Source organism: Lissotriton helveticus, chromosome 4_1 (assembly GCF_964261635.1).
Source record: "Lissotriton helveticus chromosome 4_1, aLisHel1.1, whole genome shotgun sequence".
Classification (NCBI taxonomy): Eukaryota; Metazoa; Chordata; class Amphibia; order Caudata; family Salamandridae; genus Lissotriton; species Lissotriton helveticus.
This window is the reverse complement of record NC_136063.1, coordinates 1,354,801,267-1,354,945,445: the sequence shown is the minus strand read 5'-3', so window position 1 is coordinate 1,354,945,445 and position 144,179 is coordinate 1,354,801,267.

Here is a 144,179-nt window from a genome sequence, read left to right as displayed (position 1 = left end):
ATTTCCCATATGGATTTCAAATTAACATTGTCTTTCCAAAAGTCAAACCCTTGTACAGACAGCTAGGATATGAAAGATGCAGAATAAATTAGCTTAGAGTCAGTTAGCATTGTTTTCTTAGCCTGTGAGGGGAACAGTTTATAATAATAAGACTTTGGGTCAGCTGTAATATGACCTAAAAAATATGCATAATTCTGTGCAAATGCTTTTGAACTATCCCATGGTGGGGTAGGGCAGTGTTCTCATTGTATTAAATACTACACTTGGTTTATAGATATTATGGTGACCATAATGAGGAAAACAGAGCATTTCATCATAATTAGCCCTACCTTCATCCATTTCATTTTCATTAAAAACAGTTGAATGCTGCATCAATGTCCCAATCATTAGAGATAGTACTAGGAGTGATAGAGTCATGCAAAGAAATTATAACACTTATGGAAGGTGAATTAATTCAGTTGGTCCAAATATATTATAGCATACCTTATCCCAAACAATTCCATCAGGAACTGGACCAGCAGAAATGTTCACCAGGAAAAAGTGGCTTCACACTTCGTCTGATGAAGAATGGGGTGTTAAAACCAAGTTCAGCAGCAGAGCGACAATTCTGGGGATAGTGCCTGTTCAGTATCCAGAAAAAGACTGTCACAAAACCAATCAAAATGAAGAGGAAACATAATGAAACTGTATTCCTAATGTATATCCAAGGAGGGATGAAGGGGCAAATTTACAAGCCCCTTGCACCACCCTCAGTGACTTTTCCTCTTCTTATGAATACGGCCCCTTCACATGAAGCACTTTGCGTTGAAGGGTCGTTTCATGGATGTTGCTGTGGGTGTTCCCACGCAACACCCATGGAAAAAGACGCATCTCCAGATTTACGAGAAATCGTAAATCTGGAGAGGCATCTGAATGCTACGCCACCCTAGCCACGCACAACGAGGAGAAATGTTTTAATTTCTTCTTGTTTTTACCTCTTTCAATGTGTGCTGTACTCTACAGCACGCATTGAAACAGGAAAATGCCCGTAGTGATAGTTTTTGTGCAGGAAGGTGCCCCTTCCTGCACAAAAAAAATCTCCCCACGACGCAAGGGTACTTGCACCAGCGCATGGCTGCTGTTTGTGTGCCTGCGCAGGGGGTGGCACAGAGATGCAACATATTCTTGTAAATATGTCGCATCCCTGTGCTTCGGAAGTGCCAGCGTGGCTCAGCCAAAGGGCTTGTGGTGCCACGCTGCAGCACTTTCTCGTAGATCTGCCCCATCGTATGTCTCTTTCAGACAAATGTAGAATTCATGCAGTTTACCTCAGGGCAGTAGTGGCGGGGGTCAGATGAATCCGAAGATAAGTCATCAAAGTTGATGAAGTATCAATAGGCTTTTTGATCTATTTTTGGCAGCTCTGGAGGCTGTGTAGAACTGGGGGTACACTGCTGTGGTGGTATGTTGCTTTAGATGTCTTCTTATCCTGTTTGCCAAATTAAAATCTGCATTTCTGCTCATGAAGTTTGTAAGAAATTGTTGATGTAACAGAAAGAAGTAATACTTCAGTGTTAGCTTGCCCCTGGAGGGGAAAAGAAGCTTCATCATTAATCAAAGCTTCCATGGGACTTCCTGAACGGAAGTGAGAGGAGGCAGGTAAGTGCCTAGGGGCCCTCTCAGCCAACTGTGCAGAACAGGCCACATAATGTGGTTTGACAAGATCTATTATCACAAATCTCTTGTTTTTGCAACAAGCAAGGAACGGTTGAAGAACCGTTCTTGTACCTTCCACAGCCAGGACAGGTACCGGCTGTAGGAGAGTAGGACCTGCTTACTATGGTTACCCCCACTTTTTGGTGGCGTTTCACTGTTTTTTTACTTTAGTCTGGCTGGGACCCTGCTATCCAGGACCCCAGTCTAGCTGCTTCCTCTCTAAATTGATTGCCTGTACTTTAGGTACACTCCAGTTTGGTTACTGAGGTCCCCTTGTGAGTCCCTAGTATATGGTACACTAAGTACTAAGGGCATAGGTATCCCAGAGGCCTACCAGGGACTGAAGCATGTATTATACCACACCTGGGAAGCCTTCCAAAATGGCACCACAGGACTGCTACTGAAGCCTGGGTAAGGTGGTGCATGCACCCCTTACTAAAATATAGGTTACCTATTTCTACTTTATTCACTGACACATATAAGCCTATCAGTCACTCCTATGGCAGGCCTTATCAATCCTGGAGGCAGAGTGCTTGGTTTTGTGTGAGAGGGTGCCCATGCATGAGCAGAGCCCCTCTGCAGCTTTTGGAGCCTATTCTCTGATGCTGTTCTATGAATCAGCCAGACCATATACTCTTAAGTGCATTAAAACCTTGCGGTAAATGCTAACTTTGGAATGGCTGCATGGAGACATGTTGTGTTTGGTGTAAAACACTTTAGAATCCTACCCCATCACCAGTCCTGGCGGCGGAGGTAGAATTGCACCCTTCTAGAGGGAGAGACATGTACACACTGGTCTAACCGGTAACAGTTTAAAAGAGCCCTGGTATCACAAAATGGATGCTGCTGCCACAGACACAAGTCTGGCTTCCTGCTGCTGACCAAAACTCCGGCAGGGGTGGCCTGGACAATAGGTTTCCTGTCACAGGGAGGTGTAATCACCTCCCAGACAGGCTTTAGTGTATTGGGGCTGGGTGGGTGCACTCTGAAAGTGCTTTGAAGTCTGCAGGGGGGCACATTTGGTGTTCCTGTGCATAGCCCAGTTCAAACCGGTTGCAGGGGCTACCAGCCCCTGCTCTGACATGAAACTGGACAAAGGAAATGGGTGTAGCCACCCCTCTTTCCAGACCCTCTCCAAGGTGGGTCCCCAGAGTATGTCCAACCCCTTTTCTTAGTAAAAGTAAGGGAACCCTGGCAACAGGACTTTAGATTACACCTGGACATAACTCTGAAACTGAATCCGGGTACTTCATGCTCTACTTAAGACTAGAGGAGGGAAGAATCACCCTTGTGATCAAGGAGTGACTCCCCTGCTCAAGCAGGCACCAACAAAGCATTTGTCAGTCAGCATCTCCGAAGTTCATGCCTGACTCTGAAGTATTTGCAGCCCAGATAGAGGATTTCCAGACTTCTTGAAGGCCGACCCGCATTCCCAGCAAAGCTGAGACCCGCAGCCCTCACAAGTGATGTGGAACTGAAAACCCTGGACACCATGCACATTTGCTAGTGCATTGACTGCCGAGCTTTTCTGAAGTTGTGCTTTGGATTACTTATAGCCCAAGTCTCAAGCACTATCTGCACTGAAGATTGTGGGCCCACACTCCACGAGTGTTCCGTGAGCCTTCTTCTTGCATTTAAACTTGAGGCTCCTTTGGGATCCCTGGTCTGTCGACTGGTGGGTACCCTCGAAGGTAACTCTACTTTTCCATGGGCTTTACTGGTTGCTCTACATGTGCCCTGACTCCACACCAAGGGGTGAGTCCCTCAGACCATGCTGGTCTGTTCCAAAGCCTATCTCTGCTTTCTGAGTGGGTTGCTGTTGCCAAGGCTTGTTGGGTCCAATCCGGAAACCGATGCCGCAGCACTAGACATCCTTTGTGGGACAGCTTGATTCCAGATCCTGGTCATTGCTGACACCTCCTGGTCCTCATAGCTGAAAAGTCAAGCTTCACCTTCACCTGAAATCACCCGACATTGGTGGGCATTCAACTCTTGTGCCCCTGATCACTGGCAAGTGACCCTGACTCTGTCCCCTCTGCTTTCAGGTTCTTCTCATCTCTGATTCAGGCTTGAATCACACCGGACACTTTCCACTTGGACGCCTGCAGCACTTTGCGGGTGATCGCCAAAACGACGACGAAACCCGACACCAAAAGACACCTATGCACCCAGTTTCCCTGGTTGAGGCAACTGGAGTACTCTGATGCTCCCGTGGGTGTTGACTCTAGAACTCTCTAGTTCTAAAGGGGTTTGCTCCAAGTCCTCTTCTTAGTGTCCTTTATCTTTAAAATTCCAACTGTGACTTTCCGCATTGAAATTAACGGTGATTTGCGGCTGTGTTCAGACACTGCACGCATCCCCCGTGGTTCCCCTGTGTCACTACCTTGGGTGGTTCCTGGTGGTCCCAGCAGTTCTAAAGGCTCTAGGCCTTGTATCTATGCAAGTCGTGGTTCTTATACCACTTACTTAATATATACTCTGTGTTATTGAGTTTACTAAATGTACTTTTGCGTCTAGCCTCATAAAGAGTCTAGTGAAATGTGTTTAGAATAAATACATATATTTTATATATATACCTGGTGTGGTTCTCCTTTCATTTGTTCATTCACGAGATTATAGACTTATAAAACAAGCTGCTTTACATTCCTCCAAGACTTAGCCTGAAGGCTGCTCTCCACAGCTACCACTCGGAAAGCTTTCTATGAAGGCTGTTTTTAACCTACAATCAATAAGGGTCATTTGGACTGGTGCAAGGTACCCACTAGGATAGTGGACATCATATTCCAGGCCAACTTCTCATACCGGCGATCTCTAAAATGGCCCAAAATCCTTCTTGTTTACAATCTTCTCCCTGACATTTTCATCGATCTCAGGGATCCAACAAGGAGTTGCTGGTGCTTCCTTCACTTCTCCAGTGGCATAATGATTCTGCTGGACATTGCTATGAGCTTCTCGAAAGTTATTCAGATCCTGAAAAAACATCCTAGCTTTCATTGATATCAAATGGTGTTTCAGCCGCCACTGTACTGGGACTGTTGAGGTTGCGAATCCACATCTTAACCACCAACAGGATCTCGTAGGGAGTCCGACTACCCAGATATTTACTAGGCAGATTGTTAGGGCTCTCTGAACCCCGTACATGTGACAGATCCAATTGCAAACTGGACCTAATACTCCCACTGTTAAAGGTGGCTTAAAGTCCCTGTTCTTCCTCTCCACTACGGCATTTTCCTATGGATGATAGAGGGAGGAGTACTGTACAGTCACACCCAATTTTCCCATGGTGTCCCTATAAGCCCTGGAGGTGAATGCCGGACGATGATGTGAATAGAATGTAGCTACTGTGTATCTCCAGATAAAGACTTGCAGATGTTTTGCAACAGTTTGAGCATCAGCAATAGCTTTGGCCAAACCTATGGGAATCAAGGGATGGAATCCACTGCCACCAAGATGTATTTGTAAACCCCATCAGATCAGAAATAAACACAAGCAAGAAGCTTGTCTGAGATCAATAGAGTTGTCTGTGGTGGGCGTGCTGCAGTGGAAACATTCATCTGCTGGAAGATGTCACATTTAAGGAGAAAATCCTTAGTTTGTTTGTATAGACCTCTGCTATTGTTCCAGCACACTAGTTTTAGACAGTGCACTAAGAACCAGAAGCTCAAGGGAAGGGGGGTAGTGGATAAAATAAAAAAAGAGAGACAACACCGTTCTTGCGTTTCCACTGTTGAAGTGCTGCTAAAATCTGCGGCCCTCTCTGACTTCTGTAGAAACTGGTGCCTAATGAAACATAAACAAAGAACAGGTAAGTGCAAACTATTCCTAAATGTGTTCCTGACTATCCCTTTATCTATTAGAAATTCTCTTCTAAAAGTACCTCTTGGATCCTGGTCTCTAGCTTCCAGGTTTGGAATGTGTTACTGTTCTGGGATGTGCTTTCTATTACTGTAAAGCTTCTATAAAATTAAACGAATACCATTATCAGAATTACCAATATCAAACATTCCCCTTAATATAACTAAAGCCTACATTTTTAATAGCAAACTCACTTTTCACATATTTCCAGAATTTTTATAAAACGAAAACTGTACTTTTACATCAAAATACAGCAGGTAATTTGTGCAAGTCCTTGATTTACTGTTTGCCTTGCTGTCAATGGTTTCCACTGTTCGATTCTTAAAAGTTCCATGTAAAACAATGTTTATTTCACAAAGTTCCACAAAGTATTCTTGTAACAAAGGGTTTGAATCACAATGTTCGTGGGAGGTATCGTGTTCCAAATTGTCTATACACGAATCCAGAAATCGTTGTCAAAGTTCTTTCAGGTAATAAAATGTTTTGCACTTACTTGTTGCTGGAAAGGCATACTGATCAGTCTAACCTTTTCCACTTTCTCTTTTGCAGGTCGACTGTATTGGACAGCAGAGGGGCTGAGGCAAGGAGGAGCCGGAAACCGGAAGAAGGAAGAGCAAGCAGCCGCGCCCGTTGAAGCCGATGAAGGTCTGTAGAGAACAGGAGTGCCAGCGCCGAAGGATGTGTTCTCAGGTAAGCAGGAGGTAGACGAGCACAAGCACTGGGTGAGGCTTGGGGGCTGCCTTTTATAGACAGGGCTGGGTGTAGTTCAAAGAGCTGGGTGTGGTTCGAAGAGCTGGGTGTGGTTCGAAGAGCTGGGTGTGGTTCTCACATGCTGCACATGTTCTTGAAAGGTCTGCAGAGCTTCAGTTATTATGCAAATGAGTTGAATTAACACATAGCCTAGGTAGGGGTGCTCTAAAGAAGCCTTAGTAAAAGCAAGGTCCAATGTGTAAACAAGACGGCAATGTCCAAACTTGTAAGTACATTGAGCAACATACACAGAAGCCTAAGAGAGGGGGGGGGGGCTGGGATAACAAGAAAGGCTTTTAATAGTATGTTTACAAGAGCGCTATTACAGAGACCACTAGTGCAAAGAGAGGGGACATGCTCTTTGCTGTGCACAAACCCTAACAGTCGCCCCCCTCAAAGGCCCTCCTACTGGACGGGGTTTCCTTGGATTTTTTAGATAAAACCGTCTAATCAACCGTGGGGCATGTACATAGGATGCTGGTTCCCATGAATTCTCAGTTTCGTCACATCCTTTCCATTCTACTAAATAAAACAGACGTCCATGAATTCTTTTTGCGTCTTTTATGCTTTTCACTTCATATTCTAGATTTCCCTTAATTGGTATGGGTGGAGGTGGAGGTCCGGGTCGGGTTTTTGGGTTGTACGGCTTAAGCAAGGACACATGGAATGTAGTATGTACTGGGTATTCTTTTGGTAAGTCCAATTTTACTGTTACCAGGTTTACTATGGCAGTTATACTAAAGGGTCCAATGAAACGTGGTTGCAGCTTTCGGGATCCCTCTATATTTAGGTTCTTTGTGGAGAGCCATACCTTGTCACCAATTGTATACATTGGGGCCTCAGATCTGTGTTTGTCTGCTTGTCTTTTCATGCTTTCTTTGTACTTTAATAAATGTTTCCTGGCCTTTTCTTGTATGTCACCTAATCTTGTTAGTCTATCCGTTACTGTAGGCAACAGGGAATCTTCTAACAAAATGGGTATAGCTCTTGGATGATACCCCTGCATGAAATAGAATCGTGAGCAAAGTAGAGCTGCATGCTCAGTATTATTATAAACCAACTCCGCTACAGGGAGAGCTTCCAACCATTCACTAGAATATTCAGCCAATAAACAACGTAGCGTTTGAAGTAAGGTTTGGGTCAGTCGTTCAGTTTGTCCATCTGTTTCTGGATGGAAAGCAGTGGATAATGCCACATCTATTTTCAGTTTTTCACATAAATTTTTCCAAAATCTAGAGTTGAACTGGCTACCTCGGTTTGACACCACTTTGCTTGGCAAACCATGTAAACGCACAATTTCTCTTATAAAAATATCTGCAAATTTTGCCGCAGTTGGCAATTTCCGTAATAGTACAACATGTGCCATTTTAGATAAAAAATCCACTATCACTAACACTGTTGTGAAGGATTTTACTGGTGGTAAACCTACAATAAAGTCTACACTCAAAGTGTGCCAAGGTTGTTTGGGTGATGGCATGGGGATTAACAAGTCGCCAGGGGCCTTATGAGAAGATTTAGGTCTTTCACAAATTGGACAGGTAGTGACAAATTGGCTTAATGTCCTTACTCATATTGTGTTTAATGTGTCACCATGTTACCTTGGTGACATCCCTGCATTTTGTGCACACCATTGGTGTTTGAGTGAGAAACCTCCACAATGTAAATAGTTGTCACAATTTATTGGTGCGTCATCTTTAGTTCGTAATACAATGATGTGCTCGAATGTGATTTAAGTTTCTAAATACGCTGGTAAACGAAAGAGATTACCTTTCCAACATGGCCGTTTCACTAGTCCTATTTCTATATTAATCGCACTGTTCCAGGGTGCAACCTACTCACTTCCTGGTTTCGCGGGAAAGACAAACATTGGAGGAACACATCGCAAGCACGGAGCACATTAACCCCAAGTAGGTAACGCGCTGAGATGTCATTAACTTGTTCCACATAGGCGCTTCAGATGCGCAATGGGGAATGAATTTATTCATTAAGATTGACATCCGTTATTACTATTTTATTGTAGACTCTCCACGCACCGAGAGCACGTGAGTGATAAGGATGCACTAATCTCTTTTGTTTACCAGCGTATTTAGGCACTTAAATCACATTCGACCACATCATTGTTCCTACAACCAGTCACCGCGACCTCCGTCACTTACTGAGCACACCACCATTTAACATCGACTCCGAGCACATTGTGATTAAGCCGGTCACTCCATGCACCTACCTGACCCGCATGCTACGTTAATCCACTGCTGAACACACAAACCCACCCTTAGTGCTATATGTTCTGTCTTTGTTTACAGAAGCTCCCCGATGAAGGGTACATTATCCGAAATGCATTGGAGCAGTTTTCGAAAAAACGTCTAAAATGTAAAACATGAATACAATGTATTACGAACTAAAGATGACGCACCAATAAATTGTGACAACTATTTACATTGTGGAGGTTTATCACTCAAACACCAATGGTGTGCACAAAATGCAGGGATGTCACCAAGGTAACATGGTGACACATTAAACACATTCGTAAAACACGTGTGTCGGACGGACACACCACCTGCTTGCAGCACCCAACTTTAAAAAAAAAGCTATTCAAAAGAGAAATCAAGTATCAAACTAAACTCGCTGTGCGTCCCCCAACTATAATATTTAGTCATTTCTACTTACTCATATTGTCCCACCAAAAGTGTTTTCGCACATTTTCCAGGGTTTTTACCCAGCCAGGATGACCTGCCAACAGTGAGGCGTGATGCCAAATTATCACCTGTGTTTGTAATTCTGTGATGGGCACTAACAGCATGTTTTCGTGATACAATAAACCTTGTTGTATTGTGTTATGGGAATCCTTTAACCAATATTGAGGTGCTATTTGCATGTGTGCATTATATAGATCTGTGTTGAAATCCTTCTGTTGTACTGGTGCCAAAAGTTTTTGGGGAGGAAAAATGGGTTCTCCTATTTTGTCTTGTTTCATGTCTGAGGTTTATCCATATCTAGATAACACATCAGATTGAATTTGTTGTGCACCTGGTCTATAGGTTATAACGAAGTCAAATGTACTAAAAAAATTTAACCAGCGCATCTGACGTGGTGTTAGTGCTTTAAGTGATCCAAAAAACTGTAGGTTCTTATGGTCAGAAAAGATGGTAACAGGGTACTTGGCTCCCATTAAATGGTGCCTCCATTCAGAAAAGGCTACTTTGATAGCTAATAGTTCTCTTTCAGCCACAGTGTAATTTTGTTCAGCTGGTAATAACTTTTTGGAATAGAAGGCGATAGGATGTAATTGGCCATCTATTGCATCTCGTTGAGAGAGAACTCCTCCTAAAGCTACTTATGAAGCATCCGCTTCAACAAAAAATGGCAAGTCAGGATCAGGATGTTTCAGAATTGGGGCTGAAGTGAGCTTTTGTTTCAGGAGTTGAAAGGCGTGTGCCGCCTCATCCGTCCAAAGAAATCGTTGCCCTTTCCGCAACAAGGTGGTTATTGGGGCCGCACTATCTGCAAAATGAGAAATAAACCTCCTATAAAAATTGGCGAAACCCAGACATTTCTAAACATCTTTTACAGATGATGGTTCTGGCCAATCAGTAATAGCACTGATTTTCTTTACATCCATAGTTAATCCTTGAGGTGATAGGCAGTATCCTAAAAAGTCCACCTTGCTGACATTAAAAGTACACTTTTCTAATTTAGCAAAAAGATGATTTTCTTGTAACTTTGATAATACAGCACGAACATGTTGGGTATGTTCTTCTGCGTTCTTAGAGTAAATGAGGATGTCGTCTATGTATACTATGACACAAACGTCCATGAATTCGTGTAGGACCTCATTTATAAAGAATTGAAAGGCCGCAGGGGCATTACACAACCCAAAGGGCATTACTGTGTACTCAAATAGACCAAACTTTGTCTTGAAAGCTGTCTTCCACTCAACCCCCTCTTTTATTCCGACCAGGTGGTAAGCTCCACACAGATCTAGTTTAGTGTATACAGTAGAATGTCTTAATTGATCCAACAACACAGGTATTAGAGGAAGAGGATATTTATTTTTTATTGTAGCCTTATTTAGTCCTCTATAGTCGATACACGCGCGCAGTGATTTATCCGGCTTTGGGATAAAAAAGAGTGGAGATGACACCGGAGATGTGGAATGTTGGATGAACCCAGACTGTACTAGGTCGTCTAGGTAGGTTCTTAAATATTTGGTCTCTTGGTCAGTCAAAGCATATACTCTGTTATTAGGTAAAGGGGCCCCTGGGATAAGATTTATACGGCAGTCATAAGACCGATGTGGGGGCAGCACACTAGCCTTCACTGGATCAAAGACGTCTTTAAAGTCAGAATATTCAGGAGGGAGACTTGGTTCGTCTTGTGTAACACTAGCACAGTGTATTACTGTGCTCTGTTCTGTACCTGCTTCTTGATAGCAATTGGTTCTACAGAAAGAGGAATCCAAAGTGACTGTTCTATTCACCCAATCAATTTTTGGGTTATGAGTTTTTAACCAGGGTACCCCGAGAATCAAGCCAAAATTAGGGGTATCTATCAGATCAAAGCTAATCACCTCTGTGTGCCCATTTTGACAGACCATAACAAGTGGACTTGTTTGTTTTGTGATTAATCCAAAGGTCAATTCTGACCCTTCCACTGCACATACTGCTTCTGGACAAGGCTTTAGGCACATAGGAAGACCTAATGTTTCAGCTAACTTATTATCCACAAAATTTCCTGTCGCTCCTGAGTCCAGTAGGACAGGGAGAGAATGTCTAACTTGGGTAGTAACAATTAAAAAGATCTGAATTAGAAATGTCTAGGTATGTGCGGTACCATGAAGGCTGCAGAATTAGAGGTTTGATTAAGATGTTTTCTCGAACAAGTAAACTCCCCCCTTGTCGAGCTTAATCGTTTCCCGACTCAGTTGAGGAGGTTGAGGAAACAGCACCCTTTCGTGAAGTTTTAGGTTTTACTGGACATTCTCTGGCAAAGTGACCTGCCTTGCCACAATATAAACATAATTGAAGTTTTCTCCTTCTTTCCTTTTCTTCTGATGTGAGTGGACCTCTGAGTGTCCCTATTTGCATAGGCTCAGGTTCAGGGAGTTTATTATCTCTGTCTTTCTTCTCGTGTCTAATAAAAGTGAACCGTGATTCCAGTTTGGATTCATCTCCCTTTCTTTCTCCTAGTCTGTGTTCCAATTTCACGACTAAATCTACAAAGTCAGAATAGTCTTCTGGCAAATCAACGATATGAGCCAGCGCGTCTTTTAACTCGTCTCTCAAACCTTTATAAAAAAGGGAGACACGCTTTTCTTATGGCCACTGTGTCTCGGTGAGTAAAGAATTAAAACTAGTGAGATAGGTCAATAAATCCTTGTTACCTTGTTTAAGATTTAAAAGCTCATTATCACTTGCCTGCATGAAAGTGTGTTTTGAAAAAAGGCTGGTCATAGTACGTTTAAATTGATTCCAATTATGGAGGATGGGATCATCTCCATCCACGAAAGGAAATGACCAATTGGCTGCTGTGCCACCCAAATAAGACAAGACGAATGCCACTTTCGTAGCATCAGTAGGGAACTGTTGTGGCTTACAAACGAAGTGTAATTGACATTGATTGATAAAAACATGGAATTTATTAATATCTTCATGAAAACGTTCAGATGCTGCTAAAGGCACAGGATTAGGAACATTAACAGTAACCTCAAATGGGGGAGGCAAAGTTGTATGTTTTGATCACGCCCCTGTCTCTGAGGAGGTTTTAAACAAAGGCGTAAAAGCTGTGTTCCACTGAGATCCCCTAGGTTTATACTTGCTTGAATTCTGTTTTAAAGAGGTGTTCTCCAACTTTAATTTCTCTATTTCCTCTTGCATATGTTGCAAGATGCCAGACACTGATTCATTATGGGCCAAATCCTCATTTAGGGCCTGCGCCATATCCGTGGCTTCAATGCCCTCTATTTCTTCCCCGGCATTCATCGTCCAACAGAACTGAATATATGAAGGCTTGTGCTTCTGTCAAAGCCCAGCTCACCTGAGTTTCTCTTCAGTTCTGGTGGAGGTTGAAGGCAGTCCGTCCCCACCCTGAAACTGCTTGTTCCAGCACACTAGTTTTAGACAGTGCACTAAGAACCAGAAGCTCAAGGGAAGGGGGGAAGTGGATAAAATAAAAAAAGAGAGACAACACCGTTCTTGCGTTTCCACTGTTGAAGTGCTGCTAAAATCTGCGGCCCTCTCTGACTTCTGTAGAAACTGGTGCCTAATGATACATAAACAAAGAACAGGTAAGGGCAACCTATTCCTAAATGTGTTCCTGACTATCCCTTTATCTATTAGAAATTCTCTTCTAAAAGTACCTCTTGGATCCTGGTCTCTAGCTTCCAGGTTTGGAATGCGTTACTGTTCTGGGATGTGCTTTCTATTACTGTAAAGCTTCTATAAAATTAAACGAATACCATTATCAGAATTACCAATATCAAACATTCACCTTAATATAACTAAAGCCTACATTTTTAATAGCAAACTTACTTTTCACACATTTCCAGAATTTTTATAAAACGAATACTGTACTTTTACATCAAAATACAGCAGGTAATTTGTGCAAGTCCTTGATTTACTGTTTGCCTTGCTGTCAATGGTTTCCACTGTTCGATTCTTAAAAGTTCCATGTTAAACAATGTTTATTTCACAAAGTTCCACAAAGTATTCTTGTAACAAAGGGTTTGAATCACAATGTTCGTGGGAGGTATCTTGTTCCAAATTGTCTATACACAAATCCAGAAATCGTTGTCAAAGTTCTTTCAGGTAATAAAAAGTTTTGCACTTACTTGTTGCTGGAAAGGGATACTGATCAGTCTAACCTTGTCCTCTTTCTCTTTTGCAGGTCGATTGTATTGGACAGGAGAGGGGCTGAGGCAAGGAGGAGCCGGAAACCGGAAGAAGGAAGAGCCAACCGCCGCGCCCGTTGAAGCCGATGAAGGTCTGTAGAGAGCAGGAGTGCCAACGCCGAAGGATCTGTTCTCAGGTAAGTGGGAAGTAGACGAGCACAAGCACTGGGTGAGGCTTGGGGGCTGCCTTTTATAGACAGGGCTGGGTGTGGTTCGAAGAGCTGGGTGTGGTTCGAAGAGCTGGGTGTGGGTCGAAGAGCTGGGTGTGATTCTCACATGCTGCACATGTTCTTGAAAGGTGTGCAGAGCTTCAGTTATTATGCAAATGAGTTGAATTAACACATGGCCTTGGGAGGGGTGCTCTAAAGAAGCCTTGGTAAAAGCAAGGTTCAATGTGTAAACAAGACAGCAATGTGCAAACTTGTGAGTACATTGAGCAACATACGCAGAAGCCTAAGGGGGGCTGAGATAACAAGAAAGGCTTTCAATAGTATGTTTACAAGAGAGCTATTACAGAGACCACTAGTGCAATGTGAGGGGACATGCTCTTTGCTGTGCACAAACCCTAACAGCTATCAATAGAATTGCTGTAATAATTAAATTGTAGCTACCACCCCTGCATGAGCAGATGCCAGGCCCTCATGCGCTGCTAGGATTAACCCTAACCCTCAATCTGAATTAGCTATCACTAGACCCACATTAAATTTATGGCGCACATGCCGGGAATATGCCTTGGGACAGGCTCTGATGACTAAATATTCCCCACACTATGGGCTGATTAACTATCAACGACCTTATTGAACCTATTACTGACCTATATACCGAGAGGTCCGGGAGAACCTTTATCCTTCGGGACGGAATTATCACTGAATGAGAAGTTTGGAATACTTATAATTAAGCCTTGAAGAAGTTGCAGGACAGTGTGCCCAATAGGTGACGAAACAAGTGCTGGCTAAGAAATTATATCAACTGAATAAAAGATAAAGACATATAAAGAAAAAAAACAGAAACAACAATAAAGAAAATAATTTGTCTGTCAATGATTGACTTTTGATTTTATGTTTATTGTTATTGTGCATGTGCTGGGGAATGTATTTGTTTAGTATTGTTGGCCAGTGCCTCATGTCAGCAAGAAGGATGGTTCTCGCTACCCTACAGCACTGCTCTCTTAGGCAAGGTGTAGAACGTAATAATTTGTGAATTTCCCTCAGAAGTGCCATAACCCTATGAAATCGAATATATGACGTAATCTCACATACCATCAGTCCGCCTACCATCAGTCCGCAAAAAAAATCCCGCATATACTAATAGGCCGCAAATTAAAATAACGAAAACCTTTAGAACGAATATGCCTTGAGCACGCATGCCATTACAACGTAAAGGCATGCATGTTAAAGGTATACTCGTTGTAAAAGTTGTAAAGGTAAGTAAAAGTACACTACCCTACCCTACACTACCCTACACTCCAATGTAATACCCAGCACGATACCCCAACACTACCATAAATCACTTTACTACCCTACACAAACACTACAACAGTACCTTAATACACTACCCCCAGCATGACCCTACACAAACACTACAATACTACAGTAAACCACTACATCCCCTAAACCCTAAAACACTACCCCCAGCATGACCCTACACTACAACACTACCCAAACCCTAAACCACTACACCCAAGCATGACCCTACACTACACAAACACTACAACACTACCCTAAACCCTAAACCACTACACCCCTGCATGACCCTACACTACACAAACACCACAACACTACCCTAAACCCTAAATCACTACCCCTGCATGACCCTACACTACAACACTACCCAAAACCCTGAAACACTACACCCCAGCATGACCCTACACTACGCAAACACTACAACACTACCCTAAACCCTAAAACACTACCCCCAGCATGACCTTACACAACGCAAACACTACAACCCTCCCCTAAACCCTAAAACACTACCCCCAGCATGACCCTACACTATGCAAACACTACAACACTACCCTAAACCCTAAAACACTACCCTCAACCCCTATTACACTTTCCCCAGCACAACCCTACACTAAACAACCACCACAACTCAACACTACACTAACACAACACTACACTACTCAATCACTACCCCAGCACGACCCCCACCCGTAAAAATTAACCCATACCCCCTTACCTCTCTCGACATCGTCATCGTTTACAACGCAAATGCATTTACCATACATGCCTTTACAACGTATTTCGTTGTAAAGGCATGCGTGATAAAAGCACACGCGTTGTAAAAAAATGCGGGATGATGGTATGCAGGATGAATGACATTGCGGATTAATAGTATGCGGGAAAAAAATGCGGGATAAAGGTTGATTACCATGTGAAATCAGCACCCGTGTCCAGAGAGTTCAACATGTAATCCTACAAGCTGATGACTCAGTGTGTGTATTACATTAGTCTGTGGCAAGCATTCTGAGTTTTGCCACCTGTCCTCAAAGCTGTTTGTGCTTTATGGTGTACCCTTTGGAATCACTGAATCCCTTTGGCTCCAATAGTTTAAGCACTTGTTGCAAGACTGAACACAATGATATGAATCACACAAAATAAGTGTGGGGAATCCAGGTTCCGTATTCTCAAGTGCCAGGATTGGAGCTCTAATTTCAGCCAGCATTCTACCACTAACAGTGGCACACGCTGTAGAGTAATGGTGCTTTGTCCCAAAAGTAGGATGTGCTGAACCATCAGTATAGATGATGTAATCATACTGATCTAGAGGCAGGACTTCATTAGGCAGAGTATATTCAATGTTGGATTACAGGTATGCTTGTGTCTGTAGTGTAGAGTCAAATCTGTAGTCTACATCTGTTGCGGTGAAAGAGTTGGCCCACGGTATCCATTGTGGATGTAAAGCTTTTGCATTTGGGAGGCTGGCCTTTGTTACAGTCTCTAAGGCTGGAACAGGAGTTATACCAATAATGTGTTTTCCCAGAGCCACGGATCTTTCTTTCACTACAGCAGTCTATACCATTATCACGATCTTTTCTGTCAGTGCAAAACGCATCTCCGCATTGGTGTATAAATGCAATTTATATGCAATTGGTAGAGTGTCTCCTTCATTGAATGTGACATATGTATACCCTGATGTACCCACAGGTATATGAATCACCAGGTTCGTGGTATTTACACGTGTGTGTAAGTGTTTTTAAGCTAGCATGTCAGTTTGTACTGAACATAGTGTCTGTGTATGTTAAGTTGTTCAATGTGTGTGTGAAAAGTCTGGATGTATCAAGACATAGAACGGTTTTAGTCTGGAATTTATGGTCTGCAAAAGTTCAGGAACGCCAATATTGATTCGAGTTTCATTAGTGTGTGTGGTGGTTGTGGAAGTGCACACGTCTTGAGAAATTGTGTCACTAGGCTTCTGCCTTCACTTGACAACTCTTATTCTGGAAATAGGACATTAAGGTGGGCTAATTTTATTTTTTTGTATTGAATCTGTATCCCATGTGAGCAAATCCCAAAACTACATGATCTACTCTAGTCAAGTGAGTGGAAAGGCCATCATCCTTTAGGCATTTCATCGACATAGGACAATGCCTGGTCATTGTATTCCTGCAAATGTTGTGTAACCTGGGCTGAAAACATCCCATGGCTGTTCTCATATCGCGGGGCAATTGACAAAACTGCTTTTTAGAACCCAGCAAGCTGAATGCAGTCAAGTACCTGATTTCAACAGAAAATCCATTTGAAATATCTAAAGTGGTTTTGTACTTTTTCTGTACCATGTTAATCATTGGTGTCACGCTGTGCTCGTTCTGGACAGCGAATGTGTGTGTAGCTTTGTTCAACTGTCTGCAATTTAATACTAAACAATACGAATAGTCTGGTTTTATTACTGGGTTATTCATAGGGAGGTGCAATTTTCTATTACACCTTGGTATTCGAGTTGTGTAAGGATCTCTCTAACTTTTTTTGCCTCATTTTTGATGGGGTTTTGTATTTTAGGCTGTGGAGTTGACCTTACTGGTATTATGTGATAAAGGGAATCATCATCCCTCCCCACATGGTTGCAGTATAATGCAGGAGCTAGCACTAAAGCCCACTCCCCAGCATATTAATGTTTTACTGCATCTGGAACAAGGTCGGAAAAAGCAGGTGAAATTACCATTTCTCCCTTGGGCAGTCTATGGCAAATTCTGGTGGCCAATCCCTTTCAGCTAAAAGAATGGTATATCCCCTTCATTTGGAGATGCATCTCATATAAATGATGTGAGACACATACAGTCGTATCCAGTGTTTCTGCCTGGATATAGTTACTAAATGTTACTGCTGCTAGACACTCCATCAGGTTCCGGCGAACTATCATGAATTCTGCGGCGCTGCCCAGCATGGTCAGAGCCCACTCCCTATTTATTTAATTTATTGATTTTAGTGTTTTATAGCGTGCAAACTTGACCCGTGAGGGTATCAGAGTGGTTCACAAGATATACAGAGGTGTACAAACAAAGTCTAAGGTGCTGAAATATACAGAACTATACAAAAGGATGGTGAGGGGCAGGGGTGTAGGGAACATAGGAGATAATGGGGATACAAATGTAAGATTGCAATCATAGTTATAGTCGGTAAAAAATAGAGGCCACATAAATTCTCTGCGGGGAGAGTTGGTGATCTGGGGAAGAAGCGATAGTCTTAGAATCATTAGACTTGTGGTCAGGCATGGCAGGCATTAGACAAGGAATTTACACACGAGGAAGGTTTTGGCCACCTTCTTGAAACATGCTAGAGAAGGGATTCTTCTGATGGGGGGTGGGAAAGAGTTCCAGATTCTTGGTCCTGCCCCTGTGAATGCCCTATTGTAGGTTCTTTTTTTCTGAAAAAAGGCGGGCTGGAGTAAGAGATTTCTGGCGGACCAGAAGTTCCTGCTTCTTCCAGATACCACTATTTTTTGTGCTGGATAAGCAGGGGAGTTTGAGTAAAGAGCTGTGTGTGTGATGCATGCCAGTTTCAAGTGAATTCTGGCCTCTAGAAGGAGCCAGTTTAGTGCTTTTATATGTGGAGAGATGTGGTTAAATTTCCTGGTGCCGGTGAGAAATCTGGTGGCTGTGTGGCGGCAAGCTTTAAGGGTGCTAGGGAGATCTTGGGTAGACCTGTGAGGAAGGAACAACCATATTCCAGTCTGGTAATGACTAGTGCTTGATTTGCCATTTTTAAGTCAGGAGCATCGATGAAAGGTTTCAGCTTCCATAGGTAGTTCATGGAATAATCTAGCTGCCTTAGCCATTGAGTTGATGTGGTCAACCATGTTCAGGGTACCGTCTAGGATTATGCCCAGGGATTTGGCAGAGTCCACAATGGTTGGCGGGCAGTTTAGGGCTGTGATGGCCTTGATCGAAATCTGAATCTCGGGTTTGGCTTTAGAAGGGTAGATTAGGAGAAATTCGGTTTTCTTTGCGTTGAGTTTTAGTTGGTTAGCGGCTAGACAATGGACAGTCAGTTTCAGGGTCTCGTTCAGGGAGAGGAACTTCTCAAGCGAAGAGATATTGATGTATATTTGGGTATCGTCCGCGTACATATGGTAGGAAATGTTGGCGGTACGAAGAACTATGGTGAGTGGCTCTAAGTAAAGATTAAAGAGGGTGGGGGACAGGGTTGAGCCTTGGGGGACTCCAACCATGACCGGGGTGGGAGCTGATAGGTTACCGTTTGTGAGGAATGTCTGGGATCGATTATGGAGGTTAGGACCTGAACCATTCTAGGACCACACCATCCAGACCCATCCTGAGATTGAGGCATTTGAGAAGTTTATCATGGTTGACCGTTTTGAAGGCGAAGGATAGATCTTTTAGGATTAGAAGGCAGGTTTTGCCTTGGTCTAGGGCTTGGAGGGCATCGTCCATGATGTGGAGCATAGTAGTTTCAGTGCTGTGTCCGGGTCTGAATCCAGATTGGAAGTCATCAAGTAGGTGGAAGTTGTTGATGTGCTGACTTAGTTGTTGTTGTGCACATTTCTCGAGTACTCTGGCTAGTAGCAAGATATTGGAGATAGGTCCGAAATTGTCAGGGAGGTTGGATCCATTGATTTTTTTTTTAAATAGGGAGGTCTTGGCCGGCTTTCAAGGGGTCTAGAATCGAGCCCTGTTGGAGAGAGGAGTTTAATATTGCAGTCCAGCAAGGAACAATGGATTGGGAGGCAGCAGTGAGGCAGTTGGAAGGAAGCAGGTCATTAAAGTGATTGTTATGGTTTAGGGTAGAGAGGATTTTGGAGATGGAGTCTTCGTCATAATATTCGATGTCAGTCCAGCGGGCTTGGTTTATAGGAGAGGCCAGAGGGGGTGGAGCGGAGAAAGGGGGTAGGTCCGGAAGGGGCTGAGAGTAGGAGGTGGTACTGAGTTCGATTCCTAAAGCTGGGGTTTTATCAGCGAAGAAAGAGGAGAATTCCTCTGACGATATTAGAGATTTGGGGGATTCTTTTGGTGTTTTAGCCAGATTGTTGGATTGGTGTTTGACCAGTTCAAAGAGTTTACAGGGTCTATTCGTGGCGTTCCCCAGTTCAGATTTAAAATATTCTTTTTTTGAATTGAGGATGTGCTTGTTGTAGGAGTTTCTCGCCTGGCGGAGAAGTTTAAGATGCGTCGCAGGTGGGGTGTTGTCTCCAGTTTCTTTCATATTGCCGTAGGGCCTCCTCTCCATGGTGATGGAACCAGTGAACCAGGGGTTCCTGTCTTTGACTTGTGTTCTTTTTAGCTTTAGAGGGGCAAAGTCATCCAGAATGATTGATATAGTTGACTACTAATGCTCATTTAGGTCGCTGACCGTGGTTATGTGCAGAGGGGAGGAGGTCAGATTTGCAGCGAGCTTCCAGTTCCATAAGGTCGAGGTTCTTAGTGTCTCTGGTCCAGTGTTAGGGAATCACTGGTTGAGGTGTCTTAGTCTTGCGGGTCCCAGGTAAAATGAAGGAGAAGGAGTGATGGTCAGACCAGTCACATGGGTCTATGGAGATGAGCTGAACTGAGGATTCCTTGGAAATGATCCAATCAAGGATGCACCCTTTTGAATGAGTTGGCAGAGAGCAGGCTTGAGTCAGGGCTTGGTCAGTTGCGAGGTCTTTGATAGCATTGACGTGGGGATTTTTAGTGTCATTCCAGTGCAGGTTAAAATCACCCAGGAAAATCTCTTTGGCATTGGAGGAAATCTTAGTTGTGATGACTTCCAAGAAGTGATCGGTAAAAGAGTCATTGCAGCCAGGAGAGTGGTAGAAAATGAGTGATTTGCTGCAAATGGAGAGAGCGAGGTATTCGCAGGAGTTAGTGGTGTCCGCCAAGAGTTCAGTGACACGGAGGGAAGATCTGTAGATGCAGGCAATGACTCTTCCTTACCTGTTGGAACGTCTGTCCAGTCTGGCGATATTGTAGTTGGGAGGGACTAATAAGTCCATGCAAGGTGAGGAGTATTCATTGAGCCAAAATTCTGTTAGTATAGCTAGGTCTGAATTTTTTCTCAGGATAAGGTCAGCAAAATCAGCGGCATGCTTGACTGCTGAACGGCAATTGACTAAGAGACCAGATTAGGGGGGGTCAGCGGTGGTGTCAGTAGTCTGGACAGACAGGACTAATGGCGCAAGGTTGCTTTTCATCACACTTCTGTTATGGAGGGTAGGTGGCCTGTTGGGGTTAATGGTGACCGTGCTGATGGGGTGACCAAGACTCGCATCTTGGGGACAAGGGATGGTTTGGGCAGAGTTGTGGTCTCGGAGGATGGCTAGGATTTCTTTTCCCATAAGGTCTAGAGGGTTAGAAGTGGCGGTGGTAGAGGTGTAGGAGAGTGCGAGAGCTTGGGATTCCTCCTCTGAGAGGTGGCAAGGTTGTTTGCGCGGGCGAAGATGTCTCAGAGGTAGCGGGAGTGGAAGCTTGGGAGCCTCGGTGATCGTGGGGGGGAGGTATGAGGTGACTTGAGGTTAGCATGGGTGAGCTCGGCCAGGTGAAGGAGGTTCATAAGGTCCTGAATGGAGCTATGGATGCTCTGGGTTAGTTTAGTCGCTCTGGAGTGCAGAGTTTCGAGATCAATATGAGCTGGGGGTGCTAGCGGGCAAGGGGCAAAGGTTCAGGAGCAGTCCATGAGGCATGTAAGGGTGGGAGGGGATATAGGTTGGTTTGAACAAACTCCAGGGTCTTTGGAGTACCTAGCTCACGAATTGTGGTAGATGGCTGGCGGGGAGGATGTTGGAGGTCTGGGGGCGGCACTCCTGGAGTTGCCAGTGGGCAAGCTATAACGGTGAGGGTGATCAGTATTGGGAGCCATAGGGGGGTTAGTTTGGACTGCGTCCGGGGTCAGTGGGAGCGTATCAGTCTCCCTGTAGGTGGGGGGTGCTGGGAGGGTGGGAATCAGGGGTGCCGGGGAGCGTCTGTGGTCGAGGTCAGTAGGCATGCTGGGGGGATGGGAAGAACTGCAGTGGAAACCCTTGGGGGGGTGCGAGTGGTCGGGCTCGGCAGACTTGCAGGACAGTGGGTTATTGGTGCAGGTGTTAGTCACCCTATTTGTGCCGTGCACATGGTTTCTGAGGAGGATGAAAAGGTCTGCAAATTTATTAAGGTTATTGGTAGAGGCTTGGATTAGAATGATGCCATTATTGTAGAGGGTGATGGTGAGGTCCGCTCGTAGGGTAGAAGAGGGAGCAATTGTGAGTTTGGTGCCGGAAGGGATGTTTCTGGTAGAGCAAACGTTAACAAGGTGTGCCAAGCTTTTGCGCCAGGCGGCTGTTCGTCTGGAAAAGAAGATAAGGTCATTTATGCAAATGCCATTCTCCGCGTTGAAACACAGGTCAGATATCAGTGTCTCTGGGTCGCTTTTTAGGGTGGCATGCTTGAAGGATTTAGCGGCGGTTTTGGAGAGGTTGGGGGTAAACCAGCGTGTAGGAGTTTTGAAGCATGGGCGGATCTAGCGGATCTCGCGTACGCGAATTTGCGTATTTACGGATTCGCAATACGCAAGATCCGCGAACTCTCGCGGATTTGCGGATTTTTACGTTTTTTGTGTTGGCGAGCGTTCGCGAGGATTTGTGGACCATTTCGCGATTGCAAACTTACTTTTCGGCTCGCAACGGCCGCGACTATGTTGTTTCTACGTCTGGTTTATGATCACAGGTTCACAGCACCCTCTGTTTCACCACTGCCACCCTCTGGTACACCCATGCCACCCTCTGGTACATCCTCACTGTCTGCCACCCATTAGGTTTGTTTATCACTGTAGATTATGGGGGTGAAAAAAAGCAAGCACACCTGCCCTGCTTCAACTGCCATGAACTAATTTGGGGTTGATTAATGTGTCAGTGATTTTGAAAATTCCAGTCTGGCTGGCACCTGCTTCCTTCCTTATCTGTAATTTGCTTTCTGTTGCAGTGAAAGCAAGCACACCTGCCCTTCTTCAACTGCCATGAATTATTTTGGGGGTGATTAATGTGTCAGTAATTTTGAAACTTCCAGTCTGGCTGGCACCTGCTTCCTTCCTTATCTGTAATTTGCTTTCTGTTGCAGTGCACTTTTTTTCACAGGACCTTTATGGTCTACTTGTAGCTATTCTATGAGCCTGCTGTTTGGGTCATAGCAGGGTCATGGAATAGTTGCAAATAGGCAACTGAACTCTGGAGGGGCCCCTCAGGAAGCACTAGAGGGAATGGTTACTAATGTTAAGTTTGAACTTTTGCACCTGCTGATTGCTTTCAGTTTAGCAAAAATCGTTTTTCTGCAATTTCGCGCGATTTGCGGGGCGCGAATCCGTGCGAGATCGATTTCGGAAGCCGCGAATGCGTGCGAATACAATTTTTTTTTTTTGCGGCGTGTATGTTCGCGTGATTTTTTGCGTGTTCGCAAGGCGCTTGTAGCTATACCTTTGCGAAGTTACCCTAGCGGTCGTACACGGGCGCGGCCATCTTGTTTGCGTGACGTAATTCCGTTTCCGGCCACTATGTGTAATCTCGCAAAGTGTGCTGCTCGCTAGTACAATTTCGCGCGTGATCGCGAGGAAAATCTCGCGCGAACTTACCCACGCGGTCGTGAATGGGCGCGGCCATCTTGTTTCTCATTCATTGCTATGGTTCTGGGCATGCTTTCTGTATCCTCTCTGAATCTCTGCCATCCTTTGCTTGTTTGAAGTTTATTTGATCTATTTTACTTATTATCTATCCCTCTATTTTTCTAGCTCTATATTTTTGTGTTTTCTGCTACTTTTTGTTAATTTTAAACTACTTTTTTAAACTCTTTTATTTTCTTCTTCCCTATTCTATTTCTTCTTTATTATTTAACTCATTTCTGCCCAGACCATGGTAAAGGGAGCCGGGAAGCACCCTGAGAAGGGGAAGGGTCCCGCACCCCGTGCCCGGCTCCCGTGCGGGCGTTTGAGGGGGGAGCAAGTGATGCCACGGGAGATCTTTAGCGCGGAGGAGGTGGCCGCACTCATCTTCCACGTCCAGCGCCGCCTCCCCAAGACGATCCTGGGAGGCGGCAAGATCGCAACCGGCTATGGCATCCGGGAGCGCCGGAAGCGGTGGGAGAAGGTGTGCCGGGCCATGTTTAAGCTCTCTGGGGTCCGGCGCACCTATAACAAGGCCACCCACCGCTGGACGGATGTCATGGACCGGGAACGGGACTTGCTGGACGCGCTCGGCGTAGAGGTCCCCGGGCTTGGTGAGTAGTAGTAGCTATTTCTAGCTATTTCATCACTAATCTGTTTTATCCGGCTCTGTTATTTGCAAATCTTTGTTCTTTACCAAGAGCAATAATGCTGCCGATTACATTGTAGGTAAATTATATTTCAAAATCTTCTATGCATTTCAGGTGCACTGCTCTCCTTCTCAGTAGCCTTGCTTGCTACTATGCTTATTTGTTTTGTATTTTGTGTTCATTTCATTGGCCTGAGAAATTATGTATGAGTGTAGTGTAAAGAACTGCGTAATGCTAGACACTAAGGTTCATATTTTCAATTACCGGCGCATCCCTGCAAAGTAGCAGGGATGCGGCAGTAATTGTGCGCCATGCCACCACCACCACCCATGGGCCCAAAACGTCACAGAAGCCTTACGCATCTGTGCCGTAAAGGCGGCGCATTGCTGGAGTTGCGTGCCAACGATGGCGCAGCTCCAGCAATGCTCTGGGGTGCCCTATCTCCCCAATGCTGCATCAAGCCGTACGTCGGCTTTAAGCAGGCGCAGGGTTTGAGTCACGCATCATTGTCCTAAAAGTGACTGATTGACATCTTGTAGATTTCCCTCAGCCACTTTTAGGATTCGTTCCTGCGCAGGAACGCCCTCCCTTGCGCCGGAACGCCCCCTGATGATGCAGGGCTTTACAACATGATGCATCTCCCATATGCGTTTTTTTTTAATATATTCGCCGCACCATGGCGACTCTTTTGTTCTGCCGCTGCGTCACAAAAGTCACGCAACAATGGAGGAAAATGAGCCGCAAGGGACTTCTAAATCAGCCCCAACAGACTGAAGTCCAGTCCTTCCTTTAGACACATGGCTATAAGAAGAAATAGTGGTGGTGGTCGGTGGATTGATAGTTTGAGTATTCACTGTCTGCAAGCAGGATGGACTTTGTCTGTCACTTCGCGTGCTGCGGACTGCTGCCTGCCAGGCCTAGGCAAACCTTTTTAGTAGTCTGTTTATTGAGTTACATAGGAACTTTGAAAGTCAACGGTCCGCAAATAAGGCAATACGAATAACGTAGTATACCACATGAGATAGGTCAATATATCCCGTGGAATAGTTGTCTATCTATTTGCTATTTCTCCAAAATATTTTGTTATTGTTCTTTTGAAATGTTTGATTTGGTTGACAAATCTCATCCATGTTTTCTGGTCTTTCTTTCTTTCATGTTGTACATCAGCTCCCCCCAAGGGCAAGAGGACACAGGAGGAGGAGGAGGAGGGTGCTGTTCAGGAGGATGCAGGCCAGGATCGGGCAGGCGATGGCTCCTTTGCTGGCCCCAGTAAGTTTTAATTTTAATAAAGAGTACCTATTTTTTCCTAGCGTTCCTCATTCGATTTTTTCTAAATCGTCTTTGATCTTCTTGTAGACTGGATCTAAATTCTTATCCTGCCTCAACTATGACTCCCTGTGGTATTACTAGATTATTCTTATTAGTCTGTGTGTGTAGCTAACTAAGATTGCACATTTGGCAATTCCATTGGACTCCCATTCTAGTCAGCAATAGCTCTATGCACAGAGTGCAGTCCTCTGGGATTGTCCATAATGTCTTTTCAAGTCTTCTAAATGTTTATGCTTTGACAATTGCCAACAATAAAAAGGTGAATGACCACCAAGAAAGAATAAGATACTACTTTACTTTTGGTTTGGATAGGAGGACAATCCATTCTACTACTGTTGCAGGGACAAATCTGCACAAACCGAACTATGAACACTAAATAGTGCATTGTTTATCAATTATAATAGGCGCAGGTAGACTTTCTTTCCAAATACCTCAGTGATATCAGACTTTGAAGAACCCCCAATCTCCTTACTGACTAGATAGTGTGGCAGAGTCATTTAGCTCCCTAAGTCACCGATGATTGATCCCCAATGATCATTAGATTATCCTACGCAGGACAGGAGTACGGAGTCACAGTCAAGAAGTGTCAGAGACACTCATGCTTGCAAAAATTCCAAAACCTTTAGCTCATCCACTCTAGTCTGGAGGCCCAAAAACCACAGAGTCTATTTAAGTTTAAAAGCTTTATTAAAACTAAACACATTTATTAAAATCAACTTTGTCATAAAAGTAAACGTTTAACTGAAAATGGAAAAGTGCTTAGTGCTAACGATTAATTGGACACATTTCTTGTGGTCGAGATGAGCTCTCACCAGGTTTGAACTTGAGCTTGACCCTGATCGTGTTCTTAGAAGTCAAGCTTCTGTTAGGAGAAAAAGTGTTGTGTGTTAAAAATAAAAAGCAAGCATTCATCAGTTGTGCCAAAAAGTGCAGCAAGACAACAGCCTTCCCTGGAAAAAGGGACATTTTTACTGTAGAGTATACAGTTACAAATTATTACATTGTATTTCGTTTTTTTTAAATTTCTTTATTCCTCCTAGACCAAATATTATATAGTAGTGAGTGGTGTATTCTAACATTCTTAAATGTACTTTGTAGGTGGAACATCTGGTGGCGGGGCCAGCGCGGAGGTGGTGGTGGTGGATGAGGAGGACAACACTTCTGAGGAGGAGGCGGTGCGAGTGCCGGACGACACCAATGTGCCTGTGAGGGTTCACACGGTGGTGGCGGGCAGAGGTAAGCTATATATTCCTTACTTATTGAGATTGAAGACTGCATAGTGTGCTTTCTGCACGGGTGTATTATAAATCAACCAGGTAGTAGCCTCCTCTAAATGTACTTCGACTTAGCTGTGAAGTTTTTGGTGAGAAGAATCCCAATAAGATCTTAGATGAACTTGATGGATGGGATGAACGAAAAGCGAAAGAAGGGTGTAAGTAAGTGTGGAAGGACGAGAAATTTTATGATGGCTGGCAAAGAAGAATGATATGTGTTTGCTTGGCCCTTGATGTGGCTGGGAAGGAAAGAATATGGTATGGTGCATGGCTGGGTCAATGATGAAGCAAGGATGGGTGGAAGGACAACAGCCTGGGTGGGTGAAACAGAAACTGTATGTGTGCATATACTTTGAATGGATGGATGCCTGGAGCATGGTATTATCTGACTCTTAGATAGCACATGTGTATCTAGAGAGAGTAGATGGTCACTGGATGAACTAAGTGTTACCTTGAAGAGCATGTAACACCACACCCGCACGTCCGTTCCAGTGTAGGGAAGGCAAGGAAAAGAAATTGTAAAATTGTCCAATACTACCATGAATAGTAGCAATAGTTTGTATTGCAACTGCAAGCACAGCATATATCCGGTTATTACTGTGGACACTCCGTACCTCTCTTAATAACTTTAGTTTAGTAGTAGTACGTCATTCATGTGTGGGTGTATCACTGTTCACTCAATAATAAGCAAAGCACCTAAAGTCATCCCATATGTCATCAAATACATCCCATGTGAAGTGATAGATAATCAAATTATTTAGCTTCTTCATTTTCCTTTTCTAGTACTCATTTGCACTGTAGGGTGAAAGGTAAATTAATTAAGCAGTAGCCCTTGTAACAGAGTATTCTCAGTGCCACCCGTAATAGAAAAGTAATAGCTTCATCACCTGCATGTACTGGACCGGTACAGTAACGCAAGTCTGTCTCACTCATCATGGTGTGCGTCTGTTTTTCTCGGGTGCAAGTTCACTGCGCTGGCATTCTGCCGGCTTGCATAAGATAACGTACCAATTTTCCTAAACAAGAGAGAAGAAGAAGAATACGACTGCTGTACTGTCATAGTCGACTGTAATGGAAGTCCATAGTGGTCGTAGAATTTGTTCATTAAACTACCACTAATGTTAGAGCAAGGATGCGGAAGTGGGAGGTTAGATAGATACTGTCCTCAATAGTTATGTACTGTGCTTTCAATTTGCTACTTGTACTGTGACACAACTTTCGGCTCAATCACTTTGTGTTATTAATGTTAAGGAGCATTGGTTACAGACTATGTCTTTCTTTCTTCATATAGTTGCTCCTTCCAAATCGACATCACGGAGGGAGCAGGCTCGAATGGCCCGGCAACGGAGGCTGGATGCCACTGTCGCCGAATATCGGCGGCTGGTGGCCCTGGAGGAGGAGGAGGACACGCAGTTGACCGGTGCAACCACAACATCCTCGACTGGGACAGCTGCATCCTCCTTCGTGACCCCACGGGCTGCCAGCCAGCGCAGTGCTCCAGCGGTACGGAGCCGGGCTAACAAAGCCAACCGCCACCGCCAAGCAGCAAAAAGACCAGCTGCCCCCCACAGGAGCTGCAAGGCACGCCAGCGCCGCCTAGGAGTCAGAATGTCCTACCTGGAGCAGGAGGTCCTTAGGTACAAGAACTTGGTGGAGGGCCTCCGCTCCGACCATGCCACCCTCCGCAAGGAGTATGATGCCCTGGCTGCAAAATTCACCAGCACCCTCCAGTAGTGGAGTGTCCCTTGCCCTTTTTTTAGAGACTTTTGGGGGTGGGATTTGGGAGTTGGGTTCTTTTTGAGACTTTTCAAAGACAATCGTTGGGGTTAGGGAGGGTCTTGAGGGAGATTATTTTGTTAGGGCTACCTAAATATACTTTTTTAAACTTTATCTGACCATACCTGTTTTTTACTGCTTTTCAGTCTGGTGGGTGGGGGTGTAACAGTAAGTTTGTTTTCCTGAAGAGTCCTAGGACTTTAGTAGTACTACCGTCAATCTCTCGTCTAGTCCTAATACTCCATTATACTACCTCCCACCAAACGCTTATCTTACCTGTAATTTGTGTTAGAAATTAGGGCTAGGCCCAGGGCTGGCTCCACGTGAAATGGGGATTAAGGTTGGCAATCCTGGGCGGATAAAATTTCCTCATTGCGGTGGTACTAGTGGTGTGACACAGTGGCAGTTGCATGCCTATGGAAAAAAAGAAAACGAAACCTGGTTTGTCCTTACTGTAGCATTACAACGGTTACGGTACGATCGAGAATATAGCAGGTGACAGTACACTAGAACAGTGCCACAATGTAGCCTAACAAATGGTAAAGTATTGCAAGTATAACTAGTACTTGCGTTGAATTTATTTGACATTGGCTCCTACTACTACAAGAAATAGTACTGAAGCTGAGTAAGTCTAGAATATATCCTCGTATTCCTTCACCAGCCTGTTGCTATGACATTATCCTCCCCAGCAAGTGTGTGGAATTATTGATGTCATTTAGTCAGACATCAAGCAAAACCACACAGCCCGGGGGAAGAGGGTTAGGGTTTGGAAAATGGATGGGAATGGGGGTTTCTTTTTGGGTAGGTTTTGTTGAGAGAAGAAAAAAAAAGCACAGCATGGACAAACAATAATTGAAGATAAAGAAATCTTTGGGTAACCACATGCAGTCACACTCATAGAAGAAAACAATGGATACTGTATCTGTATTCTGTATGTTGTTGGAGTTGTCCTGTTGAATTTGGTAAGTAAGTTGCATGCAGCAAACAATTCCTCTTATTAGCGGCACTCCTCCATTCCAGCTGACGCTTCGTCCATCAATGTTGGTGACCACTGACAGAAGACACCCTGTCCACTGCCTGCCTGGCGGATGTTGACTGAAACCCGGCCTGTAATTATTGAACGGAAAACAGGAAGTGCTATTACAATACCACTGATAAATAAATATAAGGTATGTACGCTGTGTGGTGCAAAAAGTCACACTTTGATTTCCCTAATAGACAGTACAATATTTTTGAAATTGCGTACTCTGTCTGAGTCACCTTTTTAAGGATAAATAAGTATGGCCAAAATAATTTAGCGGATCTTTCCCCTCAAGTTAGGTGTACTGTAAACTGTGTTAGACCTTCCCAGCAATGCTCCCACCAAGACCCTTACTAAAGCCAGTCGCAAAAATGTAGAAGACCCCCAATCAGATCTCAAAAAACGAGGCCTAGCAGAAAAATGGTGACAAAACGTACTTTGAAAGTAAAAGTAAGCACAAATACACCCTTACCCACCATGGATTGTATTCAAACCACTTGCAAGCAAGCAAAAGTATCCATAGCCAGCATCGCTCCAAGAGTGCTCTAAAACCCCAGAACTGAGTTGCAATAGAACACCCCGAAACACATGCAATCCTGCTGCTAGGGCTAACCCTGACGAACCCTAAGTTACAAAAAGTGCCAAAAAGGTTTTTCCTTATGGATTTTGTCCAAAACACTTCTATCCGGTATTAGACCATCCCAGGAATGCCCCAAGACCCGCCAACCCACCCGCAAAAAAGCACGCGACAACACCCCCAAACAGCCAAAAAGCTAAATCTCATACTTACAATATCTCTCTGCCTTCGGTCCAAACGCGCTGTGCAGCTAGGTCATCATCATAACTCCTGTTTTCCACCACGGATTTCCTGAAAAGCAAATGCAATCAAGATTAGACTGTCGCAGCAGTGCTTCGATAGAGACCCCGCAACCCACCCACAAACACCAGGAAGCCCCCCAAAACGCTACATTGAGCAAGATGTCAGAAGAAATAGCAAAAAAAGGCTTTTCCTTATGGATTTTGTCCAAAACACTTCTATCCGGTATTAGACCTTCCCAGGAATGCCCCAAGACCCGCCAACCCACCCGCAAAAAAGCAAGCGACAACACCCCCAAACAGCCAAAAAGCAAAATCTCATACTTTCAATATCTCTCGGCCTTCGGTCCAAACGCGCTGTGCAGCTAGGTCATCATCATAACTCCTGTTTCCCACCATGGATTTCCTGAAAAGCAAATGCAATCAACATTAGACTGTCGCAGCAGTGCTCCCAGACCCCAAAACTCACCCACAAACACCCGGAACCCCGCCAAAGAGCACCTCAAAGGCAAGCAAGTCAGCAAAAACGGCAAGAAATTTCCGCATCATATTTGGTCCAAAACACTTTTATCCGTTATTAGAGCTTCACAGCAATGGGCCCAGAGCCGTCAACTCACCCGCAAAGAAGTAGAACACCCCCACAAGTGCTGAGTCTTTCTTCATTGGGCGTAATCCAGCCCTCTGCTTTGAGGGAAATAGGAGGAGGAGGATAGAGGAGCATGTTCTTCTGAACTTGTGAACCTGAGGAATGTAGACTGCGGCACCTTCAAATCAGTAAGCAAACAAGTGAAGACAGTTCTGCTGATGGGCTTGTTTTTGGGATTAGGTGATTAAAGTTTGAATTAAATTAACTGTGCAAAACAAAGAAAGACAGACACACAGGAATAAAAGTGAATAAGGACGAAAAAGAAAGTTATTGATTCATTGTCTCATTTTCAGGGCTCGGTGTCAGGGAATAAGAAGAAGATTTCGTCATCATACTCTGCGAATTCAGGCAGGATGAGGTCAGCGTCACCGTACAGAGAACAAATCCCCTCATCTACGTTGCCGTCCTCCTCGTCTTCATGCGGCGTGCTTTCTCGTATTTTGTAATCTGGTGGTATGAGGTGCTGATTCATCTTGATCATTGTTAGCCTCTCCACATTTTTGGGCGAGAGGCGGCTCCGTTTGGGAGTTACAATGCCACCAGCAGCACTGAAAACACGTTCAGAAGACACACTTGCGAGTGGGCAAGACAAATAGTTTATAGCCAGGTTGGAGAGCTGTGGCCACAATTGTTTTTTCCCATGCCAATACTGCAATGGCTCATCATTAAGAAAGACCTTTGTTGAGTCATTCAGATAGTCCTGCACCATCGACTCAAGGTCATCAACGGTTCCTCCACTTTGCTTACTTTTTGCTGTGCCTGTGACCTTTTTTTGAGAACCATACCCAAGCAAAGTCAGCCAATCCGCTTCAGCAGCCACTGTTACTCTTGTGTGTGGTGCAGATGATCCGGTTGCCGGTGTCTTTAACAGCTGAGAGGTCACTTGTGCCACAGCCACAGGTGCAGAAGTGGATTCTTTTGACTGGGGATGGACTGCTGATGCTGATGCTGATGTACTGCCTTCTCCTTCAATATCCTGCCGTTCTTTTTCAAACCTCTTGGCTGACCAGGCTAGCCAATGTTTGTACTTTTTAACATCTTCATCAGCAGAAGGAAAGAATGCTTGGGCTGCCAGCGCCTTTTTGTAGCGTGGATCCAGAATAGTAGCACAAATGTAATGCTGTTCTGAGTTGATCTTTTTAAGACGTTCATCACCACGTAGGCGCTCTAATAATTTCTCCGACAAAAGAAAAGGGTCTTTGTTTTTTTCATCTTTTTCTAACTCAGAAGGCACCGCCTTCAGTTGGTGCTCCAGCATGCACAACAATGGGATAGCTTTTCCCAAATTACAGTCCTCCTGGCTGACTGCACGCGTGAAGAACTCAAAAGGACGAAGCATGTCTGTCAGGCTTTTAACTATGTCCCATTGCGCCGCACCCATCCGCAGGTCCTTCTGAGCTGTACCCTCTTTTAAGAAATAGTGATTGAGTACCGTATACTGCTCATACAGACGCTCAAGCATGTAGAAGGTTGAGTTCCAACGTGTTACCACCTCCTGGATGAGTGCTTTCACTGGCATTCGACGTTCAAGTGCAGGCTCCTCAGATGCTTCCGGGCCTTAAAAGAATGGCTGAAATGGTTGCACATTTTGCGGCAGGTGGCCATTACCTCGCACGCTGGACTGTCTTTATCACTCAAGAATTTTTGAACTACCAGGTTGATACAGTGCGCCAAACACGGCACTCTGAAATAGTCACCCAGCGCCATGGCCTTAACTACATTGGCGCCATTATCCGTGGAAACATAACCAATCTTGCGTTTTTTTGGGGACAGCCAGTGAAAGACCTTTTTGTTAAACTCGTCCAAAATGTTTTGTGATGTGTGACTTTTCTCCAAGCCAAACATGGCTAGTGTTGCATGTTTACGAGCAGCTTTAAAAACTTGGTCCGGGTCAACACCTGCGTTTAGCTTTGCTTTAACACCTGAAAAAGAGACCCAGTGGGTCCACATGTCTGTTGTCAGATGTATTGTGTGAACAGCACTCTTCTGCAAAGCTGCCCCAATCGCCTCCAGCACATCTTCATGTAGTGCTGGAACCGCAACTCTGGCAAAATAGAACCGGCTAGGAACCTTCCATTTAGGCAGAGCGTTGCCACTAATTCTAGAAAACCTACCGCTTCTACAAAAGAAAAAGGGAGAAGATCCACAGCTAGCATTTTAGCCAGCTTAGTGTTATACAGACGCGTCAGTGGGTGGTTGCGTTCATATGGCGCGTCTGAAGAAAACATGGTTCTAATGTTGCCCTGGACCAAGCATTTACGGGATGATAATGACTTCGTTGACCCAATTATGCTCGCTGGTGAACTTTTGCGCGTTGGTGTCTCACTCGCTCCAACACTCTTAGTGTGCCTCACATGGGGTGTGCTGCTGACAGGGGTACTGGGTGTAAGTGAAGTGTTTGACACGTCTTCTTCCTCCTCGTCATCATCAGATGCAACATCAACGTTTTCTTGACTTCCAATTCGGGCTTCCTTGATCGCCTTTAGGTGCGCAAACCATTGGACAGTGTGCTGTCTCCTAAGATGACCTCTCTGGCCTCCGGTACCATAGTTGGTACCAAACTTACCACGACTAACTGCAACCTTACAAATGGTACAAATGGCGAACTTTTCCCTTTTTGGGCAAACAGTAAAGAAGTCCCAAACTGGGGACTTGAAGTGTCTGTGGGGGCCGGAGGAGGCGGCGATACTGGTGGTGGTGGTCATGCTGCTAATGCCAGATGAAGTGGAGGATCTGGATTGCCCAACTTTTGTACGTTGTGCACTTTCACCGCCACTAATTAAGGTCGAGGTGGATGGAGGTCCCTTCTTGTGAGAAAGAAATATGGAAGCGGTACGAGTTGGTGTACTACTTAACTCCAATGATTGTGGTGTTTCCACTGCCTCCTCGTCGACAACATCATCATCATCACGCTCAGCAGCTTTTCGGGCTAGGGTCAAAATGTCTGTTTGCTGCATGCCCGCTGGGGCTGCAGTGACCTTTATGATGACTGGGTCGTCGTTGTCAGAGTCTTCATCAGCAGCAGTATCCGCCACTTCTTGTTGAGCCTCATCATCACACTCCATAACTCTGAGACTTTGGACAAACTACCTTTGTCAGATCATGTGCCTCACTCTCAGACGGCAGTGGTGCTGGTTCCCAATTTTTATCCGTATCATCAGAAGGAGGTGTGCTTGAAGAGGATGTAGACACCACCCTTGATCTCTTCCTTGCTAGGGGTGTGGAAGACAATGAATGATCATCAGGAGGAGTGTCTTCCTCAAATGATACCTCGCCTTGATTGTTGATTTCCTGATGTGCCCCTACTTCGGGAGGAACAACTATTGTGGGCACTTGTGACCCTCCATGCACCTCTGCTTGCGCATCTCCTTGCGCTGCCTCTCCTTCCACATGTATTTGGGTTTGTACTTGCACATGTGGTTTTTGTTGCGGCTGTGGTTGTTCAACACTCGTCAGATGAATTACAACAACCTGTGTTGATTGAGGGACATTGCTGCTACTTTCTTGCGATGAGCCAGCATCACTGGTCGATGGTGATTGAACAACTAGACTAAGTGCCTCTGCAGCACTGAAGGGCTTGGACTTAAGTTGGCGTGGTGGTGGTGGTGGCACTGAGCCCAATGGAGCGGGGTGCTGCTCCCAGCTTGGTCCCCAGCAGATCCCGCCGCTGCTGCAGGCATACTTTTTTTTTTTACTCCCAAAAAAAGGGGCGGTCGGCACACCAGTCTCCTTGGTAACTTGCTTCTTCTGCTCCTTACTGGCAACTTTCTTGCTAGAGGAGCTACGGGTAACTTTTTTGGGGGCCATCTTCTTCAGAACAGCAGGCAGCAGTTGCACGAGTTGCAGAGTTGTCTGTGTCCAGACGTGACGTCGCGTGACGTTATGCTGCACACACACACCGCTGCAGGACTTCTTCCTGGCACTGGTGGTTCTCTAGAGTCTTGTGCACCTAAAAGCAATGGAAGACAGAGGAACATCAGTTCAGTTATACACCCCAAAAAATGGAAAAACACAGAAAAATAAGCACAATCCCATGCCATCCATGATGTTTACATTCAAGACACCACACAGAAAGACTAGGCCCATGCAACACTCACTACCCCTGGGGATAATGGATGAAAAGTAGGCTAAATAAGTGCAGGCCTCAGACACTGCCTCTCTTCAAAATGGCCCCTTGCACCCCAAGCACATGTTGCCTGTACCAGCCAGCACTCAAGATGGCCACCAGCACCACCCACATGGCCAGTCCACATCAACAGTACACCCCAAAAAAACAGAAAAACACCCACAAATCACCACAATCCAATGCCATCCAGGATGTTTACATTAAAGAGAGTGAGAACCCACAGGCACACTCAGTCCACGCATCACTACCCCTTGGCAAAAGGACACACCAGCAGCCCAAAGAAAACGACAAAAAACACAAACAACAGCACAATCCCAGCACATCCATGGCCTCAATGGTGTTTACATTCAAGAAGACACCCCACAGAAAGACTAGGCCCATGCAACACTCACCACCCCTGGGCAAAGGGCCCCACCAGCAGCCCCAAAAAAACGACAAAAACAACAAAAATCAGCACAATCCCAGCCCATCCATGGCCTCAATGGTGTTTAAATTCAACAAAACATGATTGATTCTACGCACACTATCCGGATATGTTGGTCGACGTCATGCTAGCTCTCAGTAAACTATCTGTACCCCTAACCTTACAGGGTTACAAATGGATGTGCAACATCAGAACCTGACAACCCTGACTATTCAAGAAAATTGTGGTAAAAGGTCTAGGACCCTTTTGCTTAGTCACTTATGCATACCCAAAGAGATACACAAGTAAAATACAGTAAAGCGTTTCAATATTTATCGAAGCATTGTGATTCTTGAGTAAACAACTTCTGTTGCGATAATCAATAGAAGGAAACTGAATAATGTGATTAGCATTACAAGCATGGTGAAAACAATAAAAAGTTCAGCATTTTGCTGATTACAGAGAATCAATAAATCAATCAATCAAACTGCATGTGTAGAAGGTAATACTGTCACCCTTAGGGTTATTTGGGTGTGCTGTGTCTTTGTCGAAGAGCCAGGTATTGGGTCTCTTTCTCAAGCCTGCTAGTGAGGGGAAGGTCATTCCAGGTATACGCAGTGATGTAGGAGAAGGAGTGGCCAATATTGCGGCTGAGACAGATGCAGGAGGAGTGTGCAAAGGCAAGTGAAGAGTAGCGTAGGTGTCTAGAGGGTTGGTGGAAGTTAAATTGATGAGGTAGGCAGGTCCTAAGTCATGAGGGCTTTTTAGGCATGCAGAACGATGTAGAACTTGCATCCCTTCTGAATAGGAAGCCAGTGGAGGTATTTCAGGTGGGGGGGCAACTAGGGTATGTTTGGGGAGGTTCAGAACTAGTCTGGCTACAGCATGCTGCATGCTCTGGACTCTTCTGAGGAGGAGCTGGTTGAATGTCATGCTTCAGAGGATGTTGCCATAGTCAAGGCGGTTGGTGATAAGGGCCTGAATGACAGTCTTTTTCTGGTTTGGGTTGTGATCCATCTGAAGATTATGCGAAGTGTGTGGAAGCAGGAGGAGGTTACCGCGTTGACTTTTTGTTTCATGGTCAGTTGGTGTCAAAGATGATGCCAAGGTTTCATGCATAGTTGGTCATTTTGGGTCTGATTTCCACTAGGTGTACTCCCATGTGGAGCTGTTCTTCCTGAAGATCAGTACGTCAGTTTTGTTGGAGTTGAGCTGGAGGCAGTTACAGAAGTTGCTTTTGGCATTGGAGGGGTCCTCTTTGAGTGAGAGGAACAGTTGAGAGTTGTCTGCGTAGGAGCTTATTTTGAGTATAATGGATATGGTGACATCTGCAAGGAGGGGTCATGTAGATGTTGAAATGGGTGGGGCTGAGGGAAGAGACTTCTGGTCTTTGGTTCCGAAGGTGAAGGGAGGCAGTCAGATGCTCTGTGTACATCCTGCAAGAAAGGAGGTGATCCACTTGAGGGCATCTTGCTGTATGCCTACGTTGTGGAGTCTGTCTGTTGATGAGGTTGTTGTGGGAGACTGTGTTGATCACAGCGGAGAGGTCAAGAAGTATCAGGGGCACAGTTTCTCCATCGTCGAGGAGTGGTCTGATATCATCTGTGGCAGCAATCAGCACGGTCTCAATGCTGTAGTTGGCACGGAATCCTGATACACAGAATAAATGCTCCACCGAATAAATGCTTGTATACAAGTATTGTAATATATTGTACTCCTACCTAGTCAATCTGTTGTATCTATGCCTTTAAGTTTATGCATTCTTTCTCGAGAATGCAACCATGTCATCTCAGAATGTTATATGATTAATCAGTTACTCTCAAGGTCTTAGATGTAGATGACTTGTCTCCCTGCTGGGTTATTAAACCTCTTCAAATCTACTCTGTGAGTGATTCATCTTTACAATACTGGCGACGATGAGCCCAGCAGGCATTTATGAACCCTGCGCGACTAGAATCTTTTACTAGGTGAAACTTTCAACAAAAAAAAAAAAGAAAACTCGTTCATCTTCACACCTTAACGCAGAATCGACGTGACGAATTCCACAAACGGCACCCAGCAAACGGCACCCAGCGGCACCCAGCGGCAAGTACTATCAAAAAAAAATTTCATTGTCAAAAGTGGGTTTATTTGCGAAATAACCCTACCTTCGTTACTCGGCATCTTTTGAATCCTATGCGCGAGATGTCCGGGTTCTGAAGAACGAGCCTGCCATTGTGGTGACGTCTCTTCTAAACGACGTACATCGTCATACCTCAGCCTCACGCCACACGCTACGCGTTGCCTTGGTGTTCAGCAAGCGCGTCCCTGCTATTTGACGCACGATCACCTAGCAACTGCGTGTTTGCTGTTCCGCGGCATTTTATCTTCAAACAACTACGGAGGCGCATTACGGAAACGCATCAGACAGAATAAAGAGTGCGTTGTGACTCCGATTTCATCCACAGATGTTCCTTCAAGTAAGCGGTTAATGCCACATTTACAATTAAACTGAGACAAGTCATAAAATATTTGTTTGAAGCAATTTGACCTTTGAATAATTACAGTCAGTTTGGAAGCATCTAGAAATTAAATTATACATTGGAACATGCCAAATAATAATATTTCCATGCGATTCCAGGAGTAACAACAACACGCAGAACACAGTATAGAATAACAAGAAAAGAATTACAAGTAATATTCAAGTGAAACAAAACATTTATTACACTAAAGAAAGATTGTAGAACCTCTTTGTTATTATTTTAACTCTTTATTTTAAATTCTTATTTTAGATTGTTATATTAGCTTATTTAGTTAGCTTATTGTTTTAGTTTGTTTAGTTGACTTTCCCTTTCAGCATGTCATCGTCTGCAAGCGGAATGAACCAACCTCCCCAGTTTTTAAGCGAGCAAGGTGAACCCATATTACCATGGAAAAAATGGAAACCCATTTTTGACTCCTATTTACTTGCAATTGGTGGAGAGAAATTTTCTGCCATCAGGAAACAAGCTGTTTTACTAAACAATCTAGGTATAGAAGGAAGAAATATTTATGACAGTCTAGACCCGATACCCATTGGCAGGGGAGCAGGTGAACCTTCAGATGTATATGAGATGAGCGTACTCCTCCTTAAAAATCATTTTGGTGCACGCATTAACGTGGTCATGGAAAGACACAAATTCTTCATGCGCGTTCAGGCTAAAAGTGAGAGAGTTGGGAATTACGTAGCAGCACTTAAATCCCTCGCACAAACTTGCGAATTTGAACTCTTGACTGACTCCCTCATTCGTGATCAGCTCGTCCGTTGCACTAATGACCTCAAAATACAGGAGAAATTGTTATCTAAAAATCCCAATTTAAAAGAAGCCATATTAATTGTTGAAAGTGTTGAACATACCTCTACATGGGTCAAAGAAATTAGGAAAGGCCCTTCACAGAATGATCCTGTTTCCAGTGTCACTCAAGAACATCGACAAGTTATCCAACCAGAATGTAATGTTGCTGCTGTTAGTAAAAATGTATCCAAACAAGAAAAAACCACATTTAAAACAGAAAAGTCCAAACAAAATTATAATGCTAATAATTTTAATAGAGAGAATAAATTTAGATGTCCCAGATGTGGTAGTGAGAAGCATGGACCAAATTATCCAAATTGTTTCGCTAGAAGTACAGTTTGTAGAAATTGCGGGAAGAAGGGTCACTATGCTAGGATGTGCAAGAATAACAAAGTCAATTGCATAGATGATGATGAAGTCTATTGCCAAGACTCCATTCACTGTATTACAGACGATGTTGTTAATGGTGTGAGTCAAGTTGATGATGATGAAATACGTATGCCCTCTTGTGACATTCAAATTGCTAACAAGATTGTTCCTGTACTTGCTGATTCTGGTTCTCTGTTTACTCTTATCAGTGATAAATTTTGGTTTGCAAATTTCGATGGAGACAAAATTAAGCTTATGACTCCTGATATCAATCCTGTGGGATATGCTAAACAAAAGATTGAAGTTTTAGGATACTCCATCCAAACCATTATGTTTAAAGGCAGAGAAACTGTTGGCAAAGTTTATATCGCGAAGAGAGGAGATAATCTCCTAGGATGGCGTCATCAAAGGAATCTAGGGATAACTTTGAACCCTAATGCACCCGAACAAGTCATGCTAGTTTCCAACATGGGAGACATTACAGACATTCTTAAAAAATTTCCCGAAGTGTTTACAGAGAATCTGGGTTTACTGAAAGGGTTTAAACATAAGATAATTTTAAAAGGCAGTGCCAACCCTGTAGTACACAAAGTTCAGAAAGTACCCAACCTCATGTTGAAACCTCTACAAGTTGAGATTGACAGACTGTTGAAACTTAGTGTTATTGAGGAAATAGAATCCTCAGAATGGCTTGCGCCAATTGTTTTGGCACCAAAAGACAAGGGCACCAAAATTAGGATGTGTGTGGACCTCAGGAGTTTGAACAGTTCAATTTGGGTTGACAGGCAACCCCTACCTAATATCAATGAGATTTTGACCAAATTGGGTGGAGCAACTATGTTTAGCGTTATGGATTTGTCAGCAGCTTACCACCAGGTCCTTTTGCATGAAGAGTCAAGACACTTGACTTCTTTTGTCACCCCTATTGGTGCATACAGATTCATCAGGATGCCTTTCGGCTTAGCCAGCGCAGCTGCTTGTTTTCAGAGAATTATAAAAAACGTCCTTTCAGGCATTGATTGCGTCCTTTTCTTCCAAGATGATATTTTGGTACACGGTGTTGACGTTAGCAAGCATGATATTACCTTATTTGCTGTTTTGTCTAGGCTTAAAGAATCTGGGTTAACCCTAAAACAAGAGAAATGCAAATTCAGAGTCAGATCAGTATCCTACTTAGGGCACAATATATCTGGAGAAGGCATCAGTCCCAAAATTGACCTTGCAGAAGCCATTCTTCAAGCACAACCTCCGTCTAACAAAGACAATGTAAAGTCATTTAACGGGTTGTCGGAATAATATTCTAAATTCATTCCAAATTTTGCTAGTGTCATGCAACCTATCAGGTGTCTCCTCAAAAAGGGAACAGTTTTTAATTGGGACAAAGAGTGTTCTGATGCTTTTAACAAAGTCAAATCAGAGATTGCAAAGATGCCAACCTTGGGGCATTTTGATGTACACAAAAAGACCATTTTATCCACTGATGCAAGTTTACGTGGTTTAGGAGCTGTTCTAGCACAAATAGTGGATGGTTCAGAAAAAGTTATTGGTTTTGCATTCCGTTCTTTGAAGGGTGCAGAGGAACGATATTCAGTCATCGAGCGGGAAGCTTTAGCTTGTTATTGGGCCATCAAACACTTTAAGTTTTATTTATGGGGTTTACCATTTGTGGTAAGATCTGACCATAAACCCTTAGTGCAGTTATTCTCTTGTAGGAATGTTGAATGTACAACTCCCAGAATCAAGAGATGGGTTGAAGGGCTCATGGAGTACAATTTTTATGTTGAGTACCTACCGGGTCCGAAGAATGTTCCCGCTGATTTTCTTTCGAGATTGCCAGTTGATAAATTAGTCACGCATGATCCAGATATTTCCACTGTTTCATGGGTAAGAGAGTCTGCTTTGAATGAGTTAGAATGGAAAGAATGTTTTTCTGATGATCCAGCCAGGAATTTTATATTAGAAGCAACAGTCAATGGTTGGCCTATCCTGAAGGAAGTTCCTGATCATGCTAAAGGCTATTGGAATATAAAAGATGAATTGAACATAATTCAAGGAGAATTGTTTAGAGGCAACAGACTGATTCCCCCTCTTGGTATGAGAGAAAAGATAATTAACTTAGCTCATGAGGGACATTTAGGTCGTAGCCTCACCAAAGCAAGAGTCAGAGAATCCTATTGGTGGCCTGAGCTAGACCGTGAAGTTGAAAGGGTTGTTAAAGATTGTCACATATGTGCTGGAAATGACAAATCAAGGAAGATGAGCACAGCACCTCTTTCCCCTGTTGCCATACCTGAACGTCCTTGGCTAAGGTTGCAATTGATATTATTGGACCTTTTGAATACCTTGGTCTTTCTGAAAGATTTGTTATTGTTCTAGTAGATTACACTTCAAAGTGGTTGTCCGCTTCATGTATGGGAACTGTGTTAAGTAAGAATGTAATAGAGTTTTTAAAAGATGCTTTCACCTGTGAAGGGGTTCCTGACATCTTGGTTTCTGATAATGGTGTTCAGTTCACGTCCCAAGAAATGTCTGATTTTCTCGAAGATCTATCTATCACCCATCATAGAACTGCCCTTTATTCTCCACAAGCGAATGGATTAGTAGAAAGCATGAATAGATTAATAAGGGCGTGTGCTCAGACTGCTTACGAGAGAAAACTTCCCTTGAAACCCATCCTCAGAGAAAAACTGTGGGCACACAGGAACACTCCCAATAGTGTGACTGGTATTTCACCTTTTGAGAAACTTAGAGGTAGAATTGCTGATTCCAAGCTTAATCCTTTATGGTTGTCCATTAAAGATAAGGGTTCCATGCTCAATGATTCCAGATTGAAGAATGACCAAGATAAATACAAGCACAGGTTTGATGTTTTGAAAGGAGCAAAAAATCCTATTTGGAAAGTGGGAGATTTTGTCTTTGTCAAAAAAGGTGTATGGTCCCCCAAAGGTATAACAAAATTCTTTGGACCAAGACGTATAATCAAAGTTATGAAAAATGTAGTAATGCTTGCAGGGGGAGATGTCTGGAGCATGTCACGTTTGGCAAAATGTATAAAAGGAGATAATGGCATTATAGAACCTGTTACTACAGAAGCTCCAGCTCCTAGTAAACGTATTGAGAAACTTGTATCTACAGAAGCTCCAACTCCTAGTAAATGTATTGAGAAACATATGTCAGGAAGATGTACACTTTCACCTACCCCTAGTAAATGTATTAGGAAACCTGTTTCAAGAAAATGCACACCTTCACCTTCTCAAGATGTATCAGTTTCTCCACGTGAGACAAACTCTAGGTTTAGGAGACCTCCCATGTATCTCCAAGATTATTATACTGAATAATTCACTTTGAATATTTCCTTTCTGTTACAAGAATGTTTAACTTCTATTTTTATTAATTCAATTTGTTATTATAATAAGAGAAATGTTATGCTGATGAATAATTCATTTTGATTCCTTTTCCTTTCTGTTCCTTTTCCTTTCTGTTACAGGAATGTTTACTCCTATTTTTATTAATTCAATTTGTCATTATAATAAGGGAGATGTGTTGTATCTATGCCTTTAAGTTTATGCATTCTTTCTCGAGAATGCAACCATGTCATCTCAGAATGTTATATGATTAATCAGTTACTCTCAAGGTCTTAGATGTAGATGACTTGTCTCCCTGCTGGGTTATTAAACCTCTTCAAATCTACTCTGTGAGTGATTCATCTTTACAATACAATCCTATCCTATCATGTCTAGGGTGAGTGAATCTTCCAAATCCCTGTGAGGTGATTTAACTATCCATTCCCTGTGGGTTAGTGCCATCAAGTTGTCTTGGTGTAGAACTGGACAGCATCTTTCACATGAGGTACACAGGAATCAGCTGAGTCACAATTCCAGCATGCATTGACCTCTCAGTGCCAGTAAAATGTTTGTAGACAATTATCCTGTGTATGAATGCAATTGAATATGTGTCAAATATCATCATGTTCAGGAATAGAAGGAAACTAAAGAATGTGAGCATTTAAATGGTGTTTCTGTACTGGGTCTAGTGTATCCACGTGACACAGCAAGGAGTCAGAAGTTTTCCAAATCTCAAAACCTTGAAGTGGGACACCCTTTTCTCTCAGCTCTTTACGCAAGGCCCCCAGGCTGCAGGGGGTCTCTCAGGGTTTCATTGCTTGGTTCAGCAAATTCCTGGTGAAGGGTCTACTTCAGGTTTAGGGGTGGCTGAGTAATTGGCTATCCAGAAAGGTGGTTCTTCAACTTGTTGTGTTCCTGTAGCCACACATGAGGTCAACCCACTGGCCCTTGGAGTCAACCTATTTGTTATGGGTACAGAAGGGAGTAGGTGTGGACCTTCAGAACTCCTTTCATGTTACAGCAAACAGGGATCAGTCCTCTTCTTATCTTTGACAAGACCAGATTTTGTTTTGAGGAAGATACCTATGAGTACAACTATTATGGTTGGCACTAGCGTGTGGGTGGGGTGACTCCTGGATCCTCCCTAACCAAAGGGAATAAGGTTCCCAGGGGTAACCCTACCAATCTTTTCAGCAGTTCCTGTTTACATCACAGCAAACAATCAAACAGCTCACCTTTCTTCTAAAATCCAAGATTGGGAAACCATTTCTCCCATGTGCAGAGCCTGTGTGCTTGTCTAGAGTCTGCCCATGGAAAATAATTGCTCCCTCCTTTGTGAGCACTCAGAACTGAATCTGGGGGTAGCTTCCCTTACATTCCGTTTGGACCCAACCTGGCTGGGGGATAAAGGTTTTTTCCCCAGGCCTCATGTTACATTTACTTGTGAAAGGGCAGGCCTTTAACAAGATAATGAAGTCCCTGGCTCCACCCCGACTGGTTTTCCTGCACCCAGGTCATTGATTATTCTCTGGGAATAGTTTTCTCACATCATTAAGGTCAAGCACTAGCAGACCAGTAGCCTATGCCAACTAGTGTAATGAAGGTTCAGGCAGAAAAATGGTAACTTTATAAAAGTTACTTTCACTAACTATTCATTACAGTTCCAGCATTACCATTGCATTGAATTAAACTGGATTAATATATTTCGTTTTTGAAGTATTTCCTGTCAAATGTTTACAGTCTGCATTTTGACATTTTCTAGGATTAAGCCACAGCCCTGCCAGTGAAATCAACTTTTGAGGGGTTATCACTGGAGGAACATGCTAATATTAACTTTGTACATGTTCCACTTTTAAACATTAAGCACCCTAACTTCTGGGCAATATGCTTTTCTATGGGTGACTTATTAACATTTAAAGGTAAGGATTTCTGCCTGTTAGAAAGTGTTATTTTGACATGTTTGACAGCATTTTTTAGATTGCTGCTCTCATGCTACACATGGTAGGCCTACAGTAGTGCTTAACTTCCAGGCGCTGAGTGTATTATCTACACCATATCCTAGGAACTTGTAAACAAGTTAAATATGTTAATCAGTAAAAAGCTAATTTAACCATGTTGAAAGGGGGAGCACTTTACTCCTGTTTAGCAGTGATAACCGTTCACAGAGTTCTAAGCCCAGCAAAATTATGGTCCAGAAAAAAGTAAAAAATCTTCTGTGACTATGCAGAAAATGTGCATTAGCTGCACCAAGCTAATGGAAAAACTGAACAATTGGCAGCTCTCTAATTTCATTAATAAAAAACGCTATTCAGGAGGATATTCAGTCGAGCTTTTGGGCCTATCACAGGACTGAGATGGCGCTACTAGAAATAATAGACAAACTAATATTAGTCCAAGGCAATGGACAAGTTGGGGTCTTGATCTTTTTCACCTTATTAGCCACCTTCTGGTGCCTTTAACATTTAAAGGCCATCAGGAATACAAATTTGGACCTCAAGTGACTGCATTTCTTTACGCCCATAGCCAGGTCATGCTGCTACAATCGGCTAGGTCAAGAGTTTGAGAGTCTAACATGTAGCGCTCCTCTTGGATCTTCCCTGAGTCTGATGCTGTTTAATGTTTATGTTTCACCATTAGCCCAATTTATTACATTTTACGGGTTAGATATATAATGACTTATTATGATGACAGAGCTAATCCTTAACATGTGTGTGGATTCTCAACTGCCAAAGCAGTATTTCACATGTTATATGAACGTGAACGTAGTAACAAAATGGATGACATACAGTTGTTTAAAGTTAAACTCTAACAAAAGAGAAGTTTTTATTTTAGAAGGTGATCATACAGTATGGACCAAAGAGTAATGGCTGGTGGTACTTGGTAATTGTCCATCCTGTGTAAAATCTGCCAGAATAGTTGGATTTCATTTTTTGAAAAACTGACTGCAAAATACTGCTTTCTAAGTTAACCTCTGTTTCATTTCACCACTGAGACTGCTGATGAAAATATTCACTATGTTACCATAAGAACATAGGTATACAGCACAGTTTTCAAAACTTTTCATGTTGGTGACACACTTTCTAGACATACATCATTTCGCGACACGCTAAAGAGCATCAGCTAAAAGAAAATAAATTAAAGCAAGCCTTGAAGCCAGTAAGGTGACACTTTCCTATGGGACTACCCAAAAAGTAACACCCAATTTAAAACATGATAAGAAGCCCCTAGACAAATACTGGCATTTTAACTATTGCACGTTTCCAGTTCCTGTTTTACTCCTATGAATTGGGATGTCTTTTTATTTCTATTTTATTGTAATGCAATGGTTTTAATAACTTATGCAGTCAAATAAATGAATACCAAAATACTCCATCATGGATACAGTGCAGGTGGCTGAACAAAAGGTGCAGGATTAGCACTGGGAAGGTTTTCTTACCAAACTGATGTCAAAACACAGGCCAAGCTCTGCGCTTCCACTGCCATATGACAGCTTATGCAGATGTAAGATCTGGGCATACAGTTCTCCTGCCGTTGCACTTAACACTTAACATGCATCAGTTCAAAACCCCCATGAGGATCAAATCACGGGGTAGTGTGACAAACAAGCAGTGAGGTGCTGAAATGTGCAAAAGCAGAGTAAGAGCACCCACTCTACAGGACATGTTGTTCATATGGATGACAAGATACTTCCCAAGTTCACTCCCTGTGACAAAAGTAAGACCTCTAAGAGAGGTGGAGGAGTCAGAGGTCTGTCGACTTGGCTAACGGGCAAATGGTTGCAGAGAAAGCTCTGGGAGTTGTCTCCCGATGTTTAATGACAACCCTGTAGGTATTTAAACGTCGCCCATTTGCATTTCTAAAGACGAAAAACACGTCTTTAGAAATGCATTTGGAAGCGCAGCAGCATCACCATCAGCCGCACTTCAGAGGCTCCACTGAATTATTTACTGAATGCAGTGGAATCCTTTGAAGTGCGCGCTGATTGTAGAGGGAACCATGATAGCAATCTCAAACCTTGGCAGCTGTGCATCAGCGCACGACACAACCACACATGGCAGGCGACATAGTACTGTGTCCCAACACAGAGTTTGGAAAGCTCTGGTATACAGTAATTGGAGCAACTCTTACTTTGGTTACTGAAATTACCTTTGCTAAGGGATAACTATGGACATGTTACACAAACTCTGATCCAGAATATGGCAGTGGGATTCAAGTTTTACTCACTTCAGTGTAATTCCATAAGCATAAATTGATCCAGCAGCAAAGGCTGCACATCAATAAGTGAAACATTTGAGTGGTACATTGGAAAAGATACCTAACAGCTTTTTTCAGACGCCAGATTCATCAGTTAGTAGTTTTATCTAGAACAAAAAGACACCATGGGTGAAATTGATTGTGCTACAATTGGAGCAAGTACAGGGTGGATTCCCCACATGCAGGTTTATTATTAGCCAGTCTTAATGGATATGCTAGCAAGGTACCTAGAAGGGATCACCGTATTAGATGGTTTCTTTTTAATTAAAATGGTGCAGGAATCCAAAATAAGTTTACCAGCTTTTATCAAAACGGCAAAGCTACCCAAACGACCAGATACAAGCTTCTCAAGGAGTCCAGAGAACAGATGTGGCCCTCAGTAAACCCTATCAGTTTTGTTTCGATTGTTCTTTTTTACAGCTCCAGGAGGGCAAATTCTTAGGGTTATTGCTATCAGATAGGGTGATAGGGATCTTGAACGTGATTATTTTTAAAAACTTCAGGGGGCATATTAGAAGGTCCTGCGATAATTATTGCTCAGCGCTTTTATGGCGAGGATAATTATCGCAGGCTAACGCTGAATTCAATCACGGAGATAGCGTGCTATCAGCAACGCTTATCTCCCAAGCGACAGGAATCAATGCGTTAGCTGGTAAACAGTGTGATTATTGCTGGAAATCCAGCAATAATCACACAGCAACCAGCAAAACCTTGCTGATAGGGCAGGGTGATCTTAGCCATGTAATCCACCTCCTAATGGATTACATGGCAAAGTCTGAAAATTAGCAGACGTAAAAAAGCAGCTTTAACTGTGGTTAGCGCTGCTTTTTTGTCTTTAACAGGGTTAGTGTGAAGCTTGATAATAGGAGAAATGTTGCTTAGCGACATTTCTCCTATTATTTTGCTCTGGAATGCCCACTTCGCATCTCATTAGAGATGCAAAGGGAAGCGTAATGGAAAAGGGTGCTAACATGCGATTTTGCACGTTAGCACCCTGTTGTTGATGAGGCGATAGTTTTAGCTCCACTTCTTTATCTTTTAAAGCCAAAAAAGCTGAGAAAAAGCCCTTGATAATATGCCCCCAGGGGTTTTGTTCTAAGGGGTACAGTCATTTCTTGGGAGGAGCTCCTAGACAGAAGTGAGGAACAGTGCATGTGTTTCTTCTGGAATTTTGGATGGATAGTCCATTTCTTGACAGCCAATATCCAGGGTGATAGTCAAGGGCAGCACAGTATTAGTTATGCACTGGGAAAAAGTAAATTGACAGGGATAGGAAACTGGTACAGACTGCTTCCGAACCAGTCTTCGAGAGATGATATTCGTAGATTTATTCCCAGAGTTCTCTAAACAACGCAATGCAATTTATCCAAAAGTGATTGGCGCTTGATTTCAGTGATTGGATATTATTCTCTATGGGCTGATAACTACCAAAGAATGTCCAATTTTTTCGCTGGATGGCATATTATACTCTAGTGACTCTTCATAAAATATATCAGTCAGTGACCGATAGCTGGTTCCGCTCTCATCGGCAAAGTGAGGAGGATGGCTCCATACGTTTTATCCTGCCTGCATTTTACCAAATTTTGGTTTGGAATTACTTGAGATCATTATCCAGGATCTTCAGTCCTCAATACTTCCAGAGGCAAGTCTAGTGCTGATTAGGGTCTCTAAAGAAAGCCAGTGATTAAATATGCGAGGGCTGTATTTCATATCTATCGCACTGATGACTGCATGCTCCTTTTTCTTACAGAATTAGAGAGCCAGCTTTATTCCATCATTACAGGCCTGGAAAACTAAAATGTTATGTACTTTGAAATTTGAAAAGGAGTACTCTAAGTAGAGAGTGGGGTTGAAGAGGTTTGATGCTATATGGCTTCATTTGGAGCATTTTAAAAGCTAATAATCCTATAATGGAAGCCATTTTTCTCTTTCTATATATCTGAATTGTAGTCTGGGGGGTATAGGAGCTGCAGCAAATGTTACTTAATGATATTTTTGTACCATTTCTGTGCTTTGCACATTGCACTTTGAATTCCCAAAATGCACTTTTTATATAATGTACTTTAATCTATATATATAAAAACGAATGTATGTCTGTCTGTCTGTCTGTCTGTCTGTCTGTCTGTTTGTCCTTTATGCATTACTACACCATTCATCCGATCGCCATGAAACTTTGGGAAGTTGTCGAGTACACGCCAGCGAAGGTTCCTGGCATAACATTTTTTTAAATATCGGTCCCCCAGGGCCCTCATAATCTTTCGAATACTGATGTACGCACCAGACGGAAAAACAAAAAATTGTGTATCCACAAGCACCCGAATAAATAAATAGAATTAAAACACCATTCATCCGATCGCTATAAAACTTTGGGAAGTTGTTGAGTATACTCCCGCAAAGGTTTCTGGCATAATATTTTTTTTAATATCGCCCCCTCCGCCCCCGGGCCCTCATAATCTTTCGAATAGTAATGTATGCACAAGACGGAAAAACAAAAAATCGTGTATCCACAAGCACTCAATAAATAAATAGAATTAAAACACCAATTATCCAATCGGCAGGAATCTTTGGGAAGTTGTTAAGTACACTCCCGCGAAGGTTTCTGGCATACATTTTTTTTAAATATCGTTTCCCAGGGCCCTCATAATCTTTCGAATACTGATGTACGCACCAAACGGAAAAACAAAAAATCGTGTATCCACATGCACTCGAATAAATAAATAGAATTAAAACGACACTTTAAAATGTTTTCCATATTAAAATGACTACGTTTCAATAAAAATGACAGAATGTAAATTGAATGTTATCATAACAAGTTTCCTTGAAGTTCCTTTCTTTGGAGATCGCTGCAACGCTCGACGGGTAAGCTAGTTCATTATAAAATGTGATTTGGTATTCAAATTCTGATTTCATTGGCTAACCATTATGACACTTTGATATGACTCTTTGCTCATAAAACTCTGATGAAATTAATTGGTTTATGTATGTACAATCTATTAGTACACACATCCCTGCTTCTTTTTAAAAAAAATTATATTGTATGTATTTCTGCTCTCTAAAAATACAATTTTTAAAAATAAAATAAAATGAAATAAGAGGATCATTTTCAATACATTATGCATATGACATAAAATAAAGTATGGTATTGTGCCAGTATTTATCAATGAATTGGCCTCTAGACATGTTCCTTGAAGAGAAACTAGATCTTCAATGGAGCCTTTACTGTCCTCTCATGGAATCATGAAAATGTGATCCAGCGGACAGTCATTATCTTACTTAGTCGTTATATGTGAAATGGACTCCCTCAGAACCTTAGATGCATCAGCAATTACATAATCTTCAGGGAAAATCTTAACACAAACTTATTTTGGGGATAATGAACCTACAATTAAAGGTTCTGTTTAGCTGCATGATAACTTTGGGAATCTGCATGCTTTGAAAACGAATGACAACATAATTACATGTGAACCAAATCTTTGGGTGCCATTGCTTTTTTTTATCCTCATTTTGCCAACACTCTTGTTCGGGTGTGCTTTGATCCCTCTAGGTCTTGCAGAAGGGGAGAGACCTGACCGGTGAACATTGAGGTGATCTTCAGTAGTAACCCACAAGCATTCCACTGTATCTACTTCACTCTCCTGCGCCGACTGGTAAAACCCATAGGAGATAATAGTAGCCCACAGCAGGGTGGCTTTAATCATAGGACTTACATTTCCTTTTCTCTCCACCTCACCAACGGAGCCCAAACTTTACTCTCGCTCAAAGGGTCACATGCCATATCTGACTCACTGGTGTAGATTATATTTCTAAGGCACTCTATGAATAATGCTGGATTTCCTGACTTCCATAGCCTGCACATCTCCCGCTGGGCCAAGAGAGTCACATAAAACAGAAAGTTTTTGTTACACATTGAAGGCTGTACATCTTCCTCCAAACGTAATCCCAAAAACATTAGACGAGGAGAAATATTAATATGCATTCCAGTTGTTTCCCTAATAAAGTCACAAAATGCGTTCAAATAGGAAGATATTTTTGGGTGTGACATGAGTAAATGGATATTATCTGCCACTGGCAGCATACATCTAGGGCAGTTCAATGAGTTACATGTACTTTTAGCCAATTATGCAGGTGACCAATACACTATGTAGGTTGTAAATAGGTGATTCCTTTTAAGTGTTGCAGGTTTAACTACTGTTCGCAATATGCCACAGGAGGCTGCCATTGCTATCACACTGTAGATGTGCTGGCACTTTCCTTCTCTGGGTAAGAGGTGTTACATGAGTTGTCTGGCATTAGTGGTGCTGATGGTAAATTTTGGACCGAAGGCAATATAGTAAAATCTCTTTTGTGTTAGAAATATCTGACAGTTAAACCTGTGATTTTTGGGTATTTAAAAATGTTTCGCCCTTTGGGAGAATGAGACGATCAGAACCATGACAGGGATCATTAAAGGCATGTTTAAAAACCAGAGCTTCAGGTCTTCTTCTGAATCATTGGTAGCTTGTGGTGTTTAAGAGTGCTTTATTGAGCCATGTGTCTTGAGCCTTGAATATTCTGCCTGCAACTCCTTCCTGTTGGTTACATTATCAGACAAGAACTTCTCATTCTTACCCTTCTGAAGCAATGGTAACAGGGTGCATTCTCTGATGGTATCTAAGGCTTTTCATATAGAATGCCTTGCAAATGGCACTCCATGCAATGGAACTGGTTATTGGAGCCACTGGAAGCCCATGAAGGATCACAGAAGCTGAGGGTTAGCTAGTCCTTCTTCAAGAGGTTCAATCATGATAGGCCACTTTTAATATATTTTATAGTAGTCTAAGTAACTAAGAATCATAGGTAATTAAACCTCATTGATCGTCATGGCCCTCCATTTGAATTGGTGTCAGAATCTTGTTCAACAGGTTTACCCAGTATAAGTTCCTTTTTCCAGCCTCCATTCTTGGTGGAGTTTATTCCCAAAGGTATTTGGCCAGGCAATTATTTGGAGATCATTAGGTTTAATTAAAATGTGTAGCTCCTCACCTTTTGATAAATTCAGAAAGAGAAAACAATACTTCATTAAAAAAAAAAGGTTTTCCCAGAGCAAGGAAATGTTGGATTGATTTCAAGTGCACTCTCTAGATGGAATACATCTTATCCGGGCAAAGAGAAACATGTATGCATTGAAGTGGTGGATTCTTATGACAGAATTAAATGTGATAAATTCTATCCAGGTGAACATATTAAACTGAGTTGAATTCTGATAATTGATATCTATTCAGATAGGTGGGTGGGTAATATTAGGAGTCCTACTGTGAAATACCTCACAGTGGGAAACAAGAGAACTAGACTAACCTACAAAGCACAAAGGAGGTCCTCTCAGAAAATTGTGAGGATTGTCTCAGATCCTCGGTCAACACAAACAGACAAACAGGGAGAGGTGGGTGAATGACCATGATACACAAGACAACCCTTCAGGAAAACCATATGAATGCTCCCTCTAAGCAATGCATATACGTCCATTGGTATATGTGCCATCTCACCAAACCGAGCCCTTATAGTACTATTGGGCATCTTACACCAACTCAGCAAAAATCTTCTTTAACAACTTCTACCTTATTTTACTCGCCTCTTGTTCATATTTAACAATCTCGTAGTAATTTCAACTGTACCAATTGGATTAAAATCTGTTTCAAGCCTTGTCCTACACACTTAATAGATATTTCCAAATTGTTTCTAAAACCAAATAACATGCTAAAGGCTGATGTCTGCACACAGTGATGAAAGAGGGTTAATAGATATAATTGTTTACAATTTTCTCAGTCATTCGATCAGACTGCTACGCCAATCCCTTGCTGATAGCTTTACCCAACTCATTGACTTAAAAAAAATACAGAACTCCCACTTTATCTTTCAATCCAAAAAACTTAAATCTGAGACCTTCAAGTGCAACCGACCAAAAACCTTGCATCATTCAACATAGTACATTTTCCTTGCCTCCCTCTTGAAACTAATGCACCCAGCCATAGCCACAAGAGTGGACACACAGGTCCACTTCTCGAAAAACCTGACAGGGAAAATAAACTGTACAGGGTTATAACATTTCCAGAAGCAACTGAAGTAGCACTGCTGCATCTTAGAAGTTATTTAGCACTAATTCCAAAACCAGGCCTCCTCGATTACTTTAGAATATACTAGGCACACCTACCATAATGTATGCTGACTACAAAAAAACACCAATATTCTGATCAATTGCTAGAAGCAGTCACAATATTAAATATTCAAAGTCAAATAATCCACAAACCCTCAGTGCATTACCTCCAAATCTCTTCAAGACCTATGCAACTTCACAGGCTCATTTATTCATTGAAAATTTGTAAAACATCACAACCATCACAGACACACTTTCCTATCTCAGCTGACCCAACAACCACAATACTGATATAAACACAACAGAGTACTTTTGTTTTTCTGGAGAACCCAGGGCTAACTAATAAACCCATTGAACAATTCTGATCTTGCAGTAAATCAAGAGGTCCTTGTCCAACCAATTCTGCTATTAAAGATAAGGAATCTGTCACCAGACCTTTACAGTTTTCATGAACTTTTGTGAAGAAGTCTCACCATTAGAAAGCCACATATGATTGAGTAAAATATCTACTTCCTTATTGTAATGCTCTCTTGAATCTTTTAAAAAATATATTAAAAGTTGACACTCATCAGCTCAAAAATAACATAGAAACTAAACTTACAGCCATGGTGTATTTTCCGTTACATTTCAGGAGTTCGAGTGCTCCAGGTCAGAGTTTCGGGTTGGGATGTACACCAGGGTACGTTGGAACACGAAAAATACACCAGTGAGTTCAGAAAACAATCCTTGCACCAATAACAAGGTGGTCCCTGGTGATGTACCTCAGATTTCACCTGGAGCTAGGCATTGCTTTATTTTTGTGTTTCAAACAGACTGCATTTAAAATTGACACTCTGATTCTGGTGCAAGTGAAAAACACATGGCACATGAAACATGAGAGAGGCCTAGTCAGTCTGAAATGCTTGTGTTTAATTAACATGTGTTTTTGCAGTGTAGAGAAAACTCGTGATTTTTAGACGCCTTTTTAGCTTTGAAGATAATCATGGAATGTGTTCTCTCTTCCTAGCTTATTTTCCTTGTAATCTACAGTCCCTGTTCCTGTTTTAAGAGACTTTTTGGCTTTGTTGCATATTTAGACAATGCATGTTCAGTTCATAACACATCTTTTTATAATGTGTAATAATTAACCACGCACCAACACTACATGCAGGGGAAAATTTATTTTGCATGAAAAGCTATCTAAAACATTATGTTGCTATGAGTTTGTATTAACTGTGTGCACTTTGAAAATTTACACTGGTGCATGTTTATGCTCTGTTGTACATGTTTACATATTGTGCACACATAATAGAAAAGCTGCTTTAAACTAATCGCTTTTGCTAGGTAATAACTAATACAGTGTACTAGTGTGGTGAAAGTAAACATAATGGGTTTTATTTGCATAAATTAATAATCATTTTGTGTTTACTTAGTTTATGGGCCCACCATTAAATGGCTCCATAAGAATCCAGCATGGCTGAGAATTGTGCTGAAATGAGAGACGCATACATAGAACTGCCAAGTGCTTCAAGTGAAGACACAATGGGTCAAGGCCACAGTGAACTGTAAATTTGTGATATCATGCCAATGTACCAGTGTTTGTGGAAAGTATCCTTCCTGCGTGCGATGTGAAAGGAAGGAAGAAATGGAATGATACATTCTGCCTTAATGTTGCATATTTGTATAATTATTGATGGTGAAACAATAAGACTGTATTAAGCATTAACACTTCCTTTGTTAAAACTGGTATTGGTTAGATTTCCAATAAGAACAGGATGGTGAGACCCTCATGTAATCTATGCTAACCAATCACAGTATGAGTTCCACTTAAAACTGCAACATTATTAGTATAGTCAGCCAAGAATTTAGGTATAAATAATGACCTCTTAGAGGGCGTGTTTGCTTTTAAGCCTTATGCTTGGAGGCCTTAGTCTGAGAGGGAGGAGAGGAGAAGAAGAAGATGAGATCAGACATCATTTAGGTTAGGTACGAGAACGTCGTGGGAGCAGTCTGGGAGGAGATTGCGTCCGAGGAGAGATTTAGGGTGATTGGGGGCATAGGCTAGCCTTGCCCATCATATTTTTAGCAAGGCAGATGCCTCATTCCTTCCTTTATTGAATGCTTTGTATGCAACCTATATATATTCTGTATTAATTCTATTTTTCCTGTTTTCCAAATTCTTTAACCTGATTGATATTTGACTAATGAATAAAGGGTCAGAGAAACGTAACTTTTGACTAGAAAATAAAACCCTTTAAAATACTCGCCAACTCTCTTTATTGGCTTAAATATTATTTGTATTTTGATTTTTCATGTTTATGTAAAGTCTCCTGAAGGTAATACACAGTGTCAAGGGTCCAACACCTTTTCAGCGGTAGGATAGAGGTAAATGAGGTATTGCATTGAGAAAGTACAGTGAAATTACCACTGTATCAGTTTCTGGTAGCAAGATGATTGTTATTATCAATTAGTTTGGTGATTAAGGATTATTAATAGCACCATCAACTATTTGACTAATAGTCCATTGACCTTAGGAGGAATGTTGATCTGTGAAAATTAGGTTAGATATTAAACTAATACAGATCAAAGTGAAGAAAAACACCAACCCACTGGATCAGATGTAAGGTTTACACCATCACCAAAAGGAGCATAGTTTAGTTTAAAGCCTAATTAGTGCTAGAAAATAATTGCTCAAGTTAGATAAATGTCAAAGTGGTGATTCCTGTTCTAATGCTCAGAACCTGAAGACTGGCAGAGCAGTACTGAAAGGTGGTGCAAGAAGGCGATTGCTGGAGTGGTGTGAGTATCAATAGGGTTGTGAAATGTTGTTAATGTGCTAGGATGTATTTTTGAAGTGTTGAAAATAGTAAGGGTTTTTGACTGTTGGTGACATTTTGCTCATTTGCTGTTATTGATTATATTGGTAATTTCATAGGACAGAATTTTTGATTATTGATTTTATGTTCTTAACATGAAAAGTCAGTGTCTTGTTTATATTGTCTGGAAATCCCGGGAAAGGAATAGCGGGTGGTAAATGGAAGCCACACTGCAGTGAGGTTACTCATCTGTTGGAATAACACCGAGAAGCTAGGTAGGGCTGGCAGTGTTAAAGTAGGGACTATTTTCTGTGTAAAAGTGAGAGTGATTGATTGCAAAGAGTTCGCTGGTGAAACTTTGGTGTTATATCACCTAGAAAGGGTAACACTGAAGGAGTAGCAGGTTCTTCTGAGCTTGAGTGAAGGGTAAGCAGAAGGTATTTACTCGCAGTGTTTGAGGAGAAAACAAAAGTTTTTACTTTGTAAAGAGTAAGCTGAATGTGTTACTCGCAGTGAAAAGAAATCTATCCTTTGTTTAGTGGAACAGACAGAGTAATGAATGTTTTCATGTTGTTACTAACAGAATTTTGTTTAAGTAAACTCAGAAAATATTGCAGTAAGATTTTGTGGAGGGTCAGTAGTAGGAGTAAAACTTACTGAAATTGAGGCTGACAACATTGGAGAAAAGAAATTGCATTGAACTATTGCAGAAATGAAAATGTTTGAAGGTTTAAAGAAACTTTTGGGAGGTAAAGTGAAAAAAATCATTTTTAATTGGTGATGCTCCTGAAGGAACGCCTGTGCATATTATGTCCACCAATTTGGGACACATTTCATGTATGTGGGTTCACCAATGGTGCCAGATTACTGAAAAAGAAGGTCCTTTAAAGTTTCCTAAATATGATACTTTTGAATTGCAAATCATTGATAAATTAAGGGAAGTGTTATGTGAAATAAAAACACCATCTAGAGCTTCACAATTTGAGGCTTTAAGCATGTGGGAAAAGACAGCAAGAGACAAAGCAAGTGAGGATAAAAAGGTAAAGCACCAGATGCAGGAGAATGGAATTCATGATAACAAAAAGCTTCAAATAAATAATGATTCAGGGCATGAAATATTGGATGCATTGTTCACTGAGTGTCCACTACTTTATGTGGTTCCCATTAAAAATACTGAAAATAGTGTACCAGTAATTACTACAGTGGCTCCTGCTTCTGTTGAACAGAGAGAAACACAGATTGAGAGAACTGTGCAGACATTTCAGATTGACCCACTATTTGTTGATTCAGCACTGACAGTAATATCTCCAGGTGTTACTGCTTCAAATGGGACTGATTCAGTCCACAAATTGCAAACTGCAGATGCACAGATAATGCCTAGAAAAAGTATGACTGTCCTAATTAATATGGTCCCTACTCAAAAGGTTCAAAGAGCTGCAGAAGGAGTGATTATGGCAGGGTTTATCTCAGAAACTCAGAATTCACAGATTATTAAACAGAAATTACCCCAGACAATCCAAGCACTGAAGGATGTGGGGAAATGGTCTTTACAACATCTGCAGCCCAGGATAAAATTAATATATTTAAAAATTGGATTTTTCAAACCTTCTTTGAGGAAGCAGCACTGATTAAAAAGATAGAGAGCATGGGGGAACATATTAACACATACCATGAAAAAGAGAGGCAGCTTAATGTTTTACATTCAACATTTAAACATGAAGAAATTAACAGTCCCTGCTGTTTAAATCATGAAAATGTGAACCAGTGTCAGGAAAAATAATTAATTTCCCTGATTAAGAAAACGGCTGTACGTGCAGTAACTACACATGATGGACTGACGTTGTGGCTCAAAATGACGAAATTTATGTTTCAGGAAGTTTTCCATTTCAGAAAAGTTTCAGGGTACATGTGGATGATGAAGCAAATGAGAAAATGTTTTCTTCAGAAATGCATTTGCACCTTGCAGAAATATTAAACTATATTTTGAAATGCAAAGGATTTGAGAAATTAGCAGAAAAATGGGCAAGAAAACATGAGAAGAAAAATGAACCACCAGACCTTGTTAGGGAAAATAATAAACTGGATGAGGGAGAAGCTTTTGCTTACTCATTGAGAGAAAAGGTGGGAGAAGTGCATGTCCATGGATCACGGAATAAAAATTAACTTGCAGCATTTCTGAACAAATTCCCAAAATTGAGAGACAAATTTATGCTGTGGTACCCACAAGTTGATGGATTTGTTGATATTTTAAAAGAGTTGTGCATTAATTTGGAAATGTTCTTTTACATTGCCATGCAAACAGAATTGTGGTTTGAATCTAAAGCTGTTGTGCAAAGGCCTGGTGAAGAGACAATTAAAAGGGTATGCATGAATGCACCATCATTTTCTGTTGTTATGGAGATAAACTTAGCACTGATTACTTTTCGGAAGGGCAGAGTGCCAGCACATGATGTGGATTGGGTACAGATTAAAAGAACACAGATGGAAGTAAAAGTGTTTTGGTATGTGCAAATTCAGGTATGGATGTTGTACTGCTTGAAAAGGTGTCCCTTTTGCCATCTTTATAACAGATTTGAGCGTTGGAAGTAGAAATGTAAATTTAAACATGATGCACAAACACAGAGAGAAATGCAGGTGCAAATTATGCCAGTTAAGCAAATGCAAATGTCAGTTCAGAAACAGGTACCAATGGCAGTAATATTTCAAGCACAGATGGTCCCACAAAATATGGAACATGGTAAAACCAACGTAATTTAAATAGGTTTTCCAGAGCAAATGGGGATTATTTCCAGGGAGAAAATCAGAACCCAGTTCAACAGGTTGCTGTGTTTGAAAATGAGAGTTGTAAACCTCAAAATTCTGAATTTACCAAGTCCATTGTGAAAGCAGTGGAAGGTTCAGACATAGTTGTAGGAGTCTTAAACACAGAAATTACAAACCCAGTTTTAGAAGAATTTGCACGAAAAATAGGCCCATTTGAGGAAAATTGCCAAGTTGTTGTTTGTGACTCAGGTCTGGCAGGAGAACAATTGTTTTGCAAATTAAACAGCACGAATTATGTACACCAGATAATGTTAATTTTCAGATTCCTGATGAGGATGTACATTTTAAAATGGCCCAACAAGAGACAGCTTTACCATTGTTTTCAGAAAAAACAGTTGAAAAATTACCTTCTGATTTGAAAGAAAAAATAAACACAGAAATAAGAGAGTTCAAAGAGAAAGATGCCAGATTACTAAAATGTGCAGAACATGTTTTATTCAATTCAGCACCAGATGACATGTATTCAAGTACATCCTCAGTTGCAGAAAATTTACCAATAAAAGGATGTTTGTCAAAGGTCCAACACCTTTTCAGCGGTAGGATAGAGGTAAATGGGGTTTTGCATTGAGAAATTACCGTGAAATTACTGCTGGATCACTGGTGAGGACTTATGTTTGTCAAAGGACCCAATGGATGAGCTCTTTCATGAAATTGACAGAATATGCATGAGTTTATTGCCTCCAATGGGAGCAGTTTTGTAACAGAGCCCTGAAGAAGTCCATCTGCACGAAACACGTTGACTACTGTGGCTATTAATTTGAAAAAGAATGTGAACAAGAATAAAGAATTTTGCTCAACATATCTTTATTGGAGAAGATGAATTATTGAAATTGTGCATGGAATATTATGAATTTGGTGTTGAATAATTATGAATAATAAACAATACTGTCTATTAAGAAAGAGTTCTGAACCATTACAATTGCTTTGACATTGTTATTTACCATGTCAGCACGGCCAACTCTGTTGTTCTTTTATCAGTATTTTTCCTTTCTTTGTTGAGGGGGCGGTTTAACACCCCCAAATCCCACCTCCTTATGCCATTACCCTTTTACCATTTTCCTCTCTTGCACCCTAAAAACAACTCCTTTTACCTCTACCCACCACAAATGCTAAAACCTCTTACCCCCTTTACTTTTACCTAGACCTGAACCCTAAAAATACCTTTCCACCACTACCCACAACTGAACCGTAAAACCCTTACTAGCTGGTACCCCTTACCACCCCTGAATGCTAAACACACCTTTACTGCACTTACTATCGCCTTTCTTAACCCGCACCTGAACTCCTAAACACAGTTAAAGTACTTAAAAGCCAGAACCCTTATAAATAGAAACATGTTTTTTCACATTTGATCTAAATATTTTTTCAGAATGTACATTACTTGTAAATGACAATACAACATACCTTTACACTGTGAATACCATGTCTGTCTTTCTATTTCAGTTAAAATGTATGTGATTTTTTTTAGTTTATCAGAATCTGCGGCTCATGGACCATGGGTAATTTGTATAGGCTAATTGAAAGTCCCTAAGACTGTCTCTGTCTCCCACAGAAATTGAGTGTCTCTTACGCCCCAGAATGTCTCAACCAGCGTTTCCCTTCTGCAGATCTGTGCTCTTGCACTTTGCTTGGCAGATGTCTTATTATTTTTCCTTTTGAAAGTGGCCTAGCCCCCAATGGCTGCTAGGGCTCTGACATGCAACAACAAAAAAGTGGTGTTCCTTTATAACATTTTAATCATGTACAGGAATTCAAGCAATCACATTCATGAATTATACACTCTTCTGTATTCCATTTCTCATCATTACAATAATGCAAATGCTTCATGTACAACAAAATACATTTCAGTAAGTGACCCAATGCATTTCGGAACCTAATGTTCCTTCGTCAGGGGTTATGTTGGAAATAAAATACAATAAAGGGAAGGTATTAAAATGATGCCATTAACTGTTGTTTGTTTATATACAATTGCGTACTATACAAATACTCATTTCAAAGATTACATTTTAGTAATTGTCTGCTTCACGAGACAAACACTCATGTGATGTTCAATTGCGGCTTTTGGATTGAAAAATGCCTAAAGAAAAGACTTTATGTTAACCTGATTTGTTTTTGAGAATTTCAAGAGTAGTCTTCTTACCTAATTGTAGGTTTAGGTTTTCAGAGACACGCGAAATGCCATATAATGAATCCAGCACTATAAAAATCTGTATACGAATGAAAATATACAGCGTTTTAGCACAGTGTCCGATATATATTTACTTAGTAGTTTCCCAATGAACATGGGCTTACCTGTCGAGACAGGTGATTGAAGTGTGGGGATTGCGATGGCAACCTGAGGGTTTAAATAAGATAAATTCAAATGTCGAGTATTAAAATTTAGTTGTAAGTAAACCACAGTGGTGCACTATACGTGACTCACCTGCGTGAACTGAAACACTGTGCGGAATATTCAAATTGAGATAGCGTGGTCGCTTGGACACGAACGCTGAAATTAAAAGGCAATCAATTTTAACTGCTCAGTGTTAGATTCGCGAGCGGCCAACTCAATATGGCAGTTTGAATTCGGCATCACACAACTTACCCGTTTGTAGGAGAATGTCGACCGACAGCGTTGTTTCCTTCGGAATCAAATGAAGAAGTCTCTTGGACACGACAGCTAAAAACACAAGACGATCGATTTTAGGGTCGAATTCCCCAGCGAAATACTGAGTATAGCAGATGAAGTTCGGCTTAACGCAACTTCCCCGCGGATACCGGAATTTCGGTAAACAACGTTGTCTCCTTCGTGTACAACCACGTAAGGAGAGTTCTTTTTCTATGTTTATTTAACAAAGTGAATATCAGTGAACACTGACAAGAGACTAAAGTACACTGACGAGTTGGTAAAACCGATGATAGACTGAAACCTAGTACTCAAGGTTGTAGTCACTGAAAAAGGACTACAGAATAAGTTTATATTATGCTGCTGGTATTGGCGAAAACCCTATCATTCGACAATATGATCCCAAGTATAATTAAAAAACATACATTAGAATGATTGCCATGTCGCATTGTCTGACATAGTGACAAGTGTCCTGAAAGAATGCTATTTTGTGTGATGAAACAGTTTATGTGTCATGTCAGATCTGGTTTTAAAGGTCAAACACTAAAACTGCGTGCTGTTGCATTGGGTCACTTACTGAAATGTATTTTGTTGTACATGAAGCATTTGCATTATTTTAATGATGAGAAATGGAATACAGAAGAGTGTATAATTCATGAATTTGATTGCTTGAATTCCTGTACATGATTAAAATGTTATAAAGGAACACCACTTTTTTGTTGTTGCATGTCAGAGCCCTAGTAGCCATTGGGGGCTAGGCCACTTTCAAATACATATGAATGGTAGCAGGCATTAATCTGACATTGCACACATACCAGAATAGTCGGATCAATTTTCACAAAAACCTGAGTGTGACTTCCACATACATACATTTTTTTATTATTTTTCCTGCCAGAGTACATGGCTGTTGTGCAGAGTTGTTGCCTGATGCAGCTGTTTTTTCATAGGTTGATTGAGCACTAGCACGCTCAGTTATGTAGCTTATCTAGACATTAGTTGCAGCTATGATACAGTACGGCAGTTAAAAAATAAAATGCAATGTGGATGTTGATGGCAAAATATGCTCAAAACAGCTTAACATGGAAAGTTCCATTTTTTTCAGTTACAAGCTACTACAGAAAGTTGTCCTAAGTCGCCCCGTGTAAATCGTCTTTTTTCTATTTTGTTATGCCTCTTTTAAGGTACAATTGAGGAAATAATCCTTAGGTTTATCGAATTGATTTGCAAAGGTACGATTGATCGATCAGCAAAAAAAAGCTTCATTCAGTGTCCAATTTTGGAAGTTTAGAATGTCCTCCATCAACTGAAGAGGCTTTCGCCATTTACAGTAAAATTCCATTTCCTTTAAGGATACTTCAAAGGAGGCAAGAGCATTTGTATTTTCCAGGCATCAAACCTGAAGCGTCAAAGAGATGAGGCCTACAAACTCGTCCTAGCTTCACGCACAGGATTTTTTATTGCATTTCGAAATGAGACCGTGGGCGCGCGGGGGCAAGGATGATGGCCACGATATCAAATTCTACATTCTCTCCAACGGCTTTATCCGAGGAAAAAGAAGATGGCCGAATGAAGGAAACTTGGAACATGTTCTCCTCAATTTAAAGCGTCTGACTTCAGACCAGAATGAAAATAGGCGGCCAGCAGTTAACCTGGAACGCGAAAGGTGACACTCGGCAACTCGTGTGACAGCTGAGGAATCAAACCTGAGCGATGGAAATGGATTCCACAGGGCACTGACTGGAATACAAATCCGGCCACGAAATGTGCCCTCGCTAGATATCTCTGGTAGGAAAATGTTCTGTGCTCATAAATAATTATGAGTAAAATAACTGTATTCTCGAGGAAACAAGATGGTGAAGAACTGAAAATATTGTCACAGCCTTGTCACCGCATCTAACTTGATAATATAAATATATTTAGATGGATATGTAGTTAGATCGCTTTTTGTTTGACTTTTTTCGACTCCAAATAAAAAGGACTTTCATGACCGCATACTTTAAACCACACCGAAAAAGCAACGTGATTTGGAGGTCTCATCTTCCGAGGTGTTTTCACCATCTGCAAAAATCAAAGAACGAAACATGAATGTAGTAGTATTTAAAATGAGAGATTAAGGTAACTATTTAGGATACCGCATTGTAGCATAGTGATCTAGCTTTTTTTAACATTTTTGTTTATCTTGGATGCTCTTCCAGTACTTCACGAATTACTTTTTACAAGAGTGTTTATGTCTTCCTGTTGTGTAGTTTTCTCAACATTACAGGGGTAAATAGTTTATCGTTGCCGCTGCACAAATGAAAAAAAACACGCTTTAAAGCCTCTAGACTGAAAATACAAATACTATCAAACCTTGTAATATAATAGGAATGCTAGAATGTGCCTTCGTTTGATGATGTATGGGTGAGTTGTAAGAATCATTGTGACATCGCACGCCCTATGGCCCTATGTTGGATAATAACAGCATCTATTATAAAAGAAGTCCACACACTGCCTGAAGTTGTTGGAATTGGTATACCATGTACAACCTTTAGTCTGTAGGTATTGAGCTACTGAAGGTATTACAAACAAAATGGCAGAAGTACATCAGAAAAGATGCGTGATGGAAAGTTTTTTAAAAAAACGTTATTTTCCGTTTTCTTCAATACAAACACATTATACATATGATTTGGTTCACCAGTGCATCATCATACATTGTCGCTTCATAACAATACCTATGATTAATACAGTTTGCAATCTTCAAGTAATTTACCAGGTAATTAAAAGCTGTTGCAATCACAGTACGTTTTTAAAGAGAGGGTCCCCCTCTAATAACCCCCGCCCATCCATAAACCACAGTAAATGTGCCTTGTGTGCGAGTAATTGATACATATCCGGAACAATCTAATCGCCAATATTACAACAGAGGTAATAACATCTGCAATGACGCGATTACCCCACTCCCTCCGGTACTATGTCATGTTCCAGCTGGGAGTCGGAGTCCTGATTTAAGGCCTCAATGTAAGACCGGTAGGGGCACCATATGTCCTTGAGACGGGACAAACTAGGCATCATGCTTGCATATAATTAATTGTTTACATTACAATATGCCAGACTATGCAGCCAATTCTGGACACTCGGAACAGACTTGTGCCCCCAATGGATGGCCACCTCTCCCTTCGCCAGCAGTAGACCTAAAGATGCGAACCGTCTGAACTTTTTTGGGAAATCCACTCTATAACTCAACAGGGCCTCTTCTGGGGTGGGACTCATAGGGAGAGTGCCCTAGTTTATGAGGTATTGTTCCCAGTAGTGTCGCAGTTTCTGGCATGTCCAGGTGAGATGGGCAAAATCAGCCTGAGGAGCGGAGCATTTACGGCAGTTGTGTGGCTTGGAAGGGTCTATCTTGTGTGCCATTGCTGGAGTAAAGTATGTGCGGTGCAGAAATTTGAAGTGTAAGAGCTTGTGTCTACTACAGTTTAGCGAGACGTCTTGTGTAACTGAGCAGCATTTGGCCCATTGCTCATCTGTAATTTTCGTTCGTAGATCAACTTTCCACGCCCTACAGATTTTGCTGTCATTTATGGGTTTCAGTGCAGCTCATGCCTTATAGAGCTTTGAAATGAAATGTATGTTATTTGCATTCTCAAAAACCATAGTGAGAGGTGGGAATGAGGTCGGCTCAACTGGAAAAGTTGGGAAGGAGGAGAGTAAGGTGGAGCGGATGCCGCCCATGATGAATCTGTCCATAGTGTTACCATCTTGGAAATGGACGTCCTCCGTCAAGGACTAAATGTGCCCCCCCTGGGTATAGATCGCTTATCCGCGAAAGTTCACATTTTGTCAAAGTGGGCTGTATCAATCGGTCACCCGTGATTGAAATCAAACGGGGGTTACCAATGGGCAGGGCATAAGAATAAAAAACATCCGTACTTGTGAACCGGCATAGTTTATTCCATGACCAGCTTGTGGATGAGACGGTTTGGAAGCCCATAGGTAGGACTGTCGAGAGCTTTTCAGGAAGAACAAGGTATGCCTCTGGTCTCGGATATGGAATCCAGGTGTCAGGGTGATTACTAAGAATAAGCATAGCTACATTGCGCCACTAAATAATGTAGCTGGAAATCCAGAACATTATATCCTCCTCTTTCATATGGCAGAGGACTGCCCATCGGACCTGCTTCCCGCCCCATACCAGGTGGGTCAGAAGAGTACGAAGCATTTGGAAAAAATTATTGATAAGAGGAATTGGTATGTTATTAAAAAGATAAAAGAATTTAGGGAGTACTGCCATCTTTAGAATCGATACTCGGCCTGCTAGTGATAAGGGAAGCCTTAGCCATTTCTCTATTTGAGTCGTAAGCGTGTCTACGGCTCGCCTATAATTAAGACTTTGTAATTGGGCAGTGTCTAAATCGATATGGATTCCTAGGTATGTAACTGAATCTGTGCACCACTCTAAAGGGAATTCACAGTCCCATTACTTTGTACTGCCTGTCAACGGAATACGACTGATTTGTGCCAATTGATGCCTAATCCCGAGAAGCACCGGAATCGAATAGTTTCCCTGATCAACTCGTGCAGGTTATCTTGAGGGTGTCGGACGTGGAGGATCGTGTCGTCCACGTATAGTGCAACGAGGAGGGGGCCAGTGTTGAATTGTCGGCCCCTATGTAAGTGGTGCTCTTGAAAATGACGTATCAAGGGTTCCATAGCCAGAATGAATAATAATGGGGACAGTGGACAGCCTTGACGGGTTCCGCGAGACAACCAAAGGGGACAGAAGAGTGTGCTGTTTAAACGTATTTGAGTGGTTGGATTATTATACAATAATGATTTTGTGGCGATGAAACCCATGGGCATGCCCATGCGGCGCATAACAGAGAGAAAGAAGGGCCATTCTAGTGAATCACAAGCTTTCTCCGTGTCTAGGAGAATGGCTGCAGCCGGTGTGTCTAGATTGATCCTATGAAGAACCGAAAAAAGTGTTCGGAGGTTTAGGGAGGTGGAGTGATGGGGCACAAAACCAAATCGAGCCGGAGATCTGTCAGTCAGTCAGTCAGTCAGTCAAAAAGCTTTATTATCAGCTAAAAACCATAAAAGCACATATAAACAAAAGTTTGAATAAAAACTAAGCATGAGCGTAAAATCCGTTCCGCTCGCGGATTTTGCGGATTTTCGGCAAATTCGCAATCCGCGAACTCTCGCGAACTTGCCGAAAATTCGTAAAATCCGTGCGAAGCGGATTTTTTGCTTGGTCGCACTTGCCAACTAGAATACTATACAATTTCGCGGGAGTAAACACTTGCGAACACGTAGATGCGGCGGGCAGCGACAATCTCGCAATGGCGAGATTGCTAAATTTCCAATTTCGCACAAGAAATCCACCAGCAGGCAGCATAACCCTTAAAAATTATGATTTTTATCAGAATAACTCCTCAGGTTGACATTTGCCTGCACTTTTTCTTTGCAAGGAGTCCATTTTGGGGGGGGGTGGGAGGAAGGAAGTGCCCCACAGTCTCCAACTTCCTGTCCCTGTCCAGCAGGCTCCTCCCAGTGCTTTCTTCATGTGCTGGTCACTTTGATTTGGATCTTGACCTGGAAGGATTACTTTTTGTGGATGCTGCTGGATATTTGGATTTTTGCAAAACTGAAAGCACTCAGCAGGTGCAAAAGTTCAATCTTAATATTAGTAACTATTCCCCGTAGTGCCTGGAAGGATTACTTTTTGTGGATGCTGCTGGATATTTGGATTTTTGCAAAACTGAAAGCAATCAGCAGGTTCAAAAGTTCAATCTTATCATTAGTAACCATTCCCTGTAGTGCTTCCTGAGGGGCCCCTTCAGAGTTCAGTTGCCTACTTGCAACTATTCTATGATCCTGCTCTGATCCTCACAACAGGCTCATAGAATAGCTACAAGTAGGCCACAAAGGTCCTGTGAAAAAAAATTGCACTGCAACAGAAAGCAAATTACAGATAAGGAAGCAGGTGCCAGCCAGACTGGAAGTTTAAATTCAGTGACACATTAATCAACCCCAAATTAATTCATGTCAGTTGAAGCAGGGCAGGTGTGCTTGCTTTTTTTCACCCCCATAATCTACAGTGATAAACCAACCAGAGGGTGGCAGTGATGTACCAGAGGGTGGCATGGGTGTACCAGAGGGTGGCAGTGGTGAAACAGAGGGTGCTGTGAACCTGTGATGATGAACCAGACGTAGAAACAACATAGTCGCGGCCGTTGCGAGCCGACAAGTAAGTTCGCAATTGTGAACTGGTACACAACCCTCGCGAACTGGCAGAAACCCTTGCGAACACAAAAAAAAAAAATCCGCAAATTCGCGAGAGTTCGCGGATTTTGCGGATTGCGAATCCGTAAATACGCAAGTTCTCGGATTGCCAATTCGCAAAATCCGCCCATGCTTAATAAAAACATACCACTATACAACAATACAATGTACTCGTGATAAAGGACAATACTCCTAAAATGGTTTTAAGTACAGCATTAAAAACATGAGCAGATACAATACAGTTTAAAACAAAACAGAGAGAGGAAAGAAAACAGTCCCTTCACGATTTAGTATTAGAGATTCCTTATGGATTACAGTGGTTACGCTAGCGCAGTTGTAACCGTTTGGCATTTTTTAATGATAGCGCCTCTTGCACACCACATAGACACAAGGTATCTGCAGGTCGCGAACACAATCAGGGGGGAGGTGTCATATTTCAATATTCTAAAAACTTCCCGGTAATTCCTGAGACCCATAGACTTACATAATTGAAAAATCCATTTAGCTCTGGCCTTGGAGTAGAAAGGGCAGAAGAGCAGAACGTGCAGATATGTCTCTTCACTACTTTCACACCCTGGGCACGAACTAGGTACGAGGGGAGCGGATGACCACTTAATTGTCACTGCCCTCACTGGAATTGTTCCATGTCTAAATAGACATATAATTTCTTCGCCAGTGACGGCTGGATATCATCCAGTAATTTCTCAAATTGATAATTATCCTTAACCACCAGAAATCTATCGGTCAACCCACACAGAGATGGGTTTGATAATATCAAATCAATTCGATATTGCTTGAGTACATTGACCAACAGCCTCCTGGGGGTCAGGGCACACGTTTGCTCTGGAAAGAGCCACATATCTCCCCTACCCAGTGTGTGGCAAAGCTGCTTAACATGTTTTAGCCAGGGGATTTTCCCACACCCCTTATGGTCAATAGATCCCTTAGGTCCTCCCTGTAACTTAGCAGCTCTGGAGTAGACCAGAGTCGCCTCCAGTACAGCAAAGGGCGATTGGAAATAACCTCCTGTATGGGGACCAAACCCAAATCTAACCGTAACGAGGTCAAAGGTGTGCTCTGGGGAAGTCTCAATAGGCGCCTAATGAAGCTGTTCTCAGTGATAGACAATATAAATCACCATGGGGTGACCCAGTATCCCTCAGAACCTGGGCAATACAATTAATATCAAACAATGGTTCTGTCGGGTATGAAAAGCGATTACTTCAAAAAAAGCATTTATCTCATCATTGTTCAACGGAGTCCATCAACTACTTCGGACTGTGCTCTAAGTACAGAGCTTGCTCCCAACTTAAATCCAATTTCAACAAAAATCAAAAATCAGGGTGATCAATTACTTTTAATCCATGAATTTCATTTTTTCTTCCATTCTTACCCTGTATATACATATTTTATTCACAATTTATAACAAACGGCGCACATTAAAATTAGGTGAGGTGTGACATCATGTGAATATTCGTGACATTAGAACGTGCTTATGTACAAGTGAGTGAAAAAGAAAGGAGGGGTAGAATTGTCTTATTTGGCCAGTTTAGAGTTGGTAATCGTAATTAACCCAGTAATCCATTCAATGGGTCAAGCATCATAACTGGGTATTCAACTGATCCAATGTTATTATTATCGTCTGCGATAATAATAACATTGGATCAGTTGAATACCCAGTTGAATACCCAGTTATGATGCTTGACCCATTGAATGGATTACTGGGTTAATTACGATTACCAACTCTAAACTGGCCAAATAAGACAATTCTACCCCTCCTTTCTTTTTCACTCACTTGTACATAAGCACGTTCTAATGTCACGAATATTCACATGATGTCACACCTCACCTAATTTTAATGTGCGCCGTTTGTTATAAATTGTGAATAAAATATGTATATACAGGGTAAGAATGGAAGAAAAAATGAAATTCATGGATTAAAAGTAATTGATCACCCTGATTTTTGATTTTTGTTGAAATTGGATTTAAGTTGGGAGCAAGCTCTGTACTTAGAGCACAGTCCGAAGTAGTTGATGGTCTCAGTGATAGACAGAGAGGTGGCGTTACTGTGGCCCCATAGTTCTACACCATAGAGCGCCCCACCTCTCGTCTGAGCTTTGTAGATTTCCACTGGAGGTCCCAAGGTTTTAAATGAACACTCATTATAAACCTTTAAGATACCGCCAGAGGCTTGAGCCAACTTCATATTTGCCTTGGCCATATGCGACCCCCATTCCATCTTGTTGTTCAGTATTACCCCTAAGTATTCAAAAGTGGAGACTCTTTCCAACACCGAGCCATCCATGTGGGGGTGGGGGCAATTGGGTGCATTAGTGTTAAAAAACATATATTTGTTTTAAGAGAGACTGATCTCCAGATTTCTAGATCTACAAAAGGAGCAGAACGCCTCCAGTGTTCACTGTATACACATAGAAGATTTTGATAGCAAAAGGGTGTAATCAGCGAACATCAGGGCTGGTATATTGCGAGCTGCTAAACTAGGAGAATCTAAATCCCTCGCACCCAATAGATGTTCAATCAATCCATTAAGGAACAAGGAGAAGAGCGTGGGGGCCAGCACGCACCCCTGCCTCACACACTTTTCCACCAGAAAGGGAGCCGAAAGCTCCCCATTCCTCCCATACCTCACCCTTGCAAAAGTGCCTTGATGCAGATATTTGAACAGTTGGCACAGGTATACTAGGGCCCCCATCTCTAACAAAATAGCCCAGAGCTTATCCCTTTGTACCAGATCAAATGCAGATCGAAGATCTACAAAGATCAAGTAAAGACTACCAGCCCCCATAGTCACCGTCTTCTAGTAGACCCGTTGTAGTTTAAACAGTTGGTCGATGGTAGAGACCTTAGCACGAAAGCCCGCTTGGAGGGAGGTCAGGATGTGATGTTCGTCCATCCAACACTGCAACTTCGTCAGTAAAAGGCAGGCAAACAACTTCTGCAAGACGTCAACGGGACTAATAGGGCGGTAGTTAGCCGGGTCAAGTGGGGAAGTCTTTTTGTGGATGGGGATGATCTCTGCCCCCAACCAAGTTGAGGGGATTTCCATACCATGAAGAATGGCGTTAAAGTATAGCCAAATATAGGGAACCCATACCTTCTGCTCACTCAAGGATAGATCTCTAGGGATTCTATCCAATCCCGGAGCCTTCCCGGAAGACAAGCTTCTAAGGGCTGCCTGGATTTCCAGCATAGTGCAAGGTTGGTAATCGGGGTCGTTTGCATCCAATAATACAAGAGCAAGTGTACTCTTTGAGGGTGTAACTGGGTCTGCGGGAGATAGAATGTCAGTGTGGGAAAACAGAGGCTTAAAGTGGGCTATCCAGACCTCTTCGCTCAGGTTAGATATTAAAGCGGACGTCCCCTCTAACAAGCCTGATCTAACTAGGTTCCAGAATGTCCTATAGTCACGTCCGTCTAAGGCTTCTTTTATACTTGCCCATCTTAATGCCTCCCATTCCGACTTGGACTCCGTGATTATAATTTTGTAAGTGAGTCTAGCCACACTAATACTCTGCACAGAACCAGACTTAACCTCCCTAACAAGCGCAGATTTAGCCACCCTACAGATTTTGTTGAACCAATGGGCCTGTTTTTTTGACTCTGGCCACTTGTTAGCTGTGGTATAAAAATAGTCGGCCAGAGTAGAGAATAGGTTAGAGTGGATATGCTCAAACGCATGGAACTAGGATAGATCATAGTTGGCAGCCGTGAGTTCAAAAGCTTGAGCTAAGGAGCAGGCAGCGTGTTGATATAGCTCAACTATTTTATCGGGAGCTAGAGCAAACTTGGCCCACCTAATACGTCTGCCACCGCAGCTGTAATTAGGTTCGGGTCAGCATGGGTCTCCCGCTCCCCCAGTCTATATTGGTATCCCAGTGTATAATTTAATTCTAGTGACAGAAGATTGTGGTCACTATCTACCCTTTGGATTACGCTGAAGGCTCTAATTTGGGACCAAAATTCTACATTGACCATTATGTAGTCAATGGTTGTGCTTTTCCCCACTCTATTATAGGTACTCTTACCTGGGAAATTGGGAGGAAATCTGCCGCTACAGGCTCTAAGAGAGTGAATTACTAAGAGCTTATTGATCTGCAGTGCCAACGGCATCTAGCGCTTTACCGGGTACATGGAGCACTCCTGTATGTACCAAATGGAATCCTCATCTAGGGTTACAGAAGGGATCCCAGCCAGGGGTTTAAAATGACAATTAAAGTCACCCCCGATTATCCTATGTGTCGGTGAGGAGAATAGTGAGAGGAACTCATCAAGAGCCTCTAACATAGATGACCCCAACGTTTGTGGAGTAGGGCGCAAGTAAATATTAAAAACCACCACCGTCGAACCATCCAAATATTTAAGGACAATACAGAGAATGTCCGGGGAGTGGGAATCTATTACTTTCACTGAGCACCCCAAATGTGTTGCTACCCAAATGCACAGTCCCCTCGAGGGTCTTTCCCTGGGGCCCTGTACAGCAGGTATGTAGAATGTTGCAAAGCCTACCCTTGTAGGGGCAGTCATCATCCAAGTCTCTTAGAACAGGCACAAATCATACTGCTCCATCAACTCGCCCCATTCTGGGTTGGATAGCTTAGATCCTAACCCTGCTAAGTTCCAGGACCCTATTAATGATCTACGGGGTTCGGCCCTTAACCCCTTCGCTGCGGGGGTTATTCCCCCGCTGTGCTGGGGGTGAGTGGGCGCGCACGGCGCCCGCATGCTCATGACGAGCTGAGCTCGTCATGAGGCACGGCGCTCCTGTTTTCATGACGAGCACAGCTCGTCACAGGTGCATTACCTGCCGTGGAATGCTCAGCACAGCAGGGGAATTATCCCCGCATGCGAGCATTCCACGGCTCATGACGAGCTGAGCTCGTCATGAGCACCGGAGCGCCGTGGCTCATGATGAGCTCAGCTCGTCATGAGCATGGGAGGGGTTAAGGGACTAACTATAGTGGGTGAAAGGACATTAGTAGAGGGAGTTCCTGCAAGGTTATCCGGCTTAGTACCATCTCCTGAAGGGCATGAATTTACACTTAAATTTACTGAGGTCGTTAGTATTCCCTCTTCCTTAGCCCCGAAGACCGTCTGTGGTAGGCCCTCCTCAACCCTCTTGCCCACCTCCACAGGACACCGCACTACATTGGGGTCCATTTCGAGGAACCTTAGTGGATGGAGTAGTCAATCTACATTATTCAAGGCGCTAAATGTATTGACTACGGGTATATTATATTCTACCTCCTGACCACCTTGGTGGGAGTAAGTTAGTCCAAAACCACCCGGTACTAATTGCTGTGGATAAAAATACCCCAAGGGGAGTGGTTTGATTGTACCTAGTTGACAAGGACCTCCCCAATCAAGGATGTGATTGACCACTGGGATCCCTGAAGTTAACAATCACACAATCCCCTCCAATGTCTTTGGGTTTAGTCCCCAACCACCTAACTCTTCTAGCAAGTAAAATTTTCCCCTGGCCCGATCTCATTAATGGTCTATATCTGTTCAGCCCAAAAATAATTGTATTCTTCAGCTCGGGGAATGTTTCACCTCGCTTGCCTGACAGCAAAGGAACTCCAGTTAATACCACCACGTACGGAGAGGCCTCGGGGGATAACTGGGGGCAAGGTAGTGTTTGTTGAATTCCATTGCTGGAAGATTTCATGACCGGCTTTTAAGGTGCCCGACCTCGATCTGTCTGTTGTTTACAAATGCCTTTTGGGGTTAGAGATGGATCTCGGGGGGTTAAAGTAGCTGTGTCAGAGTGCTCCCTAAGTGGAATAGCAGAGCCGGAAACAATGGTGTTAGGGGTACGTTTACACGTATTCATTAAAAGCGATCCTTGTACCAGGTTGTCTGATCGAGAACCTTCACCTGGACTTGAACCTTGGTTTACCTGATTAGTATTTCCTGAGACCAGTTTCACAGTATTGTTCCCAGTAGGGGTGGGTAAGTGATCTCCTCCTCCACTCTTATTGTTTATCAATGAAACAACTTTGTCAATTCTACTCATCAACATTTTTAAATGAGAGTTGATGAGCTGTTCCATTTGTGCTTGGAAATCGATTAATAAATGAGTGGCCCACACTGGGGGTGCCAGAGTGGAAAAGAGAGGCCCTGGCTCAGCTTGGGGGGGTATCTACGGCAGCTGTAGTTGTCTTAGATAATTTTTTATGTACTTTCGGTTTCTTATTTCTGGGGCGATACTTAGGTACCTTTTTAGCCACCTGGGGAACTATCGATGGAACAGGATTGGGGGAAAGCTACCATCTGGCACAATCTGCGCGCATAGGAGCTCAGCAAAGGAGGACACTAGCATCGAGGCAGGGGAAATAACAGTGACTAAAGAAGCGTTCCCGTTTGGCGAAGAGGGGGCATAGCAGGTGTAAGAGAGAGACGTCTTTCAGTGTTTATATAGCCGATGCAACCACCCCTATTGTTTTTTGTAACATTTTATCAATGGCCGTTAAACTCTGGACTGGATTTGCTAAAGCTGCTTTTTGCCGTGTAAGAGGGCAAGAGATTGAAGGATTCGTTTTGCCCATAGTACTAAGCGTAGAATTCTTAGACGTTTTAAATTACAAGACCCCAAGTTTAGCGTTCAACACTTTAAAAAGGAACTGATCTCTTAAAAATAGTAACACCCTATAAACACAAAATCAGTGATCTATGTGAACTGGTCACGATTGAGCCTAGCTTTAACTGAATAAAGTAATAATTACCACAGTAAAAAGACCCAGTCCAGTCACTGCCCATCCAACCAAGAGGGGTGACCTGACCCGGCCTCCTTCGGCCCCTGACGGCCCGCCCTTTGCCCGGCTTAGCCCGGCGCCCGCCCGCGCACGTCCCGCACTGCGGGAGGAAGTAAACGAATAAGTACTTCCAGTTACAGGTGGGAGGGGCAAGTTAAACTGCTGGTCTCCCCGGTGTTTGCTCGGGCTTGAAGTTGCTGCCGTGGGACCTCTAGGCAGGCAGGTAGTTGCGAAGCGTCTCCTGCAAAGCGGGAGACGCAAGAAGTATTTGAAGCCCCCGGTTGCTGGTGGGAGGGGCAGGTTCACTGCTGGTCTCCCCGGTGTTTGCTGGGGCTTGTAGTTGCTGCCGCGGGACCTCTAGGCAGGCAGGTAGTTGCGAAGCGTCTCCCTTTCACCACTCGTCTCTTAGAACACCAGCTCAAGAACCCGTAACTGCATTTACCCCAAAACCAACAAGTTATTAATACCGCTCTCTGGAAAGTAGACTAGACGCGCAAGGTCCAACATAAGACTAATGCTTCTTTGCAACCAATGCAACATTGGTGTTCTCAGGCAGTTTGCTAAAAGCCGCTGGTCTTTTGCGGGAAATGTAGTAGCCGGAGATATGATAAATTCATTAATTGGGACAGCTGATTAGAAATGACTTTGGCTAAAATGTTATCATCTAAATTTAGGAGGGATAGCAGCCGATAAGAACCACATTGCGTGGGGTCTTGCCAATTTTAGGGAGTAGGATTATGACAGCCTCCCGGAAGGTGGGGGGCAGGGTTTGTGTCTCGAAAGCCTCAGCATATACCTAAATACGTTTTGGAGCTCATAGATTTCTTGTACTCTTTATAGAATTCTCCAGGGAATCCATCAAACCCGGGGGCCGAGGAGCCACGTATAGTGTCTATGGTCTGTATCACATCTGCAACAGAGATGGGCTCTGCTAAAAAATCCTGCATGTATTTCTCAAGATAAACTAGGTCTATCTTGTCTAGATAACACTCTTGCACCTCATGATTACTCCCTCGTGTAGTGGAGTATAGAGCAGAAAAATATTCTTAGAATTTGTTTGTATGCTCGTGCATCGGGGAGGTGCAATTCAGTGATGTAAGTCTTGTGATATGGCGGGCGTAGGAGTTGGGCCATTACTATGCCAGGTCTCTCACCCTTGCCGTACCATCGGGCTGTCTGGTACTTCCCTAAGAATAACATTTGCCGGTCTGCTGTTTCTGTGTATTCCTTCAGAATAACCAACCTACTGCCCTCGTAAGTGGGTTGTGTGTGACGTGTGGTAGCCTCATCTAGTGCCTTGAGGTCTTGCTCAAGACTTGACAATGTGTTACGAAGGTCTCTGAGGACACCTACGTCTTTAGCAATGCACGTACCACTAATAACAGCTTTAAAACCCTCCAATGAAACCGCCCACAAGTCCACTGAGCCAGTGTTGATGGCAAAGTATTCCTCAATGGCCTCCCGTATCCCTTCCTTGAACACTTCATCATGCAAATCGCGGCTAGGGAACCACCATTGTCGTTCAAAGCCCTCTGGGCAGGGGAACTTAAGATGTAGTGCAACTGGGGAGTGATCTGAGTGAGTCCTAGGGAGGATTCAACTGATGTGCACTAACCATAAATATCAGGGAAAAGCAACGAGAAATCAATCCTCGTCCAGGTGTTGTGTTGCCCTGAATAGTGGGTATACTCTGAGGTGTTGGAGTTACATTTGCGCCAGACATCCAACAGCGTGAACCCATCACAGAGCTCACGAAGTGCACTGCGGGCACTTGGTTTGGCATCTGAAGACACAGAGGTACTATCCACTTAAGGATCGAGTAATAGGTTAAAATCCCAAACTATAATGAACGTCTGTGGCTCCAACCGCATAAACTGTGTGTGAAGGGAGTGAAAAAAGTCAGCGGCATCTGTGTTAGGGGCATAAACGCACAGCAATGTATCATTCCTACCCCTTTGGGTTCCAGATACTGCAAGGAACCTTCCCTCGCAATCCTAAAGCAGGGAACTAAAGTGGAATAAACTCTCTTATGTATTAAAATGGCAGTCTCTGTGCATAAGTGCTGTAATTAGCAAAATATCTATGTGCACCCCAGCTAGTTCCAAAGTGTGCTGTGTCCGTTTTGTGGAGGTATGTCTCTTGTAAATAAGCAATGTCCACATTTTGTCTCAACAAATAATGGATCACCTGTCTACTTTTCTGGGTGTTATGAAGGCCACTTATATTTCAAGACATTAGGCAGAGGTCTGAGGGATCCTCTATGTTACCAAAGCTGGTCATCCATCTGGTATAACGGTTTCATCACAATATTGTAGTGACAGTGAACAACAATGATCAACAGTGAACTACTTGGCATGTCCCAAGGGACACGATTTTCAAATGCGTACAACCCCCCCATCCCCCACCCAGCCAAACCCCAAATGGGGACGGGCCATTGATAGAGCGCGGGCTCACCTGCTTGTATTACCATACTCACCTGGGCCCATTAAATAATATACACTTTTGAATTTAATTCAACCATTTAAGACCTATACCATTTGTCTTACCATTCTTGTCACCGGTACCTAGAGTCCTAAGGGATCAAGGGTGTTAGCATAATAGGCAGTAAATAAACATTTGCACTCATAAAATAACCACTGACTCGGGAAAGATTTAAATACTTTATCTATGTCAATTCTTAAATGTCAGAGTCCATACTAATTCAGTCAGAGCTTGATCAAGTAGAAAGAATATAATCAAAGCAAGGTGATGCTAAATTATTATGACACTTTCTTTAAGCATTGAAGCATAGGAAGGGTAAGAAAAGGGAAACAGTACAATGACATACCCACATGAATTTTAATATTTACCTAGAATGGTGTGAAGACCAACCCTCGGCCACGGGCTGGGATAAAATACAGGACTTCTTGTAGTTCAGATGCCAGTAAGATGGCACAGGTGTAGATCAGGACCAATGAAGACCAAATTAGGATGGATTCAGGTTGGAACCAGGTACCCTCAGCTAAGTGCAACGCCAGTGTTACACCCCTCACTGCAGCTAACGGTTGGACCCCGATTGGGTTAGCGAATCTTCTCCCTCAGGATCCCCGATTGGGTAATCGAACTCCTTCCCAGAACCCCGATTCGGTTATCGATTCTTCTGACAGAGTAATCCGCCAGCACCTCTGCTTCTGAATATTCTGACAGAGTGCTCCGCCACACCTCTGTTCTTGAGTGCGTTGGCTCAGTCACAGGTCAGCTATTTGGACAAGTTGGACAATCTAACTAGCTAAGACTACCTTAGTTATACCATTTTCCAGGGCAGTGAACCACTCCCAATGTTGCAAATGTGTGTATTCCCTCAATTTTATTGGTCTAAAGACGAGGTGAGGTCATCACACCATACCAGTTATGAGGTCCCTTGATTCATATATTCAAATTAATGTTCCCTCCTATAGTTTTATTTTCCCATGCACTTTTATTCCTCCCAGCAATGGAAGTTTCAATAACAAATACAATGTATACGAAGATTGGTAAGTTGTCTTCCTTTCCGTGGGTCAATAGTTAATTTTCCAAGGCGCATCGCAGGCAAGACTGTCGTTGGAATAGATTCAATGCAATGGCTTGTGGACTCGGGAGAAATCAGTACCTGCGCGTTGAGAGTCTCAAGATGGAGTTCAGCAATGACACATCAGGCCCAAATACGAGCTAGTAGCAAACCCAAAGAGAAACAGTTTTGGAACAAAGAATAAATGAATGCACTGTATACCACTTATCTCTACTCTATTCCCATTACTTTATTAAAACTACAGCGTTTAGGAATTAAGCGGCACAAACAATTTAGTAAAGCTGCAATGCAAGCGTTAGCACATGAAAACATAGATCAGCCATCTTTAGTTCTAGTGCGCAGAAGCAAAGTTTTCCCACCAAAGCAGACGTTATGTCACGTGAGTGTGACAGACGCATGCGCAGAAACGTTCCCGTGTTGCGGCGGCCATATTAGGATACTCGAGTTACGGTTAGGAAAAAGCACATAGGAAAGCTTCCCCTGGATAGTAAAATGTTGTGTGGTGCATTATTAGTAATAGGAAACATGTTGATTAGAATATTATATATTATTTCAAGAGTATTGAGTTAGAGCAAGTCTCTTTACGAGCGAAACCTTGCTCCATCACCATTGCCAACGTAATAAAGAACGCAAAGTACCAAATTGCTTTACATTTAAATGATAATCTCAAAAAACTAGTACCCCAGAGTAAACAAAATCAAGCGCAAAGGATACACCATGGGAGGGTGGCAACGCCCTGGCAGGCTTACAGCTAAATGCAATACCAATGCTAGAGTAGAAAGAACGTATTCCCAATATTACATTGAAACAAGCTACATGAGTCAAGGTGCTGAATCATCCTGTGCCAGCACGTGAATAGAGTTCAGCACTTGCGTCGGAGCCACTATGTGGAGGGGAAGGGTCAGTCCCCGCCCTTTTGGAAGGATGATTGTTCTGTTTGTAGACGCGGAAAACCTCCTGCGCTTCTGTTGGGTTTTCAAACATTCGGGCCCTGCTGTCTACATCAAGTTTTTAACTTGGCCGGGTATAGCATACCGTATCATAACCCTACGTTCCTCCGGGTGGCTTTGACCCCATTGCATTTACGCCATGCGCCGTGAACCATGGCTGTAAAGTCTGGATAGAAGGACAACATTGAGCCCTGCCAGTCAATGTCACCTCTCTCTCTGGCCAGGCGAAGTGCCGCATCTCTGTCCCGGAAGTTCATGACGCGCGCCACAATGGTTTTGGGGAGAAGACCGGGGTTGGTGCGAGGTCCCAAAGATCTATGTGCCTTCTCGATTACAAAGCCAGGAGTAAAGGAATCTTTGACGAACAGTCCTATTAACAAAGTCTCAAAAAATAAATCCACATGACCAGTGGGGGTGTCTCCGGAATGCCAAGAATGCGTAGATGATTGCAGAGCCTCCAGGCTTCGAGATCTTTATTTTTGATAGCCATCTCCTTTAGAATGCACTCAACCCTTTCCAGACATTTAGCAGATTGTGCAGTCCCATCCTTAATGTCGGAGATGCGTGCTTCTGCCACATCGAGCCGTCTGTCGTGTACTTGGATTTTGGCGCCGAGACTGGAGATATTTTTGTCAAGCAAATCAAGGCAGCTGTCTAACGCTTTAAAACCCGCTCTCATCTCCCGAAGTAGAGAGTCCGTCACATCTGAGGGGCTGTCTTCCTGCCCCGCGTGGTGTTTGGACTCTGAAATAGCTGGATCTTGCTGTGGGGCAGTGTCAACTAGTTTCTCAAATGGCTGAGTTCTTTATTTTGGGTCCTTGCGGTCCATGCCGCGTCAGATTAGCTTTGCCGTGACCCACCAGGCCCCAGCGGGTGCTCTCAGCATTATCAACCCCCACACTGGCACTGAATGAAGAGGTACGCAAAATGGAAATGCCAAGTGAGTGCGCATCGTGTGCCTTATTGGCCAGGATGTGGCACAAGCGATGCCCGAGACCAGGAGGGAAGTTCGCCCTTGCACGTGTAGAGGTGTACTGGGACCACGGGCAATAAACCGGATGGCTCTGACCGGGTTGTGAGGGGAGCCCCCAGAGATCACAGGGACTCAGGCATGATAAACGTGGGCAGATGGAGGGAACTCTGCCCCTCGCGTAAGGTCAGGATGTAGGTGGGGTGTCAGCCACATTACACTAGTGCCGAAGGGGTGCATGAGTCACCACGTGCATAAACCTGTTGCAAGTTGCACTCATGGCCACTGCAGTGTAGTCGAGTGGTGTCAGGGAAATCGCCTGTTTAACTGTAGGTGAAATGGCGCAGTATGCTCCAGCCAGTTCCCCTCTCGGGCAGACCCAACCGTTGCGGCAGACAGCCACAGGTCGAGGCAGTATAGTTGACCTGGGTGGGGGCACAGTGTGTCTCACCGGTTTTGGCATCTGGAGGCGGCCGCTGGCTTGATCGTGTGTCCAGATCTTCTGTTCATGCCGGCCCGCCAACCAGGAAGGATGTCTGGCGTGGATCTCACATTAGTCCAGGTCGCACCTCCAAATCTGCCTATTGCCTCTAGTAACGTTTGCAGGCATTACGCTGCTCTGTTGTACGATCGGCGGGGTCAACACACCCTCCGCTGCTCCTTACGTTGAGTTTCTGAGCATAATATCAGCGTTAGCTAAAGAATACTCTAGGAAGCGGGGAAGCTTATCTGAGCTTTAGAGCCAGGCTGCCATTTTAGTCGCCGGTTTGTACAATGCTGGCTCCGCCCCCTGTGGTGTGTCTGATCACCTAGCCCCCACCTGACAAAGGGAAAGAGGAGCTTGCAAAACTAAGTGCTCCAATTCCCCCCTGAACCAGTTCCATCGGGTTTAGGTGTGGGTGGACATCTCCGTTCCGCCCACGGAATGTGCGGAGATTTGCCCTTCCACCCTTGCACAAAGAAGGTGTAAATTTGCAGCAAATCTCTGCACATTCGGGGGCGGAAAGGAAGTTGGCTGCCAGAGCAGGACCTCTTTGATTATTTTCTACAGCTACCCTGCTTGCTAGATTAAACCCAGATCAGTTTAATAGGGGTGAGTGTTTGATTTGCTCAAGCGCTCCGTCCATCATCCCCTTTGGTATCGCTGTCTTTGCCCTAAATTGGCAGGGTATGCCCAGATGTGGGTCCCTTGCCCACTCCGCCACTGGATTCAAGCTAGCCTGGCTGATGATGGCTGATTAGCCAGAAACCAGTCCCAGGATGCTTGTTTCCGGTCCAGGGAAGACATGGCTTGTCAGTTCGGGCTGGACAGTTCCCATGAGGCACATGGTCAGACTGATTTGCATATGGCCATGTCTGAACTGGGGTGGTGGAGCGAGCTAAAGAATAATGATGGATTAAACCCAGATCAGTTGACTGGGGGTGACTGTTTGATTTGCTCAAGCGCTCCGTCCATCATCCCCTTTGGTACCGCTTGCTAGAGGGCAGCTGAAATGTTTTGGACAGATTTGTTCTCAGGGCACAGTCGGTGCCAGTGCCCCACATTTGAGTTTCACAGCTGCATAGCACTTAGTGACAACTGCAACGTTTAGGTCTGCGCAATTGTGCACTTTTGAACCTGCTGCATTGGCAGCCACCCTGACATTTGGGACAAAGGGCATCTGAGCCCCTTTGAGAAGGCCAGTTGGCCAGGGGGACTGTTGGGTTTGTAGGGCGCCAGGCTCTAATGTTATTTATGTGGTGCTAGGAAATGTGATTCATGTGCCTTGATTTACGCACCTTGTTTTATGCCTCTAACTGTGGTTTATGTATAAGGTTATTTGCATACTGTGGTTTATGCTAGTGAGAATATTCTCTACTGTGAGTTATACTCCTAATGTGAGTTATGCTTAGGAGGTTATGGTCTAATGCAGAGCTTTCCAAACTCTGTGTCAGGACATAGTACTGTGTCGCCTGCCATGTGTGGGTGTGTCACGCGCTGATGCATAGCTGCCAAGGTTTGAGATTGCTATCATGGTTCCCTCTACAATCAGCGCACACTTCAAAGGATTCCACTGCATTCAGTAAATACTTCAGTGGAGCCTCTGAAGTGCGGCTGATGGTGATGCTGCTGCGCTTCCAAATGCATTTCTAAAGACTTGTTTTTCGTCTTTAGAAATGCAAATGGGGGACGTTTATATACCTACAGGGCTGTCATTAAACAACAGGAGACAATTCCCAGAGCTTTCTCTGCAGCCATTTGCCCGTTTTTCAAGTCTACAGACCTCTGGCTCTACCACCTCTCTTAAAGGTCTTACTTTTGTCGCAGGGGGTGCACTAGGGAAGTATCTTGTCATCCATATAAACAATATGTCCTGTAGAGTGCCAGCGCCAGGAAGCCGCTTGGCCGCAGTGCGCTTTATAAGTTTCTTTTCATTTCATTTCATTTCATTTCAGAGTGGGTGCACGCTTTAGTTAGCGCAGAACTAGCTTACTCTGGTTTTGCCCATTTCAGCACCTGACTGTTTGCTTGTCACACTACCCCGTGATTTGAACCTCATGAGGGTTTTAAACCGATGCATGTTAAGTGTTAAGTGCAACTGTATGCCCAGATCTTACATCTGCATAAGCTGTCAGATGTAAGTAGAAGCACAGAGCTTGGCCTGTGTTCTGACATCAGCTTGGTAAGAAAACATTGCCAGTAATCCTGCACCTTTTGTTCAGCCACCTGCACTGTATCCATGATGGAGTATTTTGGTATGTATTTATTTGACTGCATACGTTAATTAAAATCATTGCATTACAATAAAACAGAAAGAAAAAAACATCACAATTCATAGTAGTAAAACAGGATCTGGAAACGTGCAATAGTTAAAATGCCAGCATTTGTCTAGGGGCTTCTTATCATGTTTTAAATTGGGCGTTACTTTTTGGGTAGTCCCATAGGAAAGTGTCACCTTACTGGCTTCAAGGCTTGCTATAATTTATTTTCTTTTTGCTGATAATCTTTAGCGTGTCGCGAAATGATGCATGTCTAGAAAGTGTGTCACCAGCATGAAAAGTTTGGAAAACTGTGGTCTAATGTGTTTAGACTTATGAGATGAATGCATAATGTGTTTATGGTGGTGAGGGTGGCGCAGAATGTAATTCACACCTAAATGTGATACTGTGCATTATATGATTTTTGTTGCAGGATAATGCTGAGTATAGTGTTTGCCTGTGCTGACTGGTTGTATTCTACCTTTATGATATGTCCTACAGTTACTATGTTCACTGAGTGATGGTTATGACAGTGGTACAAGTGGCCCTGTCAGGTGTACATATTCTCTTGTAGATATTACCCAGTGCCAGGTGGCACCATGTATAATATGTGATTACTATTCTAATGTGTTATGAGAATACAAAGGCTATTTGTGATATAACCATGTGTGGAGTTCCTTTTGTGGTGTGCCTGGTATGTTGTTGCTGTGTGCATGTTGCGCAAATGCTTTACACATTGCCTACGCGATATGCCTGACTGCTCGTGCCAAGCTACCAAGGGGGTGAGCAGGGGTTATCTGTGGTGTGTAACTCCCTTGCCCTGACTAGAGTGGCTGGCTTTGGTGCAAGCCTTAGCCAAACAGAGATCCCATTTCCAAAACCCCCTTACACCTTAATGCATGGCTGGCTAGACTGACCAGTCTCTTGTGTTTCTTCTCTGTCTCTCCTCTGTAGACACTTCCGACCAATCTTTATGTATGTTTGTATGATGACTACACCTGTGCTGCCCCTGGATAGTTTTGGCTCAGAGCTCACACTATGGGTAGATGTATAATGGTATTTCCTAGGAATTGATTCTAGATGCCCCTTAATGAACTCCACAGAGAAAGAAACATCACTAGTTGTGCAATGTCTATCACACCTGGGCAGACTCCTCAGGTACATATAATTCCTACTTCCATGTTTTTCTTCTTCACCACTCCTGGGTGGACCCATCAGACAATAAGACCTTACTGGTTTTAAAATGACTCCTCACACAATTTACCATGACAGGCTGCATAGTGTCTATTCCTTTTGCGCACTCTGAATGACGATACCATGGATTTTCCCTGCACAACATATGTCGACTTCTTAGACTTAAATAATTGATGAGTATGCTTTTTTCTCGCAATTATTAACACAAGCTTCTCGACATTGTTCAGGACAATACATAATATATTTTGCCCCAACCCCTGTGCTTTTTCCCAACCCAAGATCCTTTTGAGCACCATAATTGAAACTACAGCATCATCATACTTTGAGGAAAACAAATGTTCTCATTTCCTAGAATTTCAAACTAATTAACCTCTATAACCCTTGAAAAAGCCCTCAATTTACTAAAGAGTAGATATTGTTTAAATTTGTGGTTTATTTATATTTCTGGTTTTGTATGTTCAAATATATCTTGAAATAATTCGAAAGTGACTCGGATAAATAACGAATTTCTGTTAAAACCTAACCCCCACTCTTTTGTGTTTTCTTTGGATGTTTACTGATGATTCTGAATAACACTGATTAATCTTTATTGCACATTTAAATCCTAAATGTCTTTAGTTCCAATCAATTTTCTAGACTAAGTATCATGACTTCTTATATAATGCCCATTCCTGTGGGTTCCTCCCTACCACTTCTGTGTGGACTCTGCAGATATATATAAATCCTATTCCTATGAGTTTCTCCTCAGATACTCATGAGTTGGGGCATATGGCTTGGCTGCTTGTATAATGTCTATTGCCATGCCTCGCTCCTCTGTAGACCCCTATGACAATTTACTATGACTTGCTATAAAATGTATATTTCTTCAGTACTCTCAGGCAGACCATATACTATGGATGTACAACGCCCATCTTGGGTGGGGCTGTCAGAGTAAGTACCATGACTTGATGTATAATACCAATACCTATGGGGTGCTCCTAGTCCCACCTAGTAGATTCACGGGTAACATATTATCACTAACTGCATTATGGTTTCCTCACTTTTCCTTCAGAGTATTCCATCCGATTGAATATCATGTCTGGCTGTGCAACACATTTGCTATGTTTGCCCCGGAGACACTGGTGTGGACTCTCCATGCATATATTTTGGATGTTCATACATGATTGACCCAGGGAACCATCAGAGCAGAAAATATGGTTGGTTATTTAATGATCATACCTTTATGTTCCTCCTATTTGCTAGTAGATTGACTCCTGATGAAATATACCATGGCTAATTGCAAAATGCCGAATCAACTGTGCTGCACTTCTGTCAATTTTGTGTAATGTGTGTGGCATAAGACAGCAATGGCTTGTCAAATTTAAAGTTGGACTGAGTGAGAAAGGAAAGCAAACAGTATCAAGTTCCTCCTGGGGGATCATTGGGGAGGTGAAGGTATTCTCCAAGTAAAATGTTAACAAAGAAGCAAAATGGTAAAATTTTAAAACATGATTTTCGAATTAAATGACTATAATTAGAATTTAAAAGGCAACCAATTTAATATTACAATATTTTCTTGTGTTCCACGCAAACCTTACTTGCATTAATATGTGAGACAGTCCCCAAACATAAGATCATTTTGGGAAAATGTGGCAGATAATGTTGTATACCATAATTTGCCTACACATTGGCTTAAGAGCTATAGGAAGATTATTTAAAATAATCTGGTTATGCAATTGTACATGGCCTATAATATTTGAAAATGTATACACTATAAAGAATAGTTCTTAACTTTTACATTCTACTATCTTTCATCTTTTCATCCTTCCCTTTCCAAGTAATTTGCTGGTATGTAATGACTGGGAATTACTTAAAATGACAAGCAGAAAAACTAAAAGTTATACTAATCTGAAAATTACAGGCTGCAGACAGTAGAAATAGACAAATCTTGAAGGCTTATACAACAGTCCTAAAGCTCAATCTACAAAAACCTCATAATATCAGACAGTATACATATTACACCAACTGTGAATGCCCAGGACTGAGACATCAGTAGAATCACATATGGTTCTGTCAGAATTATTTCAACAAAATGTTTACTTTTCTGACAGAGGTCACATAACTATCCTTACTCCATTATAATTTACATTAATACATTAAATAATGAGCACCAGGCACAATATTTATTTAAAATATTTTGTCTAATTTATTCCAACAATATATTCTTTTTAAGAATACAACAAATTTTGAAGACGGAATGTGCTAGCTCATTAGTGGCAATTAAGGTGCATAGACAGTGCAAATAAATGCTGAGATCTGAAGAAAGAAAGCAATTTCTTCAATGAGAATTCACAATTTTTTTTACAAAAACTTGGCTATGATCTATTCTGTAAAGAGTTGAGGTTTCGACTCCTTATTTAATGCACATGACGTGATACATCCACTGGGTCTTCATCAGGACAAAATCAATAATATAGGCCAGCCTGCATAACATAAATTGCATGAAGAACTGCCAGGAGCTATTGTGTGTGGTCAAAATATAAATATCATGAGAATTGTATCAAAAAAGCAAATACTCACCAACACTTTTGATCACTGATTACCCCCACCAGTGGCTTCATATAAATATTTTACTTGCAAAAATGGTATCAATATTGTCCCCTATAGGAATACCTAGGTGATACAATGGAACATAAAACTGTCAAGAGCCAAAGTGATATCAAGTCACAGTAAGTACTTGGGGCCCGATGTAGGTCGGTCGGTAACGGCCGAAAATCGTTATTTTCGTCCGTTACCGATCGGAATTGAGCCATCGGGATGTAGGAGGCCGAAATCCGACAAAATCGGTGAAATTACCGAATCGGAAAGTCACCGAGTCGGTAAAATCCCGAATCAGAAAAAATAAGGAATCAGAAAAATCTCCGATTCGGATACCGAATCGGAGATTTTTCAGAATCCTTATTTTTTCCGAATCGGTATTCGACCGAATCGGAGCTTTTACAGAATCGTGAACGTACCGAATCGGTATAATTACCGATTCGGTGATAATCCGATTCGTTGTGAAAAGCTGAAGATTGAGATGTAGGTAAGCACTGAAATACCGAATTTGCTTCAAATTCGGATTTCAGATTCGGTAATTACCATGGATTGGAATCAGGTGGTAACCAGGTGCAACCTATAAAAAAGGACCCAAAATGCAGTTCTACTTGCAACATGGCAGCTTTCTATGTCATAGCAAGACGGCTACGGCTACAGCAGGAAGGAGAGAGGGAATGGCAGAGAGAGGAGCAGGTGTACAGAGAGAGGATCACCCTGTCCATGCTCACTGATGCAGAGATCCTACAGAGGTACAGGCTGGACTCAGAGACCATCAGAGACCTCATTAGGGACCTCAAACCCCTGTTGCAGCACCCCACCCCAAGGGCACACGCAATCCCTGTGCATGTGCAGGTGCTATGCTGCCTACACCTGCTGGCGTCTGGCAGCTATCAAAGTGTAGTTGCTGTGGCAGGAGGGGTGACCCAGAGCAGCCTGTCAAGGTTCTTCCACAAGTTCCTTGACGCCATGATCCAGAGGATGGACCAGTACATTTCCTTCCCTCCAACCCATGCAGAACTGGTACAGACTAAAGCTGACTTCTACCAGATGGCAGGATTCCCCCACATCATTGGCTGCATAGACGGCACACACATTCCGATTTGCCCCCCTGCTGACACGGAATACGTATACCGCAATCGGAAGTCACGGCACACCATAAATGTCCAGGTGATTTGCAATGCCAAGGGTGTCATCACTGACCTGGTGGCGAAGTTTCCGGGGAGTACCCACGACTCCTATATCTTCCAGAATAGCGGAATTTATGCACGGCTGATGGCAGGGGAATTTGGTGAAGGATACCTCCTAGATAAGACACAGTGTCAGACCTCCATAACGTAAATAGCAGTATGAAGTAGATGTATGCATGTGAGTAATGTCACCCCTTTTCCTTCTAGGCGACAGTGCATATGCCCTCCGCTCGTTCATTCTCACCCCCTACCTGAACCCCTCAACACCCAGCCAAAGGAGGTATAACCGTGCCCACAAAAGCACGAGGAATGTAGTGGAAAGGACCTTTGGCATCTGGAAGAGCAGGTTCAGATGCCTGCACAAGAGCGTAGGTGCAAGGCAATATACCCCCATCACCTGCTGCAAAATAATTGCTGTCTGTGCAATGTTGCACAACCTTGTAGTCAGGAAAGGCACTGAGGTTGAGTTGTCCGACTACGAGGACCCTGACGATGACAATGCTGTGCCACTACCACTACCTGCTGGAGTGTCTGCACCAAGTGACGGCAGATACAGGCGTGAGGAGATAACAGCCAACTATTTCTGAGTGAGTACAGATGCACAGACAGGTCAATGTATGTTTTCAAAAAAGAAATTTAATAATGTTGCAACAACGTTACTGCACTGATGTGCAACAAAAAAAAAGTAAACAAGATGTGGTCAAATGTCAATTGTCCGGGTTGCCTCACCCGCCCTGGCAGTCTTATTTCTTGCTGCGCTTAGCAGCCTCACTAGGATGTGGCTCACCCCCTTCTGTATGACCAGCAGCCTCAGCTGAGCGCCTGCTGCTCCGGCGCGGCTCAGACACTGCGCTGGCCGGGCTGCTGCGGCTGCTGCTGTCCCCAGCCTCGCCCAGGCCCAGGGCGGGATTAACAACTGTGTTGGATATCAGTAATGTCTCCATTGCGTTGGTAATGCGGGCCATGCCCCTAGTCACCTCTGCCATGTTCTGGGTGAGGCTGCCCTCCATGTTTGCCCCACGTTGGCATAGCTGGGCGGTTGCAGCAGCAAGGCGGTTGATAGACCTATTCTGCATGCGGGCATCCCTGCGGCGACAGTGCTCGTGTTCATCCATTTTATTGCAGAGCTGAGTGATGGCAGTGGTCATTCGCCCTATACCTGTTGCAATGTCCTTGTTGCTATCAACAAATGTTTTGAATCCCTGTGCCATCTCCCCCATCTGCAGGTTGTGCAGCCGCAGCTGGCGATGGCAGGCCAAGATTGATTTTGCCTGCATTCTCTGGATTCTGACCATACTGCCCTCCAGCCCTCGGAACACGCTGCCCTCCTGTGCTGGATGTGCACTGCTGGATGCACGTGGCCTCCGGGGATTGCTGCTGCCCTGCTGTGTGTGCTGGGGTGACACAGGTGTTACAGGGTTTTGTGCTGGAGCCTGACCCGCTGCTCCCTCCATGAGGTTTAATGGTGCACCAATTCTCCTCCTGGCAGGAGATGTGGCTGGTGCAGGGTGGGTCTGTGGTGGTGAGTTCTCCGGGGAGAAATACAATGGGGGCGTCTGAGACAGAGACAGTCTGGGGGAGTGTGGTAATGTGAGGGAATGTCCAGTGTCTTCCTCATTGCCCAGGGCGCTGCTGTTGTCCTCCTCCTGTATATGTACACTGGTGCTTGGCACTGCCACCGCACTGGCTGATGGTGCTGGAGCTGGTGCTTGAGTAGCTGCTGCTCCCCTGCCTGATGGTGCCCCTAGGTATAAAGAGGCATTTGTCAACTGATTGCTAATGTATTACATTCACTACTAATAAAACATTGCACATCTCATTACTAATACTTTGATGCAGTATTACAGTTCTTTTTATTACGCTTCTGCAGTGGCATTTTAGGGTACTTTTGCTGACTGCATTTAGCATGATGCATTGATCATGTCTGTTGCTAGCAGTACTGGGCTGGGGTTTGGCTGTGCATTGGGTCTAAAGGGGAGATGTCTGGTATGGTGGGTCAAGTTGCGCATGCTTCTTACCTGTAGCTGTAGCTCGGGATGAGCTATCCAGGTCCCCAATTCCCACAACACTCGCACACTAAATGGTATTCGCCACAAGTTCCTCCAGCTCAGTGAGGGGTGGCGCCCGGTTCTTGCCTCCACCAGTTAGTCCAGCCTGCTTGTGCAGCTCGGCAAGTTTCCTTTTAGTGACGCCGCGGATGTCGTAGAACCTCTTTTTGAGGTCGTCCAGGCTCCTGTGGGTGACACCGACAGCGTTTACTCTTTCCCCAATTTCAATCCACAGCTTCCTCTTAGTGCTCTCTGGAACAGTGAGGGACAGCCTTCCATACAGCTGGCTGTGTACCCTCACCACCTCCTCCACCAACACTTGCAGCTCCATGGTGCTGAATTTGCTCTTCCGCTTGCGCTCTGCCTTCTGCCTCTCAGAGCTGCTTGCCATGTTTTACAGGGATCTGGATACTGCTGCTCACTGTGGCTGCTCAGCTCAGGCTGCCTCTCCAGAAAGTTCTGATGAGTTGCACCTGCCTGGCTTGCCACACCCTGTGGGGGAGGGTGCTTCCACCTCATTGGCTGATGGCTTTAGTTTCAGTTTCCTTGCTCGACAAATCGGCATTTACCGATTCGGTAATTGCCGAATCGGAATATACTGATTCCGTAATTACCGATTCGGTATTTATAATGCATTCCTATTGGCCTTTTGGCCCAAGGGGTGTATTGCTATTACCGATTCGGTATTTTCCGATTCGGTGGTGGCAGATTCTGTTTATACCGAATCGGAACTTGCCGAATCGGTACGTATCGACTCACGATACCGATTGCTACCGATTCGGAAAATTTCCGATTTTTTTTATCTACATATCATTTACCGATTTTGAAATACCGATTCGGTACGAATCGGTATTTTAAAATCGGTAAATGTGTTTTACCTACATTGGGCCCTATGTTCCCTAAATTATAGTCTCATGCTATTTTTTTTAAACTACATTGAAAATACAGGGCTGGTGTCAATGTATCCCTTATTTTAACCAGGTGACCAATCAAGTACATTGATCTGAACGTTATGAGTATTGAAAGCAATTGAAAAAAACATGAGGTAGTGACCTTACCCCTTGAAAATGTGGTGTCAATATAAGTAAAATAATTATATGCCACCAGTATATAAGGTGGTTTTGTAATGACTCAATGAAAATACCACCTAATTTACATTACGCTCATATCATGTGAAGTGGTAAATGATCATTAAAGGGGCTTTCCAGAGATCAGCCTCCGTGGAGGGAATGTTAATACCAGTGATCAGACACACAATGGGAAATCATTTCCACTTTGAAACGGTCTCTGTACCTCACCCAAATGTTGTAGTGTATCCAAAATTCAAGTGGGATGGCAAGCTGAACGGCCATGCACCTTTCTATTTGGTGGCTTCAATCACATTGCCCACATGGCAAGCCCATCCTTAATAATTTGATAGAAGCGGACGAGATGTCAACGTGCATGCTGTCATTGAGGAGATACAAAGTATCTTCCTCAAACAAGATGGTCAACCAGGTGCGCATATGTGAGAAATTGGGCTGTTTGCTGACTGGGATGTAAGCACTGGTCAAGCAATAGCCAAATCACTGGCAGGGTGACCCACAGAAAGTCACTAAAATAACCTGTGCTTAACCCTGTGTAGCATGGCACAGGAAGCAGTCAGGCTTAACTGAAAGGCAACGTGTAAAGTATTTATGCAGCACACAAACAGTAGTAAAGGTAAAAGATAACACAAGAAAAAACCTGGTCCTTCGCGGGAAACGCGCCCAAAATCTGGAACGCTATGCCCTCTCACATCAGAACTATCCCCTCCTTTGCAAAATTCAAAAGACAACTCAAAAATCTTTTCCTAGATCATTCCCTAGCGAAGGGACATAAGCCGCAGAAGAGCTGATGACATTACTCCCTGGATGGGAGAGCGACCCTAGACTATGACACCCTGCGAAGGCACTTCAAGTCTTCATTGCCCATTGGTTACTTAACCTGCTGAATCTCACCGTCCATACTTGATACTTTCAGTGTCTTTTTGTTACTTGTATTTATACCCTTGAGTCTGGCCAGCGCTATATAAAACTTCAAAATAAATAAATAAATACCTAATTATGTGCACATGCAGCCTTTAATACGTTGGCATGACTAGCCGCAAAGTAAGAGCCCGCATTATGGAACACTGTAGCACAATATGTTGCAAAAAGAATATGAGCAGGTTGACTGACCACTTCATCTATGCAGGTCATACCCCAAACGATTTAAACTGGATGGTGATAGAACAAACTGATTGTCACAATACAACAAATGACAGGATCCTATTACAAAAGGAACAACGCTGGATATATTGTCTTTCCACTAACACAACAGGACTGACTGATAATATCCCAAAGGATAGCCTGAATCAACCATAAATACCCCCACCATGCCGAGCATGACACAACTCTGATGTCCCCACCCATCAGCAAAGGTCACCGACCCTGACCCAAACCACAATTAAGAGTTAGCCCCAGTACACATGCAATGAGCTCTCTCATCCCCCATAAGAGCCACCACATGCTTTATACCAAAGCCAGCACTGCCATAGGAGCCCCAAACACACATGTCTATACAGGCCCAGACTGGTTTCTTACATTATACATCATGTGGCACACCCAGGGTGTATGACAATAAAATATCAGTGTGAGTGCCCCTCACACTCATTAACGTTAACTATAAATTTAACTCTAACGCTGCTCTGAGAACCATAACCACGTGTCTCACCTTGGCCCTGTGCACCATGATAGGCCATACACCGTGAGTACTTTAATGGCAAATTACCTTATTCATCATTTAGCCTTGTCAAGTGACAATGGCAGTCTGCATGCATGTAGACACGTTACGCTGCCGGTAACCACAAGAGCTCCCATACTCCTACTCTGGATATGTCTAGTCGCTAATTACTTCCTTCAGTAGTGATATTTTTCTTCAGCCATCCTGCTAAAGCTTAAAACAAATACACAGAAACAATTCTTTTAATGCAATTTTTAAATCACTCCTGAAGAATTTGTCAATATAACTTTACACAGAACAAGCGCCAGCATAGAGACACACGCGCTGGTGCTTTCCTCTCTGTTTACCTTCACAAATGCTACTCGCAGAGCAAAGCACGCCCACACCAGTAACCTTCGCACTTGCCCCCACCACCCCTCTATGCATCCACTACACCATCATACTGTGTTCCCATCATGCCAACCCCATAATAACCACAGACACATATTCTCTCTTGTTGTGGTCATTTGTTGGCCGCAGTTTTACTTTTTGGGATATAAACAGTAAAATTAGACATAATTTTGGTGTTTGCTTGTTTCAGTCTCTTCGACCCTTACGGATCGTTCCTTTTCTTGCCTTTGGTTGGATTTGTGCTCCCCTTGAAAGGGGGAGAGGGGTAGCGTCAGTCCCCGGAGCTAGGCCCTAACTCGCTACCTTCCGGTTCCGATTGTGCCCTGCCATCGGGCAGGGGCTGGGCTGCGAGCGCCGTCTCCGTTAAGCCACCTCACCCAGCCGTGCGGCATCTGAATGTGAGTGGTCTTACCCTCTGGCCTTCTAGCCAGGTCTCCCAGCCGTGAGGCATCCCAAGGTTAGTGTTCTTTTCCTGGCACACCGCCCTCCGGTGTGCATGATTCCCAACCCTAATCCGCGTAGTTCTCTGCCACGCCGAACGGGAGGCTCCCTTCTCCCTTCTGCTCCCCCTCCGACTACGCCGTGTACTCTCTACTTGCACCCGGCCAGCACCATAGCTCCCCAGAGATTACTCCAGAACAGGCCCATTCCCTCGCCGGACAGGTGCACGCCGTCTTTGGTGAATAGTTCGGGCGGCCGGTGTGGATGAGCCCATGCCTGACGAACGCCAGGCCGTTTACCCTGCAAAATTTACTCACTGCCATGTTCAGTTTCTTGCGGGAATTGTCCACCACTTTCTGTGACTCTGCCCCACGCCAGACTTGCCGGCCGATCACCTCCGACCACACGATCGTTGATCCCTGGAATGACCTGGCTGCCTACGTCAGGTCTCTCTGCACACTGTGGAGGAGTGCCCGCCTCCCTAGCTGTGCCAAGTCGTGGCCCCCCAGGTGTATTATCAGGACGTCCGGGTGCCCGGCCGCGTCCGCCCTCAGCTCCTCGAGTGCCGCTGCGAGCTGTTCCCATTTCATTCCCAGCCTGCCCAACCACCGGATGCACGTGTCCGCTGGTGCTCCTTTTGCCTTGCATCCCCCGTTCCGCCACCAGCTCTGCATTCGGGAGATGAATGAGTGCCCCACCACCCATACCAGGCGCGGTCTCCGTCCTGTTAAAGGAAGGAAACAGTGTCACTCGTTGTGCGGCCCGGTCCCGGTCGCCTGACCCTGGTCATAGCAACTGTGGTCTCACATATGTCTTGTAGGCCCGTGACCTCCATCGGCCCACTTCCTTGATGCCTGCTTCGGGCATCCCGAGCATTGCCGCCATCGTGGCCGCCCCTATCCGGACTGAGTGGGACCCGAAGGCCGCCGGGCGCAGCCCTGCTCTGCCCAGTGCGTTGCGCATGACAGACGTGAATTGGAACCTGCTTAGCTGCGTGCCATCCCTGTGCCTAAATAAGGGGCCTTCCCCTTCCGGGCGTACCGCCATGAAAGCCATTAAGCAGCAAACTGCGCAGCAGCCTTGGTCCTTGATACACTGCTATCTAATCTTGGTACCTTTCCCTGTTTGGTCGGTCTTTGACCATCTTAGCACGATCTCCACCCCGTTAGCTGTGGGCATTACGTCCCTTGCCTGTATGCATTTCTCTGCCACCCCCCACCTTGTGGGGGCTACCAACTCGCTGATGCGGAAAGCCCCAAAGAAGGCGATGGCGAAGGCCGCCCGAAAAAGCGCCAACTCGAATTGGTCAGAGACTGTTCCCCCTAGGGCGCCAAAAAGCACTCGCAGTCGTGTGAAGTCAATGGGGTGCCTTGTGTCCTTCCTCGGGCCTTCCTTCCTCTTCCACCCCTTCATTGCTGCCTTGATGTAATGGAATGCCACGGGGTTCTGGCCAGTCTCTATCCTTGCGAAATGTGCCACCGCAGCTAAATGGGCCTGGGCCCATGACCTGGATTTTCCCACCCGGAATGCCCATTGGATGAAGTGTTCCGCTGCCCTGCGTGTTGCGCCCATGTCCTCTGAGGATGTGATCTTGCCCACCCTCATGACTGTCTCCAGGTACTTCTTGTACCTCCTGGCCGCTGTGGGAGTGAGTGCCTGTTGTACCAATTCCCTCAGGTCCGCCTGGCCAGTTTCCAAAGGTGCTCCGGAAACGGGGTCATGTACTGCTCCGCCCTGGGTGCCAGCTGCCTGAACCGCGCTGTCTGCTGCCCGGATAACGCGTCTGCCACCTCGTTCTCCACCCCTGCGATGTGGCGTGCCTGCACCTCCATGTTTCCTTCCAGCTGTAAGGCAACCAACCTACGCATTAGCCGCAGCGTGTCTGGGCACCTGGCAGACCCCTTGTTAATCGCCTGCACCACCCCTTTATTGTCGGACCACAGAGTTAGTTTCAAGTTCTGGAGTTGCTCGGCCCATACCGTCACGGCCACTATTATGGGAAATAGCTCAAGGAATGTGATGTTCTTGGTGATGCCCTGTTTGTGCCAACTACTGGGCCATGCTTTTGCGCACCACCTGCCCCCCAGGATGGCCCCAAAGCCTGTGCTGCCTGATGCGTCCGTGTATAGCTCGATCTGTTGGTTGTCTTGCCAACCTTCCCACCAAATGAGCGTGCCGTTAAAGTCCCTCAGGAAGGAGTCCCACATGCTCAAGTCCTTCCGGACTTCCGTGCTCAACCTGACGCGGTGGTGTTTTTTGGTGAGTCCCCGTGTCAACTGCGTCAATCGCCTGGCGAATACTTTGCCCGCAGGTATAACTCTGGTTGCAAAGTTCAGCTTGCCTATCAGCCCCTGTAGCTCCCTCAGTGTTGCCGAAGAATTGATTTATGGCCAGGTCTTACAACATGGATGATTGTTGATCCTTTTTGTAATATATAAAACACAGTGCTTTTTTATGTCAAGTCAAGTCAAGTCATAAAATTTATATAGCGCACTACATACCCAGAGGGTTTCAAGGCGCTTAGGAAGGGAAGGATGAATTATTTGTCAAAGATCCACGTTTTAAGCTGTTTTCTGAACGCTAGGTGATTCTGGGTGAGGCGAAGGTGAGCGGGGAGAGAGTTCCATGTTCTGGCAGCCAGGTAAGAAAAGGATCTGCCTCCCATGGTGGTCTTGTTGATGCGAGGTACAGTGGCGAGGGCTTGGCTGGAAGAGCGAAGTTGGCGGGAGGGGGTGTAGAAGGACAGTCGAGAGTTGAGGCAATCTGGTCCGATGTCGTAGAGTGATTTGTGTGCGTGGGTAAGCAGACGGAAAGTAATCCTCTTATTGACGGGTAGCCAGTGGAGGTCTTTGAGGTGACCAGAGATGTGTTCGTTGCGTGGGATGTCTAATATGAGCCAGGCAGAGGCGTTTTGGATTCGTTGTAGTTTCTTCTGGAGTTTAGCGGTGGTACCTGCGTAGAGGGTGTTTCCGTAGTCCAGTCGGCTCGTGACCAGGGCATGGGTGACTGTTTTCCTTGTTTCGGTGGGGATCCAGCGAAAGGTTTTTCTGAGCATGCGAAGAATGTTAAAGCAGGAGGAGGATACGGCGCTGGCTTGTCTGTTCATAGACAGTGAAGAATCCAGGATGATGCCCAGGTTCCGTGCGTGGTCTGTCGGGATGGGTGCATTTCCGAGGGCTTCCGGCCACCAGGAGTCGTCCCATGCAGAGGGGGATTTACCTAAGATGAGGACTTCTGTTTTGTCTGAGTTCAGTTTCAGACGGCTTTGTTTCATCCATTCGGCGACTTCTTTCATTCCTTCGTGTAGGTTAGTTTTGGCGGTGCTGGGGTCCTTGGTGAGAGATAGGATCAGTTGAGTGTCATCCGCGTAAGAGATGATGTTGAGGTTGTGTTGGCGGGCGATGGCTGCGAGGGGGCTCATGTATACGTTGAAGAGGGTGGGACTGAGTGAGGATCCTTGTGGTACACCGCAGATGATTTCAGAGGCTTCGGACTTGAATGGTGGGAGGCGGACTTTCTGGGTTCTTCCGGTGAGGAACGAGGTGATCCATTCCAGTGCCTTTCCTTCGATTCCGATGTTTCTGAGGCGTTGTAAAAGGGTGCTGTGGCAGACTGTGTCGAAGGCTGCAGAGAGGTCGAGCAGGATGAGGGCGACTGTGTCTCCATTGTCCAGTAGAGTTCGAATGTCGTCTGTTGCTGCGATGAGGGCGGTTTCAGTACTGTGTTTGGCTCGGAAGCCAGATTGTGAGGGGTCGAGTGATTTGTTGGCTTCGAGGAAGGCGGCGAGCTGGTTGTTGACAGCTTTCTCGATGACTTTGGCCGGGAATGGAAGAAGCGAGATGGGTCGGTAGTTTTTGAGTTCGGTGGGGTCTGCTGTTGGTTTTTTCAGAAGGGCGGTGAGTTCAGCGTGTTTCCAGTCTTCTGGGAAGGTAGCGGAGTTGAAGGAACAGTTGATGACGTCTCGGAGGTGCGGAGCTATGACGGAGTCTGCTTTGTTGAAGATGTGGTGAGGGCATGGGTCTGTGGGGGATCCAGAGTGGATGGAATTCATCAGGCGGATGGTGTCCTCAGTGGAGATTGGGTTCCAGGCGTTAAGGGTGTTAACGAGGGGAGGATGGTCGGCTGATGGTAGGGTGGGTTGGCTTCCGGGTTGGTTGTCAAAGCTGTTGTGGATGTCAGCAATCTTGTTGTGGAAAAAAGAGGCTAGGGAGTCGCAGAGGGTTTGAGAGGGGGTGATGTCGTTGGAGTTGGCTGAGGGGTTGGAAAATTCCTTGACGATGTTGAAAAGTTCCTTGCTGTTGTGGGCGTTGTTGTCAAGTCGATCCTTGAATGCTGTTTTCTTGGCTTTTCGGATCAGTTGGTGGTGAGTACGGATGGCGCTTTTGAAGGCGTCTTTGGTGTTGGTGGATGGGTCTTTTTTCCAGGCCTTTTCAAGGGAGCGGCACAGTTTCTTGGAATTCTTGAGGTCATCGTTGAACCATGAGGCCTTCTTGACACCAGGTTTGTGTTGACGTTTTTTCAGTGGTGCTAAGGTGTCGGCGGTGTTGGATAGCCAGAGGGTGAGGTTGGAGGCGGCTTCGTTGACGTTAGAAGAGAGGGCTGGGGAGGTTTGAAGGAGTGATGTGGAGATCTGGTCGGTGGTGATCTTGTTCCAGTTTCTTTGTAGAGTTGGTTGGAGGTGGATGGTGGGTTTCGGCTTGTTGTAGGTGAAGTGAACGCAGCTGTGGTCAGTCCAGAGGAGATTCGTAGTGTGGCTGAAGGAGACATGGTTGCTAGAGGTGAAGATGGGGTCGAGTGTGTGACCTGCGATGTGGGTGGGGGAAGTGACCAGTTGTTTAAGTCCGAGGTTGTCGAGGTTGTCCAAGAGGGTGGCGGTGTTGTGATCGTTGTTCTTTTCAAGGTGAAAGTTGAGATCTCCCAGAAGGATGTAGTCTTTGGAGGGGAGCGCGTGTGGGGTGATGAAGTCCGTGATGTCTTCACTGAATTTTGCGCGGGGTCCTGGTGGTCTGTAGAGGAGGGTGCCTCGGAGTGTGGTTTTGGGGTCGATGTGGATCTGGAAGTGAAGGTGTTCGGAGTTAGCGAGGTTGTCGTCAGAGCTGGTTGAGATGCGGATTGATTTCTTGTGGACGATAGCGATTCCTCCTCCTGTATGGTCGGTGCGGTCTTTGCGTGTGATCTTATAGTCATCAGGGATAGCGATGGCGATGTCAGGGGCGGAGGAAGCGTTCATCCATGTTTCCGTTAGGAAGGCGACGTCAGGAGAGATGGTGTCAAGTAAGTACCAAAGGTCAATGGCGTGCCTGTGGACCGAGCGGGTGTTGAGCAGGATGCATTCTAGGTGGTTGGGGTCGGTAATCTGTGTTGTGGTCGCAGTGGAGATGTTGTCAGTGCCGCTATATTTGCAGGAGAGGCAAGAGAACGGTCCATGGAAGCGTCCAGGAGCGGCTTGGACGCAGTTGGGGGCGCGACCTGGGTTAAGGGCTAGGAGGGTGGCGGCATCGTAGGTAATGCGGGGGGGCTGGGCAGCGCGAGGGGCAGGGGGTCTGGCGCTGGGCGCGGTCCAGGCGCGGACGGGCGTAGACGGGCTTACCTTTGGCGCACCTTCGGCGTGTACGAAGCGCGTGGACGCTGCGCGTGGGGGCATTGGCCATAAATGGATGGTGGGGGGGAGGGGCGAGGGCGCTTCAGCTGGGAGGCGGGGCAGGCAAAGGACGACGACAACAACAACAAAATGCGACAAAATGGAGGTGGAGGGGTCAGGGCGGCAGGAGCGCTAGGGGGGAAACGAATGCTAATCAGGTAAAGCGGCGAGATCAAAACACAATGAGCAACAGAGTCACGCTAGCAGAAACGCACTTTAAAAGGGCAAGTCGGTAAATTCAGTTATTAAATGTGCAAAGCGGCGGTTCTAGCAAGCAGCGGTAATGAGGGCACACAGCAGGCAGTACTTGTTAAATGCAGACCAAGTTATAGCGTAAGCGCTGCAGAAGCGATACCTCAGCAGCAGGGAGCAGGGAGCGACCACTCAGCTTGGAAGCAGAGAGTGAGTCACGGCGCTTCCTGGTGTGGGCGCGCTGTTTGTTGTCTGTGGGAGGGCGCTTCAGCTGGGAGGCGGGGCGGGCAAAGGACGACGACAACAACAACAAAATGCGACAAAATGGAGGTGGAGGGGTCAGGGCGGCAGGAGCGCTAGGGGGGAAACGAATGCTAATCAGGTAAAGCGGCGAGATCAAAACACAATGAGCAACAGAGTCACGCTAGCAGAAACGCACTTTAAAAGGGCAAGTCGGTAAATTCAGTTATTAAATGTGCAAAGCGGCGGTTCTAGCAAGCAGCGGTAATGAGGGCACACAGCAGGCAGTACTTGTTAAATGCAGACCAAGTTATAGCGTAAGCGCTGCAGAAGCGATACCTCAGCAGCAGGGAGCAGGGAGCGACCACTCAGCTTGGAAGCAGAGAGTGAGTCACGGCGCTTCCTGGTGTGGGCGCGCTGTTTGTTGTCTGTGGGAGGGCGCTTCAGCTGGGAGGCGGGGCGGGCAAAGGACGACGACAACAACAACAAAATGCGACAAAATGGAGGTGGAGGGGTCAGGGCGGCAGGAGCGCTAGGGGGGAAACGAATGCTAATCAGGTAAAGCGGCGAGATCAAAACACAATGAGCAACAGAGTCACGCTAGCAGAAACGCACTTTAAAAGGGCAAGTCGGTAAATTCAGTTATTAAATGTGCAAAGCGGCGGTTCTAGCAAGCAGCGGTAATGAGGGCACACAGCAGGCAGTACTTGTTAAATGCAGACCAAGTTATAGCGTAAGCGCTGCAGAAGCGATACCTCAGCAGCAGGGAGCAGGGAGCGACCACTCAGCTTGGAAGCAGAGAGTGAGTCACGGCGCTTCCTGGTGTGGGCGCGCTGTTTGTTGTCTGTGGGAGGGCGCTTCAGCTGGGAGGCGGGGCGGGCAAAGGACGACGACAACAACAACAAAATGCGACAAAATGGAGGTGGAGGGGTCAGGGCGGCAGGAGCGCTAGGGGGGAAACGAATGCTAATCAGGTAAAGCGGCGAGATCAAAACACAATGAGCAACAGAGTCACGCTAGCAGAAACGCACTTTAAAAGGGCAAGTCGGTAAATTCAGTTATTAAATGTGCAAAGCGGCGGTTCTAGCAAGCAGCGGTAATGAGGGCACACAGCAGGCAGTACTTGTTAAATGCAGACCAAGTTATAGCGTAAGCGCTGCAGAAGCGATACCTCAGCAGCAGGGAGCAGGGAGCGACCACTCAGCTTGGAAGCAGAGAGTGAGTAATTCTTTTCCTCTCTTCATCACCCAATACTATCTGATTCACATCTTCCTATTCTGCACGCTCCCCTTGGGGCAACCAATATGACCCCTATGTACTATTAGTCTTTTAAATTTTTTCATAGTGGCGATAAATGAATAAATTGCCTTTGACTATATGTTTTGCTGTTGCGTTTTGTGATACTGTTGCATTTATTGATTTAGAGTAGATTCTAATACTCATGAAAGTTAAAATTATGAAGCACTGACTAATTGTGATATTGGGTAGGAATAGTCTTTGGACCATTGTTTTGTAATACTGCTGTCCCATTAGTGGCATTGAATTTAAAGGTCCTGGGCATCTGGAGCGCGCTTTACCACAAACTTATAAGGAAATTAAATATGACAATTGGGTATAGGCTAATGTTACCATATTTAGAGGAGGGAACGCTTGCACTTTACCACTGCTTAGCAGTGGTAAAGTGCTCATAGTTCTAAGGCCCTCAAAAAAGAAGTCTGCAAAAAGTAGGTGGAGGAAGACAAAATGCTTGGGGTGACCCTTCAGAGAGGACCATTTTCCAACACCACAACTATTATCCTCACTCACAAAATAAAAATACTGCCTCTATAGGCTACACCGACCTGCTATCTTTCCCGCCTAGCACTCCCTTGAAGTACAGTGTTACCCATCAGCAAATCAGACCCTCCAGCATTTTGCGATTTCGCAATTCGCGAAATTACCGCGAAATCAGCTAAAGAGCGCAATGACCGCAATATTTTCCTTAATAGCCGCGAAAAATGCTCTCTCTGCAGATAGTAAAACATGGGGGTTCCTATAGGCTGTACGTACACACGTCATCACGTGCGGCAGTACAGCCATAATAGCTGCTCCCTGTTATATTACAACCGATAGCAACAAAAAAATACAAGTACTTTGAACACGAGTACGTGATGTACAAGGATGTTTCACTCAAAAAGAAGGGCCCAAAGGGAAGCTGAGGCGAAAAAAGGGGAAGAGTGGGCACTTATTAGGAAGAACAATTATACAGGACACGTCTCCACTGTTCAGGTATTTCACAGGCGTGTCTTGGGCGCTGAAGAGTTTGAGACCTTTAAATAACAGGGTCAGTGCGCTCGCGTTCGTCAGCTATCCCTCTGTGAGAATGTGAATGGGAGGGGGGCAGGGAGGAGGCCTCGAATCATCACGGACAAGCACTTACTTTTTCATATCACGTCCTACGGGCACAGGTCAAGCACTGCTTGTATTTAGTTCTTTTTTGGGGGGGGGGCTTGTTTTGTATTTCCCTGGCCATCTGCCCTGTTGGTCCAAGTTGTTGCAGCATAAAACCACAACAACGCATAGAATCACCAAACACATGACCACCACATGAAAATGCACTACAAAATGTGAAAATATTCTTTCCACACATTGCCAACTCCACAAATCTTCTTTGCTAATGTGGTGGCAAAAGGTGCTAGCACCAAGCACTGCTTTACCACCAAGGAGTTGGAATAGAGATGGTCTCGTTTTTTTTGTGATCTGTCCCTTTTCTCTTTGCCCACACCTGCAGGTTGTGTATCTGAAGTGCACACACCAGCACATATAATATTTAACTTCTGTTGCTTACAACAGTAATATAAGCAGAGGCTCCCACCACAAAAGGAGCTTTTCTGTCTTCCTGGTGGTCTATTGTTTTAAAAATCATTTATATTGCGTTGTGTCCTTTTTAAGATCAGTGTGCATTTTTATGATCGTTTCCCTTTGACATCTTGATGCTGGAGGAAGGTAAGGTGTTACCTAGGGGCGGGTGTTACTGAAATAGGTATTGGGTGATATGTTACTGAGGGAGGTTTAGGGCAAGATGTTACTGAGGGGGTATTGGGTAGATGTTACTGAAATAGGTATTGGGTAACATGTTACTGAGTTAGGTATTGGATAAGATATTACTGAGGGGGTATTGGGTAAGGTGTTACTGAAAGAGAGATTGGGTGAAAAGTTATCGAGGGAGGTAATGGGTGAGTCTGACTCCTGGGAAACTACCCATGCATGGCAGAATCCTTACATTATTTACCCCCTATCACAAAACTCCTCCTGCCTGCATCCAAATGGAATCTTTATGAGCTAATGATTACGTCTCCACCTTCAAGGGGGAACTGGAACCAGCTTTCGAAACATAAGAGAGGAACTGATCAGCCGTATAATTCAAGGTTATGTGTTTAATCTTATACTACGGGAGGTCCATGAAACTCTGGACACAATTCATCAAATAGTAATGGTTGTACTCCTCACCTTTTTTTACCATATCTGATTACTCATGTCTTAACAGTGAATAGGCAGGAGGTGACCTCCCTATGCAGTCTGTCTCACTTATTTGGATCAGCCACTACGATCCTGCGCCCTAGGGTGCCTGAGGAAGAGGTGTCCTGCCTCACGAATCCGGGAGGTGGAGGTGCTCCGACAGGGATGCAATCATGGACACTAGAACATCCCAGGGAGAAATACTGCACCGTCCCACTAGGTTAGGACATGGAGCTGTGCTTCCGTAGAACTGCAGACACTTTAAACATGCCTATTGCAAAGTGGGATTCTCTGCAAAAACAGTTTCCATTGAATTCAGCCTCAAAATGAATGATTATGAGTAAAATAAAGTGCCGCAAAAATGCCGCTAAATTTCCATATTTGTGCCGCTAAATTTCCATATTTGTGCCGCTAAATTTGCTAATCCATGCCGCAATATCCTGGGGGGTCTGGCAAATGCACTTCATCACCTCGATAGAGGTTTGGAGCACTATACAAATGTTAGTAAAATATTATACCTGTAAATCACACTTGCATGCAAAAACAAATGGGTGACTACGAGTGTGCTACTGAGAAAAACATAAATGAAAGAATTTCATAGACTAGTCGCTTTTGTCTTCAAAACAATAGCGGTCTCAATCTCCGTGTAATGGCCTTGAAAGGACGAGTCCATACATTACTCTACTGCACATATACAGTGTTTTAGTACACCGTTATCTACTTCTCATCAGTTTGATGATCTTCTTTCCAATACAGAAACGTGAGCAATTCGCCTTCATTTTTCATCTATATATAGCATTGCTATCGCTGGGTTCACGCTGCCCGTATTTTTCTTTTACAGTAAAAGTGCTTTGAGTGTTCATCCGATGTTTGAAGGGGTTGAGACTTTTTAAGTCGCATGTTTCATGGCTGCCATTTCAGAAATGAGTAAAACAATGAGGTAGAACCCACTGCAATTTACGAGTGCATTACTCTTTTCTGCGTTGGTGTATTTTCTCTTTACTGTATTTTTCATCTAAAAAATAATTCCTACACACGTTTAAGGGACATTTTAATGACTGCAGCAGACGTATGACTGACAGCTTGAGAAAGGAGCACAGAAGCCCGAGTGATTTAAAAGACAAATGGTTTTTAAAGGCAATCACTGTAGTCTCTCTTCATACAAAGGAGCCGATTATCAGGCGCTACAGAGCAGAAAGGAAACAAGCAGCTGAACATCAATTAATCACCGATCACTCGTTGATCACTTCTAAGAGTGGTTAAATGTTATTTTTCATCTCTCAGATGATGCTCATTCTCCTTTTGTCTGCAAGGTGAGCATGTAATTTATGTGTTTCTTCCCCCAGGATAAATGCATAAATTAATTAAAAGCGCAAAGATGAAGTTAACAAATTCACGGCTATTTTGTCTTCATTTAGTTTTCAGAAACACTTGTCAAAGGTCATGGCTCTAAAGCAGTACTGTTTCAATTAACATCTTATCCGTACAATAGCTTCAGAGATGCATATATGTTATTATTTTAACAAGCAAATGAAAAATTCTCAAAGTAAGTATTCAAAAATAATTTGGACCTTATTAAAATGAGGTTTGGACTGAGTCAAAGAATGGATATGTGAGGGAATAATTTAGAAAGAGTTGTTTGGGAGATCAGTGTAGTAAAATGAGGGTTGGGGTGATCCAAGGTAGGATAGAGAAGGGAAGTGTCTAGAAAGGGTTATTTTAGAGATCATAGTAGTAGAATGAGGCGTGGGTGAGTCAGATAGTGGGGTAGAGGATATATTAAGAGATGTATAGTGTTAGACATTAAGGGGCATATTATCAAGCCTGGGAGATAAAATTATCGCCGCTTTATCGGCAGGAAACTGCTTCTAAAGTGGCGATAATGGGCATGATAATATGCTCTATGGAATTCCAATCAAAGCTCATGTTAGATGTGAAGAACTCCAGTTAAGTATAGTGCAAATCGCAAAAAAATCAGCTATTTCGCGGAAAAATTCGCAGATTTTTTTTGCGATTTCATGCGAATTTGCGGATTGTTGATTCGCAAAATTCGCCCATACTTACTCCTTACTGGTGTTATCAGTCCAAACTATAAATTGATGATACTGGTGGATGGGCAATGCAACTTCATGTCAATTCTGCTTCTGTGGAAACAATCCATGCCATGACACCATAGCAATGAAAGGCTGTTCAAATACAAGGGTCAGGTTTGTCCCGGTGAAAAGTTTACCTCGTAACTTAGTCCAGTTCCATAAGATGAGCTTAGTCATAGTTTTGTATTGGCGGTGCAGTTGTTGTCACCACAAAGAGCTGGTCGACGGTCAGAGGCTCAAGTTGGTGAGAGACATGAGGTTTCATCATTGTTGCAAAGAGTACATTGCAAGTGAAGTACAGGGCATGTAGCAAGTGAGGTCACATCTACAGTCAGATGCAAGTACTGGGTAGGCAGCTGTGAAGTCTCCTTGTGTTCATGAAGAGACCAGGTATGGTTTTTTTCAACTCGAGTAGCCCAGAGCATCTGGATTTGGACCTGGTGTCCAATTCTTGCAGGATTTAGGTTGAAGGAGTACACACTGACACCAGCCCTTTGCCCAGGACCTGTAGGGGCAGCTCTTGGGGGGGTCAGGACTCCCTCCAGCAGAGGCCAGCATTCTGGTCCAGTAGGTACTGGTCAGCTGGGCAGTTGGAAGTAAGGCCTCCAGACCCTTGTTGTGTCCCTGTGGATCAAACTGTATGTCAGCCAACTGAACCTTGATGTCACTTTTGGAATCCTAGATTCAAGGCAAGCAGATCCAGTCTTCCTTCAGTATTCTGACAGATGGGCAGTTCTCTTCTGAGTCGCTAATTGTCCAGGAGTGTTCTGATGAAAGGTTCTGAGGGTACCACTTTTATAGCCAGATCCATCCTGTGCGTGGGTCTCATCCCCTTTGTCTATCCCCAAACTGATTCTGGTCAGTTCTTCCACTTTCCAGGAGGGCAAGGGGCAGGCAGGCCCAGGTGTAAGCTGCACTTGCAAATGACAGGGCAGGAATATTCAGAAGTCAGGAGAGTGCTCAGTAAAGGCCGAGTACACTGCCCAGGGCATCCTGCTAGGAGAGAAACACCCTTCCACACACCCAAAGCACTTTTGTTTCCTGTCTGGAAGGAACACACATCACATCAAATGAGATCCATTGACAGTCATGTGACCCTAGACACTGGTAGAAAGGCACACCCAGTTTAGGCAGAAAACATGGCAACTTTAGAAAAAATGACTATTTGAAATGGGGTCTGTTGGAGAGGTATGTGTCCATCCAAGTAGTAACCACAAACTTAGTCAGGGTAAGGCAGATAGATGCACACCCTAACTTAACATGTGCTCACTGTCTGTTAGCTTGGCACAGAGCAGTCAGGCTTAACGTAGGAAGCAATGTGTAAAGTATTGGCACAACACTTAAAACACTACAATAGTGAAAACAACAAACAAAATTATACCACACCCGGATAGAAAAATAGAGCTTGAGTTATTGAACAAAACAAGACCAAAATGACAAAAATTCAATAAGTAGAACTGGAGTTTTTTTAATGAATATCTGCAAATATAGCGATTAAAAAAAGCACCAGTCAGGGCTATCTGCTTGATCTTGTCCAGGGTAAATTCAAAAGTTCAGGGTGACCAAAATGGAGCATGTGTTGGATACAGGGACCAAGCTTGTCTCGCTGAAAAAGTACCTTTGATGGAGGATGTGTCAATGGCGAAGGCCCGATGCAGGGAGCACAGGAGGCAAATCGTTGGTTCCGATACACACACTTCTAAGGGCCCAGGGCTGGATTGATACTACTTGCCAGGGAAGGACTCACAGTTGGCAGTGTCCATAGACTGTAGAAGGGTTGCTGGAAGTCTTTGATGTCTCTGAGACTTCTGAACAGTAGGCCAGCCAACAAGCCCGTGGAGTCACTTTGGTTCTCAGAATGTGGTGAACCAGGTCCAATCCTTCTCACTTCGAGGCAAGAAGGGCAGAATGGCAGACACAGCAAAGCAGGAGTCCAGCAAAGGCCAGCATAGTTCAGTACACTGCGAATCCTTTCAGCAGCATATCAGTCCTTCTTCCTGGCAGTATGTCCTCAGTTCCAGAAGTGTACTGAGTTATTGGGGGTTGGGGTCTAGTACTTATACCCACTTGTGACTTTGAAGTGGGGGAGACTTCAAAGAGAGGCCGTTGAAGTGCACACAGTCCCTCTCCTTTCTCTACTGGCTCTACACTCACTGCAGGGGAGTATACAGCACTTTTTGTTGGGGACAGGCACAGCCTACCTAAACTGAACTCTTCTCCAGGTGCTATTAAGTGCATACCTTAGGGGTGACATATGTATTAAAACTGTAGGGTTGGATCTGGCAAGAGGGGTAACTTGGCAGGTCGACATGGCAGTTTAAAACTGCACACACAGGCTCTGCAGTGGCAGTTCTGGAACATGTTTAGAGGGCTACTGAAGTGAGTGGCACAATCAGTGATGCAGGCCCACTAGTAGTATTTAATATAGAGACCCTTAGAACAATGTAGTGCACTTTACTGAGGAAATAATAAACAAAAGGCAAGAGGGGAATTTGCGCAAAAACAGTGTATAAATATCTAGAAATAGGTAGAGTTCTCTATGTAATGCTCAAAGGGAGAGATATAACCCTTGCCTAAGGTTACAACCAATGACAAATACTATTTGTCTGTGTAGATTATCACTAAATTCTCTGCCTGAGCAAAACTAGCTATGTACATAGAAATCAAATAGGCATGAAACACACTTTGATACAAAATCAATAAATATAGAGCAGATATTTCCTTTAGATCTTCTTTTATTTCTTCGTTATTCTTTCAGTCACTCAGTACCAATTTTCAATATATAATATTCATTCTCATTTGCCTTGCCAACACGTGTTTGGTCCAGCTTTACAGCAATAGGACTTCATCAGGGCATTGACAATCTATTCTCTGTGAATTGGTGAAACCAAGAGTTCAGTTTTGATAGTTAAAATCCTAGGCCTTTAAAGTTACGATCCCCAAATGTCAGGTGACTCAAGCGTCGTAACGATATAAATCCAGTAATCCTCCACTATAGTTAGCAATCTGTTACGTCGAGTATGCTTAATTCTGAATAGATGCCGGTACCATGCTGACTCCAGAAATGCTGTGCTTTAAATAATAGAACAGACAGAAGATTTGATAAATACACGCCCTTTATTCAGAATTAAGCATACTCGACGTAACAGATTGCTAACTATAGTGGAGGATTACTGGATTTATATCATTACGACGCTTGAGTCACCTGACATTTGGGGATCGTAACTTTAAAGGCCTAGGATTTTAACTATCAAAACTGAACTCTTGGTTTCACCAATTCACAGAGAATAGATTGTCAATGCCCTGATGAAGTCCTATTGCTGTAAAGCTGGACGAAACACGTGTTGGCAAGGCAAATGAGAATGAATATTATATATTGAAAATTGGTACTGAGTGACTGAAAGAATAACGAAGAAATAGAAGAAGATCTAAAGGAAATATCTGCTCTATATTTATTGATTTTGTATCAAAGTGTGTTTCATGCCTATTTGATTTCTATGTACATAGCTAGTTTTGCTCAGGCTGAGAATTTAGTGACACTTTACTGAGGACTCATAGGTAAATTAAATATGCCAAACAGGTGTTTACCAATTCTACCATGTTTTAGATAGAGATCACATGCACTTTAGCACTAGTTAGGAGTGGTAAAGTGCCCACAGCCCTAAAGCCAAGACAAATGAGGTCAGATAAAAGGGAGGAGGAAGGCAAAAAGGTTCGGGGTGACCCTGTAGACAATGACATTTTCAGAATGGTAATTTAAAATCCAGATTTTCCATTGAAGAGGAATTCAAATTACAAGGCAAATGAGTGGAAGAAGTAATTCTCTATCTACCCCCAAACTGAAGTTATTACATATTACGATTATGATGAGTGTCAAAAAGCCTCCGACCTCGGGTTGGAGGCTATCCGACACTCATCGTCTATTTCAATTCTGACCAGCTTATGATTATGATACAACCCGTCCGAATTGAAACTGACTGGTCATTCCAGCAGGCATCCGGTGGGCTCCAGGAGCCTGTCTGCCAGTAGAAGACTGGCCAGTAATCCAAATGGAAGGCGTTTTCTCCTTCTGGACTATGGTGCAACATTTCCGGCAGGGTTTCCATGCTGGCCTTTCTGACTTGGAAACCCTATTGGAAAGCGTGTTTGGGGCCCCCTTGTAGGGCCACCTTTCATTTTTGGCTTCCAGTTGTGGCCCCTTATGGATGCTTGAACCTTGTGGCAAGCTCCTTGAGGTGCCTACCATGGGGTACAGGGATAAACACAGACTCCCAGTCCTCTATGGGAGCTTGTGTTACGGCTAGTTTATGGCTGTAATACGAGCTCCAATAGAGGAACCGGAGTATGCAACTGCACCATGTGCATCATGATTAGGCCTTTGGAACCGCAGACCAGTGTAATAAAGAAATTCCGTGAAAGTCTAAGGGAGAGCTAAAATTGCCACAGTCAAAAATGACTTTGGGAGTTTTTCACTGCCAGAACATGTACGCTTTAAGTACACATGCCTTTATGATTTAAATACAATGCAATCCGCCCTTTGAGCATTCAGGGACTAGCTTTGGGGTGACTTATATGTCTTAAAAAGGAAGGTTTAGGTCTGTCGAAAGGTTTATTTTGGTTGAAATGGACACTCTAAAACTGCACTTCAAGCTGCAGTGGCATACTTGAGACATGTTTTAAAGTGCTACTTTAGAGGGTAGCACAATGAAGCAAGACACTGACCACGCAGCATCTTCCGCACCTGGAGGCGTGGATTTTTGCTGCCTGGGGTCTTGCTGCATGGGACACCCCTTGTGTTGAAAACAGAGGAGGGGGCAAGAGGACCTCAGGCCCTGAGCACACCCACAGTAAGCCAATGCCCACGTTGCCTCTTCAATGCCCAGAGGTGCATATTTTTGCTGTCTCTGGCTTCCACTTTGCGGGTCGTGCCCTGATATGTGCCTGGGCGAAAACTGTGTTAAGAGTGGGCCGTCTGCACGCGTCCACAGCCGCCGAGGCTGGGCCCTTCCTCTTGTTTTTATTCGAATGACATGCGGATAGGAGGAGATTCTTGAGAAGAGTAAGCACAGCAACTGCTTGTGTGTCTATAGGCTGAAGCATCTCACATCCAAGAACCTTACTAGGAAACTGACAGTGTTTGGAGAAAGCTCAAAATTCTTTAACAACTCATATCAAGTGTATCAAAAGGGGCAAAAAGAGGGATATCAACACCAGACCCACCCATCAAATGGAAGCAATGGTTTGATAGATCCGAAACTTACCTTGGTGCAATTGGTATTATGAGGTTTGGAGCTGAGCTTTGGAAGTACCACCTACTACACTCATTAGGTTTTGAGGGACGGAAAATGTGAAAACATCTTTCCACTCCAGTCCAAGACGAAGAAAATCCTCTTGATGAGTATCAAGACACAGTTAAAAGGTTACAAACAAGGTTTGATGTTCAACCCAGTTTGGTTGCACTCCGCCATACATTTTTTTCTACAAACACAGAGCACAGGAGAGGATGTTGGCAATTACATCACTGCTCTAGGAAGACTGGTGGCAGATTGTCAATTCGAACACTTTGCTGACCAACTGGTTTGTGATCAGTTTACCTCTCACTGTACGGACAAAGCCATCAAACAAAAACTACGGGGCATATTATCAAGGGGGTTTATCTCCGCTTTTTTGGCTTTAAAAGCCAAGAAAGTAGAGATAAAATTATCTCCCTATTACCTAGCTGTCGCTAACACCAGTTAGCGACAGCTAGTAGGAGATAGCGACCATCTTGGGCACCGCTTTGCATGTCAGTAAAATTTATAACTAATGACATGCAAAGTGGGCGTGCCAAGATGTTAGCGACTGGAAACAGTCGCTAACATCGCTATCTCCTATTACCAACTTTTGGAGATATTCGCGCTCAGCGCGAATATCTCCAAAAGCTAACACCTGCCCCTGAGCAGTTCTTAGCCATGTTATCCAATGGTAGGTGGATAACATGGCTAAGAGCATTAGCTCGGTAATGCATGAATATCGCTGACTTTTCAGCGATATTCATGCATTGCGGACGATTTTTATCGCTTAGGAGATAAACCTTGATAATAGCAAGGTTCCTAAGCGATAAAAATCACCGCAGCACGGCGATAAAAATATTGCCGCTAAGCCAACATAGCGATAATTATCGCTAGTTGTTGGTAATATGCCCCTACATTCCATGGGGAATCGTACCCTTGACGAGACCATTAGAGTAGCAAAGAGTATTGAAACATCACAAGTGTCAGTCAAGGAATTAGATGAGAAAAAAAGTGAGCCTGTCTCTGCTGTGAAGATGAAAGACGCCAAGGCATGGGACAACAAAACATCAGACAGGCAACATTTTTCGAAAATAGAGAACTCTTTTTTCAAAGTATAACATTTGTTTTAGGTGTGGATATAAGCCACACACACCAGGCACTAAGTGCCCAGCTAAGTTTGTAACAAGTAAAAACTGTAACAAAGTTGGCCATTTTGCAAAAACCTGTCAGGCAGGTAGAGGCAGGTTCAACCCAAAGCCTTCTCCTGTGAAATATGTTGTTGATGAAGGCACGATACGAGATGAAGAAAAGTTTGTCACTAAAGAGCTTAGTGAAATGGTTCTTGTTGTACAAGATGATGGGGTCATCACAGGGGATCGTGAATTGTGTGTCGATCCTTATGTGGTAATTTCTGTAGGCGATCGTGTGTTAAAACTCCTTGTTGATTCCGGAGCACGTATCTCTATGGTCACTCTAGAACTTTATCAAGCAACATGGCCTAACATACCTCTTCTTCCTCAGGATCGTAAGCCCGTCTCTTATGAGGGACGTGAGATTAATCTTTCAGGGTACATTGAAGAGATCATGGAATTCAAGGGTAGAAAGATTTTAGGAAAGATTTATGTGGTGCAGAAAGGGCTAAACATCTTGGTCTGGTTCCACCAGGGACAATTCAGGATGGTACTCAGACTGGTAACCAAAGATCAAGTTCTTGCCATAAGGGACAGTCCTGATCTCGAAAACTTAGTTAATTAATAACCTCATGAGTTCTCTGGAGAACTGGGCAAAATCAAAGACCTTCAGCACAATATTATTGTAAAGGAGGGTGCTAGTCTTGTAAATGTAAATGTATTGCGACTTATATAGCGCACGTATCACCCGAAGGCATCAAGGCGCTTGCTTAGGGAACCCGTCCTGGTATTCCCCTGTGAGATACCCCGGCAGGGTATCCACAAGGTGAAAGCCAGGCATCCCGCCGCGAGGGGCCGTAGTGGAGATTAAGCAAGCTATTGCCCAGAGTCGCAGAGTGTGACCCCGTGAGTCGAGTAGGCACTGGAGCGAGAATTGTCGAGTCCGTGGAATTTTTGAGCCCGAGTCCCGCCGAGGCCGAGGCGGGGAATCAAACCCTGGTCCACGGCCGATCTCAGCTTCCGGGTCTGCCGCCTCTAACCACTGAGCCACGCTTGTAAAACATAAGCTTAGAAACGTTCCCTTCAGTGTCAGCAGGATCTTGAAAAAGAACCTGGTTCTTTGTGTACCAAGGGCATAATTGTACAAGTAGAATCATCTTCATGGTTGTCCTCTTTAGTTGTCGCAAGGAAACAGAATGGTGAACTTAGAGTGTGTGTTGACCTCCGCTGCTTGAATAAGGAAATATGGATTGACTTACATCCCCTTCCTATCAATGAATTATTAGCAAGTTTGTAAGATGCTAAAGTCGTCACAAAATTGGGCTTAGCATCTGCCTACCACCGGGTAGAATTGGCACCAGAGTCCATCCCTTTCACCGCATTTGTTTCCCCGATTGGGTACTTTCCAATATGTATGCATGCTGTTTGGGCTTGCCTCAGCGGCGTCTGTATTTCAGCGCCCTATGCCCAAAATATTGAAGGGGATTGAAGGTCTGTCCGTTTTCCAAGACAATGTTCTTATTTCTGATCTTGACAGGGTTTCACACAATGCCATTTTGAAGGAAGTATTATCAACATTTCAGGCCAAAGGTGTTCTGCGCAGAGACAAATGTGTTTTTGTGGCCAAGGAAGTAGAATACTTGGGCCATTTAGTTAATGAGATTGGTGTCCTTCCCAAGTCTAGTCTAGATGATTACATTGTTCAAGCCAAAGACCCCTCTGACAAAAACACTCTCAAGTCATTCCTTGGGCTATGTGAATTCTATTCAAGGTTCATCCAAGGTTTCATGAGTAAATTAGGACCCTTGTCACTTATGCTCATGAAGGGTGTTGTGTTTGAGTGGAGCAGAGAATGTCAGGACATTTTGGAGTGGGGGTAGCAACAGCTCAGTTCATCAAAGATTTTGAAACACTATGTCCCATCTCTTACCTGCACCCTCACAATCGATGCTAGCAATGTTGGTCTAGGTGCAGTTCTCTCTCAAAAAAAACGGGGGGAGATCAGGACTATTGGGTATGCCTCTAGGGTCCTGTGTTCTTCTGAAATGAAGTATGTGATTGAGATGAAATTGCTGACATGCTGGTGGGCTGTGATGAAATTTATAGACTTTCTTTGGGAAGGAAGTTTTGTCTTCAACCTGACCACAAACCATTGGTTTTCATCCTTAGTGGGAAAAATGTTAAGAGTTTCACCCACAGAATTGCAAACCTTTCTTCAAAACTCCTTCAGTTTGATTTCTCTGCAGAATATATACCTGGATGCAAGAATGGGTGTGCAGACTTTTTATCTTGCTCTTCTGATATTGTAGAGGACAAACCAAGCATAGAAGAGAAAGACAAGGAAGAATTCCTTGTGGCAGCTGTGGATCTTCCCCAGTTGTGTGCTGTGTCAGAGAATGAATAGCATCAAGCTCTCTCTGGTGATCTTTCTTTGGGTCTTGTCATGAAATTTATCAAGGAAGGTTGGCCCAGAGAGAGGAATGTGAGTTTTGTCTTTAAGACATATTTACAGGTTGCAGATGAGCTTACCCTTTGAAGATGGTTTAATACTGAGAGGTGACAGACTTGTCCCTCCCCTTGTGCTAAGGGCTAGCTTAGTCAAATGTGCACACAAGGGACACCTGGGCACCACGTTGAAAAAAAAAAGGTGCAACTCTCATTCTGGTGGCCTTCTATGGATAGACAAATAGATGATATTGTCAAATCGTGTGTAATTTGTTCTAGCTGCGACAAAGCCGCTAAATTGCGTACTCCACCCTTGTCACCTATAGAATTGCCTTTGGCACCATGGGTAAAGTTGGGGTTAGACATTGTAGGGCCATTCCATGCCCTTTGCTCCTCATCCAAGTTTGCACTATTCCTTATGGACTACTATTCAAAATGGCCTGAAATTTAATTTGTGAAGGAGGCGAGTGCAGAGACTTTAGTTGATTTCCTCAGTGATGTTTTCCTGAAGGAAGGGTTCCCTGAGTTTTTGGTGACAGATAATGGGACACAGTTGTCGCTTCTGAAGTAGAAGAATATCTGCACACATGTGGCATTACACATCTCAAAAGTTTGTTATATCACCCTCAGACCAATGGTCTGGTTGAACAAATGAACAGAGTGTTAGGTGAATGCATACAGTGGGCCCTGTCGAACAAGTGTTTTGTGATCAATTCTGTGAGAAGCATGCTTTGGTTCTACCGAACTACCCCTCACTCAACAACAGGGGTTTCACCTTTTGAGTTGCTGCGTGGTCGCAGAGCTTCAACTACATTTTGTCCGGGTTGGATGAGTAAGTGGATCAAAGGAAAACAATGGAATGATAAGATTGTCAGGAGTCAGGTAGAACTAGCTCAAGAAAAACAGAAACTCTATTTTGATTCTAAAAAATGTGTCAAAGATTTTGTAATAAGTTCTGGTGATTTTGTTTGCATAAAGAAACCTGCCCATGTGAAGAAGGGTTCTTCCAAGTTCAGTTCACCGATTAAGGTTACAGATGTGAGAGGCAACTCTGTCAAGCTCATCAATGAGCAATGGTGGAACAAGAGACTTTTGGTGGAGTTTGTTCCCCAGTAAGCCTCTTAGTTGTGAAGCTGGTGAGTGGAATATAGATTGAGCGGGGCAACCAGCCCTGAGGGGCAGTGCTCGAGACAGGAGAGTTTCTCTTTGGTATAGAGTTTAATTCATGTAGATTGTGCGGGGAAACCTGCCCTGAGGCGCAGTACTAGGGAAAGGAGAGTTCTTCATCGGTAGAGAATTTATTCATCCCTGTTTCATTTATTCTTTTCTTCTTATCTTTTCCCTTTTATTCTTTCTCTCTCCTTCTTTTTCTTTCTTCTCCCACTTTTGTTTATACTTCCCAATCTTTGTTTTTCTAAAGGGAAGACCAATGTAGTAATCTGTGTTTGTAGTAACTTATGCTTGTTGCAATGTTACGTGCACAGAGCCTTACTGTGTGAGGGTTCTGTGACATGGTTCTAGTTTGAGCAGTTGATCTTTGATGGGCGTCAGTTGCGGCTGCTCTTTCTTGATTGCCCAGTTTGATGTGGAATAAATCTGACTGAAACTTACCTGGTGTTCTCTTTCATCACTACACAATCCAAACGCAATTGAATCTTTCCTGGCTAGAGCGGTGAGCGTAGTCTCTAAGGAGAGTGATTTAACTGAGAGGTGTTTGTCATTGGGGGTAAAGGAGCATCCCCCCTTGTTGATAAAGGTCTGCGAGCTGCGGAAGCAAACCTATACTTTTTTTAAACTAGACACCCTGGGGAATCCAGGATGGGGTGACTTGACTGTCCCGCACCAGGTTCTGCTACTCAACAATTTTCCTAAAATTTCTGTGGTGGAAAGTTCTGGAATCTGCGTGTATCTACGAATTTCCACCCACCCTGCGTTTCCCGAAGTTTTCCGAAAAAAATTGTCCCTCACTTGTGTGGGTAGGCATAGTACACTTGACAGGTAACGGCGCAAAACGCAACATGACATCACAATTTCACAGTGAAAAATGACCCATTTTTGAAAACTAGACACCCAGGGAAATCCAGGATGGGGTGACTTGACAGCCTCTCACCAGCTTATGTTACCCAGAATCCCTTGCAAACCTAAAAATTGTCAAAAACTCACATTTTCCTCACATTTCTGTGGTGGAAAGTTCTGAGTCGGCGTGGATCCACAAAGTTCCAATTTCCCGCATTCCCCAAAGTCTTCCAAGAAAAATGGTACCTCACTTGAGTGGGTGGGTCAAGGACACGCGACAGGCAAGGTCTCAAAACCTATTGAGGTGACATCAATATTACCTATCACAAACCAACCTGGTTCTGTAAGGGGGGGTGCCATGAGTTTTTGGCTGGGGCTCTGCCGCCATCTAGGGGAACCTACCAAACCCACACATTTCTGAAAACTAGACACCCTGGGGATTTTCGCGAGGTATAGCTTGCGTGGGTCCATCAACATTGTCCTACCCAGAGTCCAATGCAAACCTCGAATTTTGCTGAAAAAATGAATTTCTTCTCATATTTCTGTGTGGGAAAGTTCGGGAATATGCGTGGATCCACACATTTCCTCCCACCCAGCGTTCCCTCAGGTACTGCACTTGTGTGGGTAGGCATAGTGGCTGCAACAGGAAATGCCCCAAATCATAACGTGGAGACTTCAAAATGACCTATAAAAAAATTAGCTGGTTTTGGGGGGGGCACCTGAGATTTTAGCTTGGGCTTGGCGGCCATCTTGGGAAAGTACCAAACCCAAAAATTTCTGAAAACTAGATACCCGGGGGAGTCCAATGAGGTATGGCTTGCATGGATCCCCCAACGTTTTCCAACCCAGAATGCCTTGCAAACCTCAAGTTCAGCTGGAAAAAACTATTTTTCCACATATTTTTGTTTGGAATCACCGTGCCGGCACAAATGTCCTACCCCACAGAGTTCCCCTTAGTCTCTTGAGTAAAATGATACCTCAAAATGGGCATTTTAAAAAACAAAACATCATTGGTGGCCCTGTTGGCACATATATACATATATATATATATATATATATATATATATATATATATATATATATATATATACCTACTGGCGGTCGCCAGTAGGTATATATAGTTAGGATTTTTTCTCTATGGGATTTTTGAAAATTCTATGTCTAATAACTTTGGCGTTTGTGGACGGATTTGGCTGAAATTTTCAGGAAAATGGAACATTTTGTTTCTGAGCAGCCCCTGAAAATTTGGGGGGGTTTCGTCAAGGGGGGGCCGAGAAAAAAGGGGGGTCCCAAAACGCGTTTTTCCCATGTTAATTTCCATAGGGCGGTTGACCTCACTTTTAGCTCGAACGGCTGAATGGATTTGCACGAAACTTGGCAAAATTGTAGGGACTGGTAGCCCGATGTGCCTTTGCTAGGTCTCAATATATGTGCTCCAGTGGATTTTGATAAATTAACGTTCAAAAAAATATATATATCTGTAACAGCGCTCCTGGTAGCGCTCCGGTTCGCGTACTTGACGCGTAACGGAACTTCGCGAAGCTGATTGGCTCTCCGGTGTCTGTCAACATTCTAAACTGTCCGGAGCGACCGCCATCTTGTCTCTCGGTAGGATCGAGAGACAAGAGGAGGCCAAAACAAAGGGGGAAATGACCATAAGGGGGCATAGTAGATCCTCCCTGACCCGCTAGGTTTGATGTGGAGGCTTTAAAAGGGCCCCACGGGGCAACATTTTTTTTTTTTTTTTTAAATCTTTTTTTTGCGTGGGGAGCGCCCGGTACGCTTTTGTGCAATGAGCGGTGGTAATCTAAATGATGAGGGGGGGGGGGGGCAGCGTTCAAAGCACATCAGCGTGCATAAACACAAAAATGTTTTTATCTACCACGTACTTGACTTATCTCTCTGAGATGCAGTCCCTTGTGTTTCGGCAATGGTAGTCTGTTCATTACATAGATCGCCCGTGGGCGGTAGTACAGACCGCGCGTAGGAAAGGGTCAAAAGCCATGGGTATAGGAGTATGTAACAAGCGAGCCATTTAATTGAAAAAAATAAACGTGACAAACGGTTGCAGGATCAGTGAAGGTTGATTTTTTAATTGAAAGTATAACAGGATCAGTTACAATAAAATCGTCGATACGCATACCATGGGTGAGTATCATGGGTAACATTACTTCGAAGCTTTATTAATACAATAATCAATAATGAAAAATTGATATCAATAGGGTTGTCCATATTCCCAGTCAGTACCCTTCCCCGCCCGCAATGTGCATAAAGACCGCATACATCCCCCATAACGTCAAAGCTAAGTAACTAGAACGTCATAAGGAGTTGCAATTCGCTCCCATACTGGCGCCATTTTGGTCGAGGTCAGGCAGGTCCAGAGTATAGTTCAATGTGTCCAATAAGTAGCGGCAGGACCAGAATCCCTTTCGGCAGTTCTGGCTTCGTCATTACGAGCACTCGAAAACAAGACATTCTGGGCAATACCACCCTTGACGCAGCCCTTTATGCTACAAGATGGTGTCTTCCATTCAGAAAATATTGTTGGCAGCATTTTGAAAGGAAAGATAAACGGCCGTTCTCCTAGTGAGTCTCACATTGTTACATTTATGAAGAAAAATCCTGAAGAATGTACAAACTGAAAACCAGTTTTTGTCTGCATAGCATCAGCAGCAACACTTGAGTCAGCTTTGTGTGAAGCCGCCATCTTGATCCAATCAATACCGTCCCCCTGCACACATTCAGGGACCAGGCCGCATTGCGAGTGCACCGCAGGACGTGTCTTCAGGTCAAACGGATTGTGCGACAAGAGTCACCAAAAGGCTAAAAGTCCCGCCGGACCCCGGGAGCCGGCCGCCTATGTCGGGGGCGATCTCAGGCCACACCAGGGCAACAAGACTTGGGGAGGGGGCAGGAGCCAAGCGCCCCCTCCGAGTCCGCGCCACCACACCGCCCCTCGAGAGCCTCCGTCAAGCGGCTCAGGGAGGCACCGCAGGCAGCGGTTCTTCAGATCAGTGGCTCTCACCGGCAAGGCTCCCCTCCGTCAGCAGCGATCGTTGGCGCTGTGTTTGCGGCCGGAGGCCCCGCCTAGTCAACGCCCCGGCCTCTCCATGTCGTAGGCCGCAGAGTAGTCGGGGAGGAATCCTGGGAACGGCGGCATGCATTTGGATCGATGTTGCAGCAGGCTGCCATGTAAATAGTTATTTAATAAAACATTTTACCCTGTTACTTTGCTGGTGTGTTGTATATATTTTTAATATTTGCATAGGGTTTGTCGTTATTTTGGGCGGGGTGGGTGGCGGAGCCGAGCTGTCTTGCAGCCATCATGGCGTCAAGCTCGGTTCCTCTCACTAGTTTCATATTTCTCATGAGGGGTTGTTCGTAATGTTTCTATTTTAGCGAGGTCAAAAAGAGATCCCATTAGTGGCCTACTGATTTTGCTTGATTCCTTTTGTTTTTTCTAACGATTTTTCACTATCTGCAAAGACTAAACAGAGTATTGCGACTCTGTGCTTGTTTGTAAATAGAGAATGAACCAAAGAGAACCAATTCCAAAACAGTAAATGCTTGGATAACAATCAATCAAATGGAGAGGGAAGCAGGCACGACGGATTACAACGGGGGCAAAGGCCTGCGTTACCTACCCTTCACTATCTGCAAAGAGAGAATACTCCTAAAAGAAAAGAGGGCGGGGGCAGCGTTGAAAGCACATCAGCGTGCATAAACACGAAAATGTTTTTACCTACCACGTACTTGACATTTTAAAGCTTTTGATATTTGCTAATAAAAAACCATTGAAATTCACTGAAAAAACCATAGGTTATAGACCATATATAGTTAGGAATTAGCATTTACAAAACCTTGAAAATTCACTGAAAAAAACATGGGTTATAGACCATATATAGTTAGGAATTAGCATTTACAAAACCTTATTTTACTCACACAACCATTGAAATTCCATATATAGTTAGTTGCACTAACTATATATCGCGCACCCGCAATCCACTGCTGAACATGTCACATATTACATAATTCATGACATGGTCAGTGACATCACTGATGACATCACTGATGACATCTAAAATGACATCACTGATGACATCACTGATGACATCTCAAATGACATCACGGATGACATCACTGATGACATCTCAAATGACATCACTGAGAACATCTCAAATGACATCACCGATGACATCACTGATGACATCTCATTTGACATCAATGGTCACATCACTGATGATATCATTCATGTGACAATACAATGCATCTCCTCACACTTTAATATAACCTCTGTTACACCCAGTGTTAAATACAGAATATAATTTTTTAAACCATTGACACACCAATACTAGTTACTACATACGCACTCACTGATTCCTACGTCTACACACATTCACTCATTCACCCATACAATCATTCATACATACAATCACTCATCTTTACAACACTATCATATGCACTCATACACCTATACAGACACTCACACTCTGCCACTCATCCATGGAGTTACTCACACACCTAGTCAGTCCTGTAAAGAATCAATCACACTTCCATTTTTTAATCTATACAGTTAAACATAGAGTACCTTACATCTTTAAACATATACTAACACATGTTTACTCTCTTATACAATCATTGATACAAGAACACATTGATCTGCACAGAGTCACACATCTCCCAGCTAGCCACACACACACTCAGTCTCCCATACAAATACTTGGACAATCAATCAATAACCCATATAGTTACTCATATAGCTACTGATCAACACATGCAGCAGTTTACAGAACAACACACATAATGATGCGCAAATTAAGACAGTTTAGTCACTAACCCATGCACTCAGTGAGACACATTTAATCACTCACTCATACAGTCAGTCACGCACCTACTAAATCCTTCATCCAGACACTTCTACATCTACTCATTCTTCAATATGTAAAACATATTTAAACTTTACAGAAACACACAGTCACTGGATGATGTCATCAGTGATGTCATCAGTGATGTCATTTGAGATGTCATCAGTGATGTCATCAGTGATGTCACTGACCATGTCATGAATGATGTAATATGTGACATGATCAGCAGTGGATTGCGGGTGCGCGATATATAGTTAGTGCAACTAACTATATATGGAATTTCAATGGTTTTGTGTGAGTAAAATAAGGTTTTGTAAATGCTAATTCCTGACTATATATGGTCTATAACCCATGTTTTTTTCAGTGAATTTTCAAGGTTTTGTAAATGCTAATTCCTAACTATATATGGTCTATAACCTATGGTTTTTTCAGTGAATATATATATATATATATACATTTAAAAAATTATCGGGGGCAGAACAAACTGCACATATTACACCCCCCAAAAGGAGCGACCCTTGCCCAAGGGGTCGCTCCCCGAAACAAAATGGGGATTAAATAAAAAAGGGCATTCTTGCTGCACGATTGCGCCCCAGGTGCGATCGTGCAGCAGGAATACTTTTTTAAAGACATCGGAGGAAAGGAAAACCCTTCCTTTCCTCCACTGCCTTTTAAAATGTAGCCCTGCCCTCCTCGAGGAGAAACTTACGCCCTGTTCCCTCAATGCACTGGGAGCAAATGGCTTCCAGTGCATCCGGTATCCTGCAATGACGCCAGCGCGCCTCGTGCGCTGACGTCATTTGATGACTTGAAGGTGGGGGCAATGGGGAGGCAGGGTAAGGGCTTCCACTGCCTTCCCCAGCGGGGCCATGTTAAAGGGCGTCCCACGGGGGGAGCGCCAGCGCTTCCCCCATGGGTGGGTGCCAGGATGGCTGGGAGCCTTCGTGAACACACACCCACTGTTTCTCAGGACGGATCCCCTCCGTCCTGAGCACCGAAGGGGTTAATGGAGACTGGTATAAATAAACATTTCAACGATGGCTTGAGGCTAGTTTGGCTTATGAAAGATTCCTCGGCCACTGGATCAAATGAAGACAAATCTACCACTTTTTCTGGAATGTCTGGATGTAGGATCTAGGGATGAATTTTCCCATTGTTATCACCAATTATTTATTGTTATCAAAAATGTTTTACTGAAACCTCCTATATCTGTGTCCGAAAACCCCAGGTGGTTTGATTTGATGGGAAGTGTTCTGCCACCAATCGCCATCTGAGTAAAGTATTAGCTAATTCCCCGAGGAATGTTGTGGCAATCCAGGAGGCTAGGAAGTTTTATAGATCTACTATCAAAGAAAGGAAACGCCTACTGTTTTCCAAAGATTGGGAGATGCTAGAATTGGCAGGGGTGTAAAAGTGCAGTAAGATTTTGTGGGAAATTGTAAATAGGCTCTCATTGCAAAATGCCCCTTCAAACCCTCTTTTGACTTGTAATATTGCAGGCAGGACTAGGATTGAGCATTTTTCTTGTGTATATACTATTTGAAACAGGATGTTGAGCAAGAGGCTTTATTAAAACAGCTCTTTATCTCTTCCTCTGAACATATTTTATTACAGCTTTTACCACCTGTGAAGTTGAAGATGATATATGAGGAAGTGCTGGCAGTAAGGCACTGGGCCTTGATGGGAACCAAATGGATCGGAATGAATGTAATGCTGAACTCTGGGGCCCATTACTTCCAAATCCTTTTAATAACTCCTTAAGTTGCCTTATCCCCTAGTCATGGTCCTTATCCATAATAATGCCTATTTTTAATTTAAAAAAAGATGATATGGGTCACCTACTTGTTACAGACCTATCTCTTTGGTGGATAGCTCCATAAAGATACTGGGAAAAGTTATTTTTACCCTGCTGCAGACTTGGGCTGTAGATAACAGTATTTCAATTAACTGTCAATATGGTTTCCATTTGGGCTTGGGCACAGTGGATCAGCGCCTGAACTTACACCCAATAGTAAGTAAGTATACTGTTGTCAGGCGTTGTCCAATGTACCTAGCTTTCATGGATCTTTCCGCCGCTTTTGACTGTGTAAATAGAATTAAACTTTGGCTGATGCTAATTAAGGTAGGGGTAGATATTACGTTGGTAAGCATTTTTAATGGTTTCCATGAAAATTTAAGTGCAAAGGTCCGGTTAGGTCAATTAGGAGAACTTTTAAATACCTTGCTCTTGTCCAGTGGAGTGTGCCAGGGGTGTGTGTTAGTGTGTGTTAGGGTGTGTTTGTGTGTGTTAGTGTGTGTTAGTGTGTGTTTGTGTGTGTTAGTGTGTGTTAGTGTGTGTTTGTGTGTGTTAGTGCGTGTTAGTGCGTGTTAGTGCGTGTTAGTGCGTGTTAGTGCGTGTTAGTGCTGTTAGTGCTGTTGTTTTTCATCTTGTATATCAATATTAATGATCTGAACGTAAACTTATTAGGCTTAACCAAGGATGTAGAACAATGTGTTGCTTGCCAGAACCCCTCAAGCTCTTTGTAATTTGGTGGACTCTTTTGTTCTTTTTATGAAAAACCTATATTGGAAAACCAATTTTGCAAAATCACATATTATGGTGTCTGGCCCGGGGAAGAAAGATGTGCCAGTATTAAATCTAGGTGACAAGCAGCTAAGCGCAGTTAATATCTTCTATTACCTAGGGCTGGCATTTGATGCAAGCAATCCCTGGAAGTTGAAAAAAATACTGCATGCCGGAAACTCAGGAGGGCAACGGACTTCCTTTTTAATCTTGCTAAGAGGGATGGTAGGGCTACCGTTTCTCTCTTTCTCCCAATTTACCAAATGCAATTTGTACCTTCTGCCACCTATGGAGCCGGGGTCTGGAAGTTTCATAACGCAGTCCCTATCCAGGTGGAAGGGAACATAATTGGTAGGAAATTGCTAAATCTCCCACACTCAAGCGCAAATTTTATTTTGCATTCCAAACTAATACTATAGTACATTATAGATGGAATTAAATTAGCTTCCCTTCTGTTATGCGTTAGTGCCTGGAGTAATAAGGAGGCTAGCTTAAACAACGAAGTCATTGAAGACTGCCTGAAATTCGATAGGGGCTCTACCATACCTTGGCAGAGATATGTACGTAAAACTATGGGCGATATTATCTTGCCAAAAGTGTTCAGCGACCCTGATCTGATCACTAATTCCACCCAAAAATATGTTAAGCATGGTTTGTTGGAGTATGTCACTGCTTTGCAATTGAAGGAGGCTGCCAGTAAGCATACTATCTGCTATTACTATACTATGTTTGCAACACACAATATTGCCTTGTATTTAACACTAGCGCTAACTCTGTGGGAAAGATCTAATTTCTTCGGATTTAGGTCTGGGATGGTTTGGCATTTAGCTTGCTTTTTTGGAACTTAATGTATGGGGAGTACAGTACCCCCGTCCCTATGGTGACAAGTCGGAACAGTCTTTATTGCATGTTATGTTCTTTTGTGGATTTTATCACAAATTCTTTCAATTATGTTTTATACCTCTATCGATTAGATCTGCTTATGACAATGTAGAACAGCACTAGTTCATCTTCAATTGATAAATAGCCCTGAAATCTGTTCTAATGTTTGTTGTTTTCTTAAACTGGCCATCTGAAGCAGAACATCCATGGAGATCAGATGAAATGTTCACTAAGTTGTTTTTAAGATCATGAACTGTAGCGTGTGAAATTGTAATACTGCAAAATTCATTATTTTTTGTATATTAATGTATCTCTTTTTTATTTTTGTACTATTATGATCTTTTTCTAAGATCAAATAAAGGAGATTTGATTAATTAAGTGCTGCTGCCCACTGGTAGTATTTAATATACAGACCCTGGGTGCATGTAGTAGTATTTAATAGGGACCGATAAGTCAATTAAATATGCCAATTTGGTGTATACCAATTGAATTAAATGTGGCAATTTTGTGAATACTAATTTTACCATGTTTTGAAGGGACATCACAAACACTTTACTACTGGTTTGCAGGAGTGAAGTGTGTAGAGCCCTAACAGAAACAAAAACAGATTCAGCAAAAATGAGGACAGGGATGGCAAACATCTGGGGAATACTATGCAAAATATGGTCATTTCCAACTCCGGCGACATAGGCTTAATTTTTAGCTCGTTAGAGATGATGTAAGACACATGTTGCCAAAATAGTGAATCAGTCTAAGTGGGCTAATACTGTTGACTGCCTATGATGTATAAGATAAATAAACGCATATGTGGTTGTGAGTAAGTGCCATTTCAGGGGTTGGCTTGCCTAAAATCCCGATTTCCATTACTTTTTTGCATGTCACTAGAGGTATCTTTTGCTTTGTATTAAAAATGCTAATGTCATCAATGTAATTGACATTGCCCAATCCAAGAATGTCAATATGTGGACAGTTTTCAAATTTGGCCAGTAACTGCTTGGTTCTTGGCATGGTTCCGGATGAAAAAAACACATTCACATTGATGTGAAAATGCACACATCGGCTACATATAGGGGCATATTACCAAGGGCAAGTATCGCCGCATTCTCGGAGAATTGTGCCGAGAAAGCGGCGATACTGCCAGAGCCCTATTCACAAGGGCTTTTTAAAGCCTGCCCCAAGCCCACTTTGCATGTCTGCGATAAACATCGCTAATGACATGCAAAGTGGGTGTTCCCACGTCCCACCACATGATAAATGTGGTTGGAGGTGGGAACACCCTATTACCAAGGAAGGCGATGGGAGAAAAAGACCTGCGATAAACTCATTTATCGTAGGTCTCCCAATGCCTGCTCTGACCAGGCGTTAGGCATTGATAACAGGGGGGTGTGGATCATAAAGCTGAATCCACCCCCCCATATTATCAAGGCCGACATTAGCGCATGAAAACAACGTTTGTTTTCATGCGCTTATGTGCCATATCGCCGACTATCACCGGATTTCTATTTGCCTGCCTGATGCGCATTGATAATTGCGCGCTAAAAAGGCGATGAAATCCGGCGATAGCCGGCGATACGGGAATGTGCGTTGTGCGTTTTCCAACGCACTCCTCGGTAATATGCCCCATACTTCTTTCTGTAGACAATCCACCGGTATTTCTGTTTCAAGGTTGAATTCTTTATTAAAATGGATAACTTGTGTTGTCTATCATTACTATCACAGGGCTTTCAGTGCAGCTACCAGTGCTAGATTTGTAAAAGAATAGGCGCCGAGTTCAAAGTTTTGCTAAGATGTTTGCAGCCATCTGTTTTGAATGTCAGAGTCCCAAATACCAAGGCAGCATAGTCACGATTTTACCTCATGCATCTTTAATCGTCCACCAAACAGTCCCTTACCTTTATGTCACTCAGGTTCCTTATTTCTCCTCTTGATCTTGTTTTTATTTATTTCTGTTCTTTCTTCGTTCCCTCTTGTGTGTTTTGATCACTCTTGCTCTGGGTCAAAGTCTGACGAAGAAAAATAAGTACTGTTTGCCAATAATTAGTGTCTGTTGGCACCACCTGCAACCACCAGCTTCGATTAGGCACTGGCAACTTCAAAATTTGAAATGGAATGTAACAAAATCATAGGAGTTAGCATGCCATGATTCAGTGTCAGAGGTCTAAGTGAACTTTTTTGAAAGAGCACACATTATCTAAGTGGCAGCTTTCCCAATGTGTTACACATGGAGTCTGGGAAAAAAAACACTGAAATTTAACAATAGTTGCAGCAATCATTATATTCCTCAAATTACATTTTTGACCTCACCGCTCGGCAAGTCAAACAGATAGATAACTTCTTGCCATCCCCTGCAGATGAAAACACCAAACCACATCAGCAGTGGATTCACATGAAGACATTGGAGGATTAGTTGAGTCTGGTGGGTACCCACCTCAAATAATAACAACCATATTTGACAAGGAGAACCACAACTGTAGCTTAATCAGCCTGTGCTCAACCCTCTTGTAGCTTGGGACAAAAGCAGTCAAGCTTATCTTAGAGATAATGTGTAAAGAATGTATGCAGCACTCAAACAGTAATAGTGTGAAAACATAACACAAGGAAAAAGCCCAGCCAATTTTGAAAAATGGAGTAACTTAAAAAAAAGAATTTGACATGAAAACAACAAAAATCCCAAAAATAGAACAAGAGATATGAATATTTAAAGTTTGAATTAAAAATACAGCCAAAAAGTACAAAGCGCCAACCAAGGGTATCTGGTCACGTTAATCTGAGTCGAAGTAAAAAGTTAAGGCCGACTGCTATGGAGTGTGGTTCAGATAGATAGGTTAGTCCTGGTGAAAAGTTTACCTTTGGACTTATGGAGAAAAAGTGGTCGTTGACAAGTTGTTGTGTCAAGCTGCCAGCTGGATCCCAATTGGAGTTCGATGATGTCAAGCTGCAAAAGAGCGGGGTACTGGTTAGGGATAGGTAAAAGTCTGCAGAATTCTGTGGAGTTACATGAAACGTTTGTGAGATTATGCAGTGTTCCGCGAATGGCTGGAATTGGGCACATTGATTTGCTTGCGCTGATATTTAGCACTAGGATCTCGTTGCACACAAAAAAAATCAGTGTGAATGGCAACACACAGTGTGTCAGACGGTATGGCTTGTTAAGTTGATTTTGCTGCCGATTGAGTATATTATCTACTCAAGTTGCAGTTTTTCAACTTGACATGGTCGCGACATCCCGCAATAGCCCAAATTAGGGAAATCTCTTCAGGTTCCCTCCTAAAAACTGAAAAATATGTACGGGGATGCTAAATCTCCCACGCACATGCCAACTATCCATTGGCAAACTGTGCATGAGAAAAACTCCACCACCTAGCAGTTGGCTACATTTTTGCCAGAACTCCACCTTACACTAATACTCTGCCAAATCTGCCCGTGGAGTGGAATTCATCACCAACCCCCGGTCACAGTGCAGCCATCAACTAAGGGGCCCATTAGGATGGTGGCAGACTTCAATCCGCCCGCCACCCTAGCTGTGCTGGGACCAGCCGCCAGTGGTGCGGCGGTCCTGCACTGGCAATTGGGATGCCACCGCCACGATGGTGGTGGTGGCATCCCACATACATTACATTGTGGCGGGCGGTGTTGAAAGCAGCACCCGCCACAATGCATTATGTGCATGTTGTGCATTGGCGTGCAGAACGTGACAGGCACTGTGCGGTGCCTGCCACTTTGTGCATGCCAATGGGGTACCATGGGTACCCCCAACATTATGTTATGGGCCTTTTCCGTCAATCATAGTCCAGCCGGCTCTTGTCAGGTACTAGCCATGTACCAGCCCCACCAGAAGCAGCCTGCCTAGCTGCTCGGCCCATCTCCAATGCTCACCACTCATCCACACAGGCCCCCAAGCATTCCATTCATCACAGTCACACCAACATTCCAATACCAGAAGGACCCAGGCTGATTACATATAAATGTAATACTTAGGATATAACATTTTCCCTTTCCTTTAAAAGAAACAAAAATAAAAATTCTAAAGGAGAGAACTATACACAAGAAAGCAGTAATGTTCATAACTCAGGGATGCAACTAAAAGCAAAATATCGCAAGAGAGTAAACAATTCAAATCAAGAAAAGATGGGTAAAATACGACATCAAAATATATGTGCATCAATATCCCCCATCCTACCCCATGAAAACTTATCAAGACATTTCAAAGCATATATTAAGATATGAATCACAGAAAAGGTTAAAACTCAGGGTAGCCAAACTAAATGCAACTTCGCCAGAGTTGGAGCACTGTGTACCTTTAGGAAGGAATATAATTGTCAAGCAATAAGAAATACCAAGCAAGAAATAACCCCATCCTACCCAAACAAACATGAGAAAATAATGTAGTTAAAGGTGGACACACCCCACGACTAACACCCGAGGTCAGAAACAGACAACAAGGGTGAGCCAACGCCAAAAATCACATGTGTACCACAAAATGGACCACATAGAGTGTACACACAGTGAGGCGCCGGGCGACTTACACACGACAACATCTAAACTGTATGGCGACTTACCAGCATACCACCATATTGGGATTGGTGTATATCACCAAGGCTATGAGCTGTGTCTATTCTGATTGGCCAATGACGTTGTTCATTCTACGTAAAGCTTGTTCAAACTTGAGCAGATTCGCAGCATTAATATCAGCGATATTGGCTCCTGCTTTCATGGTTTGTCGATTTCCCACAAGACAATCCAGGTACTTTTCTTTCTTTGGGTTTGTCCACGTTAGAGCATGTCTGCACAGTTGCTGAAGGTTCTGGTTTTGAAGTGACTTTCGCTGATACACTCATCCTGATGATAATGCTCCAGAGTCTTTTATTGATGTTTTGCCTTTGCTGAGGTTTTTGTCTTTGTAGTAACTTTCGAATGCACATTTTAGTTTTATGCTGTAACGTGTGCTATCTTTTATTGGATTGCTGTCATAGCACTATGTATTGAGTCTACTTTTTCTAATTTTGGGAGACATCGCTCACAAGAGGAATTTATGCATCGTATTTAGTTATAGTGTGGTTAATGTCAGCGTTCTTTTTGAAAATGTTAATTTTAATTTTGTTTCAAGTAGTCATCTTCTACAGGATATTTGTGATTAACTTTGTTGTGAGTGCAAGGATTTTCCGAGTCTTCTCGGGTGAGAGATCTCCCACCGGCGTTGGGCACAGTTCACTAGTGTTCTACAGTGCTTGGGATAGTACTTGTATTAACCATGCTATGTTATTGTTTGTCGTGATGCCACAGTTTTACGCTTATCAAAGGATAGGTTGTCCATATGTTCTAGTGGGTGGTCATCACAGTGATCCCTTAAAGGAGGGATGGGTTTGGGTAACAGTCCCATCACAGTTGATCCTTTTTTTCAGGGATTGGGTTGGGTTTGAGTCCCAGTTAGTAACGTCTACTGGAGTTTTGGGCTATCGGTTGGTTCCCATACATAATTGTCATTTAGTATAACCCGTACACAGGGTTATCCCCATTTACATGTTGTGCAGTACTAAACAATAACCCTACATAGGGTGAGTGTTATGGGTGCTAGCCCTCACACAGTTTCATGGGTCATTGTCCTATATCTTGATAGTTCCCTTGCAGTTGGGATTGGTGTCGCGTGGTGTTTTACTCTTTGCGTCATTCCACATATCTTCTTTGGGATTGGTTGTGGGGTGTGTTATCCTATGTTACAAATTATTGCGATTTGTACTTGTATTTCTACAAGTTTACCCGTCATAATGTTTTGATCATTTTTCATGGGGGAGGATGGGGGATATTGATGCTCATGTTTTTTGATGTCATATTTTGCCCATCTTTTCTTGATTTGTACTTGCTTTTGTGATGTTTTCCTTTAATTTGCATCCTTGAGTTTCGAACATTACCGCTTACTTGTGTATAGTTCTCTCCTTTAGAATTGTAATTTGTGTTTTTATTTAAAGGAATCCTCAGGATTACATTTACATGTAATTAGCCTAGGTCCTCCTAGCTACTCAGCCAGAGTGAGAGATGGTAACGGAATGTTGGTGCGACTGTGATGAATGGCATGCTTGGGTGCCTGTGTGGATGAGTGGTGACAGGATGAGTGGTGACAGCTGGAGATGGGCTGAGCAGCTAGGCAGGCTGCTCCTGGTGGGGCTGGTACCTGGCTAGTACCTGACTAGAGCTGGCTGGACAGAGATTGATACTATCCTGAACTGGAACTAATAAAGAAGACTTGAAATATACAACATGGTTTCCAGTGCCTCTATGTGCAGGGTACAACACGTTTCCTCAATAGAAGAACTCCATAGGTAATCAGGCACTCTAAGGACTCAAGGAACTACCCAGGCTCCAGACCCCATCACCTCCACTTTAACAGCAAGAATGTTTTAATAATGACAGGCCTGCCCCAATTCTGCTTATCAAAGTGTTGCATATAGCAGGTGTTACTAATAAAAAAGTCATGGTACAAATGTAGGGGTCTTCAGTAGTCCTAAAGGGCTTTTCTGGGATTCAAACATGTGCCCTGCCAATCACCACGTTGCTCTGAAACTGATCTTTTAAGTAATCTAATTCCAACTCTGGTCTTTGCATAGCCCTCCTGCCCCGGAATCTAACAATGTCATCTTGAAAACCTTTAAAAACTCAGGGCCTCATTTATAAGAAGTGACGCATCGATGCGTGGAAGCAGCGATGCATCACTACTCAGTGCGCCCTCCTTGCGACATGACGAATGTGTCATATTTACTGTATGACATATCATGTCACAAGGAGTTGCAGATATGTCAGTATTTCTGACGTATATGTAGGCTCAAAAGTGACTCATTGCTGGAGTGTGTCACAAAAATGACGCAACTCCAGCAATGTGTCCTTTCACATGGGGCAAGCCCCATGTGAATATGCCTGCATCAGTCTTACGCCTGCTGTGAGGCAGGCGTAAGATATTGACGCATTTGCGTCCTAGAAGTGACGCAGTGAAATCTCATATATTTCACTGCATCACTTCTACGAGACTAACTTGCATCAGAACGCCCACCCTGCATACATTATACCTGGCACAGGTATAATGTGGCGCAGGGGTTTACAAAGTGACGCATCTACCTAGATGCGTCACTTTGTAAATATGATGCAACATGGCACATTTTTTACCCTGCTGATGTGTAACAAAAAGTGACTCACCGGTGGAAAAAAAGTGACGCATGGGCTCATAAATAAGCCACTCAGCATTTACAGCCTGATTCATCAAAGACCCGTTTTGCAAGTCTTTAATAGCGATTCATAAGGAATCGCTATTAAGGGCTTGCAAAACGGGATTCATGTAGGAATTGCAAAAAATATTGCGATTCCTACATGTTCCTTGAATGGGGAGTTATTCCTTATTTGCAATTAGCTAATCGCAAATAAGGATGCGATTTCAAGGGTGCATGGGTGTCCAAAGGACACCCTGTAGCACCCCTGAAATGTAATCTACATTGGTGTTGCGCACACATGTCCAAAGGACATGTGTGTGTGTGTAACATGAAACTTAGAAAAATGCATTTAAATGCATTTTTCTAAGTTTTTGCTATTTACCACGAGGTCTGACCTCTCGGTAAATAGCGGCCCAAAATTGTAATTTCGCAATTTTAAAATGATACATGAATTGCATTTAAGGAATCTCAAATAGAGTTTCCTTAAATGCAATTCTTCGCAAATGTGCGAATTCTTTAATAGCGAATTTTGCATTTGGGATGATGAATCCCAAATGCAAAAATTGCACTCGCAAAAGGCAAGATTCGGAGAATCTTGCCCTTTGCGAGTGCAATTTAGCTTGATGAATCAGGCTGATAATCACATAGTTTGAAATTAGCACCCACATAATAATGTGCAGAATGTAATGCTTTCGCCCTCAGTGTTGAGGAGAAAATAATAATAGAGTACTTTATTTCCAAAGGAATCTTTCATAATCTGCTAAATATCACAACTAAAATGCACACCTGCAAAATATGTTTTTTATTATCAGGTTAGATGTTGCCGGCAATGTTACTGGACATTCAGAGAACAACAATTTCATTTTATACAATCTTGAGCAAATTCTCAAAATCCTAGAATTGGTTACGCATACGTATACAGTAGTTACTGGTAACAAAGTAACACCCACGCCACTGCAAACTGTGCTTTAATTTACAGTTATTGAAATGTTGTATCTCTAGGTTTATGGCAAAATTATGTCATTCAAAATTGTGTAAATTCACTAACACTTTTCAACGATGGACACGTCTGTTTTGGGTGCCTATTACTGTTTGAACATCACAGCCGTGTCTCCTTAACCAATGGGATCGCACTTAGATTGTTTACATTACCTGCTGAAGCTTCTTTTTGTCAGAATGCAGTCACCCTGAGCATTTCAATTTTAGATAGCTTATATCGGCTTCTCGCAGTCCTGCCGTAAGTCAGGTAACAGCGAGGTTTTTATACATTTGCAAATGTGTTTTGGAATTGGGCACTGATGTACAAGTGTATATTGACAAGGAAAACAAAATATGCTTTTGGTCATTCTTTCATCAATTTTCCATATGCAGCCACTCTCAATATATTCTTAGAGGAGCTCAATTTTTCCAGCTCAGAAACAGGTTTTTGAAAATGTGCTCCATTTTCTTGCTTTAAGTATGCTAAAGAAAATGAGATGTGACTTAAGTCTTCCAACTCTATCAGAGGATTTGAGATGTAGCTGATATTTCACCACTTTCAATGTTGATTAGACTCTGGCTTAACATGTGCCAATAAAGTAAATTGCAGCTTAAGAAGTACCACATTGTTTGTTAATCAGCTGACAATTTCCTTACCTGAAAAAAGTATTCTTATGAAATTGAAGGAAATGTGTTCCGCGCTTTCCGGCAAATCATATTAATCTACACGTAAAGTGAGGAAATTGACTGAATTAACCCGAATTCTCTCTACCATTGTAATATAAAGACACCCAAATGTACTCCAGGGTTAAACAAAAAAAAATGGTAGGTTTTTGACATTTTTTTGTTGCAATTCTAGTAGTTCTCCCTGTCCAGAAAAACATGGTCCAAGGAGCAATATTTGAACAGCACACACACTGGAGAAACCTCCCAGTCTGCCCCCAACCAGACAGCTTACGGTTCATCGTAAGTTTTTGGGGCTGGCTTCCAAGCTTTTTTGTCTATCTGTGTCAGGCGGCAGTGACATGTTACAGATCTCTACCGAGATTCCTTTCTCCTACCGCAGAATGGAAAAATATTGCCCTCGCATAGTTATGAGATGTTCCAATCAAACAAAATTGGCTGAAGGCGACACACTTTGTTACTTTCTACATTTAAGAACTGCTTCACATTCTCCAAACTTTAATAGTGTAATTATAATTTTATTTACTCCACCTTAAAAATTGCTTCAGATTTTTATTTCGCTTGAACAGCAGGCAAAATGGGTTGAATATTCTACATGGCTACCTTGGATAGGAAGGTATATTATTAGGTTACAATAAACTGGAAGCTTGCACAACGCTTATACTCCTTTATTCTTTAACAATTCTGTACACATTTGTAAAGTAGATGTTTACGTCCTCAGACATTTTTTTTTATTTAAGCTTCTGTGATTCTTCAGTCTATTGGGTCTCCAGGCAACAAGATAACTCTTACATCATATAGCCTTGTTGTAGTCTATTATAAAATCTAAATTCTGTGGCCTTGGGCCATGTGGATTTCTTTCTCTCATCCTAATTTATTTGACACAATCCTGTGCATTTAGAAAACATTTAGAGAAGGCGAAAACCATTTCCCAACCGGTACAGCCTGCAAAATGGAGCAACAAGATGCTAGAATAGTTATCGACAAGCGATAACCTACAGATCAAGCCTTTGTGAAGTACCGGATAGGAAACTTGAAATCTACCCTGCTGTGAGCGGCATGATATAGAATATAACGGTCAGGAATTCCGATAGCAAGAAAGGGAAGTTAAATATTAGATAACTCCACTAAAGTCAAGCTTGTTGGATTTAGTGAAGACTTAAAGAATAAAATCAGTTAGTGAGAGAATTATTGCAGTGCCTTAGTTAAACATTTCGGATACAAGAGGATCCATTGAAATTACGTGCTGCTCACTGGTACCACAAAATACCGGTTGCAGGTTATAAAGGCAAACACATACTCTCATTTGGCTAACCCAAATTGAATATATCCAGGCTGCTAACATACAAATGTGATGGAAAACACACCTGTGCACAGACCAGCGGCGGCTCCACCGCTAAGGCGGGGAAGCATCACCCCATTGCAGTCAAAGGGAGGAAACATAAAATGATAACCACGAGGTTATTATCATTTTAGGCTATCCTGCTGCATGCTGGTCCGTTAACAGAGGAGCAGGGGGAGGAGTGGACTGTCCTCTCGAGTTGTCCAAACCATCATGCGCACTTTGCGTATACTCCACGCAGGCTGTAATGCAGCCTACGTGAAGAACAGGCCCAGGATCCCATTCTCTGACTGAGTGCCAAACCAAGGCGGTCACTCCAAAAACAACGTTGCATTGCAGCATTGTGATTGGCCTGGGTACTTTCTGTTCCGGCCTCAGGGGAGAGACGAAGGCAAGGAGGAAAGATGCAGCATCAGGTAAATGTTTTTTATTCTTTTTTAAACACTCCCCCTCCCGGCCTCCCCACTCCCGATCCATGCCAGCCGCCACTGGCACAGACCATGAATGATGTCATTCTTAATTGTTACAGATACCCAAATGAGGACCTCATTGCAACAAGGCAGCTGCAACTTAGATTCAGGTGTCATACTATATTCTCAGCATTGTTTCATTACCTGTGACCCACCTTCCCAATGAAGAATCTACAAGGTAGGCCTTTCCAATCTGTAAAGGTATCTCCACTGTTTAAGTCTATATGGTTTTCCTTTAGAAACAAAACAATTATAAGCTTGCAAAGGGAAGAATTTAATTGAGAAACTCATGCTTGAAATTATTCAGATGATGGAACTGCACCCCAACCCAATCACTGCCCACACTTACTTGCAATAGCCAAGGTATTCAGTTACCCAGCCACTCAGCTCCACATGCACTGGCTTACCTACCTACTCAAGCATAAAGAAGCATATATGACCACCTCAGTGGTGTGGTGGAGCGGCAGATTGCAAAAGTTTGAATAGCAGTGTTAATCTCCTAAATCATTGGTGAATGACTGGTTGGAAAAGGCACAGTTGAGTGATCAATTGCCCACAATGATTTAAAAAATGATGGCACAATGCTCCCACATGCAGGACTCAGTACGAAGAGAAATATATATTTCCATCAAAACTAGCTCCCTAATCCCTTATTTATTTGAAAGTTTTATAGAGCGCGAACAAGACACTTGCAGATATCGGAGCGCTTTACATTGAGTAAGGTTCTTTATACATCAATTAAATGCAAGTTAAACACGTACACATAACATCATATAAAAGTAAAGCAGTAGGGTACAACACAGAAACAATCCAGTTGAGACAGGTAAAGGGTAGAAATAATGTCTAGGTTGTCTAGATGAATCTTTGTCATAGTAAGGATTAGTAGCGCAGGTGCGTTTAGTCTCGAAATTTCTTTAGATTATGCTCAGGTGAATTTTGCCATGAGAATCGATTTTACTTCCTTTTTGAAAGATGCAGTAGAAGAGTTCAGTCTGGTTTCTGGGAGTAAGGCATTCGGAATCCTGGGTGCAAACCCTGAGAAGGTTCGTTTATAGGTTTTCTTCTTGTTGAATCGTTGCGGTTTCAGTAGTAGGTTTTCTGCACTTATTGCAGATATTATCCCACCAGAAATCGTCAGTTTCTGTGCCAGATAGCTGGGGCATCGTGATGCAAGGTTTTATTCGTCATACATTCTATTTTCAAATGAATTCTGGCTTCCAGTGGTAGCCAATCCAAGGATTTTAGGTTTGGGGAGATGTGGGCCCTTCTTTTAGAACCAGTGATGAGTCTCGCTGCAGCATTTATTGAAGCTCTTAGAGGTGCTGTTGTAGCTTTTGGAAGGCCACACAGAGAGACACTTCCATACTCTACTCTAGGGATAACTAGAGCTTGAAATGCCTGCTTGAAGTCATTGACTGGAAGTAAGGGTTTCTTCGTCCTCAGAGTGTTTATCTGGAAGCTTGCTCCCTTTGTTGCGTTGCTAATATGTTTTTGCATATTGAGGTTACTGTTAAGAGTTATTCCCAGAGATTTCGCAGATTCCACAATGGTTAGTTGAACGTTGAGTGCCGTAAGATGTTTGATCCATTCTTGCATAATGGGGACTTTGGCGGGTGGAGCTATTAGAGGGAATTCGGTTTTTAGGGCATTCAATTTGAGATGGTTTTCTGCCAGCCATGTCTGGGTATTCCCAATCGTTGAATTAAACAGTTTGATGTCTTCTAGGGTGGGGATCTTAAGGGATAGTTGTGTGTCGTCAGCGTACATGTGATATTGCACGTTAGAAGCATGTAGCATTTCAGTGAGAGGTTCCATGAAAAGATTAAACAATTTCGGGGAAAGTGAGGACCCTTGAGAGACTCCTAACATTACTGGGACGGGTTTGGACAAGGTGTTGTTGACCTTGAATTTTTGTGTCCGGTTTTGGAGAAATTAGGTAAACCAGTTTAGCAATGACCCAGATAGCCCCATTCAGTGTTTTAGAAGATCTATCAAGTTCTCATGTTTGACTGTATCAAAGGTTTAGTTGGATGAGTAGGCATGTTCCGTTCTGATCAAGGATTTGTAGCGCGTCGTCAATTATGTGTGTCATGGCTGATTCGGTACTATGAGCTGTTCGGAAGCCTGATTGGTGTTTGTTAAGAACGTCAAAGTGATTAATATGCCTTGTCAGTTGGTGGTGTACACATTTTTCCAATAGTTTGGCCAGGGTAGGAATATTGGAAATAGGGCGATAGTTGCTTAGGTCCGAAGGGTCCACTGTGGGTTTCTTTAGACTGGGTGATACCTGTCTAACTTTAAGGGTGTCCGGGATGCAACCTTGTTGAAGTGAACTGTTAATGATCTTGGTCCAGAGAGGCAGAAGCAGAGGCATAAAGTCTTTAACAGCGTTTGCTGGGAGAGGATCAGTGAAATGATTATCTGGTTTCAGGGCACTAAAAAACTTATATATATCTTCTTCAGTGTAGGTAGCAAAGGATGAACAAGCTGCATCATTTTTTAGGTCAAACTTTGATGGGATTTGGTGTGGCGCCATTGAAAGTGCAGGAGTGTTTTTTGTATGAGGACCCGGGTGTAAGTTTAGATCATTGAGGAGGTCTTTCTTGATGTTGTCAGTCTTCTGAGTAAAGAAGGCAGAAAATTCTTCACAGTTGGGTTGCGGGCAAGCTAAGTCTTGTAGACGTTGCGGTGCATTCTTAGATTGGGTTTTGATTCATTCAAAAAAAAATTTGGGATCATTTCTTGCTTGGTCTAGTTAGTGGCTGAAGAAGTCTGCTTTAGTTCGCTTGATCATTCTGAAATATGCATTTCTCTATTTCCGTAGTATATTGAGGTGATTGGCAGATGGGACTGATCTCCAATTTCGTTCAGAAGTTCTGAGATACCTTTTATCCTCGTTGAGTAAACCATTGTACCAGGGTTTAGAGTCTTTTGTGGAGAGTCTCTTTAGTTGAAGGGGGGATACCTCGTTTATTAAGGAGGTCATGGCATTGAGGTAGTGGTTGGTGAGATCCTGGACTTCTGAAGAGCCTGCAGGGGGCAATAGTAGGTTGAAGCTGGGAGATGGTAATATGTTGGGGTTGAGTTTTTTTTCGGTCTCTTTTCCATACTTTTGGTCTTGTAGATTGAACGGAGTTAAGTTTCTCTGTTTCCATGATCACGAAGGTGATGATATGATGGTCTGACCAGTCACAGGGTAGGATCGATTCAAGCTGAATGGAGTCACTTTTGGAGATTATTATGTCCAGGATTGAGCTTTTATTGTGTGTAGGGCTGTTGCAAATGTGTGTGAGGTCTAGATCATCGAGGACATTTTTGAGACTATTGACCACTGCATCGTTATGGTCGTTCCAATGAAGTTTGAAGTCGCCAAGGAATATTTGGGTATTTTGACTCCCGTTGTTTGTAGAGACCATATCCATGAAGTGTTCGGTGAAGATGAGGTTGTCACCTGGTGGATGGTAGATGGTGTGCAAAGAGCATAGTGGTTTGCCATTGTTGGTGATGTCGAGGCACATATATTAGCAAGAAGGGAATACAGGGGATATGGCTTTGTTTACGGAGAAGTTGCTACGATGTAAACAGGCGATTCTTCCCCCTCTCTTATCAATTCTGTCCAGTCTGATGATGTTGTAGTTTGGGGGTACTAGAATGTCAATGATTGGTGAAGATTATTCCCTTACAGACTCAAGCACCTTACACCTTAATAGGGCCATTAACGCTGTCTGCTCTAAAAGGCATATTCCAACACTGCTAAGTACATGCCCTGTTCGGAATGCTATGGCAGTACCACTGCCAGATATCAAGTACTAAACATTGGCAAAAGCTAAACCAACATCTGATCAACCAGCTAAGTTCCTGATCTTCACAGTTCTTTTCGGTAAATTATTCTATTGCAAACCTCACCACAACCTTCTCTTTGATTGGTTGATGAATTGATTGAATGGCAATATTTAAAATGGAAAAAACACTAAGGTAAGGGGGGCCTGAGGGAGTTTAGAGACCGTACAGAGACACATTCCCTAAGTAACATTCAAAACACAAAAGTGTCTGTGGGTCTAAACAAGGAGTCTAAATGTGGTACAATAAACTAGAGAAGTCAGTGCTAACCCCTACATAGAACAAAGAAAAACATAGATAGGTACCTTGTGATCCTCTAACAAGATACCCATCAGTCACCACTCGGAACCGCCCTTCATCATTTGGGATTCCTATTCACCATATAAAAGGTACACCACTGGTTCCAGATGGAAGGTAAGATGTGATCACCTATTGTAAACCTAGTGGTGACCAATATGGTATAGAGTGTCACAGGCCACTCATCAGTGCAAAAAAGGAGAGTGACTGATTTGCAGTGCAAGTGAAGAAAAGTGCTCAGTGAAAATAAAATTGGGTGAGAGAGCAGGAAAATGTTTATTCTGTTTAATGCTCGCTCCACCAATGTTAAAAAATATCAGCGGTAAATTTAAACAAATATTTAGCAAGATGTAATAGTGGTCAACATGTTTCAGCAAATCTCGGGACTAAAGAGTCCATTGCTTTCATCAGGACCTCGATATCAAATGAAGCTACTGCAAAAATAGTGTGAAGTGTATTAAAAAGGTGACTACATATCAAACAATCTGCAACATAGAAAAAGATCACCTGGATCACTAGGTGTTGTCTTTTGCTCGCAGTTGTTGTATGTCACTAGTAGGAGAAAACACACAGACAAACAACAGTAAAATGACCACATTGACACAAGTGAAGTTAATGCGTACTGAATCCACATTTAACCACAATTCATTTTGGTACAGTGACACATTGGTCACATTATTTCTTTGACATGAAAACACCAAACTGTCATATTTACATGAGGTGTTTTTGTACTTCATCTTACCCTTGTAGTCGAAGTAAAGGCTCCACCCCGCCTGGCAATGGCTCAGGACAGGAGGGAAGCACCGCTCTATTAGAAGGAAGCAAAAACAAAAAATGTTGTCGCCTCCCAAGACAGTTAAAACAAGTACACACTGAAAGTACCCTGAGAATAATGGAGAAACTTGTATTTTAAGAAGTCATAAATAAAAGCTCTCATTATTATGAAAATGGCAGGCATTGGCAAGTGAGATTTATGAGCCATATGTTGTTAAAAATTGGCTGTCGACGCATGGTAGTCTTTTACAGAGCAAAAGTATTCAGATGCTGATTCTCGCTAGAGCGCAGAGATCTACTTCAGCACAGTATTAGGAGCCAGGGCGAAAATATATATATATATAACCCACTAGCATTTATCGAAAATGCTGAGCACCAGATGTTAGTAATTTCTCGAATGCGCTGAAGAAAAACTAGTTTAGATAAAAACCTTTTCGCGAGATCGGGTTTGCAATGAACCGCATGGTTGGTTAACCCTGCTGTCGCGAAAGTGGTTCTAGCGGTAAATTCAAAAGAGTCGGACTGTGCTGTAAATCGCCTCACCTCTCCGTCGGTACTTCGTGGCCACCTTCCAAGCCGATTGGGGAGGTGTCTGAAAGGTGTGGGGGCTTTTGTTAAGAGCCCGATGCCGATTGGCCTACACCCGGTCACATGATCGGATGGACCAATCGGTAAGCTCATACCAGGTAAACCTCTGATGAAGTAATAGACGAACAGTGATAGGTCCTTCACAGTCATGTGAGCGGCACATACGATGTATTTTACATGCCCATTGGTCATTTGTGATATTTTGGAGTCTAAATCATAGTTGCCTAGGAACAATGTTTTGCTGGAGTGGATAAATTGTACCTGGCTTGCTAAGTGAAATTCCTAGTAAGTGAAATGTACCTATTTTAAAAACGATCGGTCAACTGGCTAAATAAAATTCTATTTCAAAAACGATTGTTCAGGTCCGAAATCATAAATAACGGAGAACACAATTGAAAAACATATTTGCTCCTTTTGTTGAGGTCGCCTCCAAGATCAGAAGACGGGCATAAGGACAAAGTGTGTACCATAGTTTTCATATGTCCTTAAGCCGTATTCCTAGGAATGGCCACACAGCAGAACGAATCACTTATGAGTTAGGAATAAAGACTGTCATCTTGTCTTAACACGGACATCTGTAGAGTGCTGGCCATCTAGCAGTCTCTAGTACCAATAGCTCACAATCATTACAGTGATATAGTTGGCCATCTATAGAGTGCAGGCCATCTTGCAGTCTCTAGCACTAATAGCTCACGATCATTACAGTGATATAGTAGGCATCATCAAAGCACGGACATGGTATGTCATCATGCAGTCCAACTTTGTTGGTGCCCAACTTGAAAACCCACTTCTGTTCTCTGCGTATCAGAAAGTTGGTATAATCTGTGACATGGGGTGGGATGTAGGGTTGCTCAAGTACAGTCCACACAAAAGCAGTAGGATCATGATGTTTTTCCAAAAAATGATTTGTGAGTTTGGTGGCCTGTCTCTTGCAACGGATCGTACTTTTATGCTCGGAGATGCGGATTTTTATCTTCCGAGTGGTCATCCCAACGTACTTTAAACCACAGGGACAAGTTATCAAATAGATTAATTTATCGCTGTTACAGTTAGTGAACTTTACTTGCTTCCATGGTCTATTTGTACCAATGTCAATTTCAAGCGATTTGATGGTTTGGGGGCAAGCTTGGCACGACCCACAGGGATGATGCCCTACTACAGGTGGGAGATTCCAAATGGTGCCAAGGGCCCTTGTTGTTTTGTTTTGAGGTCTGGTGTGGACAATACGGTCCTTTAGATTAGGACCCCTCTTGAAAGAGAACAGTGGTGTTTCTATGGTTTCCCGTCCAGAGTTAAGAATAGACCAATGTTTTCTTATTATTTTTTGAATATCATTAGACAGGGTCCCAAAAGTGGTAACACACGTTAGTCTATTAGATGTTGTTTTCGGTACTGAAGGTTCCAGAAGGGCCAATCTGTTATTGTTTTTAGCTCGCTTCATTGATTTGCGTACCAGTTTGGGTGGATATTTTCTACACTCAAGCTGTTGTTGTAAGACTTTCGAATGTGTTGTGTAACCTTCCTTCGTTGCGCAATTTCTCTGTACTCTTAAAAATTGCCCGTAGGGTAAGTTTTCTTTAAGAGATTTGGGGTGGTGACTGTCGAAGCAAAGTAGAGAATTTCTCACCATTGTTTTTTTATAGAGCTCAGATTGTAGGCCCTCTGGGGTGGAAAAGATTCTTAAATCCAGAAAGGAGATATCGCTTCTACTAGCTTCTACAGTAAAACAAAGGAAGTTATTCCTGCTGTTCAACCAGTTCTGAAAAGCCAAAAGATCTTCATATGTGCCTCGCCATATCACTAGTATATTGTCGATATACCTCTTCCACATTTTTATGGAAGTGATGTAAGGGTTGGTGTTGATGAGGACATACTCTTGCTCAAAGTGATGTACGTAGAGATTTGCCAAGCTGGGGGCAAAAATGTTCCCCATGCTGGTCCCTGACGTTTGCAAGTATACTGTGTCTTCAAACTTGAAAACTTTTTTCTTCATGGCTAAGGGGGCACAGTCCATGATGAAACTGACAGGTGTAATACTCTTTAAGTCATGAGCCATCAAGAGAGAGGAGATCACTTCCAAAGTCTCATCTTGAGGTATCGATGTATACAGTGACTCTACGTCAAATGAGACAAGGTGGTCATTTTTTACATCAAATTCAATGTCGGGAAGGAGACGTAATACGTCTGTGGTGTCTTTGAGATATGTGGGCATTTCTAGCACCATCGGGCGCAGGAAATGGTCAACAAAGGTGGAAAGCTGTTCCAGTATGGACCCGATGCCTGAGATTATCGGCTGGCCTGGTGGAGGCCTTTGTTCTTTGTGCACCTTTGGGAGGCAGTAGAAGTAAGTGGATGTTCTGTACACAGGAAGACAGCCTCTTGTCGGGTTACCCAGCCTTCTGATAAAGCTTCCTCAACCATTTTGTGTATTGTCTTTAGCATGTCTGCCGTGGGATCTTGTTCCAAAGGGCAGTAAGCTTGTCTGTTATTCAGTTGTCGCAAGCATTCAGTACGATAATCACTCGTGTTCATTAAACTATCGCACCCCCCTTATCTGCCGGTTTGATGGTGAGTCCAGTATTGGCAGTCAAAGATTTCAAAGCATTCTGTTCAGCTTTTGAAAAGTTGAAAAAAGTTTCTTTATCTGTCGAGAATAAAGTCTCAATGTCCTTCTCTATGGCCTGCTCAAACGCAAGTACTTGTACAGGAACCGAGGTCCTGATGAAAGCAATGGACTCTTTAGTCCCGAGATTTGCTGAAACATGTTGACCACTATTACATCTTGGTAAATATTTGTTTAAATTTACCACTGCTATTTTTTAACATTGGTGGAGCGAGCATTAAACAGAATAAACATTTTCCTGCTCTCTCACCCAATTTTATTTTCACTGAGCACTTTTCTTCACTTGCACTGCAAATCAGTCACTCTCCTTTTTTTCACTGATGAGTGGCCTGTGACACTCTATACCATATTGGTCACCACTAGGTTTACAAGAGGCGATCACATCTTACCTTCCATCTGGAACCAGTGGTGTACCTTTTATATGGTTAACAGGAATCCCAAATGATGAAGGGCGGTTCCGAGTGGTGACTGATGGGTATCTTGTTAGAGGATCACAAGGTACCTATCTATGTTTTTCTTTGTTCTATGTAGGGGTTAGTACTGACTTCTCTAGTTTATTGTACCACATTTAGACTCCTTGTTTAGACCCGCAGACACTTTTGTGTTTTGAATATTTAAAATGGCCATAAGGCTTCATTGCACTACCAAATTAAAAGGAACAGAAAACAATACAAAATACCAAAAACCTTTTTATCAGAATAGATGGGGTTTTAATGCCTTTCCTAATAGTAAAATAATTTCTGTCAATCCCAACAGTGCTTAATGTTGTGAGTTAGAGAAAGCAAGACCTCACAAATGAGTGAATTTGGTGAACCAGACTTAGATCAATATCAGGTTAGAGACTGAGACTCTTTACCTTATCAGCAACCCTTAGAGTTAGAGATAATTGTTATTCTTTCCCACACCCGGATCTCAATCTTATCTGCATTCAGTTTCAGGTAGTTGCTATACATCCAATTAAGTACCAATGCAAGGTACCCTTCCAGGTCTCTCTGTGTTTCCTGTAATGGCTTATTTAGTCATAGAAGTAACTGAGTCTCTTCCGCTTAAAAAGTAATACAGATACCAAAATGTTAATGTTTACCAGTGGGCAAACATACACAGACAAAGTAGGGGAATGAGCTGATTCTTGCAGTACTCCACATCCTAGCAAAGCTGTTTTTTAGTTAACATCAAAGTGAATGCTCGTTTTTTTTAGAAGCGATCTAAACCAAATTAAGGCTATCCCTCTTATTTCTACCTCTTTGCGTTGCACATTATAAGTGATGTGATCAACCTTGTCAAAAGCAGAGGAAATATTCAGCAATATGAGGCAGGTGGGGAGGCATAGCTAACCATCTAAGATGGTGACTGTTTAATCCCGAAGCTCCCTGACCCAGGCTGCATAATCCTCATGACAAGGCATGTTAAACTCACAATCAAATGCCAACGACTTCACCCCTACCTCCTGGACAACCCCACAGACCTGGTGGGATGGATTCTACCAAGATGGTGGCCTGACCCAAGGGCGGTCCTAGCCTTCAATAGAGGGTCAGCTGTACACCGTAAACCCCCCTTTCCTGAGTGGCTCTTCAATATTCTTGGCTGCTGCCGGCCCTGGCTGCCTGTTGCTGTGCTCAAGACTCTTATTGATGGCCAGTATTCTGTGTGGACCAGAGGGCACCGGTCCCGCTTGGAGCGGCACTGCCTGCCGTTATGAGGTTACAAGGCCCTTGCTGAAGAGAGGGAGCTGGCCGGACACAATTGAGACTGGGAATCATGTCAGCTGCTGTGTGTCTGGGAAGTGAGCGTTCTCCCCCTACACCAAT